The sequence below is a fragment of the Dipodomys merriami genome, unplaced genomic scaffold (assembly GCF_024711535.1).
Source record: "Dipodomys merriami isolate MVZ:Mamm:240054 unplaced genomic scaffold, mDipMer1.0.p SCAF_10, whole genome shotgun sequence".
NCBI lineage: Eukaryota > Metazoa > Chordata > Mammalia > Rodentia > Heteromyidae > Dipodomys > Dipodomys merriami.
The window spans coordinates 13,666,826-13,788,721 of record NW_027202271.1 but is presented as its reverse complement, the minus strand read 5'-3'; the positions used below and the strand labels follow the sequence as shown (position 1 = coordinate 13,788,721).

The 121,896-nt window shown below is 47.5% G+C and overlaps 3 protein-coding genes across 6 annotated transcripts; all 3 read left to right on the top strand.

Annotated features, from left to right (window-relative positions):
• The first annotated feature begins 755 nt into the window (after nucleotides 1-755).
• Faim2 (Fas apoptotic inhibitory molecule 2) lies at nucleotides 756-40,921 on the top strand. Of its 2 annotated transcripts, XM_070040776.1 has the most exons (12): nucleotides 756-898; nucleotides 3,722-3,917; nucleotides 6,849-6,952; nucleotides 7,350-7,414; nucleotides 8,291-8,344; nucleotides 15,901-15,951; nucleotides 16,234-16,273; nucleotides 16,794-16,831; nucleotides 17,715-17,802; nucleotides 18,029-18,124; nucleotides 19,907-19,960; nucleotides 38,195-40,921. In XM_070040776.1, the coding sequence occupies exons 1-12, from the start codon at nucleotides 884-886 to the stop codon at nucleotides 38,342-38,344; spliced, it is 951 nt and encodes a 316-aa protein (XP_069896877.1). In that variant the 5' UTR covers nucleotides 756-883; the 3' UTR covers nucleotides 38,345-40,921. The 2 variants fall into 2 exon arrangements, with proteins under 2 accessions (XP_069896877.1, XP_069896886.1); XM_070040785.1 differs by lacking the exons at nucleotides 756-898; nucleotides 3,722-3,917 and adding an exon at nucleotides 4,754-4,870.
• A 6,823-nt stretch (nucleotides 40,922-47,744) lies between these two features.
• Nucleotides 47,745-52,733, top strand: Bcdin3d (BCDIN3 domain containing RNA methyltransferase). Its single transcript, XM_070040736.1, has 2 exons — nucleotides 47,745-47,984; nucleotides 52,044-52,733. The coding sequence occupies exons 1-2, from the start codon at nucleotides 47,745-47,747 to the stop codon at nucleotides 52,635-52,637; spliced, it is 834 nt and encodes a 277-aa protein (XP_069896837.1). The 3' UTR covers nucleotides 52,638-52,733.
• Nucleotides 47,942-102,830, top strand: Nckap5l (NCK associated protein 5 like). Of its 3 annotated transcripts, none has more exons than XM_070040714.1 (13): nucleotides 47,942-47,984; nucleotides 85,403-85,455; nucleotides 88,455-88,583; nucleotides 89,486-89,554; nucleotides 89,644-89,682; nucleotides 90,969-91,091; nucleotides 94,748-94,861; nucleotides 96,272-98,901; nucleotides 100,360-100,522; nucleotides 100,656-100,737; nucleotides 101,076-101,384; nucleotides 101,461-101,603; nucleotides 101,918-102,830. In XM_070040714.1, exons 3-13 carry the CDS (start codon nucleotides 88,458-88,460, stop codon nucleotides 102,128-102,130), a joined length of 4,011 nt encoding a protein of 1,336 aa, XP_069896815.1. In that variant the 5' UTR covers nucleotides 47,942-47,984; nucleotides 85,403-85,455; nucleotides 88,455-88,457; the 3' UTR covers nucleotides 102,131-102,830. The 3 variants fall into 3 exon arrangements, with proteins under 3 accessions (XP_069896815.1, XP_069896823.1, XP_069896806.1); XM_070040722.1 differs by lacking the exon at nucleotides 47,942-47,984 and adding an exon at nucleotides 59,530-59,640 and having other exon boundaries at nucleotides 85,403-85,439; XM_070040705.1 differs by lacking the exon at nucleotides 47,942-47,984 and adding an exon at nucleotides 59,530-59,640.
• Nucleotides 102,831-121,896: the final 19,066 nt, after the last annotated feature.

Sequence of the window (121,896 nt, the reverse complement as noted above, 5' to 3'; positions counted from 1 at the left end):
GAGTGGATTCTGGAATTAGGGAAGGATGGAGATGGGGAAATGGAGGCTGACGGGAGGCAGGAAGGGAAGGGCTTGGAGAGGCTTGATGCCAGACCTAGAAGTATCTCTAGAATGAACTGTTGAAATGGCCCAACAGAATGAAAAAAAGAGATGCTACATCCCCTCAACCACATCTCAAGAGAAGAACAGAGGACACTCTTGCTCTGTTTCACAGATGAGAAAACCCAGGCCTGGGAGAGATAGCCAGTAGCATGTAGAAGGCCAATAGAAACTCAGGGTCCAGGGATCCTGTAAGGAGCAGACAAGGTAGACAAGATGCCCAGTCTACTGTGGATGATGAAATAGACGGTGAGAAGAGAAAGACAGAGACAAAAACCAGGGCCACATCCAAACAATGAGGCCAACCAGGAGTCTGGAGCCTGTCTGCAGCAGAGATGGCGGAGAGACCAAGGCCCTGACACCAGCTCTGGTTACCAGCAGGCTGGCAAGCAGGCAGCATCAGCTGGTCGGGTGTCACGGAGTCCCCCGCACCTCCTCCTGCATCCCCCCTCCCCCGGCCTCGGACTCATCCACTTGGGCTGCTCCACAGCATCCTGCACTCCTTGTCCCAGGGGAGGGGTGAAGGTACTAGGGGAGCCCCAGCAGAGAAGGGGGTAGGACAAGCCTCCTCCCTGGACTTGCTAATCTGCAGCATCCTCTTTCGGTCCATCCCCCCCCCTCCCCCCGCTTTCCCTGCGCAGATGGTACGCTCCAGTCTGCCTGGCCCGGCTGCAGTGGATGTTGCTAGAACCCACGCGGGGGAAGGAAAGAGACGCATACAGGCTGCGGTGACCCCAGCGGCCGCCCCTGCCTCAGGGACGCCTCTTCCTCCAGAGACGGCACCATGACCCAGGGAAAGGTACTGGCATCTTTCTCCCCGCTCCCTGCCACGCCAGCCCCCCAACCCCCTGCCTGCACCCATCCTCCATCCTCGGGACTCCCTGTATCCCTGTCATCCTGAGCCTGCTTTCTGGACCACTCTACGCAGTCTTCAGTCTTCACCGGCTCCAGTGTGTAGGTCCTCTGTGGCCCTCACTGAAATCAGAGGACTCCCTCAAAAATGCCCACTTCAAGGAATAAGTTAGCTCTTCCCATCCCCAAAGCTCTTCTCTACCCCCAGCTCTCTTTCACCCCCTGCTTTGGCACTGCAAGACTTTTCAGATCATCCAGCCTGGGTGATCTGTGTGACTGTGTGATTGTGTGATTTTGTGTGTATGTGTGTGCACCATGAGGCTTGAGGGGCAGCACCTATGAGCATCCCTTCCACGGCAGACCTACCCTGTATTTTTTGAGCCCTCCGTGAATGTCTCTCACAATTCGCTGTCATTATTCCTCATCCAGAGAGCTGGATACATCTCCTATGGTTGGGGGTTGCTGTGGCAACCCTGCATCAGGATGCTCTGATTTTTTGTTTTGATTTTGGCCAGTATGAGACCGAATAAAAACATAATCTCCTCCCCCCCCCCCTATAGGCCTGAATTGGAGAGGAGGTGTTGGGCAGAGACTTAGCTGGCCCAGTCTGGTTATGTAACATCAACAGCCTGTGGAATTATACAACCACTAGGGCCTAGGGCAAAGGGGGAGGGTCCTCTGGCCCTCTGTTTGGAGATAGTAAGGATTGGGCAGAGAAAATAGGAGAAGACCCTCCCTATCCCCACTTCTATCTTCTGAGACAAACCTCAGAACCAATAGCATCTTTCAGCATTACCCCTCAGTATTACCTGCCCCCCTTTTCCCTGTTTTTAAGCTAAGCTCTCTTTGGAGCCTCAAAATGATGTCATTGGGTGATACTACCTCCTGCCATTGGCTAGACATCACTTGGGAATGCCTTATGCATGTGGGGTGGGGGGAAGGACTAGAAGGCTGAAGGGAGGGACTGAGTGGCCAGAGAGGGGCTGAGGTAGGTTTTCCTGGGCCTGCCCACAGATGAAGGGGGTCAGGGAGTGGGAAGGATGAATTCCCACAGTTGGTCCTTCTCCAAGGTCTGGGGATGTTGGGGATGGTATAACTGAAGAGCAGCCCTTATATGAGCCTCCCTTCCACTCCTTACCTCACTGCACCAATCACCCATCACTGCTACTTTCTTTCCTGGAGTAACTGGTCCCTGCCTCCTCAGCCCTGCTCCACAACTCCCAACACAAGTTTTCTGGGAGAAGCACAAGCCTCCCCTAGCCTCAGGGTCCTTAGAATGCATCGAACCAACCAGAAGACTGGGTTGACCAGCCGGCAGTTCTACAAGGAGCTTACCCACAGTCTTTCTCAGCAGTTCTTCAATTCAACCAGGCAGACTTAAATAAACAGCACCTTCTGAGGTCAATGCCTGTTTTTACATTCACTGCCATGCCAATCTCTCCTTTGCTTGTCCTGGCTTACAGCCTTTCACCAAGGTGAAATTGCTCATCATGGGACTGGGGGCCTATGGAGTTTGAGTCCTAACAAGCTATGGGTTCATTTCCTTCTGGACCTTGCTTTCCTCATCTGTTTAAGCAATGTCTTGTGGATGTCACTCCTTTTCAGCAGTGACATTCTGTGATTCTGGTTGGAGGAGAGGCTGAGGACAAGGGGGGTGGGGGAGCTGCCCTCCTTCCACCCTGTGATCCCCTTCCTCTTTTCTCTCAAATCACTTTCCCTCTCTCTTTGCTGCCTTTCTCTTTCCCATCCTTCATTCTCCTTGTATATGTCCAGCCCAGCAGAAGGGGGCCAGTCCTAGTGGATGAAGACTACGCCAACAGGCCATGTGTGGATATGTGACCTTGCATGAGTCACTTTAACCTCTCTGGTCCTCAGTTTCCCTTATTTGAGAATGGGGACTGAAATACAGCAAGCAAAGTGGCAGGAAGATGGAATGAAGGAAGCTTTTTTCCAGTACTTTCAAGGGTCTGTTGTGGGCCAGATACTTTTCTGGAACCATAGAGACCCAGTGAGAATGAACACTACTAAGAATTTCTTCCCTCCCTCCCTCCCTTCCTTCACTTCTTTCTCTTCTTTTTTGTTTTTTTTTGGGGGGGGGTCTGGTCATGGGGCCTCAACTCTGGGCCTGTCCCTCAGCTCTTCAGCTCAAGGCTAACACTCTACCACTTGAGCCACAGCACCACTTCCGGCTTTTTTCTTTTTGCTTATGTGGTGCTGAAGAATTGAACCCAGGGCCTCGTGCATGCAAGGCAAGCGCTCTACCACTGAGCCATCTTCCCAGCCCACTTCTTTCTCTTCTTGTCTTTTTGTGTGTGTGTGTGTGTAGGGGGGGGAGTACCAATCTAGGGACTTGAACTCAGAGCCTGGGCATTCTCCCTGAGCTTTTATTATTTTTCTTTGGTCAAGCTAGCACTCTTCCCCTTGAGCTACAGTTGTACTCCTGGCTCCTGGACTTCTTTGCTTGGGCTGGCTTCAAACTGCCATCCCAGATCCAAGCCTCCTAAGTAGCTAGATTTACACCCACCAGCATCTGTCTAGAATTTTCTTTTTCCTGTGCTCATCTCAGCCAGTGTGTGCCCTTGGTGGGCCCCAATGTCCCTGAGTTCAGTCCTGCCATCTATAAACGAAGGAGGTTCTCGTCTGTGCCTTCCATCTTCCCTAGCACAGGTGGAAGAGCACCTAGGGAGGTTCCAGGAATCGAGGGGCTGGTGAGGAGGGATTGGAAGGCTCTTGTTCCCTGATGACTGTCTCTCTGCCTCTACCCTCACAGCTCTCCGTGGCTAACAAGGCCCCCGGGACGGAGGGGCAGCAGCAGGCCAATGGTGAGAAGAAGGAGGCTCCGGCAGTGCCCTCGGCCCCACCCTCCTATGAGGAGGCCACCTCTGGGGAGGGGCTGAAGGCTGGGGCCTTCCCCCCAGCCCCCACGGCTGTGCCTCTCCACCCAAGCTGGGCCTATGTGGATCCCAGTAAGTCTTCTAGCTTCTGGAGTATGAAGCATCAGGTGGGAGTGGGGAGTAGGTGTAAGTTGCCCACGTGTGATGTACTGTGTGGTTGTTGTGTGAAGCTGTATTATCAAAGGCTTAAACTTTGGAGGACCATTTTGTGAAAAGAGAAATGTGATGTCTGTAGTCTGGATGGTCTTCGATAGGGAAGAGGGGACTTTCTCCCTCCACTTGATTGAGCTAGGGCAAATAGAAGTGATAGATAGTGGACAAAAGCCAGGGTCTAATCTAGAGGAGAGATGCAGACAAGGTGTCAGGGAAGTGAGTGGTTAGGAAGGGGCAGAGTAACCCCCGCAGCTGGGCATAGCTATGACTGGCCCAGGTGTCAGTGATGGGGTGCAGCACTTACACAGTGAAGTAGAGTTTCCACAGAGGCCCTAAGATTGCTGGGGATCTGGGACAGGGCTCGGGATTCAACTCCTCAACCGCTGTCCTTGTCTCCCTGCCTTTTCCCTAGTCTTTGTTGCCTTCTGAGGCACAGTCGGGGGCAGGTAGTGTGGGCACGAGCCCCGTGTTATTTGCAGCTAGATGTAGTCACAGGTACCCTCGCCGGCAGTGATCACTCCTGTGGATCAAGGAACCAGCAATGAGAGCTCCATTGCAGGGCTGAGCAGCCAGAAACAGTTTTGTCTTGGAGCTAGGAATGCACAGCTGCCCATAGGCTGCAAAGAAGGACCCTTCTTCTGTCCTCTTCAGCCAATTCAGGGTGCTCAAGAAGCTCTTCCATCTCCCCTCCCCCCACCTTCTATCCCATCACCTGTAAAATTCTAGAAGGGATCCAGGGACAATGCCCCTACACAGCCTCAGCTCACAGGAGTGAGTGACCACTACTATGGCCTATACCTCTTCCCACAAAGCCCATGGGCATAAAGGCCTGAGGACCAACCCTAGAGTCAACTACCACCGGATCCCAAAAGGTCTGATTTGTGGGAGCCCTTCTCTCTGCCCCCTGACCTTGTCAGGACTGCTCCCTCCCCACCCCACCCCCCTCTCTCCTCTGTACCCCTCTGCAGCCTGGCCATTTGGCTGGCAGAGGAGTAGGCAGAAATGTGAGGTATAGGGTTAAAGGTTGATATCTAGGCCCTGAGTAGATTGCTGCTTTGCTTCAAGAAATATTTTCCAAGAAACTGTCAAGGCAGAAAATGCTATATACCTTTTGGTCCACATGTGATACCTGCAGTGTCAGCAGTGATCTCATTTGAGGCGTGCACAGGACTGCCAGGGTCTCTTCTTTGCAGAGTGGACTTGTATACCACATGGTGCCATAGAAGCAGTGGCATAGGCCTGGGCAGGTCACCTGGCCCACCTGCCTGTCCAGGAAGGTTTCCAGAGCAAAGGGCATCCACATCAAGCTCTGAAGGATGCTGTGGGTAAGCCTGGTAAAGAGACAGAGAAGAGAGCTGAAAGAATAGGATGCACAGAGATCCAGAGGCAAGAGAACAGGTGGAGAAAAGGAGAAAGGAATGTGCAGAAGGCTGAAGGACTCTAATCATGAAGGCTATGTGTATGTGAGAAAGATAAAGAGAGCGAGAGGGAAAGAGAGAGGAGGGGGAGAGAAAAGGAGAGGGAGAGAGAGCGAGAGAGCGAGCGAGCGAGCGAGTGAGAGAGAGAGAGAGAGAGAGAGAGAGAGAGAGAGAGAGAGAGAGAGAGAGAGAAAGAGAGAGAGAGAGAGAGATTATGTACTGGGGCTTGAACTCAGGCCTGGCACTATCCTTAGCGTTTTTGCTCAAGGCTAGTGCCTTACCTCTTGAGCCACAGCTCTACTTCTATCTTTTTTTGGTGCTTAATTGGAGATAAGAGTCTCATGGACTTTCCTGCATGGACTGGCTTTGAACCAGATCTTCAGTTCTCAACCTCCTGAGTAGCTAGGATTATAGGCATCCAGTTCCCATGGAAACTTTATTAGTAACTTGAATTTGAATGGTGTGCAGTGGGGAGACCTGGTGGGAGCAGCAGAAGGGACCAGAGTGGACACATTTGAAGACTTTGGAATAGCCATGAGGAGGTGCATAAGAAGAGGGTATAGTCCCCACCAGGCACGGAGCTCACAGGCATTCATTTTTATCTCCTTTGGTCCTTATGAAGTAGGCATTACCACCCCATAGCAGAAGAGGCTCAGAGAAGCATGATTCAAAGCCAGCCTGGGCAAGAAAGCCCATGAGACTAAGAGTCAGAAGTGAAGCTGTGTGACTCAAGTGGTAGAATGATAGCCTTGAGTTTAAAAAAGCTCAGAGACAGCTCCCAGACCCTCAGTTCAAGTCCCAGGACTGGTGAAAAGAGTGAACCTGGAAAAGGTCATGACTTACTCTAGGTCACATTAACCATTCAGATCTACAGGACAATGGACCCACCTGTGAGTCTACTTGATTGTGGAGTCCATGCTCATCCAAAAGCCTGAGTTCTGAGACCAGGTCCTGAACCTTTGCCCCTCATTCCCACCACTTTCTTGACCTGTCCTCCAACCTCAACCAGACTTTGGCTTCCAGCCAGAGCATCAGAAGCTCTGATGTTCTCAGTCCCCAGCTCTCAACGGCCTCAAAGCAAGCTAAGACCCAGAACTTTGATCTTGGTTTGTGCTGAGTAGCCTGGAAAATGGCTGTCCCTTTTCTGGTTCTTGGACACAAGGAGCCAAAGTGTCCACAACTGGGGATGGACAGAGCAGAGGGAAGGGACACATTTGTATGGCAGAGCCCTAGCCAGGGTGGAGGGAGAGGGAGGGGAAAGAGTTCATTTCTGGGACCCAGAGCAGGAAGATCCAATGAGAAGAGGGGGTGGGCTGAATTGGGCTGGAGCAGGAACGCATCGGTGGTCCCCAGAACCAGCCTGAGGGGAAGGCAGCTTTAAGCAGGTGGCAGGTTCACAGCCCTGGTTCACAGCCCTGCACCTGCCCACCAGGCAGCAGCTCCAGCTATGACAGTGGTTTCCCCACCGGACATCATGAACTCTTCTCCACCTTCAGCTGGGATGACCAGAAAGTTCGCCGTGTCTTCATCAGAAAGGTACTGACTTTCTAGGACTGGAGAGGGTTGAGTGGGCTGATTGGGGACCAGCCTCTGCCTGCAGAAGCCATTCCCCCCATCTTCTCTTGCCATCCAGCTCATGGCGTCTACTCATTCAGTGTCACCCCAGAAGCCGCCTGCACATCTCTGGGTCCTGTGGGGGCTGCTTCCTTTGGGGGGAGGGGTCCTGACTATAAGGTACCTTTCTTTCCTTCTTGTTTTGGGTCTATCCAGGACCCCTGAGAAAGAAGGTCAAGAGCCCAGAAAATGTAGCTAGAAATTCCAGTGGATTCCTAGAAACTGGGGGAAGGGGAGGGGTCTCCTTGAGCCTAGGTGGGGGAGGGGAACTGAATCTACCTAGCTTCAAACTGAGCTCCCCCTTTCCCCCCCCCTCCAGGTCTATACCATCCTGCTGATCCAGTTACTGGTGACCTTGGGTGTTGTGGCTCTCTTTACCTTCTGGTAAGTTGGTGGTGAGGGCTGCCACCTCTAGGGGCATCAGACCTCGTTTACAATGTTCCCTTGGTAGCCTGCTGCCAGTGGTTCATGCCTGAAATCCTAGCTACTCAGGAGGCTGAGATATGAGGATCGTGATTTGAAGCCAGCCTGGACAGGAAAGTCTGTGAGATTCTTATCTCCAATTAAACATTAAAAAAAACAAAACAAAACCCTGAGAGCTGAGAAGGTGGCTCAGTGGTAGATTGCTTGACTCCCATGCATGAGGCCTGGGTTCCATTCCTCAGTACCTCATTAACAGAAAAAAAAAAAAAAAAAGCCAGAAGTGGTGGTGTGGCTCAAGTGGTAGAGTGTTAACCTGGAGCTGAAGAGCAGAGGGACAGTGCCCAGGCCTAGAGTTCAAGCCCCATGACCAAAAAAAAAAAAAAAAAAAAGGCTGAAAGTGAAGTTATAGCTCAAGTAGTAGAGTACTAGCCCTGAGGAGGGGGGGGGGGGGAAACACTCAAGGATAATGCTCAGGCCTCAGGCCTCAGGGATAGAGCTCAAGTACCCTTGGAGAGATTGGATGGGGAAGGTCAGTGGAACCCTTTAAGGATGGCCAATGTGAGGAGATCCCATCCAATGTGCAGAGGACTTGGTGACCCTCTTGGGCAGCAGGTGTCCATGAGGCAGACACACTGCTTGACCCCTCCACCAGCCACACAGCCAGGCATTCTTAGGCTCCAGCCTATGATGAGATCCAGACTCCTGTCCCTCCAGGGACCACATCCCTCTCCCTTCCTCCAAAGTCCTGAAAATTGTGTAGGGTAGGTGCCAGATATTGACCCAGAAGCAGAGACCTTGAGTAATTTCTGATTCTCCATCTCCCCTTTTTTTCTGCAGTGACCCCGTTAAAGACTATGTCCAGGCCAATCCAGGCTGGTACTGGGCATCATAGTAAGTATACCCCAGCCTCACCCCTTCCCAGAGAAGACTCCTGTGTGAGTGCAAGCCTATGCCTTTCCCCCACTCTATGGGGACCGTCTTCATAAACCCTCCAGCCCTTGTTCCATCTTGCTGGCTGTAGAGCCTAACCAGAAGTCTCACTTGAGGTTATTTGGAACTGATGAGGCAGGCAGGAGGTAAGGACAGACTCTAGTACCTGCACAAGTTGAGAGACCCAGGACTGGAGAGACACAGTACCTTGGCTATAGAGGGAGGGCCCTGGAACACCTTGAACCACACTAATGATAATATTGCTACTCTTATGAACATTGTTATTAATGCTTATGAAATTATTAATCATAACAACCACCACTTAAAGAGTGCCTAATAAGGGCTGGGTATTGTTCTGGGTGCTTGGTGTACACTATTGCATTTGATCTTTACCTGCATTGGCTACGATTACCTCAGAAAACGAAGGCTCAGAGAGGTTAGGTAATTTGCCCAAGGTACCACAGGTAGTCAGTAAGTGATTTGTCTATGGTTACATAGCTAGTCCATGGTAGATCTGGGATTCAAGTTACAGCTTGTGTCCTTAATCCCTCTGCTTGGCAGTCTCCTTTCAGCCCTTGAGCCACTGGCTTCTGTTAATCTCATATTCTTTAAAGAACATGGTAGGGAATTTAGGGAAGAGGTTTGAAGTTGTAGATGATCCTGGACCTACCTCTTACTTGCATGATTCCAGGTAAGATCCACCCTGAGGTCAGAGAACTGCTGCTCACTCTCAGTATCCCTCCACTGCCACTGTGGGCCCAGCCCAGTCTGAGGCTGCTGGGAGAAGAAGGCCTCTGCCTGCAGGGGGCGGTGATGGGTGGAACTAGCCACGTGCTCAAGGGCATTGTGCAGGAAGATGGGCGGAGGGAAGCTAGCACACTAGGCTTCTCAGTCCACATAGGATCAACCAGGAGGGCAGATCATTTCCAAGAGATGAGTGGCTTAAAGCAAAAATCATGGATGTGAGAATGCATGTGGTATGTGTGATATATAAGGACCTGGACAGATTGGGAGCTGGACAGGGATCTCAGACAGCAAGTGGGGGGGAGGGAGGGACACACTAGGCGGGGGACAGATCCTCAGGACTTAGGAGCCTGCACACTACACTGCCCTGCCTGTTTCTGCATAGAGAATCTGATAGGAAAGTAGGCTCAGCTTAGGGCCTTTCCTAGGATGCCCCATCTGCAAACCAGAGGGAGGCCTATGTCTTGGGGCACTGAGAAACACTGTGTGTAAAGCTAATGAGACCCCCAGGGACAGCCATCTCAACCAACCCACATGGCAGGTTGGCATGGCTCCCGACACGTCAGCACTGTCTGGCAGCCTTAGCCCCTTGAGAACTTAGGAGTGGAGTTCTTGGGTGGCTCTCTAGCCTTCTGTGGGAGGGTTTTGGGGACACCATGCTCTATGTAGATGAAAACAGGGGAAAGCCCAGGAACAAGCAAGCTCAGCAAACAGGGCAGAGTCTAGTCCACTCGTGTGTGTGTGTGTGTGTGTGTGTGTGTGTGTGTGTGTGTGTCTGTCTGTCTGTCTGTCTGTCTGTCTGTCTGTCTGTCTGTCTGTTGGGAGTCTGGAGAGAGGGTCATGAGAATTTGGCTTCTAAGTGGTAGAATCTAGATCATCTCTTCACCTTGTCCAGACAGAGAACAGAAATGTGCTGGCTGGCTCCAGGGTAGATGCAGGTGGAGAGGAGAAAGGAGATGGATATGGAGTGAGTACCTTTGGGTGTTTGGAGCCCCACTACTAGGATGCCCTTTTCCTACAGGAAGCTGACCTGGGATTCTTCCCTGCCCTCTTCTCACCCCTCAACTCATCCCACTTGGTCCCAGAGCAACTCCTGTTGGAGTCCTGGAGTATCTTATGGCCTTTAGCACACCAAGTGCTCCCCCCAGACACTGTCCTGGTGACTTCCTTTGTGTGTGTGTGTGTGTGTGTGTGTGTGTGTGTGTGTGTGTGTGTGTGTGTGTGAATCCTGGGGCTTGAACTCAGGGACTGTGTGTGTGTGTGTGTGTGTGTGTGTGTGTGTGAATCCTGGGGCTTGAACTCAGGGACTGGCTGCAGTCCCTGAGTTATTTTGTTTTGTTTTGTTTTGTTTTTCCTGTCTGCTCTACCATTGAGCCACAGCTCACCTTCCTGGCTTTTTTTTTTTTTTTTATCCAGTCGTGGGGCCTGAACTCTGGGCCTGGGTGTTGTCCCTCAGCTCTTGAGCTCAAGGCTAGTTGCTCTACCACTTGAGCCACAGCACCACTTCCGGCTTTTTTTCTTTTTGCTTATGTGGTGCTGAGGAATCGAACCCAGGGCCTCAGGCATGCAAGGCAAGTGCTCTACCACTGAGCCACCTTCCCAGCCCCTTCCTGGCTTTTTTATGGTTAATTGGAGATGAGTCTTATGGACTTCTCTCTCTGGGCTGGCTTTGCATGGAGATCTCTGCCTCCTTGGTAGCTAAGATTATAGGTGTGAGCTATTGGTGCCTAGTCCTTAACCTCCTCCTTTTAGAACAGCAACAATAACAAAGAGAATATTTTAAGTTCTTTTCCTATTCATGAGGCCCTGTGCAAAGTGCTTTTCAAATAATTTTCACTCATCCTTTCAATAACTTACCAAACAGGTACTATAATTACACCCCTCCATTGTACAGATGAGGAAACCGAGGCAGAGAGAAGTTATTGCTTCCTAAGTAGCAGAGCCAGGATAGAAACTCAGGTGTGTCTGATGGTGAAACTCATGCCCTTACCATATGTACTCTGCTATCTACAGGACTGGGTCCTAGAACAGGACAAGTTGGGGAAGGACTTTGGGTTTGGTAACTAACCTTCACCTGAGTCTCACTCCCAGTCCTGACACTCTTGTAAACAAACCATCCCAGGCCCTGAGGCTCAGTCTCTGACGTGCATTCAGCTATTCACTCTTTCCTGACTCATTCTTGCCCCCTGGGGCACCAGACTCCCCCCCCCCCCCACACACACACACGTTACACGAGCTTTGCTTTCCCAAAGTCCCTGTTGCCTCTGTCCATTGGGTCCTCACCTTATTGTCTGATTGCTCCCACTGAGCCAGAATGGCTGCTGCAGAACAAGGAGGGAAAAGCCAGGAAGAGGAGGAAAAGTGGGAGACTGTCTACCAGAAAGTTTTTAATTACATAATAGTAGCTCCCATCCAGGAGCTGTGCCTGCACCAAATGCTTCATCTGCAGCCTCTCCTCGGGCCAGTACCCATCTTCCTGTTCAGCCAAGCAGGGAATTGAGACTTGGCTATTAAATGACTCATCCACAGCCACACAGTAGTCAGAGCAGGCCAGGGTTTGTGAGTGCTGGCACTTGGCTCTAAAATTGCACGATAGACCCTAGATCTTGGGTTGTTCTATGTTTTCACCTAATTCTTTGTTAAGGGTTGAAAGACTGGAGAAACAAGGCCCTTGCCCTCAGGAAGCTTCTAGTCTGGCCAGTGTGACAGGACCCACACCCAAGAAACACATACACAAGGATACTATTATTGTCATTGTTGTTAAGTGACTGACCAGTGACTCAAATGAGATCAAAAGAAGAACGGGGTGAAGCCTGGTACCAGTGGCTCATGCCTGTAATCCTAGCTATTCAGGAGGCTGAGATCTGAGGATCACGGTTCAAAGCCAGCCCAGGGTAAAAAGTCCTTTCAATTAATCACCAGAAAACTAGAATGGTGCTGTGGCTCAAAGTGGTAGAGCACTAGCTTGAGCAAAAGAGCTCAGTGAGCCCCAAGTTCAAGCCCCACAGCAAGAAAGAGAATGAGGTCATGGGCAGCACAGATCTGCTGACCTGCGTGAGCAGGGTGACAAGTTGATAGGCTTGTCTCAGCTCCTCCATTGCCTGGTTCTATTTGTTTTCTCTTTTCATCCATAAATATTTAAGGAGCAGCTACCAGGTGCAAGCCCTCTTGGTTAGCTGGTAGGAAAACAGATTAATATCTGGGGCATCAGGTGAGCTAGTCATGATCTGGGGTTAGTTGAGGGGACCCCATGGTGCAGAGAAAGCCTCCTGGAAGAGGAAGCCTCCAAAGACTTGCTAGCCAGTCCTTTGCAGCAGGACTAGAGTGGCAGGCACAGCTTGTGATGAGAAGGGTGGGGTGGAAGGGCAGAGCATGGTGAGAGCAGAGCTGGAGAGATGCTGGACTTTGGAGCCATGGGCTGGATGGACTCACCTGTAGCATGGAGGGTGGAAGGCAGGGCTGGAGGCAGGAGGACCAGGAAAGAGAAAGAAGTGGCCCACCCTCAAAGGGAGGTGGTGGAGAAGGAGGGGAGATGGCAAATTTGTGAAGTGCCTGAGTAGGAGGATTAACAGATCCAGGTGATTAATTGGGCGTGACAGGATAAATGTGAAGAATGATGCTGAAGCCTCCAGCTGGGTGGCTTGGCAGATGCACAGCATCTTCTGCAGGATGGGGAGAAATACATACATACATATATCTCAGGTATATATATATGTGTATATATGTATATGTACATATATATGTGTGTGTGTGTGTGTGTATATATATATATATATATATATGGTCTGCCTATTAGGCAGCTGGATATTTTAGTCTAGGGTGGAGGAGGAAAATGGAGATATGAAATATAGGGTTCAGTGATGCTGTGGCTCAAGTAATAAGAGTGCTAGCCTTGAGCTGAAGAGCTCAGGGACAGTGCCCAGGCCCAGTTCAAGCTCCATGGCTGACAAAAAAGAAGAAGAAGAAGAAGAAGAATGTTGAAATATAGGTTCAAGTGAACCCACCTAGGGAAAATGTGAAGAGAGTAGATCCTATAGTGAAGGAACCAGGCATGTTCAGACTCCCTGAAAGAAACCTAGGAGTGTCCAGGGAGAGAAGAGGGACCCAAAAGTGTGTCATTATGGAATCAGAGAAACAATAGGAGTGACCAGACATGGAGAAGTCTGGTAAGGTAATGACAAGTTAGGTCAGGTAAGTGTCAATTGGACTCAACAAGGTCAGCCTGGTGTAGCCAAGCCAGCTGTCCTTGAGGCAGAGGTGGAGTTTGCTGGGTTAGGGACATGGAGAAGAAGACATCACAAGTGGAGACAACTTTGTCAGGGTAGATAGTAATTGTAGCTAGCTGGGAGAAGATGTAGAAGATACAAAAGGGTTGAGGAAATCTTTAGTAGGGAGGTTAAAGAAGGAGATCATGGGGCTGAGAAGGTGGCTCAATGGAAGAATGTTTGCCTTGCATGCATGAGGTCCTGGGTTTGATTCCTCAGCATCTCATAAGAGCTGAGGGGCTGAGGGACAGCGCCCAGGCCCAGAGTTCAAGCCCCATTATCAACCAAAAAAGAAAGAAAGACAGAAAGACAGACAGAAAGAAAGAAAGACAGAAAGAAAGAAAGGCAGAAAGAATGAAAGACAGAAAGAATGAAAGACAGAAAGAATGAAAGACAGAAAGAATGAAAGACAGAAAGACAGACAGAAAGACAGACAGAAAGACAGACAGAAAGAAAGACAGAAAGAAAGAAAGAAAGAAAGAAAGAAAGAAAGAAAGAAAGAAAGAAAGAAAGAAAGAAAGAAAGAAAGAAAGAAAAGAAAAGAAAGAAAGATAGATCATGGCCAGATACTGGTATTTCATACTTGTAATCCTAGCTACTCAGGAGGCTGACATCTGAGGATTGCAGACAAATCCAAGAGACTCTTATCTCCAATTAACCAGCAAAAAGCCAGAAGTGATACTATGGCTCAAGTGGTAGAGTGCTAGCCTTGAGCACAAAAGCTAAAAAGTGCCCAGGGTCTGAGTTCAAGTTCTAGGACTGACACAAAAGAAAAGAGAAGGGAATGGAAGGGGAAAAGGAAGGAAAGAAGAGGGAAAGATAGGAGAAGAGAAAAGGTCATGTTGAGGGATGAACCCCAGAGCTGAGGCTGGGGGTGGTGGGGGGGGAGGGGAGAAGGATTGTCCTAGGAAGGGAGCAGAGGGATGGGAGTGTCATGTCACCACATAAGGTTTGCAGATGACAGGCTAGGAGCCAGAAGAGCACCACCTCATTATCTCATATTTTTCTGGGACACATCAGGTAGCCAGTTGGACAGTAAGGCAGCCTGAGGGGTTTGGAGGAGGAAGATGTTTGGAATTGCTGCTGTGGAGGGTAGGTGAGAGACAGAGGAAGGAGATGGAGGAAGGGGCAGTGCCGCCATGCATTGATGGTGACACTAACCTTACCCTTGAACCTTCATCCTTCATGCTTTTTTGCCTCCCAGTTACTATTTCTGGATTGTCCCCTTCTGCCTCCCACCACACATGACTCCCTGATCCTGAAATTCATTCCATAGGTACCACTTCCGGCTTCAGCCAGGTATGGATGAGATCATAGCCTAGCAGGACTGACCAACAATAAAATAACTAAAAGAGGGTCTGGGAAGGTGGCTTAGTGGTAGAGCGCTTGCCTTGCATGCATGAGGCCTGGGTTTGATTCCTCAGCACCACATAAGCAAAAAAAGCTCAAAGTAGTGCTGTGGCTCAAGTGGTAGAGCAACTAGCCTTGAGCTGAAGAGTTGAGGGACAGCGCCCAAGCCCGGAGTTCAGGCAAAAAAAGTAAAAGATTTCTTCTTACAGGTAGTTACTGGAAGAGGCAATGTAAGGTAGTGGTTATAAGTGAGCTCCCTGGAGGCTCCCTGGGTTCCAATCCTGCTTCTGCAACACGGCAATTGGTTGACCTTGGAAAAGTCACCTAGCCTTACTGTGAAGCAAGGAGGATTGTCTTGGTATCTGTCATGCACTTTAAAAACTCTGCCTAAACTAAGCGCTAGTCTGTAATCTTATCTATTTAGAAGGATGAGATCTGAGGACCACAGATCAAAGCCAGTCTGTGAGATTATTATCTCCAGTTAACCAGCAAAAACTATTGTGGAGATATGGCTCAAGCAGTAGAGCCCTAGCCTTGAATGGAAAAAACTAAGCAGGAATATGAGACCCTGAGTTCAAGTCCCAGTACTAGAATTCTCTCCCCCAACCCCCCACTCTGCTTAGTACATAGAAAATGTATATTGGAGCTTTTAAAGTAATAATTAGTGGCTGGGCACCAGTGGCTCATACCCACAATCCAAGCTACTCAGGAGGTTGAGATCTGGGGGTTGCAGTCGAAAGCCAGTCCAGGCAGGAAACTCCATGAGACTACTTCCAATAAAGTATTCAAAAAAGCCGGAAGTGACATTGTGGCTCAAGTGCAAAAGAGAGCTCAGAGACAGCACCCAGGCCCAGCTTCAAGCCCCAGGACCAAGAAAAGAATAAAATAAAATAACAAGTAGTATCCTTAAGGCCACTTTAGGTTGCATGGTCAGGAACAGCTGTCCTATGGCTCTTCCGATTCAGCTAGGAGCAGACTCATCCTATCCTCTCTTCTGGCATTAGACCACCAAGCAGATAGGATAGCCATGTTCTTCTCCCTGCCCTCACCACCCTGCCTGGTACCCTATGGTTAAGGGAGGCAGAGAGTAGAATGAAGCAGGGGCTAGAGGGAGGGTCGCATCTGGATGAGAACTTACCCATCTGCCTGTCTCCACAGTGCTGTGTTCTTCGCAACCTACTTGACCTTGGCTTGCTGTTCTGGACCCAGGTATTATTGATAACAGTTTGGGGATCTCGGAAAGTCCTGACCCCAGCCCTAATTCCCACCGAGGTGCTGTGCACCCCTGAGAGGGCCCCATCATCCCTCTCTAAGGCTATCCATTAGTCCAGTCCTTCACTGACACCCCTGAGGTGGGAGCAGGGTCGATGGACAGATGGGGGCACAGGGGAATATGGTTGAGGCCAAAGGCTCTGATAAGTCTGCAGGGCAGGAGGGATGAGACCTCTCTTTGTAAATAACTCTGGTCTGAGGCCCTGGCTTTCCTTGCAGGAGGCACTTTCCTTGGAACCTGATTCTGCTGACCGTCTTTGTAAGTGATTGGAGTAGATTGGAGACAGAGGGGGGTTGTGTGGACAGAAGGACAGAAACAGCAGCATGGCCTCTGAGGGCCAAGGACTGGGGACATCCCAATGCGAGGTTATTAGGGGGCAGAGGCATTATGCCCCACTTCTTCCAGCAAGACACCCACCCTCCCTTTCCAAAGGGCTTCAGCCTCTCCCTCTGCATTTAGTCTCTGTTCTTCATGCTCTAGTTTTTATGAGGTTTATATAGGAGTCCCAGAGATAGGATAATGGGGGTGGGGTCTTACCAGGGGATCAGAGCAGGTCTGCCTTAGTGAGAAAGGAGATTTCTGGCTGAGAAGTCTACAAGCTGGACTGAGAGATGCTATTCAGCTGGGCCTGAGTCCCGAACACGAACCTATGTCAGGATGAAGCCAAATTAGCATGGAGAGCCACATGCATGGGTAGAGCTCTACGCTAGACTTGAGGGTGCCTGGGCCCTTTGAGTCTGAGTACTGGAACATTCCTTTACCCTGTCTCCCCTTTCAGACTCTGTCGATGGCTTACCTCACTGGGATGTTGTCCAGGTAAAGGGGGTCAGGTAGAAGGAGTGGAGAGGTTTGCAGCCAGGATCTAGCCATAGCTGAAGAGTGCTGACCCCAACCCCTATCATTCCTGCAGTCACTAGAATGGAGGCAGAGACACTCAGGCAGGCTGAAACTTTAGCTTAGAGCTCACTCCTTGAGCCCCCACCTGACCAGTGGCTCTGGACCTACCCAGGTTAGTGGGATAGGTGTCAAGGATGGTGGGAAGCAAGGCAATTCCCCTCAGGCTGCAGCTCAAAAATCCCCAGAGCGGAGTGCTGGTGGCTCATGCCTGTAATCCTAACTGCTCAGGAGGCTGAGATCGGAGGGTCATGGTTTGAAGCCAGTCCAAGTAGGAAAATCTGTGATACTCTCCAATTAACCAGCAAAAAGCTGGAAGTGAAGCTGTGGATAACTTGGAACAAAACAGCTCAGGGACAGCAGTTTGGCCTTAAGTTCAAGTCCCAGGACACACACACACACACACACACACACACACACACACACACACACACACACACACACACACACACACACACACACACACACACACACACACACACACACACACACACACACACACACACAGAGCCCCAGATCCTGCTATTACCTGTAAACCACCTCCAAGCAGTAGCACAAACCTTTCCCACCCATACCCATACCTATTCCAGATCCTTCTTACAGGACAGTGAGTCTAAGCATGATGGGGGAGGGAAGGATCAGAAAAAAGACTAAGGAAGCTTAGAGAGGTAGGGTCCTGGGAATAGGGTTAAAGTTAAGACCATAGCTCATGAGATCAGATCCTGGCAGCAAAGGGTTGCCTGAGAGGAGGGCTACAGGGAGGGCAGACTGCTGGCGGAGGCTGATCCCCTCTTCCCACTGTCAGTTACTACAACACCACATCTGTGCTGCTGTGCCTGGGAATCACGGCCCTTGTCTGCCTCTCAGTCACCGTCTTCAGCTTCCAGACCAAGGTCAGCTCCCAGGCCTATGGGCAAGGGGAAGTGGCATGCGGGAGCTTTAAGCTATGGGGGAGGGGGCAGAGGTGGGGAGAGGTAATTGGGTGAGTTGGGTCAAGGGAGGCCATTTGGGAAAAAGGAAGACCGTAGGCTGCAACCTGTGGTCAGTACATGGTTCAGGGTGGGTTCCGTGGATTCAGTGCTGACAGCCCTCTCTCTTGTCTCTCTCATCTTTCCGTAGTTTGATTTCACTTCCTGCCAGGGCGTGCTCTTCGTCCTGCTCATGACCCTCTTCTTCAGTGGCCTCATCCTAGCTATCCTCCTGCCCTTCCAATATGTGAGTGTGTCTCTAGCCTGTAGGCCCATGGGAAGGGTGGGGAGGGCTCACTGCCTGGGTGCTGTCCTCTCCTGCACCCTCCAGGGCAGGCCCAGGGCCAAAGCCCTAGTTTGCCATCCTGTCCAACCCCTCTTGGCACCTGCTCCAGGCTTGTTGGCAGTGTCAGCAAGCAAACAAGGAGGCCTTTCTTTCTTGGCAGGTCTGGGCACCCCATGAGTCGCATCCGGCTTCACCTTTCCCATTCTCCCATGCCACTGGAGGGGTGAGGGAGGAGAGGGCACCAACTCTGGGTTCCTGATGGGGGTGGGGAATCAGCCTTGAGTCTAGAAAGGCAGAATCCTGGTGAGTGGAAGGAGGGTGAGGGCGGTGTGATGGAAGCAGTGCCCTCCACCACCCCCCTGGAGACTCAGCAATTCTCAGCTCTTCTAGTGACGTCCAGCCTGCCCTGGGGAATGCCAGCTGGGACTATATACGCACGCAGGCCACTGCAAAGATTGTAAAGGTAGATTAGGGCCATCACAGGAAGGGCATGAGCTTTGAATCAGTTGGAGCCCTACTGAGGTATCAAACTCAGCCAGGCTTGCTACTGGTCCCCTCATCACACATTATCTGCCAGGGCTGGGAGGGTTTTCCTTTACTCCCCAACCCATGCCATCCTAACCAGCCCCAGCCTAGAGGCATTTGGCTCCCTATCCAAGACATCAAGATTGGTTCTGCTGGCATTTCTTTGGCTCTTCCCAGGATCCTGTTGACGAAGGGAGGGACCGGAGCTGGCCTGGGGGCCCTCTGTGTATCTACAATGAGGAGGTGTTACAGGAAGGAGCCCTAGAACTTCAAAGAACCCATTATTGACTGAGGTCTAGCTAATGGGATGCCTTTGTTTCCAGGAATCTTCTGGAAAGCTTCCTGGGAGGCCCCCCCAGAGGGAAGGGTTAGCATGACATGTAGGGTTTTCACACACCGCTGGGTGCCTCTGAGACCTTGGGAAAGACCTGGGGGGGCAGAGGTTGGAAGGGGTGCTCTTTTGGCTTCCCAAAGCAAGGTCCACCATGCACAACTGGCAGACTTCAGATTCCCCCAACCCCACACACCCTGAATTTAAATCTACACCCTTGCACAGCTGAGTTCCTTGCCCCTAGGGAAAGTCCAGGGAGCCCCCTGATCAAGAGACAGACAGATTCCACACTAGACTAGGATGAAGGTAAACTGGGAGGCAGAAACAGCACCTAGCCAAACCTAGGAGGACAGGGAACTGGCTTCATGTGTCATCCTATTCCAGTGGGAGCCTAGGGCTGTATAGAGGGAAGAAATACCAGATCCGGCACTACAGGCTCATGCCTGTAATTCTAACTACTCAGGAGGCTGAAATCCAGAGGATCATGACTCAAGGCTAGCCCAGGCAGAAAATTCCACAAGACTCTGTCTCCAAAATAACCAGCAAAATGTAAGACTAGAGGCATGGCTCATGTGGTACAGCACCAGCCAAGCAAGCAAATAGAGCAATTATGAGACTGAGTTCAAACCCCAGTATCTGCAAAATACATGAAATAAATAAATACTTTAAAAATCAGGTTTGCTAGGAGCTCCTTGTCAGTCCCTCAGTGATTATCTTGGGGTCACCTCATCATACCATACCACCACCATGAGCACCCAGAAAATCATGGATTCCTCCCTAAAATGTCCACATGGAGTGAGGAGTTGTGCATGTCCTCTAACCTCTGGACTCAGCCCTGCTCACTGCCCCTGCTAGCCATCCTAAGCCCATTTTTCCTCTGCCCACAGGTACCCTGGCTCCATGCAGTCTATGCCGTGCTAGGAGCAGGTGTATTTACACTGGTAAGTTTGGCTCAATTCCTGAGGGGAAGGGAACCTTCTCAGCTTTATGATCATCTCACCAAGTCCCTCTCCCACCCCCTGTCTTCTTCACAGTCTGCAGGGCATGCTTTTAAAACACCCAGAGGTGGGGCTAGCTCAGTGCTGCCTTCAGGGAATTCCGTCTGGTGTCTCAGACAGATCAGCTGATCTGGGCAGGGGGCACAGATAGGGAAGAGATGCTCCTTCCTCTTTGGAGGGGTGGGGACGGGGAGTATCCTGACCAGTAGACTGAAGTAATGTTCTCCAAGGGCAATCTGGGAAGGAAGGCTTAGAGTCAGGGAGATTTACCTGGTGAGAGACTCTGTTAGATTCAGCTTGTTCTTTTCTCTCCCCACTGACCAAGACTGGTGATGATGATGGTTATGGTAACAATAATAGCTAATATTAACCGAGTACATGCTTTGCCTGAGCAAGTTCTCTGTATAGATTCTACTGTTAGCAAATGAAGATGCGGAAACCAAAGCTCAGTGATGTCAAATAACATACCGTGGTTGTAGAGCAAACTAGGAAGTGATGATCTGGGAACTTGGACTGTCTGATTCTAGAGACCCACTCAGGGTCAGATGCTAGGTAGGATGTTCCTGGAAGCAGAGGTCCAGGAGACAAAAGGTAACCTGGGACAGAGTAACCCAATCCAGGCATTTTGCTCAGATGGGCTCCAAGCACCTACGTGTGACCAGACTAGTCATCTGTGCTACCTTCACAGGAAGGCATCCAAATTAGACATCCAATGCCACTGGGCACAGCAACCGGGTGCCCTTCTCTTTCACGGGCATGTTCAGCTCCATTAAGAGGCCAGAGCTCCTGCCTTTAGTTACAGCCTCAAAAGCTCACGAGTGACAGGATGTCCACCACAACACAAACGAACTGCCTTCCAGCCAGATACCAGTGGCTCATGCCTATAATCCCAGCTACTCAGGAGGCTCAGATTTAAGGATTATGGTTTGAAGCTAGCCCAGGCAGACATATCTGAGAGGCTCTTATCTCCAGTTAACCACCCAAAAGCCAGAAAGGGAACTGTGGCTCAAGTGATAGAGTACAAGTCTTGAGCAAAAGAGCTAAATATAGTGTCCAGGTCCTGAGTTCAAGTCCCAGGTCCTGCACAACACACAAATAAACCAAAACTGTCATCCACACTGAAGTTCCAGTGTTAAGGGACCAGCATAGTCTCCTGGCCAGTAGAAGTGGGTCAGAGACTAGGACTCAGGTGTCCTGTGCCCAGCCTGGTGCCATCTTCAGTGCTTCTGTGGTTGCCCTCAAAGAAGATTTGTCTATTGGCTTAGGATTAAATAGAGGGGCTGGGAAGGTGGCTCAGTGGCAAAGCGCTTGCCTTGTATGCCTGAGGCCCTGGGTTCGATTCCTCAGCACCACATAAGCAAAAAGAAAAAAGCCGAAGTGGCGCTGTGGTTCAAGTGGTAGAGCGCTAGCCTTGAGCTGAAGAGCTGAGGGACAGCGCCCAGGCCCAGAGTTCAGGCCCCATGACCGGACCCAAAAAAAAAAAAAGGATTAAATAGAGATGAGGAAGTCTCCAGTGATTTTTCCTCTGTCTCTAGGTCTTTGTATATCTTTCTCTATCTCTGTTTCTCACCATAGGTAAAAGGACACAGGCCAGAACTGTGAACTATGAGCAGAGGCTTTAGGAGTTACATAGGGATCAAGCCAGAAATGGGGGGGGGGGTTTACAGTGAATTTATACATTCATCTTTGCCACAGACCTTTACTGAGCATCTACTATGTGTGAGGTGCCATGCTACATGCCCCGGGCCATGGTGGGCAGGAAGATCACAGTGTGTGACACATAGTAGAACTCAGTGGATATGGTACAATGAACCAAGGACTTCCAGCCTTGGCATCTGAGGGCTGGAAAGATCTAAAGTTCTAAGCCTTCCTCTTAGAGATGAGAACATCAGATTCCGTAGTTATTAGACCATTGGCCCAAAGTTTCCTGGCAAGATAATGGCAAAGTCAACTACATATGGGCTTGGTCAAGACTAGAGTGCCAACTTATCCCAGTCTACCTGGGCCATTCACTTCTACTTATTCAGGAACCCCTAAATCCTGGGCAAATTGTGATGATTTGGTACTTTAAGACTCTCTCTTAGGCTACTGGAAGGACCAGTGCCCTTCTATCCAGACCATATGTTTCAAAGCAAAATACTGTTCAAAAGAATCCAGTGATAGCTAGGCATCAGTGGTTCACACCTGTAATCCTAGCTACTCGGGAGGCTGAGATCTGAGGATCGCTATTCAAAGCCAGCCTGGGCAGGAAAGTCTGTGAGATTCTTATCTGCAATTGGCCACCAAGAAGACAGAAATGGAGCTGTGGCTCAAAGTGGAAGAGCACTAGCCTTGAGTAAAAAAGCTCAGGAACAGTGCCCAGGCCCAGAGTTCAAGCCCAGGACTGGTACACAACCCCCCAAAAAAAGATCCAGTAAGGAATTGAGCTGGGAGGGATGAAAGAAAGAAAGAGAGAAAGAAAGGAAGAAAGAAAGAAAGAAAGAGAAAGAGAGAGAGAGGGCTGGGAAGATGGCACAGTGGTAGAGCGCTTGCCTTGCATGCACGAGGCCCTGGGTTTAATTGCTCAGCACCACATAAGCAGAAAAAGCCGGAAGTGGCGCTGTGGCTCAAGTAGTAGAGTGCTAGCCTTGAGCTGAAGAGCTGAGGGACAATGCCCAGGCCCAAAGTTCAGGTTCCACAACCCGGCGAGAGAGAGAGAGAGAGAGAGAGAGAAAGAGAGAGAGAGAGGGGAAGGAGAGAGAAAGAGAGAGAGAGAGGGGAAGGAGAGAGAGAAAGAGAGAGAAAGAGAGAGGAAGTGAGGGAGGGAGGGAGGGAGGGAAAGAGGGAGGGAGGGAAAGAGGGAGGGAGGGAAGGAGGGGGGAGAGGGAGGGAGGGAGGGAGGGAGGGAGAGAGGGAAGAAGGAAGGAAGGAAGGAAGAAAACAGCGTAAGACTGGGCAGTATGGTTGGGAGGTTAGCACTTGCTGAGGACAGAAGAGGGGAAAAGTGACCCAGGACACAGAGGGGGCAGATGATAGAATTGGAGGAGGGCTAGCTGCACCCAAAGAGGACTAGGGTGTGTACTGGGCTCCACAAAGATCAGATCAGGCACGTGTGGGAGCTGTACATACAATAGAGCTGAGCGGATGATAAGCCCTTAAATCTGCTTAATAATCCCTTATGTTATTAGAATAATAAAAATAATCCCAGCCATCTGTTCTACCCGTTACATTCCACAAAAACACTTTCAATTCTATTGCCTCATTGTATCTCTACCACAGCTCTGGGAGGAAGGCAGCACTGATGTTATAAAATTTGCCTTCAAGAGCCAGTGCCCAAAGCCCTGAGCTCAAACTCCAGTACTGGCACCAAAAACAAAAGAGGGGGGGGGGAGAAAGAAAGAAAGAAAGAAAGAAAGAAAGAAAGAAAGAAAGAAAGAAAGAAAGAAAGAAAGAAAGAAAGAAAGAAAGAAAGAAAGAAAGAAAGAAAGAAAGAAAGAAAGAAAGAAAGAAAGAAAGAAAGAGAAAGAAAGAAAGAAAGAAAGAAAAAGAAAGAAAGAAAGAAAGAAAGAAAGAAAGAAAGAAAGAAAGAAAGAAAGAAAGAAAGAGCAAGCAAGCCTTTCACATTGGAAGTCCTGGCTGTTACAGGGCCAGCAGAGTCTCACAGCCAGCAAAGGGGCAGATCTAGGTCCAGAACCCAATGTCCTGTGCCCCACCCTGGTGCCATGTCTAGCCCCCTATGGCTGCCCTCAAAGAGATCTATTGGTATGAGGCTCGGGAAAGCCTGAGGAAAGCACCTGCAATTTTTCCTCTCTCACATCAGCCTTGCCCTCTCTCCTAAACTGTTCCTGCCAAGCATGAAAGCTCCCACCTGAAGAGACAATTCACAAAACACTCTTGTTCCATATCCTTTTGATGCTTCTGCTCCATTCTCTGCTTTCCATATATATAACACGATTCCTTTAAAGAGAATCTAGGAAGCCAGCTGCTTGTGGCTCACGTCTGTAATCCTAGCTACTCAGGAAGCTGAGATCTGAGGATAACGGTTCAAAGCCAGCCTGGACAGGAAAGTCTGTGAGACTCTTATCTCCAATAAACCACTCAGAAAACTGGAAGTGGTGCAGTGGCTCAAGTAGTAGAGTGCTAGCCTTGAGCAGAAGTGCTGAGGGACAGTACCTAGGCCCAGAGTTCAAGCCCCATGACCAACAACAACAACAATAAAAATAAAAAGAATCTAGGAGATGGGTGCCAGTGCCTCATACCTGTATTCCTAGATACTCAAGAGGCTGAGATCTGAGGATTGCAGTTCAAAGTCAGCCCTGGGGGGCTGGGAAGGTAGCTCAGTGGTAGAATGCTTGCCTTGCATGCATGAGGCCCTGGGTTCAATTCCTCAGCATCATATTAAGCAGAAAAAGCTGGAAGTGGCACTATGGCTCAAGTGGTAGAGTGCTACCCTTGGGTTGAAGAGCTGAGGGACAGCACCCAGGTCCAGAGTTCAGGCCCCACAACTGGAAGGAAAGAAAGAAAGAAAGAAAGAAAGAAAGAAAGAAAGAAAGAAAGAAAGAAAGAAAGAAAGAAAGAAAGAAAGAAAGAAAGAAAGAAAGAAAGAAAGAAAGAAAGAGAGAAAGAAAGAGAGAAAGAGAGAAAGAAAGAGAGAAAGAAAGAGAGAAAGAAAGAAAGAGAGAAAGAAAGAGAGAAAGAGAGAGAGAGAGAAAGAGAGAGAGAGAAAGAGAGAGAGAGAGAAAGAGACGTCAGCCCTGGCAGGAAAATTTGTGAGACTGTTTATTCCAATTAATCACATACACACACACACACACACACACACACACACACACACACACACAAGCTGGAAGTAGAGCTGTGTCTCAATGGTAGAGTGCTTGCTTTGAGCAAAAGAGTTCATGCTAATTCAGTGCCAAGGCCCTGAGTTCAAACCCCAGGACCAGCACCCAAAAATAAAGAAAAAAATCTAAGACTGGGGATTTAGCTCCGTTATAGAATACTTGACTACACACAAGGGCCTGGATTTGATCTTCAGCATAGAGTGGGCAGAGTGACTCTACACTCACCATCACTAACTCTTCTTCTCCCGCTTTCCCTCCTCCCTGCTCTCTTCCCATTTCTTCTAGGGGAGATACTGGGGTTTGAATTATGGGCTTCATGCTTATAAATTGTACCACTTGAGCTCTTAGAACTTTTTTTGCTTTAATTTTTGTTGTTGTTGTTGTTGTTGGCAGAGCTGAGGGCTGAACTCAGGGCTTTGCACTTGCCAGGCATGTGCTCTTTCCCAGAGCTAAATCCCTGACCCCTAACTTTAGTTTTTTTTTTTTTCAGGTAGCATCTCACCTTTTTCCCTTGAGATTGCCTTTGACCCAATCCACCTACCTTTGCCTCTTATGTAGCCCGGTCACAGGTGCACATCACTATGTCCAGCTTAATCCCTCCCCCCCTCATCTTTTATGCTGGTACCCAGAGCCTCATGGTCTTGTTTGGCTTTTCCTGTCAAAATTGGAACTCTACCATTTGAGACACATCTCAATTTCCAGATTTTTTCTGGTTAATTGGAGACAAGAATCTCACACATTTGTCTGCCCAGGTTGGCTTCTGTGATCCTCAGATCTCAGCCTCCTGAGTAGCTGGGATTATAGGTGTGAGGCATATGTACCTGGGTAATTCTTCCCTGCCTAACCATCATATATGTGTACGTGTGTGTGATGCACAAGATTGAACTCAAAGCCTTGTACATGCAAAGCATACACTGAACCACTGAGCCACGCCCCAATCCACTTAACCCTCTTAACAATGTGCTCATTCAGATCACCAATGGCCTCCACATTGTTAATCCAGCAATCAATCACAATCTCCCTCTTTACTCAGCAGAGCTTGATAGAAATAATTGTTCCTCCCCAGAAGCATGTTTTTCCCCCTTGGGTGTCCAGGTAATCCTTCACCTAGTCTTTCTCTAGCCTGCCCCATTGTGCTACCCGCCCTGAGCAGGCCCTGGCTCTTCCCTTTCCCCCTTATCCCTTAGGAGCTCATCCACTTTCAATGCTTTGAATACCATCCTTTAAGCTGATGACATACATTGACATCTCCAGCCTGAAACTCTCTCTTGAGTTCCAGACAAGGACGTCCCATGGCCTAATCAATGCCACCCCTCATCTGAATACATCCAAATCAACTTCACAGGGTCTACTTCCTGCCCTTTCCCAAGGTGCCTGCTTCTGCCACAGCCTTCCTATTTCCTAGTCACACAGGACAAACACCTTGCTACATTGTTGACTATTCCCCTTTGTTTATGCCTCCCAGAAAACCCAACAACACATTCTGTATCTCTGTCTCCTAGCTGTTGTTTTTTGTTTTTTGTTTTTTTTGGTCCAAGACCAAGATTCAAACTCAGTACCTGATACTTCCATTCATTGACTGGTATTCTACCAACTGAGCCATGCTTCCAACCCCTCTACCTCCTATACAAAATCTGAGTGCTCTGTCTACTTTCATGGTCCTCCCTGGTGCCAGATGCTATGACCTTTTACCAGGGCTTGTCATCATGGTCTTCTGCAGGCCAGTTTCCCCTGCTGGGCACACAGTCTTCTCCATACTGCACCAGCAGCTGGAGTGAGGCAGGTCAGATCAGCCCCTGCTTGGCGTCCAGCAGTTGCTTCCTGCAGGACATCTCTGATGTCTCCTTCACCCACTCTGCTACAGCCACACCAGCCCCTTGTTGCCTGGACATGGCATGTTCATTCCACACCTGCATCTGTTAAGCATGTGCTATGACACTGAGCCCCTCCCTCAGCCCAACTAACTCTTTCAAAGTGCTCTCATCTACCTAGCTCCTCAGGAATCTGAGATGTGAGGATCATGGTTCAAAGCCAGCCTGGGAAGAAAAGTCCATGAGATGCCTATGTCCAATTAACCACTAAAAAGTTGGAAATGGAGCTGTGGCTCAGTGGCAGAGCACCACTCTTGAGCACAAAAAGTTAAAGAACTGGGCTGGGAATGTAGCTTAGCAGTAGAGTGCTTGCCTAGCATGCGTGAAGCCCTGGGTTCCATTCCTCCGTACCATATAAACAGAAAAAGCTGGAAGTGGCATGTGGCTCAAATGGTAGAGTGCTAGCATTGAGCAAAAGAAGCACAGAGATAGTGCTCAGGGCCTGAGTTCACAAGCCCCAAGACTGGCAAAAGAAAAAAAGGAAAAGAAAAAGAAAAAAAGTTAAAGGACAACAATCCAGGCCTGAGTTTAAGCCCCAATAATGGCACACAAAAAAAAGTGTCCTGCTTCAGATCACCATTGCCTCTGTTGCTGAATCCAATAGTCAAACTCAGCAGTTTAATACATCTTTCCTACCCGAGAGCACTGCCCTTTTTTGCCCATTTGGGCAAAATCTCAGTGACTCCTGAGACCCTCAAATTGACCAGGCTGGGCAGGGAGGGAAAATGTCTGTTCCTGACAGCCTTACCACTTGAGTTCTAGAATTCTATCCCTATTTTTTTCCCCTTTGAGTCCTCCCCTAGGTCTGAAGGATTTGGCTTCCTAATATGTATGACTCAGAGGCCTTAGTTTCCTCATATCCCCCCCCGCAAAAAGTGCCCTGCTTCAGATCACCATTGCCTCTGTTGCTGAATCCAATAGTCAAACTCAGCAGTTTAATACATCTTTCTTACCCGAGAGCACTGCCCTTTTTCGCCCATTTGGGGAGACTCTTTCAGCTCCATATCCCCCTTCTCCAAAGGTCTGCTTCATTTACAATATCCCTTGCCATGGCACTGGCAGATATTTTTTGGATGAATGAATGCCTGGAAGGTGTGGTGCAGTGAGGGGCAGGCCCCCTGAGGTGCTAAGATGACCCGGTTGCACAGCTGAATGAGGCAGTGCCCAGGCAGTCTCCTGTGAGTCACAGGGAGGAGAAGGAAGAATTATGGTGCTCAATTACCTCTTAATGTCTCATTCAGTCAACACACCAGAAAGCCTTGGTTGGGATCATATTGCAAGTTACATAAACAGTGGTCAAGAGAGTACTTGGTCAGGTCCATCTGGTTGAAGGAGGGAAGACAGGCTCCTGGTGTCCTGGTAAAGGGGAAAGTCAAGGACAGGGGCAGCCAGACTCCACCCATCTTCTTTCTCTTAGTTTCAGGTGGACAGGGTCCTCAGTAAGCCACCTTGTAAGAATTCACATACTGGCTGGGAATGTGGCTTAGTGGTAGAGTGCTTGCCTAGCAGGCATGAAGCCCTGGGTTCTATTCCTCAGTATCACATACACAGAAAAGGCCAGAAGTGGCACTGTGGCTCAAGTGGTAGAGTGCTAGCCTCGAGCAAAAGCTTAGATCCTGAGTTCAAGGCCCAGTACTGGCAAAAAGAATTCAAATCCCTCTATCTTCTCACGAACTCCCTCTCAACAGCATGCTCTGGCCTTGTGCCCCTCCTTCCAGCATCACTTGTCCCGTGGCTTCCTCCTAGCTCCAGCCCAGTACCCTTTGCTCTCTCCTCTTGCCCATCCTGGCATCCCCCTCTGGCCTGAGGGATTCTCAGCACTAAGGGGCAGAGGGCTCTCTCATAGCACTGCAGCACTACAGCTAGACAAGAAGTGCAGGCTGCTACAGTCAACAGGAGTGAAGAAAGGAGTGAAAGGAGTGAAGAGTGGGTTAGATGAGGTTCCCAGACTTCTAGAAGGACCTTCCATACTAGCCTGGTGGGAGAACCCAGTGGTTTTTTTTCTTAGTTAGATTTTCCTCCGTCCTTGCTTAAGAGACTCTGCTGTCTTGGAGGGTAGGGCTACTCGGCTGGACTGGGCTGCAATTGAAGGGTGTGAAGCCTGGGCTTCTCAGGACTCTAATCCCATCCTGAAGAACAAGCCCTTCCTAGACCTGACCCATGTCCAGTGCTGGTACATTGTCAGGAAGCCTTGGGTTTTCAGCCTTCCTCCCTCCCCTTACCAGATGCCAGAACTCAAATGCCAGTGGAAGTGGGTGAGTCAGCTGAAAGGCACTGCCTTGAAGAAGCATTGGACACGTTGTACTCTCCCTCTAGTGCTTTCTCCTTAGGTATCTTTTTCTTCCTTTTCTTTTCTGTCCTTTCTTTGTGTGGAAACTCATGGTCTGGACTGGGCGATGGGCCTGACAGGATTGTAAAGCTGAGGCAGAACTGAGAGGGGACAGGGATCCAGCGCCTGAGCCCGCTGGTTTCCAGCAAGAGCTAAGCCTCCAGCGTCTCTGTGGCTTGGAAAGTTGCTCCATTTTAGAGTTGAGCCATCTTTGGGGAAACTAAGGCCTCTGAGTCATATATATTAGGAAGCCAAATCCTTCAGACCTAGGGGGGGACTCAAAGGGGAAAAAAATAGGGATAGAATTTTAGAACTCAAGTGGTAAGGCTGTCAGGAACAGACATTTTCCCTCCCTGCCCAGCCTGGTCAATTTGAGGGTCTCAGGAGTCACTGAGATTTGCTACGAAACAAATCAGTCACCCTAATTAGAGCAGTTAAGAGGCTAAGCTCCAAAGTCAGGAACAAGTGGCAGGAAGACGTGGGTGGTCAAGATTAGACACTGTAGGGCCTGATGGGTGAGCCAGGCTTGAAGGATGCTTTATAGAGGTGCTGGATGGTGACTCCCAACATAGCCATTTGTCTTAAGTCCCTGCAGAGGAACGAACAGGTATACACACACACATAGGCACACATACACACAGGCACCACGCATATACATACATACAGTATTCACAGAGTCCTGTTAGCCTATTTCTCTGCCCATTTCACAGCTAGAAAATAGAGGCCCAGGGAGTCTCCAGACCTAGGCCTTCTCAGCCTTACACCTATAAGGCAAGGCTTTGGGCAGTTATGTCTGTCCAGCCATGGTCCCCAATCATGTCCAGCATCTGGGAGATTTAAGAGAAAATACTGTCATTTCCCCACACCTCAACCTGCTTTTCTCATTCAGTTCTGTGATATAAATACCACCCTGTACACACTTGGAGGTAATAATGGCTGTGCAATCCAAGGCTACAGTGTGATTTTAAGTTAGACATCGTTTTTCATTCCGAGTTTACAGGTTTTTTTGCATTAAGCGTTTATATAAGCCAGAAAAGATCCCTGAGAGTCTTCCAGTGTGTCACCCACCCTCTGCCACAGGGCTGCCTTCCCTGAAGTCTCACTCAACCATCTGGAAATGAAGTGGCTTCTTCCCTGGGAGAGGCAAAAGAGCATGGACAATGACCAGTGAACAAGTCCCCTGCTCCCAGTCCTTACCTCCCAGGGTGGGGGTGGGGGTACTAACCCTTTGGACCCATGCCCTACTCACACCTGGATATTCATACAATCTGACAGAGGGTGGTGAAAGAATGCCCCTATTTCTAAGGCAGGGGGTGCTAAAGGAGGGGAGGTTTGGAAGTCCTGCTAGCAGGGAAACCCACACCTGCAAGCCACCAAGGCAGGGACAGAAGAACTACTGTTCTCGTATCACCTTAAATGGGGCTTTCCAGAGTAGAGCCAGGAAGAGGTCCTATGGGCAGAACTGTGGGGGGGGGGGGATGCTTGTGAGTGGGAAGAAACTAGGCAGCTGGCTAGTGTGCTGCACATTCAAGGTCTCATTCATCCTTACCACTGGGTGACCTTGGTCAATCTACTTGACCTGTGTTTCTGTTGGCTCATCTTTAAAATGGGACCATTATTACCTGCTTCCAGAGGCTGTTGTAATGGCTAAGATCATAGATGAAAGAGAAATAAAGGGAAAGTTGGCCTAGCCCCTGGCATATGGTGGGTGGTAGCTATTATTCTTATTATAAATGTTAACCTTTCCCTTGGGGCAGTAAAGTTTGAAGCCAGGGTACCAGCTTCCAAGCCCTTCTCTGTCATATTCTATAGCTATGCAAACTGGTCAAATTAGCTAACCTCTCTTTGTTTCCATTTCCTCACTTGTAAAATGGGGGCAAGAATGCTGTCTGTGATGACTTGTAAGTGAATTGATATATGTAAAGCACTTAGGAAAAAATGTAGTGGAGAACTTGATGGAGAACTTGGGTTTTTTGTTTGTTTCAATTTTTTGTTTTGTTTGTGCCAATACTAGGGTTTGAACTCAGGGTCTGGACACCGTTCCTTAGCTTTTTTGCACAAGGCCAGGGCTCTGCCACTGGAGACATAGTTCCACTTCCAGTATTTTGGAGGTTATTTAGAGAGAAAAGTCTCATGGACTTTTCTGCTTGGGCTGACTTTGAACTGTGATCCTTATATATCAGCCTCCTGAGTAACTAGCCTTATAGGCATGAGCCACCAGCATCTGGTTAGTTAGATTTCTTGAGACAGAAATTCACTATGTAGCTCAAAATGGCCCGGAAGTAGGTATGTAAATCAGGATGGTCTCAAACTCATGATCTGCTTATCTCCTTATGTACCACCATGCTCAATAAACTCTTACTGTTAAGAGAAGTGAGTTGGAGCCCAAGCTTCAGACCCAGGTCTATGTCTCTCCCAGCCTGTGTTCTCAAGCACTGTATTGCATTCATACCCCCTCTCATATGGCCCACATGGCTCTTTCAGACATATTTACTATCCTCCCCCTTCATTCTAGACCAGTATTTCTGGCTAGAATGCCTTTTAGACTCTGCCTCTTTAGAGGCTTGCCTGTAGGTATGACTATTGCCTGCACCATTTAAGGCAATGAAGTCAATGGAGGGGAGAGAAGGACTTTCTGTTGACATCTGTCTGGAGACCTCCTCTCAGCAGCCTCTTCTCACTCCCCTGCTGCCTTATGTGCAGCCCTGAGGCCCATACAGCTGGCAGGCTCTTTTAAGAATCTCCCAATCCAGTTGCAACCTATGTACAACTATAACTCCAGCACTCAAGAGGCAGAGGCAGGATGATTATGAGTTAAATCCCAGCTTGGGATATAGTGGGACCCTACCTCAAAAAACAAACCCAAAGCACAAGATCATCCTGTATGTCAGGGCCAAGTAGATCTTTCCACACAGATACATACCATAATTGTCACTGGAGCTAGAAGACTCGAGCTTATCTTCTTGGTTGTATGACCTGGACAAATCCCTTTTACTCTCTGTGCTTTATAAAGCAACACCTGTCAAAGAAGCTTATAGTGAGAATTGAATGGCACCCAGTATATTTATTTTACAAGTGTGTTGCAGGATGCTGATGGCTTATGCCTGTAATTCTAGCTACTCAGGAGGCTGAGATCTGAAGATTGTAGTTCAAAGCCAGCCTAGGCAGCAAAGTCCTTGAGATTCTTATCTCCAGTTATCACCAAAAAAGCCAGAAGCAGAGCTGTGGCACAAATGGTAGAACATCAACCTTGAGAAAAGAGTTAAAGGACAGCACCCATGCCCTGAGTTCAAGTCCCAACACACACACACACACACACACACACACACACACACACACACACACACACACACACACACACAGATAAAGCTAGCTCATTTATAACATGCTCTCCTCCCAGCTTTCATTCACATGGTCACACCTATAGGCAATAGAATCTTCCTCTAGACCTTTCTTCTTTCTTTTTCTTTTTCTTTTCTTTTCTTGTCCTTTCTTTCTTTCTTTCTTTCCTTTCTTTCTTTCTTTCTTTCTTTCTTTCTTTCTTTCTTTTCTTTTCTTTCTTTCTTTCTTTCTTTTTTTGGTTGTGGGGCCTGAACTCTGGGCCTGGGCACTGTCCCTCAGCTCTTCAGCTCAAGACTAGTGTTCTACCACTTGAGCCACAGCTCCGCTTCTGACTTTTTCTGCTTATGTGGTGCTGAGGAATCCAACCCAGGGTCTCATGCATGCAAGGCAAGCACTCTACCACTGAGCCACCTTCCCAGCCCTCCTCTAGACCTTTCTAAAGAGATATTTACTATACAGTCTCCTAGGACCTATATAGTTTTATGGGATTATAGGGATTTTCTGTGGCTGGCTCTTTTTCTTGTGCTAGCAAGTATCAAAGCTGTTTCAACCTCAGTACCACTGCCAGTTTAGTTAGCCAGCCTCCTGTGGAGAGTTTGGGTTATTTCCAGCAAATTACTGTTAGAAGCAGCCTTAGAGAATGGCCTGGAACTCGCCCCTCTGCACACCCCTGCTGGCATTGATGTAGGAGGGACTCAGTCCACGAGTTTCTTTTTATGCTGGTTCAACACATTGCAGCGGTGGCTCTTTGTATTCAGTGCCCATCTGTTGGTAGCCTTTCCATGGCCTGGCTCTCTCAGAATGCCTCAGCCTCTCATCTGAGGCTGAGTTGGGGGGGGAAGGAGGGTAACAGACATAAACCTGTGTCCTGACAGAGCAGGATCAGGCCAGAAGTGTAGTTGTGGATCTGAGCAGGTGCACACATGGCCAGTGGGGAAGCTCAGGGCAGTGTGCTCTGCTCCTCTGCCCCACCTGCCCTCCCTCCTTGCCCCACTGCCACAATCAGGTTCCAGTTCTAGATAAGCAACCACCAGCAAGTCACTGGTCACTCTGATCATTCCTTGGTTTATATAATAGTAGCCATGCCCTTGCAAGGGACTATTCCATTAAAAGTGTCCCACTACTGCCTGTCATTCCCACCCCCACGTGCTTCTCTATGGGTTCTGATGTTCAGATGGCTCACTCAGGCATCTGTTGTTTTGTGGTTGTTTGTTGTTGCTTTGGGGGAGTTTTCATTTGTGTGTGTGTGTGTGTGTGTGTGTGTGTGTGTGTGTGTGTGTATGTGTGCTGGCATTGAGGCTTGAACTCAGAGACTAGGCTCTGTCCCTTAGTTTTCACTCAAGGCTGGTGCCCTGTCACTTGAGCTACAACTCCACTTCTGGCTTTTTGGTGGTTAACTGGAGATAAGAGTCTCATGGATTTTCCTGCCCAAGCTGGCTTTGAACTGTGATCCTCAGATCTCAGTAGTTAAGTAGATCTGAGTAGTGAAGTAGTTCTGAGTAGTTAAGATTATAGGCATAAGCCACCACTGTCTGGCCCCTGCTATTTTTTAAGGTGTTGGCAATCAACCCAGTTTTTAACTCTCAATTTAAAACTAAAATGTTAAAAAAAAAAAACTAAATAAAACCTAAGATGTCAGCAGTAACCAAGATAATCAGCTCTCAACTAAGACCCTTGCCAACACTGCTTTCCATCGCAGGGAGAGCCCAATCGATTACTTTCCTCTGTAATGAATTCGAGCTCAGACCAGAATCCCTGCTAGCTCTGGGACCTCATTAAGCTGTCAGTACTCTTAGGGCAGACATAGTAGGTGCTCAGTAAATACTGAGAATAAGTGAATGGAAAGTCTCCCATTGACTCACAGGCCTGAGGTTTCAGTGATGGAACCAGGCACTGGGGTTGACACTTGGAGCAGGCCATCCCACATAGGACCATGGAGATAAACATCCAGGCACAGAGCAAGGGCAGAGGCCACCGTCCTTCCATTCTTCTTGTTGGAGAGAAAAGCCAAACTGGCTGCTCTAAGAGGCCTCTTTGGAGAAGGCACCCCAAGACCTGATTAAGGGCCAAGCCTTCTAGGTTGAGAGATTCAATTTCATTAGTTCACCCAGGGGTGACCAGACTCTGGGAAATCAACTAAGCAAGCTACTGATTGATAAGCCAGCTCAGAAATGTGTTAACTTATGCTGGCAGCTGTGACTGCTAAACAGCCTATAGCATTGAGGTGGTCTCTCTGCACTCGTTCTCTCTCTCTCTCTCTCTCTCTCTCTCTCTCTCTCTCTCTCTCTCTCTCTCTCTCTCTCTCTCTCTCTCTCTCTCTTCCTCTCTCACATTGAAAATTTACTTGGGAATGCAAATGGAATGCCACTGAGTGCAATGAAGTAAAATGATCCTACAGAATAGTAACAGCTGATGCCAAGTACACTAACTCAGTGGTGTGAGCATTACTATTATTTTATTTTATTTTATTTTTTATTTTTTTGGTCGGTCGTGGGGCTTGAACTCTGGGCCTGGGCGCTGTCCCTCAGCTCTTCAGCTCAAGGCGAGCACTCTACCACTTGAGCTACAGTGCCACTTCTGGTTTTCTGGTGGTTTATTGGAGATAGGAGTCTCACAGTCTTTCCTGCCCAGGCTGGCTTTGAACCGCGATCCTCAGATCTCAGCCTCCTGAGTAGCTAGGATTACAGGCGTGAGCCACCAGCGCCCGACTTAGCATTACTATTATTATTATCATTATCATTATTAGTCCCATGCTGCAGATGAGGACATTGAGGTCCAATGGCTGACTTGATTTGAGAGATGGAGCCAGGACTCAAATCTAGGCATTCCAGCTCTAGTCTGAATTCCTGAGTACACCTTTCTCAATGTTGCAGAGCTCAGAGGCCTGACACACTCACATCAGTTCCCTCCTGCCCTGGCCACAGCTCCCCAGTTTTCTTCTGCTTAAGGCCACACAGCTAGGAACATTTCTGCCTCTCTGATGAGATGCAGGAGCCACCCAAGTCTTTTCAGCAGTGTCTAGCAGCATCTACCTGTCCTCAGGAGAGCACCTCTCCTTCTGCAGACAGTAACAATAAGCCCCATTAACAGCTCCCATTCATTAAGCGTTGGCCGTGTGTCAGGCACCATGCCAGGCACCTTGCACACATTATCTGACTCTCATGACAGCCTCATAGGCAAGCACCCTCATCTCCCTTTGACACCTCTGTACTTACAGGCTTGGAGAGATTGAATGCTTTGCCTAGGGCAGCTAGTGAGTTGTTGTTCTTGACTGAGCTGATAATCACTCCCCTCTGCCCCACCTTCAGAGATGACCTGCCTCTATGTCCCACTGCTGATAGTCTTGCTCCTCTTGGAGTCTGTAATCCCCTGTATACTGGGGGCTTTGGCATGGATCCGGTGATTCTCCCAGGGTTCCACAGGGCTGCATCTAAAGCAAAGAAGAATGTGGGCCAAGGGAGCTAGGGACAGTATGCCCTCAACCTCAAAGGGCAAATTTCAAGGTTAAGTCCAGCTGTTTTGCCCTCTCACCCTTCCCACATCGTTCTTAGCACACTGAATTCCTCACTCTTCATAGAAGGCCCCTTCTAATTACCAAGGTTCCCCTAGGTCTTCTCTGTCCATAAACTCCTACTCATCCTTCACATCCCAGGTAAAATGTCACCTCTCCTAGGACACCTTTCTCCCACCCAATCAGAAACTCCCTCCTCCACAACCTTAATTAGAGTTGTACCAGTGTTTTTTGTCATTATCTGTAGGTGTCCCCCCACCACCTCCCCAAAGCTGACACAGCTTTGTGTATCCCATTGTCTCTTCAGCTCTCAGCAAGTGCCTGGCATACAGCTGTTACCCACACACATATTTTTTGGTATATGAATGAGTTTCAGAGGACCCAAGGAACACAAGTCTTCCGCATATAAGTGATGGAAAAGGGACATAGCCCAGTTTACAAAAGTATGAATGGATTTGAAGAATTGCAGACTTTACCAGGTGCAGTGGTTCAAGCCTATAATTCTAGCTAACTTGGGAGACAGAATCAGGGGATCATGGTGTGAGACAATCCCAAGCAAAAAGAGTTTGTGAGACTCCATCTCCTTCAATGGCTGGGCACAGTGTCATATGTCTGCTGTCATCTGCAGCAATATGGAGAAGCACAAGTAGGAAGATTGTAGTCCAGGCACAGAGACTCTACCTTGAAAATAATGAAGGCAACAGGGACTAGAGGTTTGTTTCAAGTGTTATGAGTTTAATCCCTAATAGTGAAGTGAAGAAAGAAAAAAAGAAAGACCCCTAATCTCCATAGACCAATGGCTCTTACCAGTCATAATGTTTTAAATTAATTATTATTTTTTTGGTCACTTGTTGGACTTGAACTCAGGCAATGTCTCCAAGCTCTTTTGCTCAAGGCTAGTGCTCTACCACTTTGAGCCACAACTCCACTTCCAGTTTTTGGGTGATTAATTGGAGATGGTCTCACTGGGACTTTTCAGCCCAGGCTGGCTTTGAACCATGATCCTCAGATCTCAGCCTCCTGAGTAGCTAGGATTACAGGTGTGGCACCCAGCTCTTACCCCTTTTTAATACTATGTACCTTTTGGCCTCTTTCTTTAGAAGGATGTACCATGCCTACCAGATTTCATGTTCTGCTTCTGGGGAAAAGCTAGTAGGGACAGCAGCTAGTGGCTAGCAGGGAGAAGCTGGGGTTAGAGAATCCATCGAGAATCCATTAGGCCATGAAGGTGCTGCAGGGAGAGTCCATTTCTTGGGAGAAAATACATTCATCTTGGGTACTACCTTTAGACAGCAGGGAAGAACAGTTCCATGCAAGGGCTCTGAAGCTGACCTGCTGTGGTTCAAATCCTAAACTTGCCACTTCCTAGCTGTATAAACTGGAGCAAGTATTTAACCCATCTGGCCTCAGTTTGCTATGGGGATGGTAAGCTCTACAGGACAGGGTTATTAGTAAGACTAAATGGACTGATGTCTCTATAGCACCTAACAAATGCTCATTCAGTTCCTGCTTGCTAGTACTTGAAGCACTCAAGCAGTCAGCTACCCTCCAAGGAAGAGCAAGGCATTCAGAGAAATGGCGGGGGGGGGGGGGGGGAGGGGGAGACTAGCTCAGCTTAAAGGTCCCCTCCTCCAGGAAGCCTGCTACCCACATAGGTCAGTACCCCCCACTTCCAGTACTTTGTATTGTTTAAGGGTTCCACTCAACACATAAACACATACTAAGCTCTCTGAGTACAGGGATCCCATCTCTCTCATTCTCTGCTGGGCTTCTATGCTTATCACATAGGAAGTGCTCTGTAAATAGGTGTTGAATCAACTTGGGGGGGTGGAAGGTGTTGAAAAAGTTCTAGATTCCAGGTTGTCACTAAGCAGCCAGGTAGAGGTGAGAATAAGAAAATCAGAGGTGGAGGCCAAAGGCTTCGGTAATTCAAGCTGTAATCCTAGCTAATCCTGTAATCCTTGAGATCTGAGGATCCAGGCTCAAAGCCAGCTCAGGCAGGAAGAAAGTTCATGAAATATTTCTCTCGAATTAACCATCAAAAAGCTAGAAATGGAGCTGTGGCTCAAGTAGTAGGGTGTCAGCCTTAAGTGAAAAAGCTCAGGAACAGCACCCAGACCTTGAGTTCAAACCTCAACACTGGCACCAAAAACTAAAAAATAAGAAAAAACAGAAGAAAAATAAATAAAAATAAATAAATAAAAGGAAATGAATGTGAAAAAAAACTAAAAAATAAAAATCAGGCTTGCCTTCATTTCACAGTGCTTAACCTTTCTCTCCTCTCTCTCTCTCCTTCTTCCCCAGTTCCTAGCATTTGACACACAGTTGCTGATGGGTAACCGACGCCACTCGCTGAGCCCCGAGGAGTATATTTTCGGAGCCCTCAACATTTACCTAGACATTATCTACATCTTCACCTTCTTCCTACAGCTTTTTGGCACCAATCGGGAATGAGAAGCCTCTCCCACCCCTCCCTTGCTCCAGAGAATGCCCCCGCCTGGTCCTGTGACCTCTCTGTGCCCCTGCAATGCCACACATCAACTCGCTGCAGCCAGCTTGTGGCCAGCGCTCACTCCCTTGGCCAGCCCTTACCCTGCCTTCTGCCGCTTGTACATATGCCATCCTTTGGGGCGCCATGGAACTGAGTCCACACCATCCTCTCTACCACCCCTCTCTCCCCAATTACATCTTCTAAATTAGGACAGCCAAGGCTGAGGGCCCTTTTCTGTTGGAGGACTCATGGGACAAGGAGGAGGAGCCCAGTGGTGGGAAGTTGACCCCAGGAAGCCTGGTTGTAACCTATGACCCCTACAACTCCTAGGGCTGCCATATTAGGTGTCCCTGGCCACACTCTCCTTTGTCCAGTCTGCGCCTCCTCTGTCTTTTCTGGGTCAAGCACTGACACTGTAAGAAAGAGGTTGGGGGAACACAGCTAGGAGATGAGGGGATATTTGTGTGGCAGGGGGGAGTGATGGGGTCCCAGGATGCCCATTTTCTCTCAGTTCTAGGACCAGTGGCTTATTCTAGTCACTTGAGCCCTGAGGCCATGGTAATGGGGAAGGGGTCTCTGCTGTTTCCCTCAGTTGGCCCTCTAGGGTCCTGACCAGAGGTGAGGGCAGAGAGCCATGTGCAGAACCATCCATCCAGGCCTACATCCTCTTGGGAAGTGTTTGGGAGACACACATCTTCTCCTTCTCCTCTTTCCACACCTCACACCCCAGGGCTGCTCCCACAGAAGTAAGGTGTGGGCATTTCTTGGAAGAGGCAGTGCTAGCTACTGGGCCAGGCCCCATGTGGGAGAATTCTGCCCTGCCCCCCAGCCCTCACCTAAAACAGCCCTAGTCCCTCCTGCACCTCTTGTTTACTAAGCTTTCCGCCATCTGCTGCCACCTGCTGGCTCACCTCCAGCCAGGTCTCCTGCGGCCTTAAGGAGTTGTCAGTGCCGGCCTCCCATCCCCCAGCTTCCTGGCCAGTCACTCAGCTCCGAGTCCCTGAGCCCTTGCCCCCTTTATCTCCATATCTCTCCATTTTGGAAGCTGTCCAGCTGATGCTAACAGCCAGGGCCAATCCCTTGAGCTGGTCCCATGAGATGAAGCCAGGACTTCTTATCAGCCTGCAGGAGGCTGGGATCTCAGGCAGGGTGTGCGTCAGTCACCCGGCTCCATGGCCAAATGCCAGCTGGGGAGGGGACCAGGGGGCCACACCTGGGACAGCATGCAGCCAACTCTGAGCCAGTGGAAAGTTACTGAGTGGAAGCAAAGAAGCTCTGAGTGGCTACTGGGACCCCTCTCTTGATTCTCCCCACTTCATATCCTGGGGGAGAGGGGTTTCCCCTTTGCTCCCTAGGAAATCTAAGTATGCTATCTATTCTAGACCCCAATCCTCCCCACCCTTCCTATTTGTAACTTTCAAGAAATATTGCAAAAGCATTTGAAGTTTTATTCCATCTTGGGTATTGGAGAAGAGATGGAAACAAGGACCGCAGGTGGTACACAGGCTGGCCTGAATTCATCCATTGCAGCAATCCCATGTGTCCACGGCAGAGGGAGGGCAGAGCCAATGTGCTTACAAAGGCCGGGTAATGAGTCCAAAGACGCAGATTAGCAGTGGAGGGTCTTGGATTCAGCCCTCCCCCATGGCTGCCGCATGCAAATGGCATCACTTATGCCCTCCAGCCTGAGGTGGGGAGGGAGGACTGGAATGAAATTGATATGGGTGGTCGAGCCCTGACATTTCAAGGGACCAGTGGTCCACAGTGCCACCCAGTCTTGCATCACCAGATTCTGCACTCAGATTTTCCACCTCCTGGCTACCATCTGGGAAGCAGGATTTCTGGTTTCTGATTCCTAACCTCCCTGCCAACACATTTGTGGTATTAGGCATTAGACTTGCTGTCTGCAAGTCAGGTGGTTTTTTTGTTTTGCTTCATTTTGTTTCTTGTTTTCCTCTGATACTGAGGCTTAAGCTCAGGGTCTAGACACTCACCCTCCCTTATCTTTTTGTGATCAAGGCTGGTATTCTACCACTTGAATCACACCTCCACTTCCAGCATTTTGGTAGTTAATTGGAGATGAGTCTCATGGACTTTTCTGCCAAGGTTGGGTTCAAACTGTAACCCTCAGATCTCAGCCTCCTGAGTAGCCAGGATTAAAGGTAAGAACCAACTTCTGGCTGTGATTCAGTTTTTGTCTCTATAAAATGGAAATGGCCCTGGCCAGTGTGGTGCAGACAGAGGCCACCAGAACATTTATTACACCTCATGTAGTTTTCCTCACTCCTCAAGGCCCCTTGGATTCCTCTCCTTATCTCTGGCTTCAGTTCTAGAAAGGGTTACAAAGGTCCCCACCCTGTCATTGACCTGCCACTCTCACACTGGCCAGCTTCCCAGAATCCACTTGTCCAAGTCCTCCTCTTACTGAGATAATTTATGCAGAGACTGGGGACTGAGAAATTTTTCCAAAGCTAAGTTCCAAAAGATCAGGGGAGGAGCAAACCTTCAGACATTAAGTAACATGACCAGAGCACAAATCACAGTCGTCTCAAAGATGGCTCTTTTTTTTTTGGGGGGGGGGTAGAGGGTAAGTGGGGGAGATCAGGGAAGTATGCAGCTTTTCTTCTCTCCAGGGTCCTGAGCAGAGTCTAGGGCACCACTGAGCTGTCAGTAGGAGCAGAGTCCAAGACCACGTGACCCACCATCCAAATGGATGAGTTTTAGGAGGAATGGTGTGGGTGGAGATGGGGGAGGGGCAGGAATTATGAGGAATTCAAGATTACGGATTATGAAAAACTGAAGCCAAAACTGGGCAGGTGCCACAAGCTGTAGAGGAAAGATACCTGCAAGGTGCACATTTTGGCATGAGTGGGGCTAGAGCTAGAAAGGGCAAGATTTTTATTTATTTATTTTTAAACTAGAGGGAGCCAGCAATCTTTCCTGGCCCACCTGGAGAAAGTTGGGATTTTTTTTTTTTACACAAGCACTGTGCTGCCCTCCAGTGGCTACTTGAGGAAAAAGCAGAGCCTGGTACAGTAAATGAGTAGACAAACAAGGGAGGTGGCAGGAAGGACCTGGCTGTCGGATTTCCTTTTCAGCAGTCACTGGGCCCTTTTTGTTCCACAGTGTCACGTTTGTCACATCTCTTGGACACTGTTTACTTCTCTTTGTGAAACCACCTCTACATAGCCACCTGCCCTGAGTTTTCCAACATATCTGAGGACAGCACCAGAGCAAGGGCTTTGTCTGCCATACTTCCAGATGCATTGTTGCCCTTCTGGCCTCAACTCCAACTTCTCTAGGTCCTTCATCCCTCTCTTCCCTGGTCTCACCTTCCCAGGGGCTATGACTGACTGGAGACAAGAATAAAAGCATTACTATAACACCTGAGCTGGGTTTATTTTTATTTATTTGTGTGTGTGTGTGTGTGTGTGTGTGTGTGTGTGTGTGTGTGTGTGTGTGTGTGTGTGTGTGTGTGTGTGTGTGTGTGTGTGTGTGTGTGTGCCAGTACTGGGGCTTGAACTCAAGAGTCTGGACACTGTCCCTTAGCTTTTTCGTTCAAGGCTGGTGCTCAAACACACCTCCAGTTCTGGCTTTTTGGTAGTTAATTGGAGACAAGCTGGCTTCAAACTGATCCTCAGATCTCATCCTTCCAAATAAGTATGTCTACAGGTGTGAGCCACAGCCACATGGCTAATGATTCTGTCTTTTGCTCAAGGCTTCAGAATGGCTCCTGGAGTATAAGTAACTCAGGGGCTTGGAGGTTGGCTCAATGGTAGAGTGCTTTCCTTTCATACATGAGGCCCTGGGTTCAATTCCTCAGTACCACGTAAGTAGAAAAAGCTGGAAGTGATGCCGTGGCTCAAGTGGTAGAGCGCTAGCCTTGCACTGAGAGGCACCGCCCAGGCCCACGACTGACCAAAAAAAAAAAAACAAAAAAAAACAGAGCAGTGGGACAACTTGCACTGAGTCACTTCTGGTGTAGCAGCATGTCAATTAAAGCATGGCCATTTACTCAACACACCTTTCCAGAGGCCCTATGGGTTCAGTGCTAGAAGGAATCCCTGAGAGGCGCTCCAGCTGACTAGGGGCTCACTGGGTCATGAGAGACTGTTCTTTGGTTGGTAGTTCTATTACAAATCTCTTCCTTATTTTGAGCCAAAATGTTTCCCAAAAATGTGTGATACTGCAACAGATCCTTAAAAGTAGTAGCTGTGAACCTGCATAACTGGAACTTCTAGAGCTGTCTTGTTCACTTAGAACCTGCAGGACATATGGCACATGATCTCAACAAAAGGATGGGAAGGGAAGGAGAAGGGGAAGGGAGAGAGGGGGAAAAGGAAAGGAAAGGGAAAATAAAGAGGGAAGACAAAGGAAAGAGAAAAGAAAAAAGGAAGGAAGAACAAAAGGAGGGAGGGAAGATAGGAAGAAGAGAGGAGGAAATTAATCTATTCCAAATCTCTCATTTAACTAGGAGGGAAAGTAAGAAGTAGAAGTTTCAGTGACTTGTCCAAGTTTATGCACAAATTACCCACTGGAAGTAGGAGCAGAAGGCACAGGTGTTGATGGTTCCTGTGAGGACCTTGGAGCTGGGGACAGCATGTGAGAAGGGTTGCCATCACAATGGAGCTGCAGGGAACTTTATCCTTTTTCTCTAACAAGAATTTGGTATGAGTTCAACTGGAACTTGGAGGAGCTCAAGCCACATCTGGGAAGGTGACAGAAAAAGCAGCAGGGGCAAGTATCAGTAGACAGTGAAGATAAAATCAGTAGCTTCTCTTAGGTATCCGGTGTGTAGAAAGCACTTCTATAGATGACATAGATGAGGGGAAAGACGCCACCCACATCAGAGAAGAGAAAACAAGCACAACAGCTAGAACTCCATGTAGACCAGACTAAATAGATGCTTTCTGGTAGTTTCTTTTTGAGACAGTTCTCATTATGCAGTCCAGGCTGGCCTTGAACTTGAGATCCACCTGCCTTAGCCTACAGAATATTAGGAACATAGGCATGCACCAGCACAATCCAGCAAGAAGCCAACACTGTGATAAGAAATGCAGGCAGGGAGGCCTCTTCATCAGAGTGTGTTCTAACTTCCATTAGGCCCTAACTCCTTAAGCTTCTACCACTTCCCAAAGGGTGCCATCAGCTGGGAACAAAGTGTTCAACACATGAGTCCCTGAAGGACATTTAATGACTCAAACCACAACAACTTGTAATAATATTACATACTCATGGAGTACAGTATGATATTCCAATACACACACACACACACACACACACACACACACACACACACTGTATAGTGATAAGATCACATAGTTAGTCTACCACACCAAATATTTATTATTTGTGTTGGGAAATGTATAATTAAATGCTACTGTGCTTACTGGTACCCACTAACCATCTATTCTCCGTCTTCTCTTCCCTAGCCCCTTTCCAGTCCTTGGTAACCATTATTCTACTCTCTTATTTCTGGGATCAATTCTTTTTAGCTTTCACATATAACTGAGAACATGCATTATTTATCTTTCATTTAACATAATGTTCTCCAGTTCCATCCACCCTGTGGCAAATGACAGGATTTTATTCCTTTATTTATGGCTGAATAAAATGCTATTCTATATATAAACCATATTTTCTCTATCCATTCATTTATCAATAAGACACCTAAGTTGATCTCATGCTTTAGCTATTATAAACAATGCAGCAATAAACACAGAAATGCAGCCAGGGTCAGATAGTTCATGCCTATAATATTAGCTACTCAGGAGGCTGAGATCTGAGGATCCCAGTTCAAAGCCAGTCCAGGCAGACAAATCCAAGGGACACATCTCCAATTAACTAGCAAAAAGCTGGAAGTAGAGGTATGGCGTAAGTAGCCGAACACTAGCTAAATGGTCAAACAAGAGTGAGAGGACCTGAGTTCAAGCCCAATACTGGCAAAAAAAAAAAAAAAAAAAAAAAGAGTAAAGTCTCTTTAATAAACTGATTTCCTTTCCTCTTATGTGTGTGTGTGTGTGTGTGTGTGTGTGTGTGTGTGTGTGTGTGTGTAGTTCTAGTTTCAAGTTTTCTTCCCTTCCCCTTTCTCTCCTCCCCCGCCCCCTACCTCTCCTCTTCTTTTTTTGTTATTGCAAGACTGGGACTCAAACTCAGTACTTGATGCTTTGCTCATCGGCTGACATTCTACCAACTGAGCCATGCCTCCAACCCATAGTTTCAAGTTTTGAAGGAAACTCCATATTGTGTCCCATAATGGCCATACTAAGGAAGTTACATCCCACAATAACATATGAGAAGTACTTTTTCCTTTTAACCCTGCTTGGATACATGTTCTGAGCAGAGCAAAAATGAATTTTCCATGGAGCTAATGAAGCCCAAGCATATGTGTAGAATTTGAAAAAGATGTTCTATTTCAGTTGGTTATAGCTGTTACCTATTTCTCCTCCTTCACATTTCTGCTTGTGCTGCCACACAGGAGTGGCCACTGGCATTTTTGAGATCCAGCTAAGGGCAAGTTTAGTTGGGAATATGCTGAATATGGGATCTATTTACAGTTTCAGTCATTTCCATGCATAGTTACTACCCATTGCCCAGATGCAGGAATACCATCCAGGAGGACTGAGTATACCACCCATGATGTGAGTCACCAGGTGTTGTGGCCTGTATGTACACAACCAGAGGTCAGATGAGGATATAAACAAGTCTCACATCACCTAGGACCGGAAGTATGTGGGAGGAGAGGAGAATCAAGGCTTGAAATACATAAAGCCAGAACAGTCTGAAGAAAATTCTCCCAATCATCAGTCATGAGACTATAATAGAGGATTCTATCACATACCAACACTAATCAAAACAAGTTTGTCTAGTTGGCAATATACTCAATAACATATCTGGGAGGGAGGAGATTGTTTTTATTTTTATTTTTTGAGATATTGGGCTCAAACTCAGGGCTTGTACAAGTCAGGCAACATTCTACCACTGAACTACATCCCCAGCCCTGTTTTCTTTTCCTTTTTTTCCTTTCTTTCTTTCTTTCTTTCTTTCTTTCTTTCTTTCTTTCTTTCTTTCTTTCTTTCTTTCTTTCTTTGTCAGTTGTAGGGCTTGAACTCAGGGCTTGGGCACTGTCTCAGCTCTTTTTGCTCAAGGCTAGCACTCTACTACTTTGTGCCACAGCACCACTTCCAATTTTCTGGTGGTTAATTAGAGATGAGAGACTCCCAGACTTTCCTGCCTGGGCTGGCTTTGAACCACAATCCTCAAATCTCAGCCTCCTGAGTAGCTAGGATTATAGGCATGAGCCACCAGTGCCTGGCCCTTGGTTTCTCAATACAGGGTCTCATTTTGTAACTTGAATTCATGATTCTCCCTGTACCTCTTGAGTACAGGAATTACAGGTGTGTTGACCATACCCAGATCATTCTTTTTCTTTCTTTCTTTTTTATTACTATGCTTAAAAAAAGAAAATTCCTGGCTGGGAAAGTGGCTCAGTGGTAAAGTGCTTGCCTTGCATGCATGAGGCCCTGGGTTCAATTCCTCAGCACCAGAAAAAAGCCAGAAGTGGTGCTCTGGCTCAAGTGGTAAGAGTGCTAGCCTTGAGTTGAAGAACTGAGCAGGACAGTGTCCAGGCCCAGAGTTCAGGCCCCATGACTGCACCAAAAAAAAAAAAAAAAAAAAAGAAAGAAAGAAAGAAAAGAAAAGAAAATTCCTATGCTTAAATTGTTGATGCTTCAGCACTTGTGTGTGTGTGTGTGTGTGTGTGTGTGTGTGTGTGTGTGTGTGTGTGTGTGTCTGAGAGGAGACACCTCCAGCCCTCTCACTCATCCCAAGGAATTGTCTAAGCATTCAGCTCCACAAAACCTAGCAGACCAAAGTACACAGAAAGTTCCTAGGTACTACTATAGCTGTCAGATGGTGTTAAGAGACGACCACAGCCTAAGAATGCCCTGAATTAATCAGGCTCTCCCAAATAAGCACAGGTTAGAAAAGTAACCAGTGGGTCAAACTAAAGTGCCTCTTTTATGAGGTCACTTCTGAGGCACTTTAGGTCACCAGTAGCACCACCAGGCCCACACCTATCTTCATTTCTGGAGAAACCTTTGATTAAGAAGAACCTGCCTGGAAGTGGCGCTGTAGCTCAAGTGGTAGAGCGCTCGCCTTGAGCTAAAGAGCTGAGGGACAGCGCCCAGGCACAGAGTTCAAGCCTCATGACCGACCAAAAAAAAAAAAGAACCTGCCTTTCATCGTGTGGGTCTGTTGCCTGTTTTTCTTCTGGTAGAGCATGTTTTGGAACTCAGAGCAAGTCTATGTCCTTAAGGAAACTAAACTCTTCACTACTTAAGGGGGGAAAAAGTGTTTAGAAAAAAAGCAAAGTGGAGCTGGGTACCGGTGACTCACACTTATTATCCAAGCTACTCAGGAGGCTGAGATCTGAGGATTATGGCTTGAAAACAGCCTAGGCAGGAATGGCGATGAGACTCCTCTCTCCAATTAAGCACCAAAAAGGCTGGAAGTAGAACTGTGGCTCAAGTGGTAGAGTGCTATCCTTGAGCAAGAAATCTCATGGACAGCACTCAGGACTGAGATTAAGCCCCTGGACTGGAACCCCCCACCAAAAATATGTGAAAATCAGAAGAAAAACGAACTAAATTAACCCCTTTGGAACTTATACAAGAGTCATACTTCAGGCCCTTATTAGGAGTTTAACAAACGGTTGGCCTCGTACAGAAGATACCTTAAAGGTGGGCAAGAGGTCACTACAACTCAACTGGTCATGTTGGATGTGGTGTACCATTCTAACGCTTCTAACTGTCCAGAATGATTCCTCAGTTCTTCTCCAGCCTCCCTACAACCCACCTCCAAGAAAGAAAGGGGGGAGGGGTAGGGAGGGAGGAAGGAAGGAAGGAAGGAAGGAAGGAAGGAGTAGTCTCACAGGTAGATCAGCTCTGCTTCATAGGTGGAGGCAGGAGGAACATGAGTTTGAGGCCAGCACGAGACTGTGTCTGGGTAACAAAATACAAAGAAAAGGGCTGGGGGCGTGGCTCGTGCGGTTCAGCGTCCCGCATAGCATGCAGTGTTCAATCCCCAGCACGAAGGAAAAGGGGTGGAAATACCAACCAACAAACTCCTTGCTCTCATCAGGCGCCCAAGTGACCACCTGAGCGCTCATTTTTTCTCCCTGGAGGAGGAAGATGGCGCGGCTAACCTGCCGTAGGAGCGCTGGGGGAAAGGATGCTTTCAGCCCGGGCGGCAGAATTGCCACACCCACGCCGCTCAGCGCAGGCGCACGAGGCGCCTCTGTCCCGCCCACCCGCAGGCTTCCGGCTTCCGGTTCTGCCGGGGCGCCGGGCGGCACTGAAGCTAATGGCGGCTTCCGCGAGGCTGGCGGGAGGGGGCGCTGAGGATCCCGAAGCGGCCGAGGATTCGCGAGTTCTGGAACCCGGGGCCGCCCCATTCGGAAACTTCCCTCACTATTCCCGCTTCCACCCTCCGGAGCAGCGGCTTTGCCTTCTGCCTCCGGAGCTCCTTCGACGGCTCTTCCCTCCCGAGGAGGGCCCTGAGACGAGGCCTATCCTGGGGCTCGACGTGGGGTGTAACTCCGGGGTGAGTGACGGGGAGGGCTCCGAGCGCGGGAGCCCCGCGGCCGGCCACCACACCACCAAGTTTTGCCCCAGATGGCTGTCCCTGCGCTTTTTTTTTCCCCTCAAGGCGAGCGTTCTACCACACTTGAGCCACAGCCCCACTTCCGGCTTTGGGGTGCTTAGTTGGAGCGCCCCACGCACTTTGTCCGGGCTGGCTTCAACGCGCGATCCTCAGAACTCAGCCTCCTGAGCAGCTAGGATGACACGTATGAGCCAGCCACCATTGCCTGGCTGGCTCAGCCAAAGACCCCCCTGGTGGAGGAGGGTCACTTTATGTGGACTTGTGGCACAGTTGCTAGCCACCTGCTAAGGAAGGGGAACTTTGGGGGATTCACGTATGGGAAGATGGAACTAAAATTAGTTCACTGGGAGAGATGAGCCAGGGATGGCAGAATCATGCCTGGAATTTAAGGGTCGTGTGTGCTAATACTTACCTAGTTCAGGGCAGACCCCGAAGGCTGGTGCATATTTACTTTAAAAATGATTGTTAGAGACAGGCGTTGGTCGCTCTTGCCTACAGGAAGCGTGAAATCTGAGGATCACAATTGGAAGCCAGCCTGGGCAGGAAAGTCTTGTGAGAGTCTCAACAACAACAACAAAAAAAGCCAGAAGTGGAGCTGTAGCTAGAGCATTAGGTTTGAGTGAAAGAGCTAAGAGGCAGTGCCAGACCCTGAGTTCAAGCCCCAGTACCAGCGCGCGCACACACACACACACAAAATTACTGATAGAGTACTTGGAGGGCAGTGAAAAGAATTGGGAGGGAAAATACAGCATTTTTTTTTTTTTTTTTGTCAGTTGTACCATAGCACCACTTCTGGCTTTTTCTGCTTATGTGGTGCTGAGGAATCAAATCCAGGGCCTCATGCATGCAAGGCAAGCACTCTACCACTGAGCCACCTTCCCAGCCCTACAGCATTCTTAAGAGTGAAGGAGAGGAGGCCTTGCCACTCTTACTGCAAAATAGTCATAAACATAAAATGATTGTAGTCAAACCACATATAAAATAGGAAAATGGCTCTCAGCTATTGATAACCACTTAGATATACTACAGAAGTATGAAATCTCACCTATAATCTTAGATTATGGAGAGCTGCCTGAGGCTTACCTAGCATGTCATTATCCCCTAAATAATACAGTCACCATTATTCACATAGGTATTATAAGCAATCTGGACATTAAAGTATAGTTGATATGTGTGTAGGGATTTTGTTTGGGTTTGGGTTTGGGTTTTGTTGTTGTTGTTGCAAATATTACACCATTTTATATAAGAAACTTGAGCATTTGGGGCTGGGAAGGTGGCTCAGTGGTAGAGCGCTTGCCTTGCATACATGAGGCCCTGGGTTCGATTCCTCAGCCCCACATAAGCAAAAAGTAAAAAGCCGGAAGTGGTGCTGTGGCTCAGGTGGTAGAGCGCTAGCCTTGAGCTGAAAAAGCTGAGGGACAGTGTCCAGGCCCAGAGTTCAGTCCCCACGACCGGACCAAAAAAAAAAAAAAAAAAAAGAAACTTGAGCATCCATAGTTTTTCATTTCCTTAAGGATCCTGGAACCCTCGTGGATATAAGACAGCATAGTGAAAAACACATCCAGAATTTAGGGTAAATCCAGCTGTAAGTCTTCCTTTTACCACACAGTGTAGCATTGATATGTGTAAATTCTAGAGCACTAGTCGTATACATTCCAGCATTTATGTTTTATTTTTACAAATAGTAGTTCTAAGTTAGCCTGGGCTGCATATTGAGACCTGTCTCTAACCTCCAATAAAGACAATCTTAGTCCTTACCCTATATCAATCAAATTAGCATCTGTACTTCCAGTTGATGTGCGTTTATGTTAGAAAAGCTGGGAATAGGGGAAGGAACCTAATATGACCTAAGTCTTGTCATGTACTAACCACATGACATTGGTCAAATAAGTCACTAGACTCTGAACCATACTTCTTAAATTACAGCAGGTTTTTTTTTAACTATTTCATATGTACAGAAAAGTACATAAAACTTAAGTCTGTACTTTATAACTTATGAAACACTTTATGATCACTGTCCAAGTCAAAAATAAAGTCTCAGTACTTCAGAAGTTCCCTGTATGTTTTTCTGTTTATAAGACACCTCTCCTGTGTGTGTGTGTGGGGAGGGGGTGTGGGTGTGCCCGCGTGTGCCCTTGAACTCAGGGCCTGGGTGCATGCTGTCCCTTAACTCTTTTGCTCAAGGCTAGTGCTCTGCAACTTAAGCTGCAGCTCCAGTTCTGGCTTTTTGATGGTTAATCAGAGATAAAAGTCTCACAAACTTTTCTACCTGGACTAGCTTTCAAATCTTGATCCTCAGATCTTAGTCTTCCGAGTAGCTAAGATACAGCACCTGGCTGAAGACTCCACTCTTGGCCCAGAAGTAACAATAGCCCTTTTATTATTACTATTTCCTTGCTTTTCTTATAGCTTACTACCTTCCTATATAGTTTAATTTTTACCCACTTTTGGACTTCATATAAATAAAAATTTGCCACACTGTTTTCTTCATGGCTTGTTCTTTTACTCAGGGAGATATTTTGTGAGAATTATGCTGAAGTAAGGCAAATTGACAAGTTCTTCATTTCCCTCATTTTAAGTTGCTATTTAGGTCATGCATTGTGGCTCGTATCTGTAATCCTAACTACTCAGGAAGCTGAGATACAAGGATCACCATTTAGAGCCAGCAGGAAAGTCTCTGAGACTCTTGGCTCCAATTAGTCACCAAAAAGCCAGAAGTAAAAGTATGGCTAAGTGGTAGAACACTAGCCTTGAGCAAAAAGCTCAGGGCCAGTGGTCAGGCCCTGAGTCCAAGCCCTAGGATGGTACAAAGAGAGAGAGAGAGAGAAAGCTAATTATTATTCCAACTCTGTGTGTGTGTGTGTGTGTTGATACTGGGGTCTAAACTTGCTAGAGAAGCACTCTACGATTTATGTCATGTCCCGACCCCCCCTTTTTTTTTGCTTTATTTTTCAGGTAGGATCCTGTAGTTTTGCTCAGGACTGACCTCATATTGTTATCCTGTGGCTACCTACCTACCTGGAATTATAGGCACATGCTGTTTTGTCTAGTTTACTACTTAGATGAAATCTCAACTTTTTTGCCCTCTTCCCTGTCTCTGTCCAAAGTAGCTGGTTTTACAGGTATGCATCACCATACCCAGTCATTATTCCATCTTAATGGTAATGCCATATTTGTCCATACTTATTGGAAACCTGGGTGGTTTTCATTGTGCATTTTCTTCACCTACACAAACATTTGCAAAGATAATAAATAGGAAAATGCCCTGAAAAGTCATAGCATAAATTTGAGTTGTTATAATTGTTATAGAAAACAAAAACTTTTAAAAGAGATAGTACCTTCTTTAAGAGTCAAAAGGACACTAAGATGGTGAAAATCACAAAGCACTGGGTTTGACTAGAAGCAGGTCATTCATAACTGATGAATGACAGCTATGGAGCAGAGAGAATCCAGAAGGAGATGGTAAAGTCCATAAGACAGTAACATTGAAAACTAGAGTGGAGGCTGAGTGGGAACTTTTTGGAATTCAGGCTTTGCTGACCACCCATCTGAAGAAACAGGGTTTTTTGTTTTTTGTTTTTTTGTAAGATGATGTTTGTGCTATTCTCCACCTATTAAGGGACATTGGTTATGCTTTTGACCCCTTTCCTTTTCCCTTGAGTCTGCAATATTCTGAAAAAGATAATGAGTTTACCAGTATATGACTTAAGCTGGAAAATACTGCTCTAGTTTCCTTTGCTGCATCACTAGACTATACCTTTCAGCCAAGCAAGCTAGTGTACCATCAGTGTCAAATGTAGAGATGATGCATTACAGCCTGTAACCCCTGGAGGGCACTGAAAGGCTGTTTATGAAAAATTGTACAACTTTCTTAGGTTATTGTTTTTGGAGTCTCACATCCTCTAAGGCTCAGAGACAGGCTCAGAGGATGACAGGTAGATATCTCTTAAACTCACGGATTGACAGCTGCAATGACAAAGCTCTTTTGGATTCCTCTAGGATCTGAGTGTGGCTCTATACAAACACTTCCTTTCCGTAAGTGACCAGGAGACCTGCTCAGATACCTCCAGAGAACTCCGCCTCCTCTGTTGTGACATAGATCCAGTCCTGGTGGAACGAGCTGAAAAAGAATGTCCTTTTCCTGATGCTTTGACTTTTATCACCTTGGACTTTATGAATCAAAGGACCAGGAAGGTTCTCTTGAACTCTTTCTTAAGTCAGTTTGGACGTTCAGTTTTTGACATTGGTTTCTGCATGTCTATAACCATGTGGATTCATCTGAACCACGGGGACCATGGCCTATGGGAGTTCCTGGGCCACCTTTCCTCCCTCTGCCACTATCTTCTTGTAGAACCACAGCCCTGGAAGTGTTACCGGGCAGCTGCAAGGCGCCTCCGGAAGCTGGGACTCCATGATTTTGACCACTTCCGCTCCCTCACCATCCGAGGTGATATGGCCAATCAGATTGTGCAGATCCTGACCCAAGACCATGGCATGGAATTAGTATGCTGCTTTGGCAACACCAGTTGGGACAGAAGCCTTCTGCTCTTCCGGGCAAAGCATTTATTTCATAGATACTCATCCAATCCCTGAATCACTGAAGGAAGAAGAAAAAAAAAAGATTAGGGTTCTGGAGGCAGTGAGATGGAGAGACAGGAAAATCAAAAAAGAGATATTGAAAAGGTTTTGTACTGGGAATTATGTTATTTGTGGAACAGTGAAGACGCTTTTTGGGACAGTGTCCACTGCATACAAAGGAAAGAATCAGTGTCTTTGTCATTGTTTTGGACAATTACAGGGGAAATGAATCCATAGAGCAGTGAGCTAGGCATTAAGACTGGAATCCTGGTTGTGGGAAGTGGAATGGTCTTTTGGAGGTGGTTTATTGTTTTGTTGTGCTAGGGATAGAATTACAGTCTTATGTGTGAAGAGCAAATAATTTACCATTGAGCTATATTACCAGTCCTTGGGGGTTAGTGATACTTTAGATCATACTAACCTAAGAAAGTATCCATTCCCTGGGTTCCTTAAATCAGATCTGATTTCTGTAGGTATTTTCTGGACTTGCTAGGCCTGCCATAAAGGCAGAGGCTTACAATGCAATCCTATAATGAAGAGTTAGTGGACTGGCTGGAAGTAGTTAGTAGAAAAAGCATCTTATTTTTTCTAGGACTAGTAAAGTCTCCAACATGCCCTAGTGGCACAGCAGTCACAGATACCAGAAAGATACATTAACTATCATTTAGAAGATGTTTAGGGCTGCTTGCATGTGCAAAGCCCTGGGTTTGAGCCCCAGCACCACCAAAAAAACAAGTCTTTAACATGTTAATTATGAATCCAGAGACAGTGATTTGGATCTGAAAATAAGTTATGCATTTCTTTGTTGTAAAGTATACATAAAATTTACTGTGTGAGTCTTTTTGTTTCTGTGCCAAAACTGGGTCTTGAACTCAGAGCCTGAGCACTGTCCCTGAGTTTCTTTGTTCAAGGCTAGCACTCTACCCTTGGAGCCACAGCTCCACCACTTTTTTTTTTTTTTTTTAAGTAGTTTGTGGGAGATAAGAGTTTCATGGGGGACTGGGAAGGTGGCTCAGTGGTAGAGCACTTGTCTTGCATGCATGAGGCCCTGGGTTCAATTCCTCAGCACCACATAAGCAAAAAGAAAAAAAAAGCTGGAAGTGGCACTGTGGCTCAAGTGGTAGAGCGCTAGCCTTGAGCTAAAGAGCTGAGGGATAGTGCCCAGGTCCAGAGTTCAGGCCCCAGGACCGGACCCAAAAAAAAAAAAAAAAAAAAAAAAGAGTCTCATGGACTTCCCTGCTTGGGCTGGCTTTGAACTTTAATCCTCAGATCTCAGCCTCCTGAGTAGCTAGGATTATAGGCATGAGCCACCAGTGCCTGGCTTGCTTGCTTGCTTACTTATTTATTTATTTTTTAATTTTGTCACCTACCTTTTAATCCATTTCCTGCCCTGCAGGAAATGTTCTGTACAACTGAAATAACATCTTTCTTTACCTATGTCCAAATAACCTAAAGAATGTAAAGGTATTTTTACAGACTGGTGTTAAACAAAAGTAAGGTGCTACTACTTACCGTCTTATGGCACTATATATGTGCTAAAGGCTGTATTTAGGCTTACTAGACCAAAGGTTTAGAACAGAAATGTCTCTAAAAAACACATTTTATTGTGTCCAATAATTTGCTTTCAGTAAGGAAGTAATAAGGAACTCAGATTTAGTGTTACAGAGCTGCTTTTTCTTTTTCTTTTTTGGTGCTAGTCCTGTGGTTTTAACTCAAAGCTTGGAAGCCATCCCTGAGCTTTTTCACTCAAGGCTGACACTCTAGCACTTAAGCCATAATTGGAGATAATAATTCATAGACTTTCCTGCCCAGGCTGGCTGTGAACAATTATCCTCAGATCTCAGCCTCCTGAGTCACTAGGATTACAGGCATGAGCTACTGGCACTTGGCTATGCAGAGCATTTTAAAGGAAGCAGTGTTGGGAGAAAGAGATATGGAACTGTTGGAAATGAAGCTAATTTTTGGTGGTCTCAGTGATTACAGTGGTTACAGAGCTGAATATTCCCATTCTCATTAACTCTGAGGCACAATGATTGGGAAGCTCTGATCTCTTGGGGACACATTTCTACTTGGATGTCCTCCATGCATGATGAGGACAATCATTGTGAAAGTGAGCATATCATCTCCCAAACTTACACTTCCTCCAGCATTTTGGACTTCAGTGAGTGGGCCTACCATCTGCAAAGTACCCAAACCGGAGGCCTTGGCTTAGCTTTTTCTTCACAGTCCAAAGCTCTATTGATGATACTATTATTTATTGCTGAAAGTCATCGGTCTATCACCTCTATCACTTTCCTGTTCCATTTCATACAACTTCTAGAAATTTTTTCTGTCTTGTGTCCCTGACTTCAGTCTTGCTTTCTCTATTCTACACTGTAACTACCAATGATCTTTTCCAAAAATGCAAAACTGAATATGCCACTTCACCAGTACCCCTACTTAAATCCGTTCAGGGGGTCTGCACTGCCCTTAGATAAAGCATGATCTTCACAGTTGGCCTTTCCAATCATATTCCATATGTATTCCATATCACTTGCCTAATACCATGTAAACATTACCTAATACAGAATTAAGGCTCAATAAAATGCCTTCAATTCATCAGGAGTAGAAAAGGGGGTCCATGGATCTGATGAATCTATAATACCTGTGCCAAGTAAGAGATTTCAAAGCTTATATTAGCACTGCTGTTGGAATCTAAGAAATATGATTGTCTTGAGTAGAATTAACCACTGGTAATAACAACCTATTCAGTTAACAGTAACAAACTCCTTCCCCTTACTGACTAGGAAGACATTAAAATATGCTTAAGAGTTAATCCAGCCTGAAGAACAGCTGAATTAGAATGTTTCTAGAGGTTTGACCTGGCCAGCTGCTGTCAGGAGTTCTAAACTTGGGCCAGCTTATCCACACCAGTGTAGCACAATGGCTAAATGGCTATACTATCAGCTTTTGAGAAGTGAAGATGCTCCATCATTGAATTGATGAGCACATAGTAAACTGAAGTGGGAACCTCATTCAAGTACTAATGTGAGCAGCAAGGGAGTGGTTTTTTGAGGTCATCTACCAGTATGTCATAAGCACTACATTCATACATAGACCAGACCACTAAACTGGTTTGTTGCTAACATCTTACAATTCCAGACACCTAAGAGGGCTAGCGTATTTTTTGTAACTATTACAAAGGACAATGTTTGATTATTGGTGCATATCAAGGATAAAGAAGTAACTTTGGGACTTACATGTTTTTGTTTGTTTGTTTGTTTCCTTTTGGTCAGTTGTAGGACTTGAACTCAGGGCCTGGGTGCTGTCCCTGAGCCTCTTTGTGCTCAAGGCTAGCACTCTGCTATTTGAACCACATCACCACTTCTGTTTTTTGAGTGGTTAATTGGAGATTAGAGTCTCATTGGAACTTTTCTGTCTAGGCTAGTTTCAAACCATGATCCTCAGATCTCAACTTGCTGAGTAGCTAGGATTATCTGATGGGGACTTCTAATTTTTAATAATTTTAAGTGGATAAGAGCTCTAAAAAAGTGTCTTAACAAACACTGAAAAAGATGATAGAACATCTGTTGTCACTAAGATGAAGGTTTGCCCAGCAAGCAGGAGTCCTTAAGTTCAAACTCTTATACTTCCAGAAAGAGAAACAAAGAAAGAGAGAAAGAATATGAGAGAAAGAATATAAAGGTTGTGAAACATTAAAAAAAAAAAAAAAAGGCTAAATCAGCCAGGTGCCAGTGGCTCACACCTGTAATCTTAGCTACTCAGGAAGGAGACTGAGATCTTAGGATCAAGGTTCAAAGCCAGCCCAGGCAGGAAAGTCCATGAGACTTATCTCCAGGTCACCACCAGAAAACCGAAAGTGGCACTGTGGCTCAAAGTGTTAGAGCACTAGCCTTGAGTTGAAGAGCTCAGGAACATTGCCCAGGATCAGAATTCAAGCCCCACAACCAACAACAACAACAAAAGTCAAAATCTGAGATGAGGGGGGGCAGGGGCAGACTGGGAAGGGATGGGAAGGGGAAACAAAGGAGGAGACTACAATGCTTGATAAGAAATGTACTCATTATCTTGCCCATCTAATTGTAACCCCTCTGTACAGTATTTTCACAATAAAAAATAAAAATTTAAAAAAATCTGAGATGATAATAAGAGTGGCTCAGATTGCCTATCCAACAAGTACAAGACCAAGAGTTCAAACTCCAGTATCATAAAAAAGAAGATGAGGAGGAGGAAGAAGAAAAGAATCTGCCAAACTGAATGTTAAACCATCTAGTTGAGCTGGGAAGGTGGCTCAGTGTTTGAGTGCTTGCTTCGCATGCAGGAAGCCCTGGGTTCAATTCCTCAGCACCCTCAGCACCACATAAGCAGAAAAAGCCAGAAGTGGCACTGTGGCTCAAGTAGTAAAGCCCTAGCCTTGAGCTGAAGAGCTGAGGGACAGTGCCCAGGCCCAGAGTTCAGGCCCCATGACCAGCAAAAAAAATAAATAAAACCATCAAGTTTACAAGAGCTTTTCAAGTAAGGGACTTGCTCTGAAAGTGCAGATGCTCTGGCTGTGTTTATTAAACAAGAGTTTAATGAAGATGTAAAATATCTAGATGCTCTGTTTGCTTCTAAAAATCCAGTTATTTGGGAACATCCAAAAAAAGAAATGCCTGGAAGACTTTTAAGATTATCCACCCAGGGGCTGGGAAGGTGGCTCAGTGTTAGAGCGCTTGCCTTGCATGCTCGAGGCCCTGGGTTCGATTCCTCAGCACCACATAAGAAAAAAGAAAAAAGCTGGAAGTGGTGCTGTGGCTCAAGTGGTAGAGCGCTAGCCTTGAGCTGAAGAGCTGAGGGACAGCGCCCAGGCCCAGAGTTCAGGCCCCATGACCGGATCCCCCCCCCCAAAAAAAAAAGATTATCCACCCAAAAGCTTAGGAATGCATCAGACACATATTGTGAACTTCTAAGCTCTTTGAAGGAAGGAACATGTCTAATTTTTGTTATATTCCCAGGACTAGCCCATTGATATCAAACAAATTTTGAGCCAGGCACTGGTGGCTCATGCCTGTAATCCTAACTACTAAGAAAGCTGAAATCTGAGGATCCCAGTTCGAAGCCAGCCTGAGCAAGCAAGTCTGTAAGACACTTATGTCTTATGAGATACTTATTTCCTGAAAACCGGAAATGGAGCTGTGGATGAAAGTGATAGAGCACTAGCCTTTAGCAAAAGAGTTCAGGGACAGCACGCAGGCCCTAAGTTCAATCCCCAAGACCAGGAAAAAAAAATGCTATCTGGTTCCTATGTTGTCACTATCTATCTAGAAATAAGGTTAAAAAGATAAAAAGAAGGGCTGGGACGTTGCTTTGTGGTGAAGCACCTGTCTGCATGCACAAAATAAATAAACTGATGGGTCTGGAGGCACAACCAGTAATCCCAGCACTTGGGAGGCTATAGCAGGCAGAACCTGAGTTTGAGGCCAGGAAAAAAATAACTCCTTTTCTCATCTATCATCCATTTTCTCATTCTGATATTATACAAAAGCTCTTGCATTAACTTTTCCCACTTTCCACCCTATACTAAGGTGATCTGCTCACTGTCCAGTCAGATAATTTCTTTTTTTTTTTTTTTTTTTTGGTCGGTCGTGGGGGCTTGAACTCTGGCCTGGGCGCTGTCCCTCAGCTCTTCAGCTCAAGGCGAGCTCTCTACCACTTGAGCTACAGCGCCACTTCTGGTTTTCTGGTTGTTTATTGGAGATAGGAGTCTCACAGTCTTTCCTGCCCAGGCTGGCTTTGAACCATCATCCTCAGATCTCAGCCTCCTGAGTAGCTAGGATTACAAGCATGAGCCACCAGTGCCCAGCTCAGTCAGGTAATTTCTTATCCTTATCCTGCCTCTTTCCTATTCAAGTTCTCTGTGTACTTCACATTTTAAATAAGAAACTTCCTCCAGAGAGCAACTCTTAATCATAATCAATCTGAGCAATCTATGCTTCCTCTGTTTTATGTTCCTTTATTGGACTAATATGATCCTTTAAGTCACGTCCTGTGTATACCTGCAACAGAAGCAATTTTAATAAAAACAGGCAGACACTGTGAGGATGCCTTTCTGTTCCCCTGCAGAACTCAGTTCATAACCTCATATCTGGGCCAGTCAGTTCAGTGCATGTTGTGAGGATTGTAAAGAATCCAGACAAGGGCAAAGTGATGTTTAAGGACCAATGAAAATGGTATTGAATAGGGTTCTAGTAGCTTAGTTTACCTTGCTTCTTTAAGCAGGTGGTTTGAACTGGTGTTCTTGAGATAGTGAGTGGCCAAAACAAGGCTGTATCTTTTTCTAACACTAATTTCCCAGTAAGAAAACGGCCAGCTCAGCATTCTGGTAAGCGGAGCCTGTTCCTAGAGCCTTTTCCAGATGGCTAGGTAGGCGGGAGCATTTAAGGCCACGAAAGCACTCAAGCCGCTTCCCCTGGATTTACACCCAACACGTATGCAGGAAGGCAAACCAAACACCAACGCTCACAACTACATATACACGTGCAAGCCCAACCCCACTGAAGCAGACGCGCATGCTCGTGGGTCGGGGTGTACCTAGCTTTCACGGCTCTAGACTCCCCCCCCCCAATCCACCCCTGCTGAGCCTAGCTGGGCGTCGCCAACCGGGGCACTGGGAAGGTTTACTGGGCCGGGCCAGGCCTGGGGAGGTTTCTCCACAGGGAGGGGGAGGGGAAGCCCTTCCCACTCAGGCGGAAGCGGCGCGCGCCGGCCGGGCAGACTTAGCGCTCGTCCTGGGAACATCTGGACGATGATGGGAGGGGCGCGTATGCAGAGTGAGCTCGGATTGGCTACGCTGGATGAGGGGGCGCGGCCTATATGAGGGGCGGGGCCCACTGGCCCCTTTAAAGCCTTGACATCCAAGAGGCGGCTCCGGTACCCCCCTTTCTCTGCTCCCCCCCCTCCTCGCCGTTCTCGCCCCCGAGCCGCGGCCATGGACCCAGCAGATTCGGCCTGTCCTGGCCCAGCTCGACGTCTGATTTCGGTGAGTTCTAGTCTTATTTGGGATTTAAAGAGCAGTGAGCTGGGGTGGTCTGTAAGCTCTGGGCGCGAGGCGGAGGGGTGTTGGGGAGGGTAAGGCTCTTGTGGCAGCCTGGTTCCAAAAGGGCGTCAAGGCTTCCGGCCCGCACCTCATTGCCTCCCCATCCTTCCTGCCGCACTCTCGGAGGAGGGGTGGGGGGGTGGTCCTGGTGGCGACTCTGTCCACCCCCACCCCACACCCTCCCGCCCCCTGCGCCATCCTCGCGCACACTCGTTGGCCCCGGAAGGGAAACTTTCGGGAGTGGGGGATGTTCCGGTGGCCGGTCTCCCTCGCTCTTTGAAAGCACTGACCTTGCCCCAGCTGCGCATCTCACCCCACCCGCACCCACTGTCCGGGTGCCGCTTAGCGGTGCTGGATGGTGGGGGGGGGGGGGGAGTCCTCCAAGCGCAGGCGCGGAGCCAAGCCTGGGGCTTCTCGGCGCACTCCATCCAGTCCCAGTGGCCCGGGGCTGTAGGGCGTGGGGAAGGCGGGGAGAGGCGGAAGACCCGAGCCAGGGAAGCAGCCCTTCACAGCCTTGCAGGGGCTGCGGGAAGGAGGGAGTTCCTGGAGCTCTACATTGAAGACTAAGGGACGAAGAAGGATTGGACTAGAGTAGGGTAGGAGGGACAGGGCAGCGACGGCAGCAAAGGCTCTTCGGGTCCTGACTGCGGTGCCAGAAGAATGCAGAGAATTTATATGTGCCTGACACTCCCCTGGTTTGGCCTGCCTCAGAGGAAGGCTGTGCAAACTCTAGCTATCCTGTAGTTATTCTGAACCCAAAGCAACCCCCTGGTCTCTCCAGCCCTGGCACTACCCCAAGGGTTCAGACGGCCTTCACTTCCCACAAGCTTGGTTTTCCAGGCTGCTCAGACCTGGATCAGCCAAGCCCACCCAGCCTGCCCAGCTGCTGCTTATAGGCCTTCCCTTTCTAGCGAGTCAGGGGTCCCCTGACTTAAAATGTAATCTCTCTTATTCTCTCCCTGCTACTTCTTCCCCTTCTCTTTTTTTTTTTTTTGGGGGGGGGGGGAGGGTCCGGTCGTGGGGCCTGAACTCTGGGCCTGGGCGCTGTCCCTCAGCTCTTCAGCTCAAGGCTAGCGCTCTACCACTTGAGCCACAGCGCCACTTCCGGCTTTTTTCTTTTTGCTTATGTGGTGCTGGGGAATTGAACCCAGGGCCTTGAGCATGCAAGGCAAGCGCTCTACCACTGAGCCACCTTCCCAGCCCCCTTCTTCCCCTTCTCTGTAAGTCCTAGTGTTAAGCAAAATTGTCAGCCAGAGAAAGTGGTTGGAGGCAAAGGCCTGGGATAGAAGTGGTCTTGGGGGATGGTGGAAAAGGAGTCATATCTAATTACTGTATGATTAATTTGCTTAGGGATAATGAAGGCACCCCAATTGCCTTGTTGTAGACCCTTTCTTACAGACATGCCAGCTGGCTTTCTGAGTCCCCTTGTGTGATCAGAGGAAGGCACAAACTTCACCTCTCCAATCAGTTCTCCCTACTTTCCTAAGAAGGATCTAGGACTAGTTTTTTGTTTTTTGTTGTGGGGTTGTTTTTGTTGTTGTTGTTTGGTCGGTCGTGGGGCTTGAACTCTGAGCTTGAGCACTGTCCCTGAGCTCTTAAGCGCAAGGCAAGCACTCTACCACTTGAGCCACAGAGCCACTTCCGGTTTTCTGGTGGTTAATTGGAGATAAGAGTCTCTTGGACTTTCCTGCCTGGGCTGGCTTTGAACCACAATCCTCAGATCTCATTCTCCTGAGTTGCCACCGGCATCCAGCAGAATTAGTGTATTTTTTTTGTCTCAAAGAAACCATGTGTATTTTGAAGAGGAATTACTAGGTACTTAAGTTTTTCATTGTGTGGTCTCTGTGTGAGTGTTTTCAGTCCTCCAGCATCCTTATAGCTGATTACTGAGATAATTAATGTCCTGTGCTGCAGAGAACAAGGTAGTTCTTGGTAAGCAGGTGGAAACCTGTGTCAGTATTAGATTAAAAATGAGAAGCCCTGGTCCCATGCTTTGCCTACTTGCTGTGTGACCTTGGCCAAGGCAGTTTGCTGCTCTGGATCTTAGTTTCTTTTATTTCTAAAGCAGCATTAGGTTCTAGAGGCAGGAATAGTTGCTCTCCCCTGTAACTCAACTACTCAGAAGGTAGAGATTAGGAGGATGCAGGTTAGAGGCCAGTAGGTCAATGTCAAGACCTTATCTGAAAAAAGCAAAGCCAAATAGTTGGAGCTGTGGCTCAAGTGGTGGAACTCCTGCTTAGCAAGCATGAGACCTGAGTTCAAACCTCAGTACCACCAGGAAAAAAAACAACAAAGACAAAACAAAACAAAGCAAAAAAACAGTTGGACTAGAAAGCTCTAAAATATCCATATTTTAACATTGAATGGTTCCACTGGTACATAACTGTAGAAGAGAGAATAGCGCACTGGTAGTTTCTCTCTCTCTTTTTTTTTTTCTGGTTGGTTGGTCATGGGTCTTGAACTCAGGGCCTGGGTGCTATCCCTGAGCTCTTTTGCTAAGGCACCTTGCACACTTTGAGCCACAGTGCCACTTAACAGTTTTCTGGTGGTTAACTAGAGATAGGAGTCTCAAAGACTTTCTTGCCTGGGCTGGCTTTGAACCACAGTCCTCAAATCTCAGCCTCCTGACTAGCAGGAACCCGGCTTAGGGCAGCTCCATTTAAAGAGAAAAAGTATTGGGTCACACTTTCTTAATATTATAACTTGTGGTAGAGAGAAGCAAAACTTCTTTTCCTGCCTAAGAACAAATCATTGTTCTGCTCATCCCTGACGCCTTGGGATATGAACTCTGGCTGGCTTGGGCTTGGCCCACCCATCAAGGCCTCTGGTGAGACATCCTGGCTGGACTAGTCTTTGAGTTGAGTATTAGGGGAGGAGTTGAGAGAGGAGGAGGCAGCCAAGGGCCAGCGGGGGTAAGCAGATTCCCAGGAGACAGTTTGGATCTCAGCTGTTGGGACTTGTTTTAGGATCTGCGCCAGGGAGCCCAGCACACTCATCCACCCTGTTGTGGGAAGAGAACAAGGAGGGCCCCACTGCTGCTGCCCATCCCACCCCCTGGTCCTACCCACCTTACCTCTATGCTCAGAGCCCTAGCTCTCAGGCAACAGACTAAAGGAATCTCCCCAGCTGCCCTCACCCACTTTCTTTCCCAGCCCCCTTCCCTCCTGGCAGTTAGGTAGGGCTTCTCAGGAGTTAGGTTCTCCAGGTTGAAACTTGCTTTCCAGCCCAGGAGCCAAAAGGCCTTATGCTCTTGTTTGTTCTCAGCTTTGGTCTCCCAGGTAAAGGGGGTGTTGAAGGAGAGGTGGTGGTTAAGAGAGGCCCTGGGATGTGAGACTCATTCTTCTGCATTGCTTTGCCCTCTGCAGGCTCTCCTGGGCCTGACGAGCTCTTTGCCACAGACCCTGTTGCCCTATATAGCTAAATCTGCAGCAAGACACATCTAGCATAGAGCCTAAGAAACCCCTCTCACTGCTGTGAGCCCTTGAAATGGATAATGGAAGCTCCCAGGGAGGTCACTTTCCCAGAAAGTGGCTAATGGTGGAGTCCCTGTCAGAGTGAAGGATGCAGCTGTTGCTAGGCAGAAGCTGCTGTTCTGTCTTGGGGTGTGGCTCTGAGGCTGGCCAGCCAGAGGCCCCGTTAGAAGCAGAAGGAGCTAGGACAGCTGAAGCAGGGTCCCTGGCCCATCAGTCCTCTGAACAGATGCCCTTTTTCACTTCTGCTGCACCCACCTCCTTCCCTCAAGTCACCATTACTACCACAGGCAGTTTTGACAACCCTCACCCAAACCTGGCAGGCTCTTCTAGCCTGTCTGGCTGCACTAATGGACTGATTGGATTTTCTATACTTGGAGTTTAGGATTTCTGATTGAACATGCAAATTTATGTAAATCAATCGAGAGATCTGCCACCACATCAAAACAACGTGGAGCTTCCACAGGCTGGAAGGAATCCTAGAGACAGTCTAGTTCAAAACCCTCATGTTAAAAATGGGGAAACTGAAGTCCTGAGGGGGAAGTGATTCATGTGGTGGTGAGTGTCAGACGTAGGCTCCTGCCACTGATCTAGTTTTACATGGTTGCATTCTATTTAAAATTTTCATTTATCAGGGAGCCATATTGCATTTAAGGCCTAGAGGGAGCCACATTGTATTTAAAGCTGACAGGGTCAATTCTTGAACCTAGATTGCAAGACGCTGGCCTTTAGAAGGTTAGAGCGTTAACTCATGTTCCCCTCTAGGTCAGTTAACCCAGCACTGTAGGAATTCTGGTTAACTATCTCACCTGCTAAAGAAAAATTTCCTTTATATCTTCCTTTAGACACTATCTTGAGGGCTAGAGGACAAGGTCATTTTTTGCTGCCTGGCTTGTCCCATCTATGTTCCCTGTGTTGGAGCTTTTGTCTGTTTTCAGCATCTGCACGGAACTTGGCTCACGACAGGCCGTGGGTGTATCTGCAGGGGCCGTGCTATACCGTTTGCTCTCTGTTGCTTCCTTCCATGGTCACTAGAAAAAGATCTTTAGGCTTCTGTGACTCCCCTGCCCGTCTTGGACAGCATAAGTCAGCTGGGCTTCCTATGCAGGCTTTCTGCAGCAGTGACTAGGTTGTGTGGAAAGGATTGCATTAGGATCAGTGCCAGAGATGGATGGGGGCAGGGCTGCAGTTACGAGGTTAGGTCCCAAAAACTAGCCTCCTGATGTTGTGTTTTATTCCTAATGTCCTAGGCATGCTATCTAGGGCCTCTGTATGTGAGGCAAACCACTCTATCACATCCCTAATCTCTCTAGTTTTCTTTTTCTTTTTTTTGGGTCCAGTCGTGGGACCTGAACTCTGGGCCTGGGCGCTGTCCCTCAGCTCTTCAGCTCAAGGCTAGCCCTCTACCATTTGAGCCACAGCGCCACTTCTGGCTTTTTTTTTTCTTTTTGCTTATGTGGTGCTGAGGAATTGAATCCAGGGCCTCATGCATCAAGGCAAGCACTCTACCACTGAGCCACCTTCCCAGCCCCCCAATTTTTTTGGGGGGGGGTCTGGTTGTGGGGCCTCAACTCTGGGCCTGGGCGCTGTCCCTCAGCTCTTCAGCTCAAGTCTAGCACTCTACCACTTAAGCCACAGTGCCGCTTCTGGCTTTTTTTTCTGCTTATGTGGTGCTGAGGAATTGAACCCAGGGCCTCATACATGCAAGGCAAGCACTTTATCACTGAGCCACCTTCCCTGCCCCTTCTTTTTCTTTTTCTTTTTCTTTTTCTTTTTCTTTTTGGTGCCAGTACTAGGGCTTGAACTCAAAGTCAAGGGACTATTCCTGAGCTTTGTTGCTCAAAGCTAGTATTCTATCACTTGAGCCATACCTCCATATCTGTTTTTTTCCTGGTTAATTGGAGATAAGAGTCTCTTGGACTTTCCTTCCCAGGCTGGTTTCTGTGATCCTCAGATCTCCACCTCCCAAGTATTACAGGCATGAGCCACTGGCACTTGGCTCCCCTACCTCTTGATGTGTTCAAGCTATAAGGTGCCCTCCCCCATTCTCTCCTCTTGGTCTGTGCCTGAGGCCCAGAGCTCTGGAGGGCGGAGCTCACACTCTGTGGTACCTGAATGCAGTCCAGAAAGCAGAGGTGCCCAGGCAGCCATCAGCCTGCCATCAGCCACACTCTGGAAGGGTGATTCAGGGGCTCCAATACAGAGACCCTGATTCCTAGCCAGGGCTGCCCACTAAACCTCCTGAAGTCCGGAGAGAGAGAGTTTGGGACATATAGCCAGCTCCTTCCTCATCTCCACCCCAAACCCATGTCTTAAATGAGTTTCCCTGTCTTCAGTATTTCCCCAAAACATTGAAGGTATGCAGCCAGCACCTCCAGTTTCCCATTGTTCAGCAGTCCTTGGTACCTAGGTCCTCTGCACCAGGTGAGGTGTACTCCTTCTCTTGAGCCTCAGTTTCCCAGCCAGTGCTCATGTATTAATAACACCTCGTCACTGGGGTGTGGTACCTGCTCCATAATTACGGTTTTTTCAGCTCTGAGAGTTACGTAGATGAAAGAGGCCCAGAGAGACCAGGGTGTTATTAAGGTGAATTATCATTGCTGTTATTACTGATTTCTAAAAACCTAGCAGCTGCTGAGAAGAGCCCAGGCGGGCCCAGCACTCTTAGCTTTATACTGGTCCTCAAGCTATGGGGGTTCTACAGTTTTCACTGAACTTTTTACTTTATATATTAAATAAGTTTACAGAACTGGGGTGTGGCTCAATGATAAAACAAACACTTGCCTATCATGTGAAAGGTCCCAAGTTTGATCTCCAACGCTGAAAAAAAATAATTATAACTACTTTCACTTGAGAGAAGACCCCATATCACACTCTTGTGATTGCCTATAAAGTTTATGTGCCACTTAGGTGTTGAGTCCCAGTCTAAATTCGCTTCTGATCTTGATTCTCTGAGGGAGTGATTGATGACATTCTTTCCTTAAACAGGGCTATGAGGGACCCTAAAATAAAACTCCTGGGGTGTGGCCCTTGATTTCTAAGGGGCTGATTCACCTCACCCCAACTTGGCTCTCAATGTGCAGGCTATAATTGGGCCCTTTGTGCAGGGATCTGTTGAGACACCCCCAGAACCTGCTTGCAGCAGGAGTAGTTTGTTCCCCTTACCCCCATCTGCTCTGAACTCTCCCCTTGCCCAGCCTCCTCCCTCTAACCTTCAACTTGGGAGGTATTTGTTTCTCCTATCTCTACTCTTGACTAGATTTGCCCCCTTCCCAGGAGTCCAGACAGAAAAGAGCTCTTACATAGGCAGAGATGGACATGGATGGGCTAGGGATGTAGCTTCATAGTTGCCTAGGATGTTTGACACTCGGGGTTCAATTCCTAGCACTACCCCCCCTACCCCCCCCCCACAAAAAAAAAGGTGTCCCTGAGTGACTTCTGGGCTTACACTACAGCCTGGAGTTCTAGGGCCTCTGCCTTAGCCCTAGGGAAGTGAAAGGCATTGGTGTCCTGTGGTCTAAGACCCCACATTCATCTGGCCAGACCACCTCACCTGCTACCTTGTCCTAGAAAAGTGGTCCCTGCCCCCAGGAAGAGGGTAGATGACCATAGCAAAGAGGAGTTTTAGGATGCTGAGCAGTCAGGTATGGTGGCGTATACCTGTAATCCCAGTGCTCTGGAGTCTGAGAGGGAAGGATTTCAAGTTTTATGCCAGCTTGGGATACATAAGGAGAGTTTGTCTCAAACAAACCAAAACAACACATACACAAACTAAGAAGGAGAGAAGAAAAGCACCTATAAGTAGTTTGGGAGTTTTGTGTGTTTGTTCTGTTTTGTTTTTTGCAGTGCTAGTCATTGAACTTAGGATCTCATTTATGCTAGGTAAAAGCACTCTAGCACTGAAATACATCCACTTTCCTTCTAAAAGGTTTTTTTGTTTTGTTTCTTTGAGGCTTGAACTCAGGGCGTGGGCTCTGTCCCTGAGCCCCTCTGTGCTCAAGGCTAGTGTTCTTCCACTTGAGCCCCAGCACCACTTCCAGCTTTTTCTGTGTATGTGGTACTGAGGATTGAACCTAAGACTTCATGCATGCAAGGCAAGTACTCTACCACTAAGCCACATTCCCACCCCTCACTGGTTCTTTTTGAAGACAGGATCTTAATATGTAGCCAGGCTGGCCTCCAACATAATAATGACTTTCTGCCTCAGCCGTCAGAGTGCTGGGATTATAAGCATGCACCATCATACCCAATTTAAAGTTCTCTCCACCCACTTCAGGACACAGTGGCTCATATTTATAGTTCCAGTTACTCAAGATGGGGAGACTGGAAAGATCGAAGTTTGGGGCCAGCCTAAGCAAAAAGTTAGTGAGATCTTCATCTTAACCAATAAAAGCTTGGTGTGATGATGAACATGTATCATCCCAGCATAAAAAGAAGGATCCCAGTCCAAGCCAGCCCACACATAAACATGAGACCTATTTGAAAAATAACTACAAGCAAAATGGGCTGAGAGTGTGGCTCAAGTGGTAGAGAATGAGTTTACACCCAAATCCCAGTACTTGGGAAAAAAGATTTTAGTTTCACTACCATAGTTTTGCAGAGTTGAAAAATCAAAATGAAAGCTGGGTACCAGTGGTTCACTCCTGTAATCCTAGCTACTCAGGAAGCTGAGCTCTTAGTATCGAGGTTCGAAGCTAGCCTGGGCAGGAAACTCTGTGAGACTCTTAATCTCCAATAAACTACTCAAAAAAGCCAGAGTGGCACTGTGGCTCAAGTCGTAGAGCGCTCACCTTGAGCAAAAAAAAAAAAGCTCAGAGACAGAGCCTATGCCCAGAGTTCAAGTCTCAGGACTGGCAAAAAAAAAAAAAATCAAAATGAGCCAGGAACTAGTGACTTACCTGTGAGAATCAAAGTTTGAAGCCAACTTGGGCAGAAAAGTCCACTAGATTCCATCTCCCAAAAAATCTCAACAAAAAGTTATAGTATGAGCCCATCAATTGTTAGGCCCTGAGTTTAAGCCCCAACTCTCCCCCCAAAAAAATCAGAATGAAGGAGTACAGCTCAAATGATAGAACACTTGCCTAGCAAACTTGAGGCCCCAGGGGGAAAAATTCAAAATGACTTTTATAAGAACCTTACTCTCCCCTCCATTCCCTTCTTTCCCCATAGACAATTTCTCCAGAGTTGTTTTTTATTCACTGCTAATGATCAACTGCTGGCCTTAAGAGTGCTAGCCAAGCACTCTACTACTGAGCTACACCCTTACCTTCTTCACTCCTCTTCCCCCCTAGCCCCAGTGCTGAACTCAGGATTTAGGTTCCATCCCTGAGCTTTTTTGCTCAAGGCTAATGCTCTACCACTTAAGCCACAGGTCCATTTGTGGTTTTCTAGTGGTAAACTGGAGATAAGAGTCTCATGAACGTTCCTGCCTAGGCTGGCTTTGAACCGCGATCCTCAGATCCCAGCTTCCCAGGTAACTAGGATTACAGGCAGCCTCTTACCTTTTTTTTTTGAGACAGGCTCTTTCTGTATAGACTAGGCTAGCCTCAAACTCTGTGATCACCCTGCCTCTACTTCCTAAGTGCTGAGATTATATGTATGTGTCACCACATTCAGGCTCTCCAGAGTTTTGTTATAGAAAATCAAATATGAATAACATGTTCTTTTTTCCTTTTCTTTCTAAAACATAGCATATAGCATATGTGCTTTATGTGTCATGTTACCTATTGGTAACACTTGGATATTTGTATGTTTCTCTTGGCATTTAGCACTCCTGTTTCTGGCTGTTTTAGTCTTCTTGGGCTGCTATAACAAAATTATAAATTGCATAGCTTAAAAGCAACAGCATTTTGTTTCTCCCAACTCTGGAGGCTGAGAACTTTAAGATCAAGGTGGTAGCATATTCAGTGTCTTATAAGGACCACATGCGGGAAGGGGCCAAGGGAATCTGTCTCAGCTTTCTTGTATAAGGGCAGCAGTCTTCTTCATGAGGGCACTACCCCCTGACATGCTCACCTTTCAAATTCCTCTGCTTCCCTTTTTTTTTTTTTTTCCTTTCAGTTGTGGGGCTTGAACTTAGGGCCTGGGCACTGTCCCTGTTCTCTTTTTATTCAAGCTTAATGTTGTATCACTTTGAACCACAGATCTACTTACTTTCTGTTTTCTGGGGGTTCATTGGAGATAAGAATCTCATGAACTTTCCTGCCCAGCCTGGCTTTGAACTTTCATCCTCAGATCTCAGCCTCCTGAGTAGCTAGGATTACAGGTGTAAGCCACCAGCTCTTGGCTTCCTTTGCCTCCTTAGATCATCCCCTTGACAGTATCTTAACCTATGATTTTTTGTTTTATGGGGGGAAGGGAATTGTGTATACCCAAACATTCAGATCCACCTCAGGCTCCCAGAGTTGATCCCAAATTATGAGAAGTGCTCATTCTCCATATGCTGTGACTGTCAGGATTTAGTTCTGGTCTGAGGAATTTTCAAGCTATGGCTAGGTCATTCAGCCGGCAGATATTTGTTTTTGTTTGTTTTGTTGGTATTGGGGTTTGAACTCCAGGCCTCACACTTGCTAAACAAGCTACCATTTTGAGCCATACCCCCAGACACATCCCCAATCCTTTCTATTTTAGTTATTTCTCAGTTATTTTTCAATTTTTTTCAGCTTCAATTAAGATTCATTTATATTATAGCTTCATGAAATGAAGATTATAATGTCTGGAATATCTATTGATAAAAGAAATAAATATCCAATTCTATGTCAGTGGAATATTTATTAAATCTTCTAGGATTCAAAACAGTGTATAATTTATGTAGCACAAAAGTTATCAATTAATACCTTCATAAATATCTGACATGATATATATAAGATATATATATAATCTACCATTATATATGTGTGTGTATATCACATATTTAATTTGCCACTGAGTAAAACAATCATTTAAAGTTTTTGCGTTTTTTTGTGGGGGTTTTTTTGGTCATGGGGCTTGAACTCTGGGCCTGGGCACTATCCTTGAGCTCTTCAGCTCAAGGTGAGCACTCTACCACTTGAGCCTCAATACCACTTCTGGTTTTCTGGTGGTTAATTGGAGATAAGAGTCACAGACTTTCCTGCCTGTGCTGCCTTTGAACCTTGATTCTCAGATCTCAGCCTCCTGAGTAGCTAGGAATACAGGTGTGAGCCACAGGCACCCAGCCAATCATTTAAGTATTAATGCTCCAATGGAAAGTTTGGAATTAGGTTTAATTGGCATTACATGGTTACCATCCAAAGCATATTTTAGAGTGGTCAGCTTCATTAGCTAAGAGGTGAAAAGACACACACACACACAACACACACACACACACACACACACACACACACACACACACATTCTTATTCTTGTAGGTATTCTCCACCATGCCCGCTTATTTGATGAGATGAGGTCTCTGACTTTTCCCCCAGGCTGGCCTTGACCCACAATCCTCCTAATCTCAGTTGCATCACAGGTCAGAGCCCCTGTACCCAGCATCCAGAAGATATTGTAGAACTTACTCTGTGTCTGGTGTTTCTAGTCTCTGTAGATATAATGGTAATCAAGAAGGTCCATATTAAGCCAGGCGCCAGTGGCTCACTCCTGTGGTTCAAAGCCAGCTGGGGCAGGAATGTCTGTGAGACTCTTATCTCCAATTAACCATCAGAAAACCGGAAGTGGCACTGTGGCTCAAGTGGTACAGCACTAAGTATGAGCTGAAGAGCTGAGGGACAGAGCCCAGGCCCAGAGTTCAATTCCCAAAACTGACCAAAAAAAAAAAAAGAGCGTCCATATTCATCAAATATCTGAACAGTTACAGAATTAGAGCTGTGATGACGGCTATAAAGGATTGATCCATAATCCTCTGACTTGATCAATACACATTGTATATATAGATTGAATTACAATACTATACCCTATAAATGAGCATGAATCTGTGTCAAGGTACAAATTAAAGAAAGGATACTGTGGGAAGAGCAAGCAGAAGGCTTGCCCTATCTTGGTGTGTGCCAGGGTTGGGAGTGGCAAATGCCAGGGAGTGTGATGTAGCTCACTGCTATGACAAACCTTGGGCCAGGACTGCAGCAGATATGGCAACACAAGATCTGCAGTGCTGCATCTGCTTAGCTTGCTTAGCTTCTCTTCCGGGCTATCCTAGTCTCTGGGACCCGTAGGGCCTACAAATCTTACTCTTTGGTCAGGTTATGTTAGGGAATCCTTTCCTCCTCCCCTCCCGTGCTGCTCCCCCCTCCCTGCCCCACTATTCCGCTTTGCTTCTGTTTTCCTAACTCTGGGCCTCTAAGGTTTCTGAAGCTGGAGGCTGCTTTCCTTATAGACTGAGGGGAAGTTGGAAGGTTGTTAGCTTCTCATTTCCTCTGTAGACAGCACCTCACTTCCTGTCCCCCAGGCTAGAAGAAGCCTAAAGCTCTTGGCTCTGCTGTCCCTACCTCCCCCTCCCCCACTACTTTCCCAGGAAGCCTACAGACTTGTTAAAGAAAGGCCACTTCAGAGAACCACTGAACTCCTGACCCCCTCCCCCATTATCCTGCCCTGGCCAGTGAGGGCTGGGGAATATATTCTCAGTTTCCATCCTTTTCCAGATCTGTCATTTTTCTTTTTTAAAAAATAGTTTGGGGCTGGGAAGGTGGCTCAGTGGTAGAGTGCTTGCCTTGCATGCATGAGGCCCTGGGTTCGATTCCTCAGCACCACATAAGCAGAATTAAAAAAGCTGGAAGTGGCGCTGTGGCTCAAGTGGTAGAGCGCTAGCCTTGAGCTAAAGAGCTGAGGGATAGCGCCCAGGCCCAGAGTTTAGGCCCCACGACCGGACCAAACAAAAAAAAAATAGTTTTTTTGTAATCCTAGCTACTCAGGAGGCTGAGATCTGAGGATTAAAGTTCAAAGCCAGCCCGGGCAGGAAAATCTGTAAGACTCTTATCTGCAATTAACCACCAGAAAAACAGAAGTGGTGCTGTGGCTCAAGTGGTAGAGCTTTGGCCTTGAGCAGAAGAGCGCAGGGACAGCGCCCAGGCCCAGAGTTCAAGCCCCATGACCAACCAAAAAAAATTATTTTATTGTTATTATAAAAGTGATATACAGCCGGGTGCTGGTGGCTCATGCCTGTAATCCTAGCTACTCAGGAGGCTGAGATCTGAGGATCGCGGTTCAAAGCCAGCCCGGGCAGGAAAGACCGTGAGACTCCTATCTCCAATAAACCACCAGAAAAGCGGAAGTGGCGCTGTAGCTCAAGTGGTAGAGCGCTCGCCTTGAGCTGAAGAGCTGAGGGACAGCACCCAGGCCCAGAGTTCAAGCCCACGACCGACAAAAAAAAAAAAAAAAAAAAAAAAAAGTGATATACAGAGGGGTCTCAGTTACATAAGTCATGCAATGAGTACATTTCTTTTTGAACAGTATTACTTCTTCCTTCACTGTCTCCCAGTATTTCCCTCCTGTACCCATCCACAAGTTGTAAAGTTCATTTTCAATATATAGTGTCTAATAAGTACCACTGCTGTATTTGTTCACCTTTTGTCCCTAGATTTCTGAACTCTCCTGATCCCCAACCCCCCCCCAAAAAAAACAGATAAAATGAACAAACAAGATAAAAAGAAAGAAAAAAACAACAAGCTCTTGTTTCCATTTCCTGGAGTTAATTTTGATTAATGCTATTTTATATGATCTAAGGCATTGTGCCATTGTGTTCCTCCCCTAAGAGTATCTATCTTCTTTTGGTCTCATTGTGTGTGAATGCCTAGAGTCCTGTATAAGTTGAGATCTGTATAGAATTATACAGATTATCTCTCTCCTGCTGGGAGAGAGATGTTAAAGAGAATTCACTCCCATCTTACAAACAGAAAAACTGGAGCTCACAGGAGTTTCTGGGCTTTTCTAGGCTTTACCTAGGTTCCTGGCAAGCCAGAGCTAGAATCCAGAAAGCCTTACTTCTATTTGTAGGCACAAAAGAGGGCCCAGTGAGAACTTGGGGGTAAATCAGAGCTGTTCTCCTCTCCGAGCAAAAGGCAATTTAGGAGTTGACATCCAGCCTCTGGCTGGATGGCACCCACTAGGTCAACACAGGAACCGTCTGGGTGCAGAAGAGGTTCCTTTCATAGGAATCTGTTCCTTTCATAGGAAGCAGCCAAGATGCTGGGCTCCAGTGGTTCACACCTATAATTCTAACATCTCTTCAGGAGGCTGAGATCGTAGTTTGAAGCCAGTCCAGGCAGACAAATTCAAGAGACCCTCTTCTCCAATTAACCAGCAAGGAGCTGAAAGTGGAGGTATGGATCAAGTGGTATAGCATCAGCCTTGACTACCTAAAGCCAAATAAGAGCCCTAAGTCCTGAGTTCAAGCTCCAGTGCTGGAAAGGAAAGGAAAGGAAGAAAGATTGATTAAGATAATGAGGCTCGGGTCATCAGGCGCTGGGGAATAGACAGAGGGGCTTAGAAGGGTTATCTACTCACCTCTGATAGACCTATGGGTGCAGCCTTCAAGCCCTTAGAGGAGGCTATGTGCCACTTCAGGCTGTGGCCTTCCAGGCTTTTCTCTCTCAGAGAGACAGTAGGTAGCTAATGTTGGTTCCAGCAGTGAGGTCCACTGTTACCTCCAGTAGCCTCTTGCCTCTGAGACCTGGTACCTGGCTCTGGTTTTGCTCAGGATTTTGAAAGGTTGCTGATTCCCATCTTTGACCCAGAGGAAGGAATAAGGAGAGTTAGGAACTGGCTGGGGCCAGGGAAATAGGAAACTCCTTCAGAGCTCACAACTTCAGCTCCTCTTAGCTGCTCTTCTTCTGTGTGTCCTTCCTGTTGCTTGCAATGACAAAATAGACAAAAAATGATGTACATTTATAGTGTACAACAATGTATGTAATATATTGTAGAATGGTTAAATCAAGCTGATTAACATAGGCATTGCCTTCTGACTGATTGGGGGTGGATTATTTTTGCTTTATGCAAGTCCTGGGGCTTGAACTCAGAATGTAGGTGCCATCTCTGACCATTTTTTTTTTGTTCAAGGTTAGCATTCTACCACCTGAGCCACAGCTCCACTTGTAGCTTTTGGGTGATTAATTGAACTAAGAGTCTTATGGACTTTCCTGCCTACGTTGGCTTCCAGCCATGATCCTCAGATCTCAACCTCCTGAGTAGCTAGGATTATAGATGTGAGCTACTTGCACCCAGCCTAATGGAGATTTTTTAAAATCTTTTAACCAGTGTCACCATCACCCCCAAGCCCTAGACTCTGGTAACTACCACTTCACCCTCTACTTCTATAAGTTCTATTTTTTTCGGATTCTACATGTAATAAGTAAGGTCCTGCAGTATTTGTGTGCCTGATTTATCTCATTTAAATATGTCTTCCAGGTTCTTCCACATTATGGCAAATAACAGTATTTCTTTAGTTTTAAAATATTCCATGGGGCTGGGAAGGTGGCTCAGTGGTAGAGCGCTTGCCTTCCATGCATGAGGCCCTGGGTTCAATTCCTCAGTACCACATAAGCAAAAAGGAAAAAGCTGAAAGTGGCACTGTGGCTCAAGTGGTAGAACGCTAGCCTTAAGCTGAAGAGCTGAGGGACAGCATCCAGGCCCAGAGTTCAGGCCCAACGACCAGACCCAAAAACAAAATAAAATATTCCAAAAAAAATAAAATATTCCAATGTGTGTACATTCCACCTTGCCTTTATCTATTCATCCATTTACTTAGACTGATTCTATCTCCTGGCTATTGTGAATAATGCAGCAATTAGCACGGGAAAACAGATATCTCTGTGTCATACTGATTTCATTTCCTTTGGCTATATACTCAGTAGTGGGATTGCTGGATCATGTGGTACTTCTGCTTTTATTTGTTTTGTTTTTGTTTGTGTTTTTGAAATCTCTATACTATTTCCAATAATGGCTATACTAGTCACTTTGCTACCAGCAATATGCAGTAGTTTCCTTTTCTCCAAAACCTAGCCAATCTTAGTTATCTTTCATCTTTTTGATAACAAGACTTTATTATAAGTAGGAGGTGATATCTCATTATGGTTTTGATTTGCATTTTCTCATGATGAGTCATGGTAAGCATCTTTACATTCATCTATTGGCCCTTTGTACATTTTCTTGTGTGTGTGTGTGTGTGTGTGTGTGTGTGTGTGTGTGTGTGTGCGCGCGCGCGCGCGCGCGCTGGTGATGAGGCTACTCAGCCTGGGCTCTGTCCCTAGGCTCTTCAGCTCAAGGCTAGCACTCTACCACTTGAGCCACAGTACCACTTCCAGTTTTCTGAGTGTTTTATTGGAAGTAAGAGTCTCATGACTTTCCTGTTTGGGCTGGTACTGAACCACGATCCTCAGATCTCAGCCTCCTGAGTAGCTTGGATTACAGCTTGGATTACCAGTGGCTCATGCCACTGGTGCCCGGCTTGTATGTTTTCTTTTAACAACTGTCTCTGGTGTTTTTTGGGGGTTTTTTGCCTTCTTTTTGTTGTTGTTTTGTTTTAGTACTGAGGCTTGAACTCAGAGACTCAAGCTCTCACTTGGCTTTTTCTTTCAAGGATGCTACTCTCAAACTTGAGCGACAGCTCCACTTCAGACTTTTTGTGGGTTAATTGGAAATATGACTGTTTTGGGACTTTTCTGCCTGGGCTGGCTTTGAACCATGATCCTCAGATCTCAGCCCTCTGAGTAGCTCAGATTACAGTCACTAGCCAACAGCATTTAGCCCTTTGCCTTATTTATTTATTTATTGGCCAGTCTTGGGAACTCTTGACCTGTCCACTATCCCTTAGTTTTTTTTTTATTCAAAGCTAGCACTCTATCACTTGAGCCACAGCTCCATTTCTGGCTTTTTGGTAGTTTATTGAAGATAAGAGTCTCCTGACTTTCCTGCTTGGCTTCCAGCTGTGATCCTCAGATCTCAGCTTCCTGAGTAACTATGATAACCAGCATGAGCTACTGGTGCCCAGCTTAGTGTCTGCTTTTTTATATCTTCCACTGTTTTGAATACAATAGGTTTGGGATAGCTTTTTCGGTCAGGTAGTATAATGCCTCCAGAGCCGTTCTTTTTGCTCAAGCTTGCTTTGTCTATTCATTTTTTTATGGTTACATAAAAAATGGTACATACATATGGTTACATATACATTTATTTCTATGGAAAATGTCATTGGAATTTTAATAGGAATTAAAGTGACTCTGTAGCATGAACATTTAATAGTATTAATTCAATCCATAAGTACAGACTATTTTTGGTTTTATGTGTATCGTTAATTATTCCTCCTCCTCCTCCTCCCCCCCTCCTCCTCTTCCTCCTCCTCCTCCTCCTCCTCCTCCACCCCCTCCTCCTCCTCCTCCTCCCTTTTCCAATCCTGGGGCTTGAACTCTGGGCCTGGGCGCTGTCCCTGAGCTTCTTTCGCTCAAGACAAGCTCACTACCACTTGAGCCACAGTGCCATTGGCTTCTTGAGTAGTTTATTGGAGATAAGAGTCTCACGGAGTTTCCTGCTGGCTTTGAACCGTGATCCTCAGATCTCAGCTTCCTGAGTAGCTAGGATTACAGGCGTAAGCAACTGGCACCTGGCTTCTTTTTTTCCTTTTTTTCTTTTTTCAAGCCTGGTGCTTGCTAGGCAGATGTTCTCCCATTTAAGCCATTCCTGTAGTCCTTTTTGCTGTTGTTTTTCAGATAGGGTCTTATGCTTTTGCCCAGGCTGACCACAGACCTTCCTCTGCCTCCCAAAGAGCTATAATTACAAGTATGTGCCACCCAGCCCTCTTTTTTTCTTTTTATCTTTTGCCAGTCCTGGAACTTGAACTCAGGGTCTAGGTGCTGTCCCTGAACTTTTCTGCTCAAGGTTAGTGCTCTCCCACTTTCAGCCACAGTTCCATTTCCAGCTTTTTGGTAGTTAATTGGAGATAAGAGTCTCCCAGACTTCCTTGAGCTGGCTTTGAGCCGAGATCCTCAGGTTCCAACCTCCTGAGTAGCTAAGAATACAGGCATGAGCCTCCAGTCCCCCGCTACCCTTTTTTTAATGAGTTTATGGTATTCAGTCTTTTACCTTTTTGGTTAAATTTCCTCCTGAGTATTTTATTGCACGGTAGCTATTATAAGATTGTTTTCTTAACTTCTTTTTTCCAATCATTCATTGTTTCTTTTTAACAAATGCTACTGAATTTTTTATGTCCCCAATTCCACTGAAAACTCCAAAAATTCCCGAAAGAGTTAGTTGACCCATCTCTGAATTAACTGCTCTCCCAATACCAAGCCTTGTCTCCTATCTGTTTAGAAATAATCTTTAAAATATCCTGTTTGCCAGAGGGAACCGCTTAGGCCTGGGAATCAGTTGAGAGCTTTTTCTTAGGTTGTATGGGATTTTGTTTTCAGTGCTCAAGATGGGATGTAGGTACTCACGCATGTTAGGGAAAAGCTTCTACTCCTGAACCACATCCCCAGCCAGACTGAGGGCGTTGAAACGATCATCTCAACACTAGAGACAAATCTAAAATTATCTCTTACTGTCCTCCATATGGCTTGGAGCCATTGGAGCCAGGCTGAAGGAGGAGAGATAGGGATAGAGAATTTAATGAGTCTGTTGCACATTCCCATAGGACTCTTATTTCTGCTCTTTTTCTGACTGGAAAGGAGATCAGCCATCCCTGTAGCACCTAGAGGAAAGGTCTTCAGGGCCTTACAGCCTTGTTGGAAGAAAGGTAGACTAACAGAGGATGTGGGGGGAGGTCAGAAATACAGAAGTGCCTTCCTTTTTCAAGGAGCTCCCTTTCTGACAGGACATAGGAATTCCCTCCTCCTCACAGGACAAGTTGCATTTTATAGTACAGTCCTGCAGGAATCACTTTAGGAAGTGAACAGTCTCAGAAAGCTTTTCAGAAGAATTGTTACTGAGCCAGAATAAGGCAAGACTCCTCAGGTTGTGTTGGGGAGATTGCTCTGTACTCAGAGTAGAAGGGGGTCATGAGAAGATTTGAAGAGGCAAGGACACAAGCAAAGTTACTGTTTGAGAAGATTTTTTTGGTGTAGAGCTCCTTGAAAAAGTGGGTTGTGGTGGGGGAAATGTGAAAGAAAAAGAAAAAGCCTGGAGCTTGTTATGATGCCAGGGAGGGAGGGAAGGAAGGACCACCCCCCCAAAAAAAAAGTAGGGATGTTTTTTAAAAATTACTAGAGCCAATCTGTAATAATTCTCAATGGCTAGAGCAGAGTTTGAGCAATGAAATAAGTGATGACTGTAGTAGATTACAATCCAAACAATAAACATTCAATTAGTTCATAGCAATATACATCTGTAATTAAATAATTAAATACGTGAAGTAATACATGCATACCCAGAAAGGACAATTCTTTACAGGAAACTTCCAACTAATTATTGTAAAAGGAACAAGAGGAACACCAAAGTGGTTGTAGCAAAACATGATCCACTAATGAATTCTAAAATTAGTAGGTGAAAGTTTAAGGAGAAATTAGATAGTTGGATCAACTGGAAGTATTGCCTTCCAATATACCTGTTAATTACAAAAGGAAATCTACTAACTTTGCGGTAGAGACACCACTTATTCAAGAGATGAAGCTTAAAAGCATCATCAGTAGTAAGATATCTCCACCTTGTAATAAGCTCATGGAGAAAGACACTCTGTGGTGTTCTTCCCTCAAACCATGACTTCTGTTTGATCAGCAAGAACATCAGACAAAGCCAAGCACTGCTGGTGGCTTACCCCTATAATCCTAGCTACTCAGGAACCTGAGATCTGAGGATCCAGATTCAAAGCCTGCCAGTGCAGACAAATCTGAGAGACTCTGGCCTCTAACCAGCAGGAAGCCAGAAGTGGAGGTAAAGCTAAAAGGGTGGAACACCAGCCTGAAGCAAACAGAAGCTAAACAAAAACTTAAGGTCCTGAGTTCAAGTACCAGTTTGAGCACACACATACACACACACACACACACACACACACACACACACACACACACACACACACACACACACAACTAGAGTTCTAAACATGTTCATTCATTTGAAAATAACAATAAACTTTTTGTTAATATTTATGAAAACTTTATACATTTTTGAAATAAAAAAGGAGATGGGTAATGTTGGTGTTCTTCATTTTAAAAATCTCATGTCTGACTTAACAAGACTCTCCTAGTGTGATCTCTTATAGCAGTCTCTGGGAAAAGTTATTCTGCATTCAAGAGTAAGAATGATAAAGGCAGATACCTTTAATAGTCATATGAAAATAATTTTGACCTTGTTCACCCCTTGACAAGACCATGGAGTTCCCAGGCTACTCTTGAGAACCGCTGTTCTAGAAAAGCCTCCACTTAGTGCAAAGAAACTTGTCCCTCGGAATTTGAGTGATAGGAAGTGGCGCTGTCGCTCAAAGTGGTAGAGCACTAGCCTTTAGCAAAAAGAGCTCAGGGACAGTGCCCAGGCTCTGAGTTCAAGCCCTACGACCAACAAAAGTAAAAAAGTTGAGTGATTTGCCTGACATCACACAGCAAGTAAGGAAATAGCAGAGCTGGATTAGTCTGTCTATCTTAGGCTCTGCTTTCCTGCTAGGGACTTTTCCTATTGCTTTAGCCAGGCACTGGCCTTTAGAGCCTGGGGCCTAGGGTGCTTGGCTGCAGAGCCCCTGGTGTAGGGCCCTATAAATAAACCCATTGTGTCTGAACCCCTTCCCTCTCCCCACCTCCTGCAGCTGCTATTTCTGTAGTTGGGTTATGCTCTGGACAGGGAACAGGAGGGCTCTGGGAGTGAAGATGAGGAATGCCCAGAAGTTTGGGGGCTAATAATACTGCACCATCCTTCCTCCTGCCATGCCTGGAAGGGCAAGGCCCGATGATGCAGTTGCTTCATTCTTGCTTCAAAAGAGCCTGCACCTTCATGGGAGGGTTGTGGAGTGCTTGTGAAGAGAAAGTTGAAGGCTTCCAGTGGGCTCTTTCCCCAAGGACAGTGACAGTTGTATGGAGTATAAAAGGAAATTCTTGCCTACCCTCTTCCCCTGTGGGAGGCTGAGACCAGTTTGAATTCTCAGAGCTAAAAGATACACTGGGCCAGAGATGAAGTGGTCACTGTCACCCCAAAATGCCCTGGCCTTGTCTTTTTATCCCTCCCCACATACCACAGCAGCTACTATGGCAGCTCCGGGCTGATTTGGAACAAAGGGGTGTTTGCTGTGGGTGCAGAAGTTGCTGTTTACAAGTAGATTCTTGGGTGTGACAGTCTGGGATTCCAGAAAACAGCTGGGAGAGGAGCTGAGGGGACCCGTTGGTGCTGTGGATGATTTCTGTTATTCAAGTAGCTTCTTCATCTCTGCCTTCCTGCAGCTGCCCACCCCCTCCCCCACTCCCTAGCCCCTGGTTTCTCTCCCTGGAGGACTTTGGCGGGAACAGCTGGGAAGTGAGGGGCTCCACAGGAGCCAGAAAGCCTTGGCTGAGGACCAGGGCCAGGCTTGCTGCCACCTCTCTGGCCCCTCTGCCCTGGCTGGGGAAGAATGGGAGCTGCAGACCCTCTCCTTTAAAGGGAGATTCAGGGCTGAAGAGGTGGCTCAGTGTAACATGTGTGGGGACCTGGGCTGGAAGTGGGGGACAAGGACTCTAATCTACTAGGCCAAAGAGATAGCCAGCACCCAATTTACTCAGCAAAATCCCCAGATTACCCAGACACTCCTGAGCAGCAGTTATTCCTTGTCCCTGGCTGCCCCCAAAGTGCCCCCCCACACCCTCTAAAGGACAGCCAAAGAGCATGCTGTTGCCACTGTGTCCTCCCTCCCTCCCCTAAGCACTGAGGTCACCTCCCTCTGAATCAGGCCTTTGTGGAGGGAAGGGCCTCTCATTGGCAGTTCTGGCGGGAGAAGCTTCCAGTTCAACTTAGACTTCCCAACCCTGGCAGCCCCATCCCTGAACAGCCTGGTCTGCCTGGGGTGTTCCAGACCCAACAGGAGTTGTGGAAACACATAGAGGAATGTCTGAGACCAGGGCCATCCTGGGAGAACCAGGCCTGGGTTTTCCCCAGCTCCCAGTGGGGCTGGGAAGCTAATTGCAGAGGTCACAGGAGGAGAGTATTAAACCTCTAGGGGATGGGAGGGGACACTTACACCCCACACAGCCTCTTGGGAACCGATTTAGGTTTGGCTTTTTCTTCTGAGATTTAGTTGTCAGGAAACCTAGTCTTGAAAGGCCAAGTTATTGATGAGGTTTGATTTGGCGAGGCACTCACTGAATTTAATATTCCAGTGGCATAGATACAGGAAGGTTTTTGTTTTTTTTCTTTTTTCTTTCTTTCCGTGCGTGTGTGTGTGTGTGTGTGTGTGCATTCTACTGGTACTGGGCCCCCAGTACTGGGACTTGAACTCAGGGCTTTTTGGCCCTTGAGCCATTCCTCCACTTCTAGGAAGGTGTTTTGGGTTTTTTGTTTTGTTTTATTTTATTTTTGTCAGTCGTGGGGCCTGAACTCTGGGCCTGGGCTCTGTCACTCAGCTCTTCAGCTCAAGGCTAGTGCTCTACCACTTGAGCCACAGCGCCACTTTGGCTTTTTCCGCTTATGTGGTGCTGAGGAATCAAACCCAGGGCCTCATTCATGCAAGGCAAGCGCTCTACCACTGAGCCACCTTCCCACCCCTGAAGGTGGTTTTTTGTTTATTTTGTCTTGTTTTTCATGACAGATACGTTTCACTGGGTAGCCAGCTGGCCTTGAACTCAGTCTTTCCACCTCAGCCTCTCAAGTGCTAGGCTTGTAGGTTTGTGCCACCACACCTGGCTTGTTTTTTGTTGTTTTTGTTTTGTTTTTGTTTTTTGGTGCTGATCCTAGGGCTTGAACTCAGAGCCTGTGTGATGTCTCTGAGCTTTTTTGCTCAAGGCTAACATTCTACCAGCTCCACTTCCTGACTTTTGCTGGTTAATTAGAGTCAAGAGTCTCACAGACTTTGCTGCCCATACTGGCTTTAAACCACCATCCTCAGATCTCAATCTCCTCAATAGTTAGGATTACAGGCCAGAGCGACTGGCACCTGGGTGTTGTTGTTGTTGTTGTTTGCTTTTTGTTTTAAGTCTTAAACTTAGTGCCAGGAGCCGGTGGCTGAGATCTGAGGATCATGGTTCAAAGTCAGCCCAGGCAGGAAAGTCCATGAGACCCTTATCTCCAATTAACCACCAGAAAACCCGAAAGTGGCGCTGTGGCTCTGTGGTTCAAGTCGTAGAGCACTTGCCTTGAGTTGAAGCACTCAGGACCAGTGCCTACGCCCTGAGTTCAAGCCCCATGACTGACAAAAAAAAAGTCTTAGGCTTAGTTTGGTCCTATAGGCATATGCCCTTCTCCACCCTATCACCAAGTTTAAATGTAGTAGCTCCTTTCCTGTGACTCCTCACCAGTCTAGGCTAACAGCTTCCTCCCTCTACTGGGGCAGACCTGCAGACTCCATCCTGAGTTGGCTCAGACCGCTGTGGCATGTGAGCAGCGTGAGAGTGACTCACAGCTTTCCTTTAGCCAACACTTCCGGAGCCTCTCGGGCACACAGAGCTGTGCAGGACAGCTTAGCCTCCAGGGCCGTAGAGCCAGGGGGGCCTCCTGTAGTGGGACTCCAGCATCTGCCTTGGGAGGCTCACAGTGGCTGGCTTTAGTGAGTGTGTTGGTGTTAAAAATCTAGTGCTCTGTCACTTTAGTCACAGCTCTACTTTGCTCTATCACTTTAGTCACGGCTCTACTTCTGATTTTTGGTCGTTAATTTGGTCATTAATCACAAACTTTCCCACCTAGGCTGGCTTTGAACCATGCATGAGCCACCAGCACCCAGCTGTAACCTTCATTGTTTAGTTGGATTATATTTTTGTGTGAAGAACACAAAACCATGGACTTCCCCTGGCTTTTAGATTTATCCTTTTCTGGTCCCTAGATGCTACCCTATTAATCCTCTTCCCTGGGAGTTGCCACCCAGTGGATTCAAAAGACAATATCCAGAGACTGGAGTTGAGGGGTACAGGCAAAAGTGATCAGATTGTAAAGGCAACTTGAGCCCTTTTTAGGTGTGTAATCCCTTTGATTGTCAGAAGGAGAATGTTTTTTTCAAATCTTTGTCATTTTATTCCCAGGCTTGTGCATTTCTAAATGTATCAAACATAATAATGTCATGAACAAACCAAATCATATTCAATACATTTTATAATGTTAAAATAACAAAAGACTGGGGCATGGCTCAGTGGGTAGAGCACTAGCCAATGAACAAAAATATCAGGAACTGAATCCTGGTCTCAGACCAAAATAATAATAATAATAATAATAGACTTTAAATTGTTGTGGAATGTTAAAGATAAGTATTAGCCAGGTGTAGTGGTGCATGCCTATCATCCCAACTACTGGGGGGTAGGGGACAGGAGGATCTCCAGCTCAAGATCAGCCTATGCAAAGGTAGGAGATTCTATCTCCAAAAAAACGGGGGGAGGGGCTGGGAAGGTGGCTCAGTGGTAGAGCGTTTGCCTTGCATGCCTGAGGCCCTGGGTTCGATTCCTCAGCACCACATAAGCAAAAAAAGAAAAAAGCTGGAAGTGGCACTGTGGCTCAAGTGGTAGAGTACTAGCCTTGAGCTGAAGAGCTGAGGGACAGCGCCCAGGCCCAGAGTTCAGGCTCTAGGACCGGACCCCCCCAAAAAAAAAGGGTTCTCCCTTTTTCTTGTTGTCCCTGGCCTCAAAATTTCTAGCTGTTCCTTTCTCTCTCTAGTGTAGTTGTATTGGCCCTGGGGCTGGCAATCTGGGAGGGGGAGGGTGTGTGTGAGAATAGAGCCTCAGAGGGCAGGCTAGGCCAGGCCAGTCCAGGCAGTACCTGAGATCTGCAACTAAGATCCCAGCGGGAGAGGCCTGTGACTTAGGCCACCTTGTGTGAGCCAAGAATAGCAGGCTGCAGAACCTCAGACTTTGCCCTGCCCAGGTTAGCATGTAACCACGAGAACCTCCAGTTAATTCATGCTTTACACTCTTCATTATTATGCCCTGTCCACTACCCAGTTCACCAGCCAGGAAAGAGTTTCTCTAGATGAGTTAGGATTTTAACTCAGATCTGTCTGACTGCAAAGGTCCAGCACTCTGTAGACAGGCTCTTGCCTACAGGGGCCCAGCAGCTGAATGGAGCTTTCATGTAAGTTTTTCCATAGAGCTGGCTGGCCAAGTAAAACTTGGATGTATGTATGCAAAGAGGCTGCAGAGGAGAGAGACATCCAGGCCTGTCTGTGTGAACCAACCATGTGATTTGGGCAGCATCCTTTGCTTCCAGAGCCTGCTTCTTCTCCCAGGTCTAAGCTGCCCCCTGCCAAAGTTGTTAGGAGAACTAGATATGATACAGAAGAAAGTTGGAACACTACACAGCATGTGACATGCAGTCAGTGTATGCCAGGGTGACTTCCTGTTCCTCAGTTTTGCATCTAAAATGCAGGCATTGATAAGAGTATTTGCTTTGGGGCTGGGAAGATGGCTCAGTGATAGAGCACTTGCCTTGCATGCTCAAGGCCCTGGGTTTGATTCCTCAGCACCACATAAGCAAAAAGAAAAAAGCCGGAAGTGGCGCTGTGGCTCAAGTGGTAGAGCGCTAGCCTTGAGCTGAAGAGCTGAGGGACAGTGCCCAGGCCCGGAGTTCAGGCCCCACGACCAGACCCCAAAAAAAAAAAGAGTATTTGCTTTTTTTTTTTCTTTCTGGGTCTTGGACTCAAGGCCTAGGCAATGTCCCTTAGCTTTTCTGATCAAGACTAACATTCTACCACTTGAGCCATAGCTCCATTTTTTTGCTGGTTAATTGGAAATAAGAATATCATGGATGGCTTTGAACCATAATCCTCCTGTCTCAACTTTCTAAGTAGCTAAGTTTACAGTCCTGAGCCATCAGTGCCTAGTCAATAATAGCATTTACCTTCCTCTGTGGTCACAGTGTGTATTTGGAAGAGTGGAAAGCACCATGTGACAGCTGAGTTACTCCTAGGTGAGAGCGGGCCCTTGGCTTTTTCCTCTGCCATGAGTGCTTTTCCCACTCTGGGCTTAACTCTAGGCTTCATACAAGTCTCTGCCTATGATCACATCTCAGTGCCTTATCGCACCCAGTACTAGATATCGTCTGCCTTCACCAATAGAGTGGAAGCTTTGTAATTGTCAAGGCAAGGCTCTCTGGCTTGTTCACCTCTGTGCCCCACCACCTGGCACACAGCAGGAGCCCAGTAGTTCTTGTAAAGTACATGGCTGACATGTCTCTCTGTTTCTCCACAGGTGAGGTGACTGTTCCAGAGTAAACGTGCCAGCCTGGGTGAGGACAGAGACTGGTGAGGAGCTTTGGGGACTTTGTATGCTGGTGATAGACACTGGAAAGGGGCTGGGGCACCTTGTGAGGTCTTCAATGAAGCAAGAAAGAGGTGATGCTCTTCCCGATAAGAAGGGTTATCCACCTACTGGAAAGTTCCACAGTAATTGTGTGGAAGGAGGAAGTAAGCACTTTTGGAAAAAAATTGGAACCCAGCCATGCACTGGTGGCTCAGCTACTCAGGAGGCTGAGATCTGAAGATAACAGTTCAAAGCCAGCCCGAGCAGGATAGTCCATGAGACTCTTATCTCCAATAAACTACTCAGAATACCTGAAGTGGCGCTGTGGCTCAAATGAACGCACCTACTTTTCAGTTGAAAAGCTGAGGGATAGCACCCAGGCCCAGAGTTCAAGCCCCATGACTGACCAAAAACAAAAGCAAAAAATTAGTCACCAATGCAAGAGTCTGACCAAGAGGAGCATCACTTAGCACAGTGCAGGTTAGAACCTTACTGAGTTTGGCCCATGACACACTAGTTTCTGGTCACCAGTCTGTGTTTTGCATACAAACTATTACACCTGGGATTTCATGGTCTCGGAGCTGACAGCCTGGTGGAGGAAATCATTACAAAGCTAGAGAATAAAGGCCTAACAAGCAGAAGTAATGTCAAGAGGCCCCAGCAGACAGGGACTGGTGGCTCACCTCTGTAACCCTAGCTACTCAGGAGGCTGAGATCTGAAGATCATGGTTTGAAGCCAGCCCAAGCAGGAAGATTTGAGACTCTTATTTCCAATTAACTACCAAGTGGAGCTATGGCTTAAATGGTAGAGTGCAACCTTGAGTGCAAAAGCTAAGGGACAATGCCCATGACCCGAGTTCAAGCCCCAGTACCAGCACAGAAGGGAAAAAAAAGGCCCCAATGGAATGGCCAGAATGTACAAAATGAGCTGTTCCACTGGTGCCTTAGTGGCAGTAATTCTTCACTCCTTCCAGAGTATTCTTTCCTTTTGTACCCAGGAAGAAGGGCCTGGCCTCAGGGTTACCCAGCAAATGAAATGAAGGCCAGGACTGGGCTAAGGACACTGCCTCCCCACTTTAGCTCTCTTCACAACTACCCAAGTCATGTACACCCTCTGCTTCTCTGAGTGTTGTCTGTCCGTAGGCAATCACATCTGACCCTCACAGGGACTGCCAGGAAGAATCGTTCTACCCATTTCTCAGAAAACAGGATCGTTTATTTGGTTTACCATGTGAGTGAATGAGCTAATAAACACGTTTCATGTGTTCACCTGGCTCATACTGGAAAAACCAAACAGAACCTTTGGGTGGTTTTTCTATTTTGCTCCATGAAAGCATGTGGTGTCCCCCTCAGGCAAGGGACCACTGATCCTCAGAACAAAATCCTACTAGTCTTACTTGTTACATTAAAGTTATACTTATTATTGTTTCTAATGTAAGTGTGTGTGTGTGTGTGTGTGTGTGTGTGTGTGTGTGTGTGTGTGTGTGTGTGTGTGTGTGTGTGTGTGTGTGTGTATACCAGTCCTAGAACTTGACCTTAGAACCTAGACACTCCCCCCCCCCTTTTTTTTTGTCAGTTATGTGGCTTGAACTCAGAGCCTGGGTGCTATCCCTGCATTCTTTTTTGCTCAAGACCAGTGCTCCATCACTTTGAGCCATAGAGCTACTTCCAGTTTTTGAGTGGTTAATTGGAGATATGAGTCTCACAGGGATGTTACTGCCCAGGCTGTCTTTGAACCAGGATCCTCAGATCTCAGCCTTCTGAGTAGCTATGATTACAGGCATGAGCTACCAGCACCCATTCTCCCCTAGCTTTTTAACTCAAGGCCAGTGCTGTAGATAAGAATTTCACAGACTTTCCTGACCTAGTTGGCTTGAAACCAAGTTCCTCAGATCCTAGCCTCTTGGGAAGCTAAGATTATAGGTGTGAACCACTGGTGCTAGACTAAGTAGTGGTTTTTGTTACTATTTTTGTGTATTTGTCTTCAGTACTGAGGATTAATTCCAAGGTCTTAAAAGTACTAGACAAGGACTCTACCTCTTGAGTGCTTTGGTTTTTATATTATTTTTATATTATAACTGCCCAGGTTGTAACTGGGAATTATATGTAGGTAACACCATGCTTAAATATTTGTTTTGTTTTCTAACTTTTTTTTTTTTTGGGTCCGGTCGTGGGGCCTGAACTCTGGGCCTGGGTGCTGTCCCTCAGCTCTTCAGCTCAAGACTAGTGCTCTACCACTTGAGCCACAGCGCCACTTCCGGCTTTTTTCTTTTTGCTTATGTGGTGCTGAGGAATTGAACCCAGGGCCTCAGGCATGCAAGGCAAGCACTCTACCACTGAGCCACCTTCCCAGCCCATTTTCTAACTTTTTTTTTTTTTTTTTGCCAGTCATAGGGCCTGAACTCTGGGTCTGGGCGCTGCCCCTCAGCTCTTCAGCTCAAGGCTAGCGCTCTACCAATGGAGCCACAGCGCCACTTCCCGGCTTTTTCTGTTTATGTGGTGCTGAGGAATCAAACCCAGGGCCTCATGCTTGCAAGGCATGCACTCTACCGCTGAGCTACCTTCCCAGCCCCCCATTTTCTAACTTTTTTACCACACTTTTGTAGACCTAATTTCTGTTTGCCAAAACTGTGTAAATTAGGTAACATTATTGTTACTTTGTAATTGGTAAATACTGAAGCTGATTGATTTGCCATTTTGAAGCCAATCCCATTGGAGAACTCAGGGTCTTGACTCCTTGCTCAATGTCTGTCTGAGCAGTGTCTAGAAGTGTGTAAGAGCAATGGTTTATAGAGCATTTGTCTCTGCTTCAAAATGGGAAGAGTGAGCGGATGTCTCCCAGCCTGACCCTGAGTTGTTACAAAGTCTGATCCAAACTCCAAGAAACAGAAGAGCTTTGTCTTTATTGTCTTTGTCCTCCTCCTCCTCTTCCTCCTCCTCCTTCTTTTCTCCTCCTCTTGTCCTAGAGTCGCCTACTAGGGCATCTCTCACTTGTTTACAGGGCATGATGTCAGAGGCCATGGACCAGCCAGCTGAGAGTCCTGGAAACCTGAGGCCAGAGTCCATTGGTGATGACAGCATGGAGTCCAGCACCTGCCAGGAGCTTCTGCACCGACTTCGGGAGTTGGAGGTATGTAGCAGAAGGCCAGTGGGATAGCAGTGCTGGTGAGAGCCCAGGGGAGGCAGAGATGCTCTGGGTGAGCAATAGGTGCAAATAGGCCTTCCTCACCCTCCTATGGCCAGAGCTATCTGGCCTTACCCTGGAGGAAGCTGAGCATTTCTTTAGCAGAGCTCCTCTAAGAAGCCCATCTTTGCTCTTAGCTGTCCATCCCCGGTGCAAGCTCGGGGCCCAGAAGCATGCATAGGAGTTGGCCATTGTAATCTTCAAATGTCTCAATTCCCCCACCTCCCAGTTTCATGCCCCTGCTGGCTCTGTAGGGGGAGGGGGAGTGGTAAAGATGGTCACAGAGGCCACAGGAGGTAGCACTTGGATGACCCAGAGCTCAGAAGTTGAAGGGCAAAGTGTGGGTCCTCGAGCCAAGCCTCCCTGCTACATTCTGAAGACACTGTCCTTCTCATCAGGGCCCGACAAAGCAGTGTTGATGTCATGAACATCATGATACCGAAATATTTACTCACATACTATGGATAACTTCATACTATGGAGTCACTTTGACTCCAAGGTCATCCTCTGTCTCTATAGCCTTGCCCCCCATACACACACCCCACTTTGGTTTGTTTGTTTGTTTGTTTTAATTAAAAACAAAGTAGTTGTCCAGAGAACTTGCCATTCAACAAAGCAGTTCCCTTTGCTACCTCCCACTCAAGTTCTCCTGGCCAAGCCTTTAGTCTCACTGAAGTTGGGCCCATCTCAGCTCTGCCCTCCTGCTTTGGTCCACTCTGCAAGCTTCTATATGTGAGCTTCAGCTGCTTGATTCCTTGCCACCCCTCCTCAGAAGGCATTTATTTTCCCTGGGGGAAAAAAAGAACCCCAGAGCTTCCCTCTTGCCCTCTTCCTCTTCACTCCTGCAGGCAGAGAACTCAGCACTTGCCCAGGCCAATGAGAACCAGCGGGAGACTTACGAGCGCTGTCTGGATGAGGTCTGTGGGGTCTTCAGTGGGAAGTCTGCTGCGGCTGGGGGCTGCAGGGGCCTGGATTGTCAACTCACTCTCAGGGTTTTTGTCCCCAGGTTGCAAACCATGTGGTGCAGGCACTGCTGAACCAGAAGGTAAGTGGTCCCAGGAAACATTCTTACCCCGGGAGAAGCCCTGGACACAGTTAGGAGGTCCTTCTATTGGACCCCAAAGCCTGCTCACCTAAGCCTTCACTAGGAGCTGAGGAAGGAATGTGGAGAAGATGGTCTATGGCCCTCCACTTATTCCACTCCTTCTGTCTCAGCAAGTACGTTGTTTTCTACTTGGAGGCCAGGTCAAGACTAGGTAAGACCAGGACTCAGAACCATGTAAACTTTGGTTTGGGTTTGAGTCCTTCCCTTACCTTAGTTCTAGCTGGTTTCTCCAGGTTGTGATAGCCCTCAAAAAGCAATATTTTTTGTATGTGTACCAGTCTTAGGGCTTGAACTGAGAGCTTGGGTACTATCCCTGAGATTTTTTTGCTCAGTGCTAGCCCTCTACCACTTGAGCCACAGCTCCACTTCTAGCTTTTTGCTGGTTAATTGGAGATAAGAGCCTCAAGGGTGTTCCTGCCCAGGCTGGCTTTGAACTGTGATCCTCAGATCTCAGCTTCCTCAGTAGCTAGGATTATAGGCATGAGCCACTGGTGCCTGACAAAGCAATGTTGATGTCATGAACCTACTGACATCAAAATATTTACTCGTATACTATGGATAACTTCATGGGTCAGTCTGACTCAAAGGTTATCCTCTGTCTCTGTAGCCTCCCCCCTTTGTTTTTAATTGAAGTAATTATATAGAGGAGTTGCTATTCAACAAAGCAGTTATGAATATAATATATCTTAGGCAATGTCACCCCTTTAATCATTTTCCCATTCCTTCTAAAGTAGGCCCTGTGTTGTTGTTGTTGTTGTTGTTGTTGTTGTTGTTGTGTCATACTGAGGCTTGAATGCAGGGCATGGGCACTGCTCTTGAGTTTTTCTGCTCAAGGCTAGCAGGCTACCACTTGAGTCACCAGATTTTTGTGATGGTTAATTAGAGATAAGAGTCTCATGGGCTGGCTTTGAACCATGATCCTCAGATCTCACCCTCCCGAGTAGCTAGGATTACAGGCATGAGCCACCTGCAAGCAGCAGGCCCTTCACCAATTGCATGGTTTCATAGTGCAGGTAGTTGATGTCAGAGATGGGGAAATGACGAGAGAATAGACTCCTCTTACTGCAAATGCAGCCACCTTTACTAGGGAGCTGGCTATGGGAAGGTGTGTCCAGCAGGCACCCAGGTCCTCTAGGTAGGATTTCTGCTGCTGCTGGGTAAAGTCTGTATTCATCCTGTTCTCTCTGATATCTTCTCTTTCACCTCCTCCACCCCTGGGTGGGCAGGACCTGAGGGAGGAATGCATCAAGCTGAAGAAGAGAGTGTTTGACCTGGAACGGCAGAACCAGATGCTGAGTGCCTTGTTTCAGCAGAAGCTCCAGCTCACGACTGGCTCCCTCCCCACCCAGGTGGGCACCTTGCTTGTCCTTCCCTCTCAGAGCCTGCTTCCTGCAGCTTCCTTTGTGAGTCTCTGCTCACAGTCACACAGAAGCATGCCCTCGGCATCCCTTCACCACAATGGGGGCTCCGGCCATCCAGAGAAAGGCCTGTCCAACCTGACAGATTAGCACCTTAGGAAAGGTAAAAACAGGTAGACCTGAGTCTCTGCAAGCTTGGCCACCCCCCTGCCTTCCAGGTGCTCCCCACCCAGCTGGGCTGCATTCTTTCTTATTGCCTAAGAAAGCTCTCACTGGTTCCTACTCTGTTGTGGGGGAAATGGGTGGAGACTGCAAATGAAGCTATTTGAAGCTCCCAAGAGACTCTGGCTAGTGACTTGGCCTCTTCCTGGCCAGAGTTGGGGTGTGGCCCTCTGTGAGGCAGCCTAGAGTTTCTTTCACAGAGAAAGCAGGAAAAGCAAATTTCATTGCTACTAACTCTGTGCCCACACACAGCTGCATCTACTCACCATCCACACACATACAAGTTCACAGGCACTGGTTTCTCTGGCCACCTAGGAGCAGCAGGAGGCTGTAAGAATGAATCCTGGGCCAGGCTCCAGTGGCTCACGCCTGTAATCCTAGCTACTCAGGAGGCTGAGATCTGAGGATCTCGGTTCAAAGCCAGCCCAGGCAGGAAAGTCCATGAAACTCTTATCTCCAATAAAACCACCAGAAAACTGGAAGTGGCATCGTAGCTCAAGTGGTAGCGCACTCACCTTGAGCTGAAGAGCTGAGGGACAGTGCCCAGGCCCAGAGTTCAAGCCCCACGACTGACAAAAAAAAAAGAATGAATCCTGGGCTCAATTAAGATGTCACAGAAGCTAGGCAGTACACACTACTAACTACTCTGTGGAGGCTGAGATCTGAAGATTATGGTTTAAAGCCAGTCTAGGCAGGAAAGTCCATAAAACTCTTATCTTCAGTTAACCAACAAAAAAGCCGGAAGTGGAGCTGTGACTCAAGTGGTAGAGCCTTGAGCAAAAAGAAGCTCAGGAAGAGCACCTGGGCCCTGAGTTCATGTCCCAGGACTGGATGCATGTGTATACATGTGCATATACAAAAGATGCCACTGAGGTTACTCTGCCACAAACCCCAAGGAAGGAAAGAGATACTTAGGAGAACCAGGAGCAGATCTAGATTGCAGGGGGGAATAGCATGTTACTTCTGAGTGCATTTGACCAGAAGAGAAACACTTTGTATATTGGGGTGCCTTTGTCTGAATTTGTGTGTGAGCAACACAAGCAGCTCTTGATCCCAGTCCCTGAGCAGAGAACCTTTCCTCTCACTGGGATGCCTGGTCCCTGCAGAAGCCTTTCTGGAGTCCCTGTGTCACCCAGGTGGTATAGAACTGAATCCCAATCAACACAGTCTGTAATTCTCCCTGCCTAGTTCTCTCCTTAGTTCAGGGTTCACCTCAGAATCTCTTAAGTTCACCCCAAAACGCAACATACCCCTCCTAAATGACTGCTGATAACAAAGCAGCTTTAACTCTGGGACTCCTGGGGTGTTAGCCAATAGATTTCACTTCCCCCGTGGTGATAAGACATAATAATAGAAAGAGCATGAACCTTGGCCTCAGATAAATGGGGGTTGAATTCTTGAATTAACTACTTTTTAACTTAGTGTACAAAGTATCTGACTTTACAAACTACAGGGGTTTTTCTCTTAGAAATGAGATAGAAGTGCCTATATTACATGCTGTTGTGAGGATTAAATGAGAATATACACTGGTAGGGGCTGGGAAGGTGGCTCAGTGGTAGAGTGCTTGCCTTGCATGCCTGAGGCCCTGGGTTCAATTCCTCAGCACCACATAAGCAAAAAGAAAAAAGCCGGAAGTGGCGCTGTGGCTCAAGTGGTAGAGCGCTAGCCTTGAGCTGAAGAGCTGAGGGACAGCGCCCAGGCCCAGAGTTCAGGCCCCACGACCGGACCCAAAAAAAAGAATATACACTGGTGCTGGTGGCTCATACCTGTAATCCTGTCTACTCACAAAGCTGAGATCTAAGGATTGGGAGTTTAAACCCAGTCCCCGGAGACAAATCCAAGAGACTCTTGGCTCCAAATTCACCAGCAAAAAGGCTGGAAGTGGAGCTGTAGCTTAAGTCATAGATCTTCAGCCTTGAAAAAAGCTGAGCAGATGCATGAGGCCCTAAGTTCAAACCCTAATACTGTCATGAGAGGAGGTGGAAGGAGGAGAGAGGTGAAAGAGAGGAGAGAATGTGTAGCCCTTGGCCCTTCATAGTAAATAAATGCCAGCTCTTTATATTGGTATGATTCCCAGGTTGTGCTTTGATGGGATGAAAATTGCTTGGTACAGTACCAAATAAGTTTTGCTTGTGATTAGCACCTAGCAAGGCCCTGTCTCAGGACTATGGCCTGTACAGAATAGGCATGAATCCAGAAGGCTGGAACCACTGGGGACTAGGTTTCCAGACAGTCTAAAGAACTAGGTATGACAGTGCCTTTTGTTCTAGGGCCAGGGAGAGGAGACAGGCCCTCAGAGAAGGTCCCTGCAGGGTTAGATGACATTGGACCTAGACTTGGATGAATGGGACCTTTACAAAAGGTTCAGAGACCAAGAAGAGGGATTTCCTTGTAGAAAAAAAACAGCATAAAGGGGCTGGGAAGGTGGCTCAGTGGTAGAGTGTTTGCCTTGCATGCATGAAGCCCTGGGTTTGATTCCTCAGCACCATATAAAAAGAAAAAAGCCAGAAGTGGCACTGTGGCTCAAGTGGTAGAGCGCTAGCCTTAGCTGAAGAGCTGAGGGACAGCGCCCAGGCCCAGAGTTCAAGCCCCACAGCCGACAAAAAAAAAAAAAAAAAAAAAAAAAGATCCAGGATAAAGAGGCCTAGGGATCAGCACAGATACTTTAGTGGGGGGAAGGGGGGGAACAAAAAGGAAAAAACATGCTTTAACTTCCTTGAACACCAGAGACTGAAAAGCCATCAAACTGGTCAAGGAGAAAGGTTGGAATGCCAAACAGTACCCACTCCACAAGTGGAAGATCTGAGCTGAAAGCACAGGTTGCACACAGCCAGAGGCAAGCCTCAGTCACTGCAGAATTTGAGCTCTGCAGAAGTGAGAGCAAGGGAAGGGTTAAAGCTGGCTTATCCCCAGCTGAGAGGCCTGGGAGAAGGAATCACATTCTCAAGGACAGATACTAAATTTTCTGCAGTCTTCTGTAGTTGTTTCACAGGAGACCAGATAAGGGACCCAGAAATGATGCCTCCCTTGCCATCTCTTTCCTAAGGTCATTTTCTGTCATTCTCCAGTCAAAGGTGGTCAGGGCAGGAAGGGCCTTTGGTGATAGTCTCCTTTGCAAGAAGGCAGGAAGTTCCCCCAGACAAAGTGTGCTGGACTCAAGATGGGCATTCTGAGTTAGTTCTGCCACTACCTCTGGGTCAGGCCAGTATGCCTTTTGGCTTGTCTCACCTCCTGACATCTGGGCCTGTGCTATTTTCAGATCTATCTGTGCTGTGCTCTCCTGAGCCTTCTCCTAACCCACAGTTGGGGTGGTAAGATAAGCCACTTCCAGGATCAGGAGACATCCAAAGAGGGGTCCACCTAGACAGGAAGACCCAACCCTGAGGAGCCAGATGGCCGCCATGCTAACACTTCTTTCTTAACAGATCCCACTCACTCCACTCCAGCCACCATCAGAGCCACCAGCCTCCCCTTCCCTGAGTGCTGCTGAAGGACCAGCCACTTCACTGCCTCTAGGGCGCTGTGCTGGACAGAGAGAGGTAAGAGATCAGTGACTTTGCTGGCTAGAGGCTAGTCAGTGCAAGTTCCACTGGTGTTTCTAGCAAGCCCTGGGGAAAGGCTGTTGCTCAGGCACAGGCTCTTGTCCAGGCTGGAAGTGTGTAGAGTCCTCAACTGTCAGCCTCATACCAAGAAAAACAGGTCCCACCCCAGCGACTGGCCTGTGAGCAAACACATTAGTAATGTGGTGAGAGTCATAGTTGCCCTTAGGGATTCATTCTGTGCCAGACACTGTGTGGAGCCCTGTGGGACTCTTTTGTTTTATTTATGGAGTTAAACATAATTACCATCTCATTTTTTACAGATGATACCATGAAGCACAGAGGTCAGATAACTTGCTGAAGGTCATAGAGCTAGGTGGGACTAGGACTTAAACTTAACATCATCGAGTTTACTCCAAAGCAGATATTGTTAGCCATGGTGCCAGACTCAAGAAGGGGCTAGAGCTGGGCTCTGGTGGCTCACACCTATAATCCTAGCTACTCAGGAGGCTGAGATCTGAGGATAGAGGTTCATCACCAGCCAGGGCAGGAAAGTCTATGAGACTCTCATCTACAGTGAACTACTAAAAAGCTGGAAGTGGAGCTATGGGTCAAATGGTAGAGCACTAGCCTTGGGGGGGGGGGGGGGGAAGCTTAGAGACAGTTTACCAGGGCTGGGAAGGTAGCTCAGTGGTAGAGCGCTTGCCTTACATGCATGAGGCCTTGGGTTCGATTCCTCAGCAACACATAAGCAAAAAGAAAAAAAGCCGAAAGTGATACTGTGGCTCAAGTGGTAGAGCGCTAGCCTTGAGCTGAAGAGCTGAGGGACAGCGCCCAGGCCCAGAGTTCAGGCCCCACGACCAGACCAAAAAAAAAAAGCCACTAGACAGTTTACCAGACACTGAGTTCAAGCCCTAGGACTGGCACCAATAAAAAAGGGGATGCTAGGTAACATCAGGGAAGTTTCGCATTGAATCATCCCCAGGCTGCTTCTGCTAAAAATTAGGACCAGGCAGATTAGCTGTGGCAAAACTTAGGTCTTAGCTATGGCACACAACCTCCCTTCCAGAATAAGCATGGAGGTCAGAGGCAGGTATAGTCAGATGGTCAGCCCTGCAGATCCAAACAGCAATCGATATGGGAGGCTGGGGTAACTAAGGGAACCCACCCTAGCCCACGTGTGCCAGGTACAAGAACTGATGTAACCAGAATTCAGCCATCTTTGGAGGAGCTGAGTCATCATATCTTAAGCTCTGTGAGTTACTTTTGGGGACATAGACCTAGTCAAGCCACAAGCCAGCCCTGTAACAGATGTATTTGGTGATGCCCAGGGCCTGTGCCTCACAAGGTTTCCTCTTCAAGCTTCTTCTCCACCTCTTCCCTGCTACCCTCCCCCCCCCATCCCCGCAGGTGTGTTGGGAGCAGCAGCTGCGGCCAGGAGGCCCAGGCCCCCCACCTGCCCCACCCCCAGCACTGGATGCTCTGTCCCCGTTTCTTCGGAAGAAAGCCCAGATTCTGGAGGTGTTACGAGCACTGGAAGAGACGGACCCTTTGCTTCTGTGCTCACCTGCTACCCCCTGGCAGCCTCCAGGCCAGAGGCCCAGCTCTCCAGAGCCTATCAACGGCGAGCTGTGTGGCCCACCCCAGCCTGAGCCCTCACCCTGGACTCCTTATCTGCTTCTGGGCCCAGGCAGCCTGGGGGGCGTGCTGCACTGGGAGCGCCTTTTGGGGGCTCCGGGAGAGGAAGAGAGTTCTGGGAAACCTTGGGGCCCTACTAGAGCTCCACCAGCAGCTCAGGGTCCTAGCTCTGGCCCACACTGTGCCCCAGGCAGCAGCTCTTCCTCCTCCTCTGATGAAGCAGGTGACCCTAATGAGGCGCCCAGCCCTGACACCCTACTGGGTGCCTTGGCCCGCAAGCAGTTGAACCTGGGCCAACTCCTTGAGGACACGGAGACTTACCTACAGGCCTTCCTAGCTGGGGCAGCTAGCCCACTCAATGGGGGACACCCAAGTCCTGGGCAGCCAGCCTCCCCAGACCAGGGGCCCTCTCAGCTGTCTAAGCCCAAAGGCCTCCCAAAGTCAGCTTGGGGTGGGAGTACCCCAGAAGCCAACAGGCTGGGCTTTGGTGCTACCTCAGAGGGTCAGGGGCCCCTCCCTTTTCTCAGCATGTTTGTGGGTACAGGAGATGCCCCACTGGGCTCGAGACTTGGCCACCCCCCTTCCTCATCTCAGGTGAAAAGCAAGCTCCAAATTGGACCCCCTTCTCCTGGAGAAGCCCAGGGACCTGCCCTTCTGCCCTCTCCAGCCAGAGGTCTCAAGTTCCTCAAGCTGCCGCCAGCCTCAGAGAAGATCCCAAGCCCAGGAGGCCCCCAGCTCAGCCCCCAACTCCCCCGGAATTCCCGAATCCCCTGCCGCAACAGTGGTTCAGATGGCAGCCCTTCCCCACTACTAGCCCGCAGGGGCCTGGGGGGGGGGGAGCTGTCCCCGGAGCGGGCACAGGGCCTGCCTACCAGCCCTTCAGCCTGTTCCACGACCCCGGACTCTGCACAACTGAGACCCCCGCAGTCAGCCTTGTCCACCACCCTGTCCCCAGGACCAGTGGTGTCTCCCTGCTATGAGAACATTCTGGACCTTTCTCGGAGCACTTTTAGGGGGCCTTCCCCAGAGCCGCCTCCATCGCCACTGCAGGTGCCCACCTACCAACAGTTGACTCTGGAGGTGCCACAGGCCCCTGAGGTCCTCAGAAGCCCTGGCGTCTCCAGCCCTTGCCTCCCGGAATCCTGCTCCTATGGGAGCCCCCAGGAGAAGAACCTGGACAAGGCAGGCTCAGAGTCTCCCCACCCTGGCCGCAGGACCCCTGGCAGCTCATCCAAGAAGCTCAGTCAGGGGTCAGGGCGGCGCCCCGGGGATCCCGGCTACACACCTCTGCGGGACAGATTGGCAGCCCTTGGGAAACTAAAGACAGGCCCCGAGGGGCCCGTGGGCCCAGAGAAGAATGGGATGCCAGCCAGACCTGGCACTGAGAAGGCTCGGGGACCAGGGAGGTCAGGGGAGAACACTGGAGACATGGTACCCTCCACCACCAGACCCCTTGAGCAGCCAGACTCTAAGGGAGTCCTTCGGGGAACAGTGGCCTTAGGCACAAACAGCCTGAAGCAGCAGGAACATGGACTTGGGGATCCTGGGGCCCCTCGAGTCTACTCGTCCCACTCCATGGGGGCCCGGGTGGACCTGGAACCTGTCTCACCAAGGAGCTGCCTCACCAAAGTAGAGCTGGCCAAGAGCCGACTGGCAGGGGCCCTGTGCCCTCAGGTGCCCCGTACGCCTGCTAAAGTGCCAACCTCAACCCCCAGCCTTGGCAAGCCCAACAAAAGCCCCCACAGCAGCCCTACAAAGCTACCTTCCAAGTCCCCTACCAAGGTGGTACCCCGACTTGGGGCCTCCCCAGTCACTAAGGAACCCCCCAAACCTGACAAGGGGAAGGTGCCACCTTGGGCAGATTGTGGCAGCTCCACGGGACAGCCCACATCCCCAGTACCTGGCCCCACTGACCCAAACCAAGGCCCTGAAGGGCCGGCCCCACACTCAGCCATTGAGGAGAAGGTGATGAAGGGCATTGAGGAGAATGTGTTGCGGCTCCAAGGCCAGGAACGGGCACCAGGCTCTGAGGCCAAGCATCGTAACACCAGCAGTATTGCCAGCTGGTTTGGCCTTAAGAAGAGCAAGTTGCCAGCCCTGAACCGCCGTACAGAGACCACCAAGAATAAGGAAGGAGCTAGTGGGGGCTCTCCACTTCGGAAGGAGGTCAAGGTGGAAGCCCGGAAGTTGGAAGCTGAGAGTCTCAACATCTCCAAGCTGATGGCTAAGGCAGAAGACCTGCGTCGGGCCTTGGAGGAGGAGAAGGCCTACCTGAGCAGCCGGGCTCGTCCACGGCCTGGGGGCTCAGCCCCAGGACCTAGCCCTGGTCTGGGGCAGGTGCAGGGCCAGTTGGCTGGCATGTACCAAGGGGCAGACACCTTCATGCAACAGCTGCTCAACAGGTGAGGGCTTAAATACACCTGACTCTAACCTGACCTTTGCTAACCCCAGGAGCTTGGGCTTCCCAGAGATCTAGGAGACTAGGGTGCCACCAAAGCACTGGGTTGGGGGCGGGTGGGGGGAGAGGTAGTGACCAGGCCTGAAGGAAAGATCAGTCAGAAGCTTGGAGTTTAAAACCACTCCACTTTATCCTTATTGGCTGTCAAGTTAGCGCACTTGCTCTCATTTGAGAAGAGCTCATGGTCTCCATTTTTCTGGATTGTCTTGTGTCAAAGGAAGTTGTCTAGGACCTTTATATGTCAGTCAGATGATTGCTAGATTCTACCTCTGGGCTGCTGAAGACCTTCTAGTGAGGGGGCTGGAGAGGAGGGACCCTTCCCATCTTACCCTTTGGCACCCACCATAAGGAGAACTGTGGCAGGGGGACCCACTCCTTCATCTTTGGCTTGCTGGGTATGGACCAATGAGAGTCCAAAGAGATGGGACTCCAGTCAGGGTTTGAATGGCAAGTGTGCTCCGAAAGCCAAGGGAACAAGCAGGAGTGTTGTGCATATACCAAGTCATAGCCAAGTTTGCCAGTATTCCAGGACATTCTGTTTCTGGGTAGCTTTGGGGAAGGACTCCTACCTTTCTCCGTTACCCCTACAGTTTCTCTAGGACTTTCCCTGCCTATTACCAGAGTCAGAAAGAGTTAGTAAGAACAATCATCACTGGTGGGTGTCAGGCTGCTGTGTCTACTTTCCATCACTGTGATGAAATAGTCGAGGCCAGCCAGATGCTGCTGGCTCACACTTGTAATCCTAGCTACTCAAGAGGCTGAGAGCTGAGGATCAAAGTTTAAAGCCAGCCCTGAGCCCCAGGAAACTTGTATATCTGATTAACCACCAGAAAACCAGAAGTGGCACTGTGGCTCAAAGTAGTACAGCATTATCCTTGAGCAAAAGAACTCAGGGACAGTGTCCAGGCCTTTAGTTCAAGCCCCACGACAGACCAAATAGAAAAGAGAAATATTTGAGTCAGGCTACTTTATAAAGAAAAGTGTTTTGGGCTGTGCCTCTGAAGGTATGAGGTCTAGGAGCTACATCTGGTATTAGCCTTCTTGTTGGCAGAGTCCTGAGATGGTGGAGAGTGTCACACGGCCCTTACATACGTGTGTACGTGTGTGTGTGTGTGTGTGTGTGTGTGTGTATACACACACGTACGTGCGCGCATGCGCACTCCTGACCCTCCAAAGTCAGCAGGATTCAGCCATGAGGGCTCCACCTAGATGGCCATGTGTGGTCCAGATCACTCCCCAATGGCCATAGTCAGATTAAGTTTCCACCCTTTTAATTCCATCCCCACAATTAGGATTAACCTGGAATATCTGGAGACAAGGGTCCTGAATTATCCAAAGCACAGCAACAGCTGGCGTCCCTGCCACACCAGCCTCCCTCACCTATGTGCACCATTGCCTCTAGGGTGGATGGCAAGGAACTGCCACCTAAGAGCTGGCGGGAGCCCAAGCCTGAGTATGGGGACTTCCAGCCAGTGTCCACTGACCCCAAGAGCCCCTGGCCAGCCTGCGGGCCCCGGAATGGCCTGGTGGGCCCACTTCAGGGCTGTGGGAAAACACCTGGAAAGGTAAGTTCTTGGGCAGGGCTGGGTAGAGGATCCGACTCTGGGTTTTTCTCCCTGGGACCTGGAAGCTGCTGGATGCATTTGTGAGTTCAGGGACGGGTAAGAGGAGTCATCCGAGTCTCCTGTACCCACACAGCCCAGCAGTGAGCCAGGCAGGCGGGAGGAGATGCCCTCAGAGGACAGCTTGGCAGAACCAGTGCCCACTTCACACTTCACAGGTCAGCAGGGTTGGGGACTGAGGGTGGGAGGTGTCCCTTTACCCCCATTTCCATTCCTTCCTGTCACCGTGGCAGGTGCCAGGACTTTGTTCCATCTTGGTTCCTAGCACTGAGGTGTGAGAGATTTTGGGCTGCTCAGGGGTACCAGCTCCATGGCCAGTTGGTAGCCAGGGTGGTGGGGAGGGTGTGGGTGGGGGCGGGTTCAATGAGAGGAGCCTGTTGGGCCAGTAGGGTTGAGTGTGGTGGAGCCTGGCTAGGGTGGGGCCTGAAGCTAGAGGAAGAAAGCAGAAGGAGCAAGCTCCGCCTTTTACCCACCACATGCCCTCTCTCACCCCCAGCTTGTGGCTCCTTGACTCGAACCTTGGATAGTGGCATTGGGACCTTCCCACCCCCAGACCATGGCAGCAGTGGGACCCCCGGCAAGAATCTTCCCAAGACCAAGCCAGCACGATTGGATCCCCCACCAGGGGTGCCCCCAACTCGGCCAGCAGCCCTCACCAAAGTCCCTCGCCGTGCCCACACACTGGAGCGGGAGGTGCCAGGTATAGAGGAGCTGCTGGTGAGCGGGCGGCACCCCAGCATGCCAGCCTTTCCTGCACTACTCACTGCTACTCCCAGCCACCGTGGCCACCCAACCTGTCCCGATGGTGAGTCTCACGCAAGTGGGTGGGAAGTCCCTAGGAGCTGGACAGCTCCAGCCACCTTCCCTTTGTTCCTGCACAGATCCTTGTGAAGACCCAGGCCCTGCCCCTCCTATCCAGCTGGCTAAGAACTGGACCTTCCCCAACACCAGGGCAGCTGGCAGTTCTGCTGACCCCTTCCTGTGTGCACCCCGACAGCTGGAGGGGCTGCCCAGGACCCCCATGGTGAGAACTGCAGCAAGGGAGGAGGAGGAGGATGGGAAAGCAGTCTCCGGTGAAGTAGGTACAGATTGTGTCCTGCACTGACCTAGAATGGGCTGAGAAAGTATCCCTCAGTGGCTGGGCAGTTCAGCCACCCTAGTTGGGGAAAAGGGTTCTATAGCCACCATCACCCCCAACCCCCACCCCCGCACACACACATACATACACACACACACACGCACACACACACACACACACACACACACACACACACACACACACCAATTGATCAGAAGGTGGGAAGGAAAGATTGTTTTCAAGTTGTCTATCCTTTCCAGGCTCTGCCCGTGGACCACAAGCGAAGCCTGGAGCCCAACCGCCCATCCTCTACGCCCCAGGGCCCAGCATTTGGGGGCAGTCGCACCCCCAGCACGTCAGACATGGGTGAAGAAGGCAGAGTGGCCAGTGGGGGCGCTCCAGGGCTGGAGACCTCAGAGTCTCTCAGTGACTCTTTATACGACTCGCTGTCCTCCTGTGGGAGTCAGGGCTGAGCGGGCTGGGCCCACCACAGCTGTGCCCCTCCCAGGCCCCTCTGGAGCTGGGGACTAAATAGACTGGACCTACACTTCATACTCCACTCCTTTGGAGCCAGTGGAGGACCCCCCTCCCCCATTAAGGGACCAAGGAGGCATGTGGATAAGAAGATGACCGGAGTCCCTGGCACACCCCACCGCTGCTGTGGATGAGATTACCACACTTAGCTCAGGGAGAGACCCCATCCTCCGTCCTTTCGATCACCCAGAGTCAAGCTCTTCTTTAAGGGAATAGAGGTTCAAGGCCACTATATCCCAGCTCCCACTTCAGGCTGAGCCATCTTGAGGTGCTGGGCTTCCTGCCCGCCAGCTGTGCCATCTCTGCCCAACCTGGCTGCTCTCCTCTCCCAGAGTCCCCCACCATGGGGTTGTTCTGAAGGCCCTGTGCTGGTGGAATTTGGGGGGAGGGGGACAAATTGCCTTCTCTCTCTGCCCTGGTCCTCCTTGCTGTCTAGACGGTGCTGCCCTCCCTACCCCATGTCTTGGGGTCTTGTTTGTCTGTCTTTTTGTTCTTTTGTTTTTGTTTGTTTGTTTGTTTAAATATTAAAGCGCCTGGCCAAGTTCCCAAACCCCAACCCGCACTGCGGTTAATTTATCTGTTGTTAAAAACATGGCTGCTCTGCTTCCAGCCTCAGCTTCTGCAGTATCCCTAATAAAATGTGGAGGCTTCTCCTAACCCTTCCCTGTCTTGGCTTGTTGTGTGGCAGGACTTGGGTAGGTTAGGTTAGGGGACTGAATGACGCCAAAGCACCAAGTTGAGGGGTGGGACCCAGCATCCTTGTGAAGTCATCTCTCAGGGAAGCTGCTGGAGACACCTTCAGGGGGAAGGGGCAGGCTGGGCTGGGGCTGGGGCTGGGGGTGTTCCCTGACCCAGGGCTCTGGGAGGCATGCACTTGGTGCCTGTATGACCCTGTGATGTGGGCACAGCATCAAGGCCTAGAAGGGAGATAAACTTCACTGTAGCCTGTGGTTGCCATGAAGGGAAGTTAGACACAACTGGGTCTCCAAAACTGTTGCCACCATCTCATCTCATCTCAGAGTTAGGGGAAAGACTTGAAGAAAAAGTTCCTCCAAGCCAGGCTTTGGTGGCTCACACCTGTAATCCTAGCTACTCAGGAGGCTGAGATCTGAGGATTGCAGTTCAAAGCCAGCCCAGGCAGGAAAGTCCATGAGACTCACCTCCAATAAACCACCAGAAAACCAGAAGTGGTGCTGTGGCTGAAGTGGTAGAGCTCTTCAAGCCCCACGACTGACAAAAAAAAAAGTTCCTCCAGCTCTGGAACTCAGTTTAAGAAGGGGAGGCCAGGGGGGTCGGGGGGAGGTCCTTTATTGGAGAGTATACAGAGGCAGACCATTCTGTCTTCAAGGTGCTAAATCTTGAAATTAGAGAAGGATTCCTCTTCTTTTTTTTTTTTTTCTTCCAATTATGTTTTCAATTTGTCCACTTAAGCCACTGGCTTGAATTGTTTGGGGAGGGCTGAGGGAGTGTAGGAGATAGAAGAGCCTCATGCTCTTACGGTAAAGCCTTGTGATCTGTTTTTTGATCTTTGAACTCTGAGACCATTAGTGTCAGGGTTCAGTCATAGCACAAATTTCATTGAGTCGCTCCAAGGGTTAATTATTCCAAGAGCTCTGGTCTCAGAAGATTAACCTTTTATACTAGGGCAGTGCTTTCCTCAATAAGTACAAAAAAAAGAAGTACAAAACAATCATAAGATTTAACAGCTACCCAAAAGTATCCTTTTGTTTTTGTTTTTTTGGTGTCCCCCACCCCCCCACTGAGACAAGGTCTTGATATATAGCTTAGGCTGGCCTTGAACTCTCAATCCTCCTGCCTTGGCCTTCCAAATGCTGGGATTATAGGCATATACCACCATGTCCAGCTAAAATTGCTTTATGGATTCTTGACATTAAGACCTACATCTACTTTGTAAAATCTTTTTAAGCATGTGTTAGACATCTGTGAAACTTTTGTTTAACTGTACACTTCATACCATACTGTCAGTTTTTATCTTAATAAAACTATAGATTTATATAAAAAAAAAAGGGGAGGCCAGAGGAACTGGGGCTTCCAGGAACTATATTAGATTTTCCAGAGACTTCCTGTTGGACCTGGAACTAGGCAAGACCACTAGGAGCCGCTAGCCCTCCTCCCTGCCAGCTTGTACAGTGTGATGTGGCTCAGGCAGGACATCTAATGCAGCCTGCTCTCGCCACCTTCCCATGACATTCGGCTCTGAAGGCTTCCTGGATAGCATGCACACTTGGCACCCCAGGACTCATGTCAACGTATCTTGGTGTGTTGGCACCACATCTGTCTCAGCTGGGGAAGAAGTACCTGGACGGGAGTGTGCTGGGCCTATTCAAATAGGCACAGGTGGCTCACTCAATCCTAGCTACATTGGAGGCTGAGTGAGATCTGAGGGTCACAGTTCAAAGCCAGCACAAGCAAGAAAGTCTGTGAGACTCTTATCTCCAATTAAGCACCAAAAAAGGCAGAAGTAGAGCCGTGACTCAAGTGGTAGAGCACTAGCTTCAAGCACAAGAAATTTAGGAACAGGGCCCCAGGTCCAGAATTCAAGCCCCAGGACTGGCGAAAAAGAAAAGGAAAAAGTCATTGATTGTCTAGACAGAGTGGCAATGGGCCCTGATAGGGGTGCCCCATATGCCCACTAGTCCTGCCAGCTCTTCCACAGACAATCTCCAGCCTCCTTCTGGTTTGTGGATTATTCTTCACAGGACTTGCAAACACTAAACTGGAAGTCAAGTCTTCCCACAGAGCTAGTTTACTTCTGAAAGCTGCATCCCTTCTCCACCCTTTGGTTTTCCTGATGTGTACAGACTGGATATTTAAGCTGAGCCAGCTGGTCCCATTAGCTGTTCTTTCTACCTGCTCCCTCATCTTGCCTCTTCTCTCTGCTTTTCCTTAGTTAATGTCATCATTGAGGAAATTACACAACTCAGAGAAGAGTTTGCTAATATTTGCTTTGTTTACAAAGTCAAGATCCCACAAAGCACAATGGGTCTTCCTGTAATCCTGGCTACCTGGCAGGAGGGGATTGGAAGGTAGCCCTGGGCATAAATGCCTATTTAAAAAAATGTGAAAGCAAGCCGGCCTGTAATCCTAGCTACTCAGGAGGCTGAGATCTGAGGATCGCGGTTCAAAGCCAGCCCGGGCAGGAGAGACTGGGAGACTCCTATCTCCAATAAACCATCAGAAAACCGGAAGTGACGCTGTAGCTCAAGTGGTAGAGCGCTCGCCTTGAGCTGAAGAGCTGAGGGACAGCGCCCAGGCCCAGAGTTCGAGCCCCACAACCGCTAAAAAAAAAAAAAAATTGTGAAAGCAGGGAGCTGGGAAAGTGGCTCAGTGGTAGAGCACTTGCCTTGCATGCATGAGGCCCTGGGTTCGATTCCTCAGCACCACATAAGCAGAAAAGGCTGGAAGTGGCATTGTGGCTCAAGTGGTAGAGCGCTAGCCTTGAGCTGAAGAGCTGAGGGACAGTGCCCAGGCCCAAAGTTCAAGCCCCATGACCAACAACAATAACAACCCAAAAAAAAGCCGGGCACAGGTGGCTCACGCCTGTAATCCTAGCTACTCAGGAGGCTGAGATCTGAGGATCACGGTTCAAAGCCTCTGAGAGACTCTTTTTTTTTTTTTTTAATTCGTCAGGTAATTTAATATGTATTATGTCTATATTCAAAGCAGGGACTTTGAAATAATCAGATTAGTCAAATAACTGGCTAGTTGCCAGGCAAAATACTACCAAATGTCCAATGGTGAGATAACATACAATGAAAAATATATTCATTCATGTTGAACCCAGTGTAAATAATAGGACTAGTTCCACAGGGTTATGTCTGGAAAACACAACTGTTAATGAGTTGATCCATGTACCACCTCATAATCATTACTGAGTACCCTGATAGCCAGCATGATTCCATTCCATCCCTCTGTCTACTAGAAAACTCTGGTAAATATGGCAGTAACTCTGCAACAAGATTCATCTCATGATTGGTGTATTTATCTTGTTCCTGGTATTAATCTTCTGGCTATAATGTTAGTTTATTTCACTGTAGGATTTTAAAAGTTGTATATTGCCTCCAATTCTTTGTGCAAAGGATGTAAGAAAAAAAAACAATGTTAAAATAGTTTCATCCATGGCATGGTGCTTAATGTGACAAATGTTCTCATTAACTTTTAAGGGCAGGCCTAAGGATAATTCGGATGAATTGATATACCGTTCTTCAGTTTAATTAAACATGCATGTAAATGAACACGTGTGTGAGCACACACACACACACATGCACAGCTGCCAATGTGTAAATTCTGTCCACATATTGTACATTTTTATCTCTAGTCACATATATCCCACACTTCACTGAGAGACTCTTATCTCCAATAAAACACTAGACAACCGGAAGTGGTGCTGTGGCTCAAGCAGTAGAGCACTCACCTTGAGCCGAAGAGCTCAGGGACAGTGCCCAGGCCCAGAGTTCAAGCCCCACGATGGAAAAAAAAATGTGAAAGCACCAGTGGCTCACCCCTGTAATCCTAGCTACTCAGGAGGCTGAGATCTAAGGACTGCAGTTCAAAGCCAGCCCATGCAGGAAAATCTGTGAGAATCTTATCTCCAATTAATCACCAGAAAATCAGAAGTGGTGCTGTGGCTCAAGTGGTAAAGCACTTGCCTTATGCTGAAGAGCTGAGGAACAACACCCAGACCCAGAGTTCAAGCCCCATGACTGACTAAAAGAAAAAAAAAGAAAAAGTGAAAGCACTAGACACAGGTGGCTCATGGCTATAATCCTAGCTACTCAGGAGGCTGAGATCAGAGGATCCCAGTTCGAAGCCAGCCCTGGCAGGAAAGTCTGTATAACTCTTATCTCCAGTTACTCACCAGAAAACCAGAAGTGGACCTGTGGTTCAAAGTGATACAGCGCTAGCCTTCAGTGAAAGAGCTCAGGGAAAGCACCCACGCCCTGAGTTCAACCTGCACAACTGACAAAAAAAAAGTTTAGGGACAGTGCCCAGACCCTAAGTTCAAACTCCAGAACACACACACACAGATACACACACACACACAGTAAAGGCAAAAACTAGGTATGAAAGTATGGCTTATAAAATAGAGTGCTTACTTTGCAAGTAAGACGTAGAAACTTTGAGTTCAAACCCCATTACTGTCAAAAAAAAAAAAGTTAAGAGGGGCTGGGAAGGTGGCTCAGTGGTAGAGCGCTTGCCTCACATACATGAGGTCCTGGGTTCGATTCCTCAGCACCACATTTAAGCAAAAAAGCCGGAAGTGGCTCTATGGCTCTAGTGATAGAATGCTAACCTTGAACTGAAGAGCTGAGGGACAGCGCCCAGGCCCAGAGTTTAGGCACCACAACCGGCAAAAATGAATTAAGATTGTTTTATTTTATTTTATTTGCGAGGGGGGGGGAACAGGGAGGAGGGGAGAATAGTGGTACTAGGGGTTGATATAGGGCCTCATACTTACTAAGCAAGCACTCTACCACATGAGCCACATCCCCACTTCCTCAGAAATCATTTTCCCTCTGCTTCCTCTCCCATTGTCTTTTTATTTAATGGGGTTAAGTGTAATCTTAGTAACCTGCATATCTCTGTTCTTCCCAGGTTGATTCAAACAAGTGTAATCTGTTTCCTAACTTTTTTTCTTTTCCACAACCAGGGCTTGAACTCAGGACCTCAAAACTTTTGATTGGCTTTTTCTACTCAAAGATGGTGTTGTACCACATGAGCCACAACTCTACTTTCAGCTTCTTGCTGGTTAATTGGAGATAAAAGCCTTGAGGATTTGTCTGCACAGGCTGGCTTTGAACTGAAATCTTCAGATCTCAGCCTCTTAAGTATGTTAGGATCAGAGGTATGAACCATCAGCACCCAACTCTCTTCTAATTTTCTTTTGTCTTGGTATTTCTAGCCATTTTCTCCACTTGAATTCATGGATTACCTCACTTCCTTGGAATGGAACTGTTTGCTTCAGGGTGTTTCTCGCATTTCCTTTCCAGGAAGGAATTTGGCATGGTGGGCTTGACTCAAGCCTCTAACTCTTCCAAGCTGAAGCTAAAGGGTCTTTCCACATTCTTTTCTCTCTTTTTTTGTGTCAATACTTGGACTTGAACTCAGGGCCTGGGTGTTGTCCCTTAGCTTTTTGCTTGAAGCTAGCACTCTATCCCTTGAGCCTCACCTCCATGTTGGGCTTTTTGCTGGTTAATTGGTGTAAACTCTCAGGGACTCTTCCTGCCCAGTCTGGCTTCAGACCTTGATCCTCAGATCTCAACTTCCTGAGTAGCTACACTTACAGACCTGAGGTAAAGGAGCCTACTTCTTTTTTGTTCTTTTGTCCCAGGATCTGATCAGTCTGCTGCTGGGCTCCACTCTTGTGTTTGTGTCCCTGGGGTAGGATGAACTGACTGAGAAATGTCTTGTCAACCAAACCCTGGTGGCTTCACACCTGTAATCCTACCTACTCAGGAGGCTGAGATCTGAGGATCATGGTTCAAAGCCAGCCAACAGGAAAATCTGTGAGACTCTTAGCTCCACTTAACCACCAAACAAAGTCAGATGCAAACGTAGGGCTATGGCACAAGTGCAAAAAACAAAACAAAAAACAACAACAAAAAAACAATGATAGCACCCAGGCCCTAAATTCAAGCCCCAGGACCAGCACCAAAAAAGAAAAAAGAAAAGATCCCTTGATCCATTTTGGAGTAGAACATTTCACAGCTCACTTCACAACATCTGTTTGCAGAATCAAGTGACCTCACTATTTTCTCCAAGAACAATGGGTGAATATTTGCTTTAGTATTATGCAAGACTGAGTTTCCCAAACAAAGGAATCCCAAACTGCCAGACACAAGCCCATCCCCTACACGGCATCAAGAATTCTGCAGTTGAAGGTGAAAAACAAGCACGTTCCTCTGATTGGGCACTCTGCCACTTGCTGAAAGAGTCCTAAAAATGTTAGCTCAAGTTTTCTGGGTTGCCAATGGTTTTACTTTATTTTGTATGTTCCAGTACTAGGACTTGAACTCAAGACCTGGGCACTGCCTATTAGCTTCTGTGTTCAAGGTTAGCACTCTACCACTTGAGCCACAACTCCACTTTTGGATTTTGGGTGATTAATTGAAGATACAAATCTCATGGACTTTCTTGCTCAAGCTGGCTTCGGACCACGATCCTCAGATCACAGCCTCCTGAGTAGCTTAGGATTACAGGTATGAGTATTGAGCCACTGGCACTTAGCTTTTATGTTCTTCTTTATCCTTTTCTAGATTTTCTTCAAAAACTGTGTTTTGTTTGATTTGTCAGTTTTAAAGACAGACTTGGTAGCACATACCTGCAATCCCAGTTACTGAGGAAGGGAAGGGGAAATGGAGCTGAAGGCAGGACTGAGGATTTGAGGCCAACCTTGGCAAAACGTACGGAGACCTTGTCTCAAAGTGAAAAAATAAGCTGGGTGTACTAACTCATGCCCACAATCTCAGCTACTTGGAGGCAGATTAGGGTTTAAGCTCAGCCTAGGCTTAAAAGTTTTTGAGCTGGGGCTGGGAAGGTGGCTCAGTGGTAGAGCGCTTGCCTTGCATGCCTGAGGCCCTGAGTTCGATTCCTCAGCACCACATAAGCAAGGGGGAAAAAAGCCTGAAATGGCGCTGTGGCTAAAGTGGTAGAGCGCTAGTCTTGAGCTGAAGAGCTGAGGGACAGCGCCCAGGCCCAGAGTTCAGGCCCCACGACTGGACCAAAAAAAAAAAATTAAAAAAAAAAAAATCTAGGTTACTGGGACTGGGAAGGTGGCTCAGTGGTAGAGCACTTGCCTTGCATGCATGAGGCCTTGGGTTCGATTCCTCAGCACCACATAAGCAGAAAAAAAAAGCCAGAGTCGTGCTATGGCTCAAGTGGTAGCAGGCTAGCCTTGAGCTGAAGAGCTGAGGGACAGCACCCAGGCCCAGAGTTCAGGCCCCACGACCAGACCCAAAAAAAAGAAAAAAGAAAAAGTTTTTGAGCCAGGGGCTGGGAATGTGGGTTAGTGGCAGAGTGCTTGTCTAGCTTGTCTAGCATGCATGAAGCCCTGAGTTCGATTCCTCAGTGCCACATGAACAGAAAAATCCAGAAGTGGCACTGTGGCTCAAGTGGTAGAGTGCTAGCCTTGAGCACAGAGAGGCTCAAGGATAGTGCCCAGGCTCTGAATTCAAGCTCCAGGACTGGCAAAAAAAAAAAAGTTTTTAAGGCTCTGAGTTCAAATCCCAGTACAACCAAAAAAAAATGCTGAGAGCATAGCTCAGTTGGTGATGATTGGACTCTGGGTTCAATTCCCAGTATTGAAAAAGAAAAAAAAGGAGCTGGGAAGGTGGCTCAGTGGTAGAGCGCTTGCCTTGCATGCATGATGCCCTGGGTTCGATTCCTCAGCACCACATAAGCAGAAAAAAAAAAAGCCGGAAGTGGTGCTATGGCTCAAGTGGTAGCATGCTAGCCTTGAGCTGAAGAGCTGAAGGACAGCGCCTAGGCCCAGAGTTCAAGCCTCAAGGACTTTCCTGCCAGGGCTGGCTTCAAACTGTGAACCTCAGATCTCAGCCTCCTGAGTAACTAGGATCACAAGTGTAAGTCACTGGTGCCCAGTAGTTTAATTTTGTTTTTGTTTTGGTCTGTCATGAGGCTTCTCGGGCCCTGGGCTGACCCTGAGCTCTTTTTGCTCAATGCTAGTGCTCTACCACTTTGAGCTATAGTACCACCTCCGGTTTTCTGGTGACTAAAATTTTCCTGCTTGGGCTAGATTTGAAAGATGATCTTCAGATTTCAGCTTCCTGAGTACCTAAAATTACAGGTGTGAACCACCAGTGCCCAGTCAGTTTAAATTTTTAATAAAAATTGTTATTTCTGTGCATCAGTGGCTCATACCTGTTATCTTAGCTACTGCAGAGGCTGAAATTTGGAGATTAATGTCCAAAGCCAGCAGGCAAGACCTTAAGTTTTTCTTTTCTTTTCTTTTTTTTGTCGGTCGTGGGACTTGAACTCTGCCTGAGCGCTGTCCCTCAGCTCTTCAGCTCAAGGCGAGCGCTCTACCACTTGAGCTACAATGCCACTTCCAGTTTTTTTTTTTTCTGGTCATTTATTGGAGATGGGAGTTTCACAGACTTTCCTGCCAGAGCTGGCTTTGAACCACGATCCTCAGATCTCAGCCTCCTGAGTAGCTAGGATTACAGGCGTGAGCCACCAGTGCCTGGCACCTTAAGATTTTTATCTCCAGTTAGCCAGCAAAAAGCCCAAAGTGGAGCTGTGGTTCAGTGATAGAACACCAGCCTTGAGCAAAAAAGTAAAGCAAGAATTCAAGGCCCTGAATTCAAGCTCCACTTCCTCCCACATACACACACATGCACACACATGCACACACATGCACACACCAATCAATCAATCAATTACAACTAGGTGCCAGTGGCTCATACCTGTAATACTATTGCTACTCAAGGCTGAGTTCTAAGGACTGAGCTTTGAAGCCAGACTGGGCAAGAGAGTCCAAGAAATGTTTATCTCCAATTAACTAGCAAAAAGCCAGGCTCAAGTGGTAGAGCACCAGCCTTGAGCAAAAAATATAGGGACAGTATCCAGGCCTCAAGTTGAAGCTGCAGGACAGGTACCAAAATAATAATAATAATAATAATAATAATAATAATAATAATAATAAGAAGAAGAAGAAGAAGAAGAAGAAGAAGAAGAAGAAGAAGAAGAAGAAGAAGAAGAAGAAGAAGAAGAATTTACACTCCTACCAATAATTTATAACTAGAACTATTTTTTGGTCCTATAGTCCAATGTAGGAACTATAGTGGGTGGCTTTTGTTTTGTTTTGTTTTGTTGCCAGTCCTAGAGCTTGAACTCAGGGCCTGGACACTGTCCTCGAGCCTCTCTGTGCCCGAACCTGGCACTCTACCACTTGAGCCACAGCACCACTTCCAGCTTTTTCTGCTTATGTAGTACTGAGGAATCAAACCCAGGACTTTATGCATGCTAGGAAAGCACTCTACCACTAAGCCACATTCCGGGAACAGAATGGTTGCAGAGCCAGGCACCAGTGGCTTATGCCTTTAATCCTGGCTACTCAGGAGGCTGAGATCTGAGGATTGTAGTTCAAAGCCAACCTGGGCAGGAAAGTCTATGAGACTCTTATCTGCAATAAACCATCAGAAAACAGGAAGTGGCGCTGTAGCTAAAGTGGTAGAACGCTAGCCTACCACTTGGGACAGCTCCCAGGCCCAGAGTTCAAGCCCCACAACTGACAAAAACAAACAAACAACAACAAAAACCAGAATGGTTGCAGAGTGAGGAGAATATGCAGGGCAAGGATGGGAGCCGGTCAGCAAGGTGCCTCTTAACCCCAGAAAGAGATGGTGGGACTTGCTCATGTGTCTGACGTGACAGAGAGAGGAAGGTGTAGACTAACTCCAAGGGTGATGGAATAACTAGAAGACTGATACAACGAAGACGGAATAGAATGGCCTAGAGCCCGAGAAAATCGACAGTTAAATGTTGGACATGTTAAGTTGAAGTTGCCTATTGGACAACATCCAAGGGAAATGTGGAGTCAGCAGTTAGTTATAACAGTCTAGAGTTTAGAAAAGAGGCCTGGGCTGAAGATATAAATTAGTAAGCCATCAGCATATGGATGTTATTTAAAGCCAGGGGACTGGATGAGATCACCAAGGGAGTAAGAAAAGGAAAGATCTGAGTCATGAACCCTCCATTCTTTAGAGGTCAGAGGAAATGGCAGAGGAGACTAAAAAGATGGCACCCAGAGAATGTGGGGTTCCAAGTGTAAGAGAAGGAACTGTTTTCAGAAAGAATAAACAAGCAGTGGTTAGATTAAGCTGAGGTATCTGGTAAAATGAGGATTAAAAATTGTCTTTTGCTGGTGCCAGTGACTCACACCTGTGTAACCCTAGTTGCTGAGGAGGCCGAGATCTGAGGATCACAGTTTGAAGCCAACCTGGGTAGGAAAGTGCATGAGATTCTTATCTCCAACTGTATCTCAAGTGGTAGAGCACTAGCATTGAGCAAAAAAACTCAAGGACACTGACCAGGCCTTGAGTTCAAGCCCCAACCAAGACTGGCACACATACACACAATAGTCTTTTGATATGGTCCTGATAATGTACACCTGTAATCTAAGTACTGGGGAGGCTGAGGCAGGAGGAATGAAAATTTGAGGCCAGGCTAGGTTACATTTTGTGTAAACAAAACAAAACTTTGGCTCTTGGGCTGGGAAGGTGGCTCAGTGGTAGGGCACTTGCCTTGCATGCATGAGGCCCTGGGTTCGATTCCTCAGCACCACATAAGCAAAAAGAAAAAAGCCGGAAGTGGTGCTATGGCTCAAGTGGTAGAGCTCTAGCCTTGAGCTGAAGAGCTGAGGGACAGCACCCAGGCCCACGACCGGACCCCCCAAAAAAAAAAATTGGCTCTAGCATGGAAGTCATTCGTGACCTAAACAAGAACAGTGGAAAGAAAGCTTGTTTAGAGGGATTAAAAGACATGAGAAGCCAAGCACCATGGGCTCATGCCTGGAATCCTAACTACTCAGAAGGCTGAGATTTGAGGCATAGTTTGAAGCCAACTCAGGCAGGACAATCTGTAAGACTCTTGTCTCCAGCAAAGAGGCAGAAGTGGAGGTATGGCTCAAACGGTAGAGCACCAACCCTGAGTGGAAAAAACTAAGAAACAACACCCAGGCCGAGTTCAAGCCCCAGTGCTAGAAAAAAAAGGGAAAAAAAGACATAGGAAAGTAGAAACAGGAATATAGATAGCTCTTTAAGATGGAAATAAAAAGAGTGGCATATGTGAAAACTAGACCTAAAAGACATACATATTCATAGACATGTATATACCTATATATATCCATTTACATAATTTTATATATGAATAAACACAGAACATGAATCTGGCTAAGGGACTACTTAGGAGGAGACAGGAAAGGGGGAACGGTAGAGAAATAGAGGGTGAATAAGATTTTTTTTTAACTTACATTAATCATACAAAGGGGGATGTCATTTTTACATTTCTTTTCTTTTTTGGGGGGGTGGGGTCCGGTCATGGGGCCTGAACTCTGGGCCTGGGCGCTGTCCCTCAGCTCTTCAGCTTAAGGCTAGCGCTCTACCACTTGAGCCACAGCACCACTTCCGGCTTTTTTCTTTTCTTTTCTTTTTTTGCTTATGTGGTGCTGAGGAATCGAACCCAGGGCCTCTGGCATGCAAGGCAAGCGCTCTACCACTGAGCCACCTTCCCAGCTCATTGTTACATTTCTACACACATTTACACTGTATCCCAGTCAACCTCATCCCGCCCTCCTGTCTCCCAAAACAGTTTCAACAGAGTTCATGGTTCTTTTTCATAGTTGCAAATAATCTATTTCAACTGTATTCAACCACCTTCATCCTTGTTAGGTTTTCCCCTCTTGCTGTCTCCCCACCCCTAGGACAGAATCTGTTTCTCCTTCCTACCTCTCCTCCTCCTCCTCCTACTGATCAACAGCTTTCATTGAGGTGCTTATAGATCGCTGTGAAGGTGGACACTTCTGAAATGCATTTCCAGAGGATGAAGATGGTCAAAATACATTGTGTGCAACTATAGAACGAGAACAATGAAAACTGCTGACGTTGTTTAAGGAAGAAGGGAAAGGCAGAATGGAGAGTGACAGAGGAGATGAGATTGATTGGAATCTATTGTAAAACCACGGGAACGCAGCAATGAAATCTCCCTGTGTATCATAACACAAACGAAATTTTTAAATAATTTTTTATTATTGATATTTTTGTCAGTTGTGGGGCTTGAACTTAAGACCTGGGCACTGTCCCTGAGCTTTTGTGCTCAGGTTAGTACCCTTTGAGCCACAGCTTCACTTCACAGGAAATTCTGTGGAACTCTTATCACCAATTAAGCACCAAAAATGCTGGAAGTGGAGCAAAACAGTAGCCTTGAGTAAAAAAAGCTCAGGGACAATGCCAAAGCCTTGAGTTCAAGCCCCAAGACTGGCATGTGTGTGTGTGCACGTGCTCACACACACACACACACACACATACATCTAGAGAGTGAATACATTCATTATCTATGGAATTTAAACTGGATAAAGAGAGATCAATGAAAGAGAGGACAGGTAAGAGGCAGGAGGGGTAGGGTGTAGGCTCTGGTGGAATACGGTGGTAGTAGACATGAACTAGAAAGATGTTGGGGAAAAAAAATCAGGTGGTACTGAGAGGGTGGAATGCATGAAACTGAGAGTTTGGGAGTGTTGTGGGTTAGAATTTGGTCCACTTCCTCAAACAGCATTGACATCTAAACCCAAAAATCTGAGGAGACCTTATCAGGAAGTAGGCCATTTAAGGGGGCAATCATGTTAAAAATTTAGTCATAGCAGTCATTAGTCCTCTACTTCAATTTGACAGGTGTGTGTGTGTGTGTGTGTGTGCACGTGCACTCGTGTGTTGGAACTAGAGCTTGAACTCAGGGACTGAGCAATGTCCCTTCCACTTTTTTGGGGGGGGGAATCCGTTCGTGGGGCCTGAACTCTGGGCCTGGGCGCTGTCCCTCAGCGCTTCAGCTCAAGGCTAGCGCTCTACCACTTGAGCCACAGCACCACTTCCAGCTTTTTTCTTTTTGCTTATGTGTTGCTGAGGAATCAAACCCAGGGCCTCATGCATGCAAGGCAAGCGCTCTACCACTGAGCCACCTTCCCAGCCCCTGTCTCTTCGATTTTTCACTCAAGGCTGATGCTATACCACTTCTGCCACTGCTCCATTCTTGGCATTTTCTGGTTAATTGGAGATCAGAGTCTCACAGATTTTTCTACCTGAGCTGGCTTCAAATCATAATACTCAGATCTCAGCCTCCTGAGTAACTAGGCTCACTGTCATGAAACTCTGGCCAGGCCCACAGCAATATTTGTAGGTAGGGTCATTGTCAATCTCCATTTAATTTAGGAAATTGGGAAGCATAGGGCCTCAATGTCTTGCCCAAGGTCAAAGCCTGTCTGTGCTAGAGATGTGATTCAAGCCCAGGCAGTTTAGCTCAGGACATATTTAAAATCCTTGGACTAAGAGGCAAGGCTGGGTTCTCAAAGCAAGCACAGCACAGGTGAGAAGCCAGGAGAAGGACATGGTTGTAGTCCAGAAGTAGAGAGGAGCCACGCACACTGGTGGCTCACACCTAGAATCCTAGCTACCCAGGAAGCTAAGATCTGAGAATCACGATTCAAAGCCAGCCTGGGACTCTTATTTTCAATTAACCACTAAAAAGGCTAGAAATAGAGCTGTGTCTCAAGTGGTAAAGCACTATCCCTGAGCAAAATGTATCTCTGGTACAGTGCCCAGGCCCTGAGTTCAAGCCCCAGGACCAGTAGGAAAAATGTAGAGAGGAGACCTTCTCATTCATCAGCTGGCTGAAGAGCTGAGAAGCGAAACTCAACAGAGGAGATAGAGAAGCTTCTGTAGAGGGTTCGCTACAGGACTTCTGAGGTACCCCAAAGGAGATACAGGATGGAGGGAGAAAATCACTGCAGACAGGTCTCTAAAAGATGGAGGCTAATTCATGCAGCAGAGTGTATAGGCAGGGTGGATGGAGGGCAGATTGGGTCTATAACAGCCACAGAAGCCATCAAGAAATAAGGTTTCAAACTGGACATAAGTGGGTCATGCCTGTAATCCTGGCTACTCAGAAGGCCAAGCTCCGAGGATGGCGGTTTGAAGCCATCCCAGGCTTGTAAGTTCATGAGACTCCGATTTACCACCAAAAATCTAGAAGTGAAGGTGTGGCTCAAACAGTAGAGTTCCAGGCTTGAGTGGAAAAAGCTAAGAGACAGAATACAGACCCTGAGTTCAAGCCTCAGAGGGAAAAAGGAAAGAAGGGAGGGAAGGAGGGAGGGTGGGAAGGAAGGAAGGAAGGAAGGAAGGAAGGAAGGAAGGAAGGAAGGAAGGAAGGAAGGAAGGAAGGAAGGAAGGAAGGAAGGAAGGAAGGAAGGAAGGAAAGAAGGCAGGTAGGCAGGCAGGCCAGGTTTCTATTGTTAACTCCTGAATGCCAAAGCAGCAGGGACCTAAGACAGGAGAACTCCCAGGAATTTTTTTTTTTTGGGGGGGGGGGTCCGGTCATGGGGCCTGAACTCTGGGCCTGGGCGCTGTCCCTCAGCTCTTCAGCTCAAGGCTAGCGCTCTACCATTTGAGCCACAGCGCCACTTCCGTTTTTTTTTTCTTTTTGCTTATGTGGTGCTGAGGAATGGAACCCAGGGCCTCAGGCATGCAAGGCAAGCGCTCTACCACTGAGCCACCTTCCCAGCCCCCAGGAATTATTTTTAAATAGAAAATATAAGTAACAATTTAGGCTCCATTTTCTATTCTTTAAATAAAAATCTTTCTTTCTTTTTTTTTTTTTTTTTTGATGAAACTTTTTTTTTTTTTTGTCGGTCATGGGGCTTGAACTCTGGGCTTGGGCACTGTCCCTCAGCTCTTCAGCTCAAGGCGAGTGCTCTACCACTTGAGCTACAGCGCCACTAAATCTTTCTTTTTTTAATCAAGTAATTGGGGAAAATGTTGCCACTGACTGCTGCAATGGAGGGCATGCCCATTTGCAAGGTTTGTATGGATGCACTGCCACCCTGTGGTGGGAAGAGGAACTACAAAGTGACTGAGCACTAAATACTGAACACATCTCCCAAACATATTTCAAGTTTTAGATAAAGTTCTCCTGGATCTAAGCCTGCCAGTCCTGCCCACAGACCTGAAACCTTGGGAATATGTTTCTAACATCCAGACTCAATGTAAATGGGATTTTCCAGGTAGGACTAGCTCTAGGCATTGTTTTTTTTGTGTGTGTTTTGTTTTGTGCTAGTACTAGTGCTTGAATTCAGGGCCTCATGTTCTCACTTGGCTTCTTTGCTCAAGGCTAGCACTCTACCACTTGAGCCACAGTGCCACTTCCGGCTTTTTTCTTTTTGCTTATGTGGTGCTGAGGAATGGAACCCAGGGCCTCATGCATGCAAGGCAAGCGGTCTACCACTGAGCCACCTTCCCAGCCCCACTTCCAGCTTTTTGTTGGTTAATTAGAGATAAGAGTCACAGACTTTCCTTCCTTGGGCTGGTTTCAAAACTCAATCCTTAGACCTCAGCATCTTAAGTAGCTAAGATTACAGGAGTGAGCCACTCAGTGCGTCACTCACTTCTTTTTTCTTTTTGAGATGGGACTTACTATGTAGCCTAGGCTGGTGTGGAACTGAATCTTCCTAAATACTGGGATCACAGATGTATGCCACCATGTCCAGTTTTAAAAGATACCTTTGGAAGACATAATTGTAAGAACATTATTAGCATTATGCAGTAACAATTTTTAAATAGTACCTATTTAGTGAATATTTCTATTATGTGTTGCTGCCTTACAAATGACCAATATCTTTAAAACAACGGCCAGCATTGTAATATCTGAGTTGCTATTCACTGGCAGAAAGCTCCTCCTATTGTCTGGCCTCAGTTCCTCCTGCTGTTGGAAATTTACTCTCTCCTGAACCCCCATTCCTTTGGAAAAGGAGGGTATCTATGAGAACAAAAATGTGAAATCAGAAAACAGAACAAAATTATTGATAAAGGGTAAAACCTCTTAGTAAAGAAAAACCCCAAGCAAAGGCTGACCAATAGTCAAATTTTGCCCCTTCTCCATCCTTGCTGAAAAGCAAAAGAACATCTCTCCCTCACTCAAGTTTACCAAGCTGGCAGCTTTGCAGAAGGTTACTGACAACCTTGAGGCTTATCACCAGCTGCACTGAGCTGCTGTATTAGTCAGGAGCTTGTAATAAAATCATTTCTGTAATAGTATCAATAGCACTGATAGTATTGGCCATGCTGACCAAGGCAAGATTCTGTTTTGTCTACGGTCCTGTGACTCAAGGCTATGTTTTTGCTATGTTTTACTTCTGTAACCTTGCTTACTTGCCTCGGTAAAAGGGCTTTAAGCCCATCAATTGAAGACCACCACCAAATGGTCCCAGTATGAGTGACCTATTGTGAATTATGTATGATGTTTACCATCAAGAACAAATGAATTTAACTATAACTATATAATTATAATTATATAGCTATAACCAATGAAAATGTGCCAAACCTGCCTTGGATGGCCTGTCTGTGTAACTCTATGTTACCTATCCCTATAAAAACCCATCCTATCCTGAGCTCAAGGCCATTCTCCTACTTTCCTGGTGGTAGGAAGCGGTCCCTGCGCAGTGATAATAAAGTTCCTAGCTCCTTTAACTGGGTGTCTTGGAGTCTTTTTTGGGTTCGGGATATTATAAGTATCTGTTCATTTTTGTGGTGCTAGGGAAGGAATCCAGGGCCTAGCACATGATGGCTTAATGCTCTACTACTGAACTACACTCTTAGTTCCAACCTCTCCTTTTTTTATTTTTTTATTTTTATTTTTTATTGTGAAAATACCATACAGAGGGGTTACAATTACATGGGCAAGATAATGAATACATTTCTTTCTTTTTTTTTTTTTTGGTCTGGTCATGGTGCCTGAACTCTGGGCCTGGGCACTGTTCCTCAGCTCTTCAGCTCAAGGCTAGCACTCTACCACTTGAGCCACAGCGCCACTTCCGGCTTTTTTTGTTTTTGTTTTTGTTTTGCTTATGTGGTGCTGAGGAATTGAACCCAGGGCCTCATGCATGCAAGGCAAGCGCTCTACCACTGAGCCACCTTCCCAAACCATGAGTACATTTCTTATCAAGCATTGTTGCCTCCTCCTTTGTTTCCCCTTCCCATCCCTACCCATCTAACCCCCCTCCCTCCTCCCCTACCACTATCGCCCCCCTGCGCCAAAGATGTATAGTTCATTTTCGACATAGCGTCTTGTACATCTCATTGTTGCAATGGGTCCATCTGTATCCCTATTTAAACAATTTGTTTTTTCCCTTCCCCTCCACAAATTACACTAACATCAAATACAGTGAAAACAGTGGTTATACCGTGGGGGAGGGGCATACAAAGCAACAAAGAAATCATCTTATAACTCCACATAGAATTCCCCTGTAGGGCTGGGAAGGTGGCTCAGTGGTAGAGCACTTGCCTTGCATGCATGAGGCCCTGGGTTTCATTCCTCAGCACCACATAAGCAAAAAGAAAAAAGCCAGAAGTGGTGCTGTGGCTCAAGTGGTATTGTGCTAGTCTTGAGCTCAAGAGCTGAGGGGCAGTGCCCAGGCCCAGAGTTCAGGCCCCACAACCGGACCCAAAAAACAAAACAAAACAAAAAAGAACTCCCCTATGACCCAGCAATCCCACTTTTGGGCATTTACCCAAATGATCACAAACAAGACCATACTGAGGCTACCAGCACAACTATGTTTATTGCAGCATTATTTACCATAGCTAAGTATTGGAAGCAACCTAGATGCCCCTCAGTAGATGAATGGATCAAGAAAATGTGATATATATACACAATGGAATTCTATGCCTCCATCAGAAAGAATGACATTGCCCCATTTGTTAGGAAATAGAAAGACTTGGAAAAACATATTAAGTGAAGTAAGCCAGGCCCAAAGAAACCTAGGTCCCATGGTTTCCCTTATTCGCAATAACTAGTATATGTCTGAGACAAGCAGAAATGGTCAGATAAGTTGATGTTAAGCGAAATGAACCAAGGACTCAAATGTTTTTTCTTTCTTGCTTTTGTGTCTCTCCTTTTTTTTTTTTTTTAATTAATAGTTGTTGCTTAAAAATATTGTGGGTGCCAGGTGCTGGTGGCTCATGCCTGTAATCCTAGCTACTCAGGAGGCTGAGATCTGAGGATCATGGTTTAAAGCCAGCCCTAGACAGAAAAGTCCATTTTTCTCATCTCCAATAAACCACTAGAAAATGGGAAGTGGCGCTGTGACTCAAATAGTAGTGTGCTTACCTTGAGCTGAAGAGCTGAGGGACAGTGCCCAGGCTGAGTTCAAGCCCCACGACTGACAAAAAAAAAAAAATGTGGGTCAGGAATTCATGAGCAGATTAACTGGATGGTTCTGGCTCAGTGTCTCATAAAACTACTGTCCTTTGGAAGCTAGACCCTGGGGAATCTGTTTCCCAGCTAGCTCGTGACTATTGGCAGAGAGCTCTAATCTAATCTTCCCATACTGTTTGACTAGCTTGCTTGCTGGACTGCGCTCTACAATTTGACCCACATCTCCAGCCTAGCTTTTTGCTAACTATTGTGGAGATGAAGTCTCATGGAGTTTTCTGCCTAGACTGGCCTCGAACCATAATCTTCCTAAGAATCTCAACCTCCTGAGTAGCTAGAAGTACAGACATGACCAACCACAAGTTTCTTATCCTTTCTTGAAGTCTCTCCACAGAATGCCTTATAAAGCCTCAGGACAAGCCAGGTGCTGGTGGCTCATGCCTGTAATCCTAGCTACTCAGGAGGCTGAGATCTGAGGATCACATTCAAAGCCAGCTCTGGCAGGGAAGTCCATGAGACTCTTATCTCCAATTAACCTCCAGAAAACTAGAAGTGGCACTATGGCTCAAGTGATAGAGCACTCACCTTGAGCTGAAGAGCTCAGGGACAGCATCTAGGCCCAGAGCTCAAGCCCCATGACCACCACCACCAACAACAACAAAAAGCCTCAGGACATGAGTGTGTTTCCCCGTAGCCAGTGATTGTGAGCGCCAAGGATGAAGCTATGCAAGTTTCTGTAGGAGTCTAACAT

Bases quoted from the DNA above. Each gene is read 5' to 3' on its own strand.
- Nckap5l (XM_070040714.1), top strand. From the start codon at position 88,458: ATGATGTCAGAGGCCATGGACCAGCCAGCTGAGAGTCCTGGAAACCTG. The intron at 88,584-89,485 runs GTATGTAGCAGA...TCACTCCTGCAG, and splicing joins ACCGACTTCGGGAGTTGGAG to GCAGAGAACTCAGCACTTGC. The intron at 89,683-90,968 runs GTAAGTGGTCCC...CTGGGTGGGCAG, and splicing joins AGGCACTGCTGAACCAGAAG to GACCTGAGGGAGGAATGCAT.
- Bcdin3d (XM_070040736.1), top strand. From the start codon at position 47,745: ATGGCGGCTTCCGCGAGGCTGGCGGGAGGGGGCGCTGAGGATCCCGAA. The intron at 47,985-52,043 runs GTGAGTGACGGG...GGATTCCTCTAG, and splicing joins ACGTGGGGTGTAACTCCGGG to GATCTGAGTGTGGCTCTATA.
- Faim2 (XM_070040776.1), top strand. The intron at 17,803-18,028 runs GTCAGCTCCCAG...ATCTTTCCGTAG, and splicing joins TCTTCAGCTTCCAGACCAAG to TTTGATTTCACTTCCTGCCA. The intron at 19,961-38,194 runs GTAAGTTTGGCT...CTTCTTCCCCAG, and splicing joins GAGCAGGTGTATTTACACTG to TTCCTAGCATTTGACACACA.